This window comes from Takifugu flavidus, chromosome 20 (assembly GCF_003711565.1).
Source record: "Takifugu flavidus isolate HTHZ2018 chromosome 20, ASM371156v2, whole genome shotgun sequence".
Lineage (NCBI taxonomy): Eukaryota > Metazoa > Chordata > Actinopteri > Tetraodontiformes > Tetraodontidae > Takifugu > Takifugu flavidus.
The window spans coordinates 8,535,978-8,680,156 of NC_079539.1; the positions used below are offsets into that span (position 1 = coordinate 8,535,978).

The 144,179-nt window shown below is 42.6% G+C and overlaps 1 protein-coding gene and 1 long non-coding RNA gene across 3 annotated transcripts; one reads left to right on the plus strand and one right to left on the minus strand.

Moving 5' to 3' along the window:
- The first annotated feature begins 12,593 nt into the window (after nt 1–12,593).
- LOC130517342 (uncharacterized) lies at nt 12,594–14,858 on the plus strand. Its single transcript, XR_008947702.1, has 4 exons — nt 12,594–13,045; nt 13,406–13,469; nt 13,815–13,935; nt 14,352–14,858. It is a non-coding gene; the product is annotated as an uncharacterized LOC130517342 (long non-coding RNA).
- Nucleotides 14,859–30,027: 15,169 nt separating this feature from the next.
- LOC130517141 (leucine-rich repeat transmembrane neuronal protein 4) lies at nt 30,028–108,696 on the minus strand. Of its 2 annotated transcripts, none has more exons than XM_057018797.1 (3): nt 107,655–108,694; nt 100,189–101,750; nt 30,028–31,909 (listed from the first exon to the last, which is right to left on the minus strand). In XM_057018797.1, the coding sequence occupies exons 1-3, from the start codon at nt 107,656–107,658 to the stop codon at nt 31,586–31,588; spliced, it is 1,890 nt and encodes a 629-aa protein (XP_056874777.1). In that variant the 5' UTR covers nt 107,659–108,694; the 3' UTR covers nt 30,028–31,585. The 2 variants fall into 2 exon arrangements, 1 of the variants encoding a protein (XP_056874777.1); XR_008947645.1 differs by having other exon boundaries at nt 31,770–31,909; nt 100,126–101,750; nt 107,655–108,696.
- Between the last annotated feature and the right edge of the window lie 35,483 nt (nt 108,697–144,179).

A 144,179-nucleotide genomic window follows, 5' to 3' on the forward strand; every position in this document is an offset into this window, starting at 1 on the left:
TAATTGTTTAAAAGTGTGTTGTTGTTTTTTTACAGTGTATGGATGTGAATATATACCACACTATTAAAACCATCCCTGTCCTGCCTTTTGTACTTAGCATTAAGATTATTATAATATTATTGCAATAATATCTGGATAATTTCTGAATGCTTTATCAACACTAGTCAAAAGAATCTTTGTTGATGTTGTCGATCATTGTAGCGAGCAAAATGGTGCTTCGCGGCCTGTTATGACACCTGGCCCATATTTTAGATGAGCATTTGTTGTGCTCTGTCCAATGCGTGCGTGTGAAATGCAGACGCTGCTGCGGTCCGTCAGCCTAAAGCCTTCCCCGCTCCCTGTCATCCGCTGGCACCAGAGCAGGAAGACGAGTGCCCCCCCCCCTCCCGTCTCATCGCAGATGCCAGCCATCTCTGGTGCCATCCTGCAAGGGCGACCGTGGCGGCCGTGGAGCCGCCGATAGGACACAGAACTGAGGCGTAACACAAGTGTGTAACACATTTTGCTTATCAGCGGGTTTTGAGAGTCAGAGATGAGAAAACATCTGATGCTGGGGGAAATGGTAAAGTGAGGCCATGGGGAGTTGGTGGCAGTAGCCTCGGAGGAGATAAAGAACTCAGCAGGGCTCCTTTTTTAAAACCAGTCCTTTCTTCCTCAGAGAGTTGGAATGACTAATGGACTTGGGCACCAACCTCAGCCTGATCTATTTAGTCTGATGATGCTGAAAAAAAGGAATCACAGCCCTGATATGCACTTTGATAAGGAATCCAAAAGGAATGCCAGAGTGACAGAAATCCAGCTAATGCATGGAGAGGATGGGTCGTCTTCATTTAACATGGCAAAACCCACCGAAAAGACATCATTTTATTTTTGCCTACTGGAGGAAAAGAGGCCGAATCTCTTTCTCCCCCCCTCGTAGGGTACTATTTAAGATGGAGGGCCCCTCTCTGAGCTGAGTCAGGGTTTGGTGTGACCCTGAATTGACATCAAAAAAGCCCATCTGGCTGTCTGAACAATTGATGGATCTGGTAAACAGCATTCTAATACGCCTCATACAGCACGGCTGAAGTGATTCATGCTCACCCAGGGTTGAGGCGAGGGGGGAGCGTGAGGGCGGGCGGTGGGCTTTTAAGCGAGGATGAGGAAGACTCAGACATAATGATGCGTCCTTCACTTTAACTTCTGCCCCCCTCCAGCTTCTTTTCCTCCTTTTCTCACTATCTGCCACAGAACATAATACCACTTCCCAGTCTGCTCAAGGCCAATCGGATGCTTAAATTATTTTGGAAAACGCATGCATGTGCGCCGCTCTTCCTAAGCAATCTGAGAAACCTGCAAACCCAGATGAAGATATTAACAAGCAGGGAGCACGTTTATTTCCCCGTTGCAAGAGAGGAGATATTTCCCAGCAGCCCGGCTACGCATCCCACACGCTTGGCTCTTGGAGGGATTGCTGCAACGCGCCAAGGCAATGTTTCTGCAGCGTCTTTGTTTTTCTCACTTTTTGAGCACGAGGTTTCTTCCAAGAACTGTGTGTACCTGACGCAGGCCTTTAATCGCTCACAAACAGATTGAGCTGAGTTCATCGTGCCCAACGAGGCAAAGGTTTCTGGTCATGACACACAAAAATAAGGCAACGCTTGTGCAAAAACAGATCCGATCGCACATACTCTCATTTTTATAATTTGTGCAGATGGGAGGAAGCCTTTTATAATTAAATGTAGCTGATTAAAGTCACAGATGAAAACAGGATGAAAATGAAACCAGGTAAAAAAATAAACAGAGCTCATAATTAAATCTTTCACATTTACTTTTCTAAAGCCTCATTATAATCATTCGACCGATGAGATCTGACGCCTCGCCATAGTTGCAGGAATAGCAGGACCACGCTTCGCAGCTTGTCAGTAACTATGGCAACGACATCATTTCTCAATCATCCCACGGATCGCAGTGTGACAGCAGCGGACTGAAAGATGCTTTTGTGTGTCTGCTTCTTCCGCTGCCAATTATTATCATTTTGCTCCATGGGTGGTTCTGGGCGGTTCTTAGTTGCCAGCTTGTCACCTCTGACCACGAAAGGTCAACCTGTGAGCAACCGATGCTGTCATTTCACCTTCTGTGCTTCCAACAACAGCTCCGTTGAATCTCTGTAAGCGCCTGAGCGAGACCCAGCGGCATTTATGTGATTACTTTATAATCTAACATTGACAAAAAAAACTACATGATTCAGCCTTCTCATTTAATCTTTGCGTCTCACTCTTGTCTTTGTCCCGCAGTTTTCTGTTGCTGACATGGAGCAACATAAACATGTTGACCTTTCAGAGGCGAATAAAACGTTGGCAATTTATGGTAATGCCTTTAAAGCTGACATCCTATTTACACCTTTATCATCTCGTTTTATTTAGTCATTTAGTTTTGTTGTTTTCTTCCTGTTTGGCCTCGTCACTGTGAGCCTACTCTTGGTGGAAACAAGAGGCCACAAACTTAATCTTGACAGCTTAATCATAACACATTTGATTCAGTATTTACTGTCATTTTATTTTTGATGTATTATATAAAAGTGCCAGCTTTGTCCAGAATCTACCTGTATGAATATGTGTGTGTGTGTGTGTGTGTGTGTGTGTGTGTGTGTGTGTGTCCTCACATTTACTATATATTGGCTACCAAAGTCCTCATTCTACTTGCAAAGTAGTGCCACGTTAGGAAAGTGGGGCCCCACAGGTCCAAAAGGCTGTTTGAGGGTTGAGACGTGGTTTCAAGGTCAAAGTTAGAGATGGGTTCAGGTTAGGATTAGGAGAATAGTGACGTTAGGGTAGGGAGCTGGGTGATAGATTATGTCTGTAAAGGTCCTAGAAAGTATGAATGTACATTTATCATATCACACAAATAACCCAACATGGCTGCTTTTGTGATGCTGGGCCAACTTGGGCCTGTTGGCTAAAATTAAATGGAATGCAGGGAATTTCTTCTCATACAGTATTAAGAATATGTTTTTCTATAGAAATGGAAACCTCAAGTAAAAAAAAAAAAACATGTCAGACCTACCTCTCAAACACACTTGAATCATTGGTTGTGGAGGGTTTGGTAACATCAGAGGTCCTTGTAGCCTGTGCTGGTTGGTTAGATGACCCTCAGTGAACATACATTGGCCAGAGCACAACTATGTGTGTTTACCTTTGTGTATTTGCCCTTCTATGAATCTAAATTTATGTGTTTCCTGTTTGATTTCTTCTGAGCTTTGCCCACAGAATTGCTCCCCTGGTGATTAATATTAATATTGACATTGTTGATAAAAAGGATTGTTTTCCCAAGTAATGCCCTTCAGCAGGGGGGAAAGTAAGCAGACAACATGCTGGCTAATCCCCCTCCCCCACCGTTGCACTGCTTGTTCAGGTGATGCCATTGTTTGGGCCAGCTGACAGGGCTTAAACATTTTGCTTCCAAACAGTCCATAATAAGCAGGGTCAGCCCAAGGTGAGTGTCCCTGGCTGGCTCTGAGGGAGGAACACCACCGACCCCTTTAGCCTCATGTTGTCCTTTTCTGCTTATATCAGAACATGCGTTTATTTCCATGTTCACACGGGCCTCTTTATCCTGAACGGTCCAACAGATCTATAGGCTGGATTTATTGTTATTTTTTTAGAAAAAAAAATAATAATGGAGGTTTAGAAATCTCACAAAAATGTATATTGTAACAACTACACTACAATGAACATAACAATGAATGCACATCCTGATAATTGAAGTAAAAATTCTAAATGATCGTTAAGTTGAAGAGCACTGTAACTGGCACGGTGCCACCCTGCTGTGCACGGACCACAGCAGGTCTTTTTGAATGGTTTTAAGTCTAGTAAACTGGTTTTAAATACAGGGCTACCACAAGGTCGAGCTATTGATGACAAGGACAGTGTGGAATCTCTCGTCCAGAACCAAGTGCCAGAGACAGAATATCAGCTTTTGTACTCAGAGGAGAGCAAGTGGAACAGGTGGAGAGCATCAAGTACCTGGGGACACAAGTGGACCCATGGCTGTCCTTCCAAGTACACTCAAACTTTCCCAGAATCTCAATATATTTAAATTCAGTAAAAATAGTCGAATGATTGTCACTCATTGAATCTACACTCACCTTCAATATCACATTTTAATAAAACTTTTTTCCACTACCAAACAGAAGAGAAAAATATCTTGCATCCCAGATCGAGCCAGCAAAATCATTGGCTCACCGCAAACACCCCTGTCCCATCTTTATGAGCTCTCTGGGGTCAGGAAGGCCACCCCTCCATCAATCATCAGACAGGAGGGACAAAGTTCCACTGTCTATGTTAGCTATAGAAAAGAATCATTAGCTCCAACTACAATAACATCTCTCAAAAAACCTTTAAAACTTTTCAAAGCATTTCTGTTGCATTTGGGGTTCAGACGATTTAGTATCTATTCTGCGCTATACTAGCCACTAGGGGGCCTAACACCATAGTTATCTGTTGATCTTTACTAAAGGACAAAGGCGGCAGTGCTAATCTCCGTGGAGTCCCTGTGGTGAGATCGTAGGAGGGAAATTTGTGTGCACCGTCTTCTCACCCAAAGCAGGTACCTGCACAGTCATGACGAGAAATCCATTTTCAGCCATTTCATGTCAATTTCCTGGCGCCATTTAGCTAATTAAAGCTGTGAGCAGAAAACGATGTGATAAGAACGCGCTGAAACTCCCTTTGAAACACATTTTAGCAAAAGCATATTCTCGATGAATGAAAGGGATGAATCCTTTTTTGAAGGCAACCGTACATCAGAGGCAATCAAAAAGCTTTGTTTTCACTTTTCGTGACCTTTCCCAACATTAATGCCAGTTAAACTTGGATATCAGTGCAGCATCTACAAGTGTCTCCTACCCATGCAACAACTCGGCCTGCAGTTTTTCATATTGTTTCATATTACTCTGGCATGTGATGTTTGACAAAAGTTACTTCAACCACGCTTCTGTTTGATGATGGAAAGGCCTTTCCATGGTTGCAAAAGTTCAGATAGCACAGAGATCATCTGCTTAGATTTACTGGAAAAAAAGAAACATTTTGCTGAAAAATGTAATCAAAATTGGTCAGGTTTCAGAGACAGATTCTAAATGGGCAAAATATTGGATGATTGGTTTTCATTCCTGCATTTACCGGCCACTGAGCGAACCTTGTGCTCTCTGAGATGCTGCATGCAGGCAACTAAGAGAGCCATAAAATACTATTAAATATATATATATAAAGCATATAAAAGACACAATTGCTTTATTACTTAGCAAACATAAATCTTCTCTCTAGAGATCAGGTTGAGTAGGTGCTCAGGTAAAAACAGCATAACAAACAATAGTGCGGGGAAAGAAAATGAAAACGGTAAAAGAAAGAACCCAAACAACCCAATGCAGCAGTGAACTTGGACTTCAGCGCCAATGTGGCACCTGCAACCCTAAGCCAGGTCTAATCATGGCACTGAAGCAGCATCTGAGCGCGAGGAATAACAAGAGTGTGTGTGCACAGACGCAGGCGGAGATGTAAAGGAGCAGCAGGGACGTGATTCTAGTCACTTCTGGAAAAACAGTTATTTATATTGTTCTTTTTCTGCCTCTGCTGCGAATATATCAGCATGGGTGTCAAAGAACTTGTTGTATCATGTCTTTCCACTTTACTGTGCGATGTTAATACCCACACGGATCCTGTTGGAAATCTTCCACACTCCCAGTTAGCAACACTCAGAATTTTTTCCCTCAGCCTTCATAGCCAGGACTATGAAATAAAGCCCGGCTGGTGTCTGTGCATAAACTCCATAGAGAGCGCTTTGAGATCTTCTGTTTATTCATATTTAAGCCAAAAGACAAGTCAGAAGCTCAGGTCTGCTCCTTATTTCCTTTTTCATCATTTTTACTTAGTTGGAAATTTCTTGTTTTGGGTTTGTTGGTGTGTTTTACTAATAGTCACCTCTTTATAGGCTGCTTTTCTGAAGTTTTTTTCCCCAAATACCCTCTTGCCTTCAGCCCAAAGCAGGCTTGCTCTCAGTATTTCTATGGCTCATTTTGAGCACTTTTTATAATGTCAAGTGTTTAGGCTAACAAACTGTGTGAATGTGTTGCTCCTGGTCTTCCAGTAGAGGAAGAATTTCAGAGAATGAAAATTCCCAGGGACACTTTTACAGACTCACCTGCACTATTGTATTCATGAGATGGCTTCATGCCTGGTCACGCTAACAACACAATAAATAGGATGCTGGAAGGCCAGAGAAGCCATGTGTACTCAGAAACTCTGCTTTAGATGTGGAGTCATCTTCTACTAAGCCATAGTGTACTCAGAAATGGGGCAAGAAGCTGGATAATTGATGTGGCAGAAAGGCGGAACAGAATGTTGAGACTGTCTGGGGATGGCCTGTGGTTAATGTTAATTCATTTCCCCACAGGTGATGTTGCTGAAGGTGTTTTTGCCGGAAACTTTTTTGGGGCTTTATTTTCTTCTTTTCTCTCTGCTATCTCATTAACGATCCTCCTTGGGACTTGATTCTGGGTAGCTTCTCTCTCATCTGCAACCACAGCACTGGTCTTTGTGCCTTTCATTGAAAGTCAAATGCCTTTCTGTAAAAGGCCATGAAGTCATTTCAACAGGTATCTGATAAATGAATTATAAACGAGTAGCTAGCTTCAACCGCTAACCTGTCCATTAGAGTAATTAAGAAAAACATACCCTCTTTGGGACCAGTGCGGTGTGATCTTTGAATACATTCTCCTCTAAATGCAGTCAGTGGGAGACGTTGTCACCCTTATCGCAGTAAGTTAGAGACATATTTACAGGACTGTCTTGTAACATTAGCTGCCCTATGTGAATCCACAGAAATTCTTCTGTGAAGCCTTTAGGTTTTGCAGATTAGTTTCCAGCCTTGCTTTTGCCAGGAAGTGACAGCAGCTGCGCATGAGAAGATAAGCTGTACTCCAATGGTTTGAAAAAGACCAGAATTTATGGCGATTAGGGATATCAAGTGACCATCTTTACTTTAATCACAGGGAATTCTATACTGCTGCTACAGAGCGAACGATATATAATGGTTCTGTAAAGAGTTCTCATTATTCCTATGGAGATTAAACATAAATGCTAAATTTACTTGACAGAAAATGTATCATACAAGCTAAATTATTTGATCAAGAAAAGCCCCAGAATTATTAAATTCTTTAATATTGACTACAAACAGAAAATGTATGCAGCCTCAAACCACTTCAAAATAAAGGTTGCACTACAAAACAAAAATGAGGGAGGGGATGAGGATTTTATTCAGTTACGCAGACATTCCATTGAATTCAATCAACAGTCTGTCAGGCCTGAGCTGTGATTTCTGTCTGCGCAACGTTACAGGATTTAATACAAGTGCTTGCTGCTCTCTCATGAAAGATTATCTGTAGGAAGTTGTCAAGTTCTGACAGAGATTAACCGGATAGCAGGCGTCCCTCATTGAACGGTAAAGAGATTTAGAGAATAGCAACTATCGACGCCACAGTGAAGCAACAGATAAGCGTAACTGCTCCAGTAAAGAGATTTTTTCCTGTTTAATACACCTGCATAAAGTTATGAGTTTAAGAGCTAAGCGTCAGGGTAAGGCAAGGGTCGAAGGTGAATTGTTGCTACCCAACATTCATCTACCAGTCTCTAAATCAATACACCTATACAGGAACCTTCTACTGCTTAATTGGCTAACAGGGTGCTGGGGTCTAACTCTGGGGCAGAATACACCCTGGAGAGGTCACCATCACAGAGCACACAGCATTTACACAAACTCCTTCACTTGCATTTTAGATTCCGCAATCAGGCTAAAGCACATGTTTGCCATAGGTGGAGACTGATACACCCATGGAGAAAACCCACGTTTGGGAGCCTGCACACCAAAAACCCCAGAGCCTGGGCTCAAACCTGGGATAGTCAGGATGTCAGGAAGAAGGGAGGAGGCTATAGGAGAAGGAAAGGAAAAACAGCACTGGATTGACTGGGATAGTGGCTCCAGCATATTCAATGTATGACATCTTTGCGCAAAAGAGTCAGAACAAAGACACTTAGCAGAACCCTCAGGCCCAAAGGGTCTGGTGGAAAAAGAACAGATGACTTGCTTCCTTAATGCAGCTCTAATCGCATTCAATTGTATATAATAGAGTGTTTTTTTTCCCCATACAGCCTTTTGCCTTATGCTTCATAACTATAACCGAATCCTGCACTCTCAACCATTCCATTATAGTTTCAAAAAGAGGTATAGATGTCAACAAATGTGAATGTACATATTGGTTTAGGTACCCTTATGAATTCAACAATTACCACAAATGGACCTTTTAGGGCAAATCCCATCTGCTCCTGTCCAACAGTAAAGGCTTTATCAGTACAAGGCGACTCCCAAATGAGCAGAGCAGCATGAATGTTGAGCGAGGCGGCACCAAAAGCGAGCCTGCAGGCTCAGCAATCCGGCCCTGAATAAATAAAGCTTAAAATAGAGAGAGGAAGATGTGTGACGAAGGTCATGTGACAGATTCCATGATCTTGCAGGTTTGTATTATGCACCCGCTCCTGCTGAGGCACCAAGACAGCCCATTAAGTAGAATTTAATATAAAGAAAGAAACAGTATTTCAGGGGCATAAGCCAAGGCTTTGGCAGGGAGGAGCCGCATTTCACGGAGTGCTGTGCAACTTTGTCAGGTAAACGTGACTCTTAGGGACAAGCGAAGATTGATGGTATCTCTTTTCCCCCTGGCTCAGCAGTCTTTGATTTCCACAGCACATGAGAGGAAGAAGGAGAGCGAGCGAATGGAGGTGGAATGATAGATAGCAATTTATGTCATTTATAACCCCGGGTCAGTCTATCGCACAACTAACAGAAAGAAAGATGGGTGGGGGGAGGTGGCGGTGGTTGGGTCCATGGCAAGTGACGCTCGCGTGCAGAATTTTGGGGGATGGGTTCTGACGATTCAAACTGAGGGATGTTGTCTCAGTCGTTATTATTACTGTATGGTTATTACTTCTAATGGAATGACTCACTTTGTGTCCTTGAAACACACTGTTGCAGTGCTGTCCCACCCGTTGCTACCGTGCCAGCCAGCAGTTACTGTTGAAGGGAAGGATGGCGCGGCTTTACAGCAGACATGCATCAACATATAACTGCTTCAGTAGAGACTCTGGATTAAAAAAAAAGCCTGCAGGATCTCCACCCAGTATTGAGCGACGGCTAATATACACACTACACACACACATATGGGACACAATGGCTGCTGGAGAACATCAACGCTGATTGAGTTAGTATTTTTTTGTTTACAGTTTTCCTTGCCTCGTGGAACTGTTCTGTGTTGCCGCAGCCTATTTGCTGGACATTTGTCCATGTATCTTCTGGATACATGGATCTTGACCTCTTAACCTTTGTCACCATGCCAGTAAGTCTTATACCAGACAGATATGCTATTAACTTTTGAGGGTTCTGAAATGACAACATGCACAGAGGTTGATTATTTGTCAGTTTAAAACGAAATTCGGACATTCCTGATTACACATTTGATCTGCAGTATCATTCGATGGTTTATGTCAACTGTACCTTTCGGTCGCTCTCTTCATTCTCGCTGAACCTCCATGTATTGCTCCACGGTGTTCAAACCTGTTATGAGATCTCTGCTGGATTTTTCCCCTCCATCCTCATCCCTCACACAAACAACCGTTGTCCAATAACCTGCAATAGCCTCACAGCAGAGCTTCAAATTCCCCACACTCGTCCTTCCCATTCATCATTCCAGATATGTGAGCCCGACCCACCCAATTAATTGTCCATCTCCTCTCCGGTTTGTGCCCACAGATTTGTGGTTCACAATGAGAACACTCAGGTCCATATTTAGACGAACAATTACCACATTAGGCTACAACAGCGTTGCGACTGTGTGTCAAATGACCTGTCGGTTGTGTCTCTTCAGCCAAATCCTATAGTTCCAGAGCTAGGCTAATTCTGTGTAAGCTATTCAATTGGATCCTGCTGGGAGAAAAAGGCTCAGGAGCTTTTTCTGCACGTGGTCGTCCACAAGACTCATGAATCATCTGTTCATCCACAGACTGTCAGCAGCGAGCATTTTCCTTAAGCAAACCTTTTTTCATATGCAAATAAGCCCCAGCTAATCCTCTTTTTTTTTTTTACATACACATGCCTATACACATACAACCTGTCTTACAATAAACAGAACTAAAGTGTTTATGTGATGCAAAGATGCAAATTAGATGCCTGAAAAATTCCGCCGCCACTAATCCATTTTACATGCATCTTCCCACTTTGCCTTTGAGATCAGAGTTCACAGGAAAATGTTGTTGACGTGCAAAAGCCTTCTTGATTAGCTTCTGTGGGACAAATGTCTGCAAAAATGACAATCAAAATGGCATTAATGCTGACTTGTTTTCCATTTTTTCCCCTGAAATCCACCTTAGTTCTATCTGCTTATCTGCAATAAAGGTTCTGGGATCTTTCTGAATGTGTGTGTGTCTGTGGGTGTGTGTGCGTGTGTGTGTTAAGACTCTGGAGCTACGATTTAATGAAGACATTTATGGCTATGTTCTCATTTACCGGAACATTAATTCAATTTGGTCTTTTTTTTGGTGAGATCAGATTTGGACTTCATGACATCTCACAGAGTGACATTTTTATATCCAAAGTCATGGACGGTAAAATTATTTTTGCCTTCAGACAATGCCAACAAAACAGAGCTATCTCACAACAGGGTTCAAATATGATATCAGGATGGTAATGTGACTTTCCAATATTTTTAAATTGTCATTTTAAAGAGACTCTGGTGAGGAACTAAGTTATCCATGTAATGGAGGTTCTGTCTTTCATCTTATCCAGGTTAGACCACTGCAACTCCCAAAACTCTCCCTGTCACCTCTCGGTAATTTAAAACACAACAATGGCCGGCTCCTTGTTATCTAAGTCACTCTCGACCGCTTATGAGGCAGCCTACAGCCTAAAATCCTCGGCTGGGACCTTTGTGGTCATCCATAAGTCGAGGATGATGACTAAAGGTGACCGAGATTTTGGGGTGAGGAAGCCCCTGAATTTAAATGACCTGCTTGAGGAGGCGAGGCTGGCTGGGTCGGCAAATTCTTTAAAATGTTCTCTTAAAGTCCACTTTATTTGCTACCTTGCTGAAAAATGTCACTTTGTCACCTGTCGTCCATTATTCAAGGAGCTAGAACTCCTTTATTTTTAAAACATGCCAAGAATAAAGTTTATTTTCACAATAATCTATAGACGATGGAGTTCCTGTATTGTATCTAAGATGTTTCCATTCCTAACACAAATCTTTAGGCCGGAGAAGTGTGGTTGCTCTCCTACTGGGTGTTATTTCCTAAGCTCCTAGGGCATTCTAGACATCCATCCATCTGCCCTCAACTACTACTTGTTCTTGATTGAAGCTGCAGGGTAGAGTAGACCCTATTGCAGAGAACATCAAAAGAGAGGCAGAAATACATGCTGGACCGGTCACCAGTCGGCGTCGGCCCACATACATCTGACTAGAGGCGATTCAGAGTCTTTTATCAGCCTGTTGTGCAACTGTGGACGGCACAAAGTGCTGTGGCCATAGGAAACACGCACAGGATGATTGCGTGTTTCATTTTGTTTTTTTCACAGTTTAACAATGGTTGAATTACACTGACTGCTCTGAAGCTGGAAATTTATGAAATTGTTCTTTTGAAAGTTTTTTTTTTTGTCAGGAAACATTAACAGTTCAAGGCTTGAACTATTTATACAACTGTGTAAATTCACATTGGTTTGAGAGCCCGAGCTGTATTGAGCTACGGCCAATTTTTCCATTAATGTCAGCCTCTGACTGTGATCTGCAAAGTGCTCAGATCCAAAATGCATTTTAGCAAAATTACTGCGTTTAAAAACTTTTATCAGGTTTTTATGAATTTCATTAGATAAATGAAACCGTAAAAAGTGCTTGATGTGTCAAAGCGACATTTTTTTAGCCTATTTTTAATGACTGATCCAGCTGGTGGATGGAGTAAAATTATAATGTTTCTTTTTCAAAGGAAAGTGCAAGAATAAAGCATGTCACCTGCCCAGCCAGTCCCCCACACATTTGGCAGTACACTTTGTGTGTCTTTGATGCAATGTGTGCATATGTAAGCTAGTCTCTGCAGGCCCTGCCAACCACCATATTAGCATAATTCAGTGATTGATTGTAATGAATTGTCCCCCAGTTCTGTCCCTGACACATTTTGATTTGAGGATGCATTGAAAAGCACTGAGCAACATGTGCATTTATCCTGTAAGTGGAATACTCAGCCTGATTGGGGCAACCTGCAACTGAGCTGGCATTTCCTAATCACATGGTAATAAAATTCCGTTTGCTTTCATCCAAACCAGGAAAAACACGGGAGAAAAACACCGGCTGTGTTTGTTCTCTCCCAGCATCCTCGTCATCTCAGCTTTCGCAGCTACAGCTTCCTGTCAGACAGCTGAAAGGGGAACGCTTGACAGGAAGAACACATCCACTGCGCCGGTTTGTCATCCTTCTTGTTTAACTCTGACTGGGACGATGGAGGGCGTGCGGGGAGGGGGGTGGGTATCTGTGTTGTTACAAAGGCTGATACCTTTGAAAAATCTGTTTAACAGCCTAATTGAAAATGTCAAGAGCTGTGGCACGTTCTACCCCGTGGGGGAGATCAAAGAGTTGGAGTTCCATAAAACACAGCGGTATGGATCGGAACCAAGGTGATCCTGGATCATCTTGGCTAATTAACACCTGGCTGCTTCTAATTACCTCAGTCCACAGGCATTCCAGAAGCAAGAGAAAGCAGACCAAAAAAAAGGGGAAAACTAACAGTGTCTGGGATTTACAAACTGGTGTTGGACTTCAGTTTCTGGAGTCTCTGGAGTCTCAGTCTGTCTGTCGAAGCAAATGCAGGAAAAGAACAGGTGTTGTCCTCATCTGCAGAACCACACAGAGCGGCAAATGGAATTGAAGTTAGGTGGAAAGCATTTTCCTGCCAAATGCTGGACACTGCTAATCCTGGTGAGTCGTTCGTCCCATTCAGCACACGATGTCCTTTCAGTTTTGGGTACAAATAATTCCTAACCGTCCCCTCAAACACGCTAATAAAAACAAAACATCAGAACAGTTTAGCACTAATTTCAATAAATGTGAAATTAGAACCATAAATAAAAGCTGTTCATGTTTCGACAGGGGCAAAAGTGCAATTCATGCTGTCATGTTTGTGGTTTTGAAGTTAATTTAAATGATGCTCTAATTTTAAAAGTTGACTTGCTTACATCTATAGAGGACAGGACAGGACCAGCAACATGATAGATCTGCTGTTACCATTGTAGCTGTTCTACACCCACACTCTTTTGACACCCTAATTTCTGGTAGTAGATTATAGTTGCTGAGTCGCTATGGCTGATGATGGAGTCACAGTATTGAAGGGCACGAGTTGCAGGTACGTGTTTACTTGCTACCATTTACATATACGCCACGTTGGTCAATGAATGTTCCTACCTCAAAGCTGACCATGATTAACCCTAGCCTTTTAAAAAATCAGTTTACGTAGCAGATGACTGTTGGGGCTCATTTCAAACCACTAAAGGATAATTTTTGATGCTTCAGTGTCAATACTGATATCTTAATCAGCTCCAACCTTTAGCTTAAGCACTTAAAAACTGTTAATAATACATCAGGCTAGCGGTAGTTACTTCTAAGAAGAACCATCCTGCCATGAAAGCACTATTAACCCTATACCTCGGAGCTATTTTTCAGCCAAATTTGTGTCTCTCTTTTGTCGCAGGTTAAAAGCCTCTGAAAGTTAGAGTCCAAATTTCCCCAAGTGATGGAAATTGACTCGCATTAAATTTGCTGCGGTCAGGTGAAGATGCCGTCCGAGGTCTTCTGTAAAGCTGGCGCCTCAGGTAATGAGGAAAAGGACAATCATCCTGTTGGCTGATTACAGACAGTAATTAACACACTGATTGTGTAATTAAGTGGCAGCAGGTATCTTGTGCACAGAATACATCACACGTTTTCTGCACAGCAATTAGTTTCCCCTCTTCTTTTTCCCCTCCCCCGTCCCTGCACATCACATGGGGGACACTTGTATCAACATTGGGATGAGACACTTACTACAGGTTATTAAGTTTGAAAACAACCACCCTTCCCACCCCCAGCTCCGTGGCAAGATTATGAATTTTGGCTGAGTCACTCCTTTTGTGTATAGCCCTCTTCTGTCCCTTCATCCCAAGTCAATCTCACCAGCTGTTTGTTTTGTCCGCCTCGGTCTTATCTTCCACAATCTCTGACTAATCCCTCTTTCTTTCCCTCTCTTCAGTTCAACCCAGTATCCAAAAAAGGAAGAAAAAAAAGAAAAAGAATCACAGGGTGACTTTCTGAGACTGTCTTCTTGCTGTTTTTTTTTTTCATGCCGGCGTGGCGCCAATTTTTATCCTGTCAAATAATTTGCCCCCACCACCAGTGCAGAGGAAGAAGTGTCCTTCATCTCTGGTTAGTCAGCGTTTGTAATCTAATGTGGTTAGACAAATTGTCAGTCTGAATACAAGCTGTACGAGGACCAACATGCAAAACCAACACACAACTTCAATATTTAGAACAATAAAATGATTGAGTGTTAACTATATTATTATTATTATATGTAACTATATTAGTCCATCCTCCGAATACTGAAAGGCATCAATGTCAAACTTGTGGCTCTCGGGCCACATGCGGCCCATAATAAACTTTTGTGCGGCCCATCACAGTTTTACATTTTATCTTTTAAATGTCTCTGATTTGGCTTTTCCGAATGTGTGAAAAGACAATAAACAATAGCAAGATTTGACTCCAGTGTTTCTTCTCCCCCTTTACACTTTCTTGTTTTTCTTCTTCTGCATTTCCATACATGTGAAAAGATGGTCGTCCATGGCAACAGTTCCAAACAAATGAAACGAAAACTCGAGGAAAAAGTAGAGTAAAAAAAATGAAAACGCCTAAACTTTTGTACAACAATAAGTTACACAATGCTATATGTTATGGTAAGTTAAACAATTTGCTCTGCAGTTATAACATTACTCCATCTGAAAGACTAACATTATTATTGAGTTGTTTTAAGGATAAGGATAAGGATAAAAAACTTTATTGATCCCACATCGGGGAATTTACACGTTACAGCGGTAGCCCGTGGTGTACAATACAGAATAGTACTAAAAGAAAAAGATAAAAAGACTCTTATATTATGTACATTACTATGTATATTATACAGTATATACAGAAATTAAAAATTATGTACAGGAGGAATGTCGGGCAGTGTGAAGAAAAATGAAGGTGCAAATAAGACATTCCGGAGGTAGGCTGATTAGTTAGTGCAGAGGAATATGCCAACCTTGGGTTATAGGTGCTACATTAAGAGTCGTGAATATTGTACATTCTGACTGCAGTTGGGATAAATGACCTGCGGTAACGTTCCCTTTTACACCATGGGTGTAACAGTCTGCTGCTGAAGGAGCTGCTTAAGGCCCCCACAGTCTCGTGTAGGGGGTGAGAGGGGGTGTCCATAATTGATGTCAGCTTGGCTAACATTCTCCTCTCACCACCCCGTCAATGGAGTCCAGAGAGCAGTCCAGGACTGAGCCAGCCCGTCTGACCAGTTTGTTGAGTCTCTTCCTGTCCCTCTCTGAGCTTCCACAGCTCCAGCAGACCACAGCGTAGAAGATCACCAATGCCACCACAGAGTCATAAAAAGTCCTAAGCAGTGACCTGCACACTCCAAAGGACCTCAGTCTCCTCAACAGATGAAGACGACTTTGGCCCTTCTTGTACAGGGCGTCTGTGTTATGAGTCCAATCCAGTTTATTGTTGAGATGAACACCCAGGTATTTGTACTCCTCCACGATCTCAATGTCCAAACCCTGGATGTTAATGGGTGCAGTGTGAGAAGCCTTCCTACTGAAGTCGATCACCACCTCTGTCTTGCTGGCGTTGATGCGCAGATGGTTCAGTTCACATCAGGTGACAAAGTTGGTGATGACTTCCCTGTACTCCAGTTCGTTCCCCTCCGACACACGTCCAACGATGGCTGTATCGTCGGAGAACTTCTGGAGGTGGCAGCTGTCCGCCCCCGTGCTGCAGACTACCACGTCGGACTCACAGTCACGGAGCCTCACGTACTGTAGTCTGTTGGTGAGGTAGTCGGTGGTCCAGGTAGCCAGGTGACAGTCGACTCCCTCCATCTTCCCTCTCAGCAATGATGGCTGGATTGTGTTGAAGGCACTGGAGAAGTCAAAGAACATGACTCTCACAGGGCTCCTGGTGCCCTCTAGGTGTGAGAGTGACCGGTGCAGCAGGTAGATGACAGTATCATTGTGTGTGAAACGGTCTTTTCTTGTGTTTTAGAACCTTTTCAGATTCTTCCATAAACCTTACACCTCATCCTGGCAATCTCTGGTCCTCTGGCCCCTGCATCCCTCAAACCACTCTCAGAACATTTGGAGTCTCTAGCCTCTGCCACATTTTGGTCTCTAGCCTCTGCCATCCACCCTGCTGCTTATGGTATGTTTAATAGACATCTGTTGCCTCTAACCTCTGCTTGTGTTCCCTGAAAGAAGCAACATAAATCAAAATTATCAACAATATGAAATGAGCTGAATTGGATTTGATTGCTTGGCTTGAAATTATTCCAATGTTCAACCCTTGAAGCGGTAATATTGCCTTTAATATCTGTGCCTCTGTATGCTTATCAACACAGAAAATAATTAAAATGGGAAGGAATTCTGTAAAATATCTGCTCAATACATGTGTGACACATTTTTTAAACACAGGATTAGTCAAAGGGTAATAAAGCAAAGGTGCATCACATGAAAATGCTTATTTATCGGCTGCTGGAGAAAGGAAAATGAAAGTGAAACCCATCATATTCAGTTATTTAGATCTTTGTTTACTCCAAACAGGAATTTAATTCAACTTTGTACATACAGCATGTCACACGAACAAAAGTAACACCTTCTTGCCATTAAAATATGAGATGAAGCACCTTATTTCTGTCTTCTTTTATCAAGTAAAGTGACTTCTGTCATTTCTGCTGCTTCTCTGCTAAACCTGTTTCAAAGCCTCATCAGCTGGAGGGTTTCACGTCCTTGACTCCATTACTGGATCCGTAGACAAGGCTTTGCTATGATTGTTGAACATTTTTGTGCATCAGCATCCGCCTGATTTACACAAACTACTCATATTGTTGCCCTCCATGTGCTGCAAACAGAGGCAACTTTGGCATCAGCACACAAATTTAGAAGAAAGCTGCTGTGCAGCTTCAAGTTTAGCCAAATGTGTGTTTAGCTACAGCTTTTATAGCACCATTAGCACAACTTTTGTGAACTAGCCAAAAGTCAAAGCCCCGAGGGTGGAGTAGACATTGCAAGTTCATCCTTACGACACCAACTGGCTCTCTTTCCACAGATATTTTAGCAACAGCACAAAAATTCTATCAACAGAGTTACTAGTTTAGTTTTTCTTTTTCTTCCCAAATATTTTTGAATCAATCTGCTCATCGTCTCATGATTGTCCCAATTTTCTCATTACCGTAAGCTGATTTTTTTTCTTCTGTTTTGGCTTTATTACCAATTTGTGTCCAGCATTGACAACTGATTCAATTATCATATTACCAAGTGGGTAATGGCGGTCTGGAAAATCCGAAGCAGCGGGGGCATTCGTGTTCATGAAAATCGTAAGATGTACAGAGCGTATTACGGCTCTAGCAGAGCATTTGCTATATTGGATCTCTTCTATTACTGCTGCGGCATCTCAGGGAGCATGAATTTGTTGCACTGCTTAGTTTCATCAAAGGCCATTATTGCTTTGGTAATCGTAGCCAAACACATATATATATATATATATATATATATATATATATATATATATATATTTTTAAAAGGCAAAATTCCACAGAGAATATGGTACTTCCTGGCTGAAATCTGCAGTCACAACCAGCCATAATGCTATCTTTTTTTTTTTGAAGCACTAATTTAGTCCCCTGAGAATGATCATTTGTTCTCTTGTTTCTGAAGCTTTAAATCAGCTATATACATTTTAAAATGCATCAAAGTTGCGCGTATCAGAAATCCATCTCCATTTGATATCAGTGTCTCAGTTTGAGTAAAACAACTGCTTAAATGATAAAGTGATGGTTGCTGAATTTCTCTCGTTAGTCCCTGGAGGCATGATTTAGCTTGTTAGATGTTAGAGGCCTTGATGCAAACAAGAGCTTTACCAAAAATAACGCAGGAAACTTTCAAAGACCAAGTTTTTTTTTTCTTTTCCCCCTGCCTGCTCCTCAGTTGAAGTTTAAGATCTATTTCCTGCGTCGCGCTCATACATTTTTAGAGCGCCGCAGTTTTGATGGCTAGGAAGAAGAGAGGAGGGGAGCACTCTGGAGATTTGTTGGCAACGACAGATTTAGGACGATAGGGGATTTGAATTCTTTTGTGTCCTTGACGATGACCACAAATGAAACGCAGGCTCCCTCTGAAAGCACGGCTCAGATGTTTCTTTAATTAACAAAGTTTCAACTTTTAATTTACCCCCACCCCTTTTCTTTAAAATAAAATCAATAAACTATCTGTGTAGAATAGCACGTGTACGTACACATTTTCTACGTGAGAAAGGAGCGAGCTGGAGCGGCTCTAAAAGCCTCTGCGACATCATTTCACGCATCTTTCAAAGAGAAAGTTAAAAAAAAAATACTGGGGATTAAGGGCATGTCTGAATTCACAGCTTCCTTCCTTATTTCAAATGCAATTACAGAGGATGATTAACAGCCACCGAATCAAAAGGTTGGGGCTCTGACTCATCTTGTTTAGTTTCTTTCTCACTCCAGGCTGCCCCTAAAACAGTGGCGGCACAATATGCCCTTTAATATTGGGCTGGTAACCTTTCCCACAGTGGATTTCTCTCACAGCAAATAGATATAATGGAAAATGGAACTCCATGTGGGTGCAAAAAGAAAAAGAGTCAGTATGAAAAAGAACATTGCACATGTTCATTATTCATTATCATATGTCCCTGAAGCTTGCAGTGTAGATACCACGCAGCTGTCCTGATTTGTATTTTTATTTTTTTCTCTCTCTTCCACAGGTCGATCCAGTGCTTGGCTTTAACTCGACACATCTGTTTTTATGGACCCTGGGAGGAAAATAAGTTCATATGATAGCACCAGCGATGGCACTAAAACCACCAGCCTCAAAGCATAAAGTCTGTATTTATGCTTAGAAATGCCTTTTCCTTCCACTATTCAGACCTCAACATTTATCACAATATGGTTTAAAAGGCTACAACAAAAAAAGAAGCTAAACCAACAAGCGCTCGTGGAGAAGTCCAGCTGATGCTGTTTTGCAAGAGCGTGTGGCGGACATTAATTTCCCTGCGTGTGGGAGTGCAGAAGTTGTGATTGTGGTTATGTGGGTCAGAGGTGGCGCAGAAATCTGCAAATACAGCAGCTTTCAAACAGAACCTCAACCCTCTGAAGGAGCCATGACGATTGTACCAAAACCGCTTTGTGACACTTTTGAAGGGAAGAGAAACAGAGAAAGACAATTTCTGCAGTTGTAGAAAAGGTTGATCAGGGTTACCTCATCCCTGATGTGTCAATCGGGAAGAAGGGTGCAAATACAGATTCCTTCTCAAAGCCCCGCTCTTTACCCTGGCTGTCAGCTGTTAATCTTGGGTACGAATCTACTTGGCTGGCTGGATCCTGCCGAATACATCAAGTGACTCAGAAATCAGGGCCCAGGCAGTGATTTAAAGCCAGCACAAAAGACACATTTGGTTAAAAGGTTCTCAGATATTAAACTTTTTTCAAATGAAAAAAGCTCCCTTTGGAGAAATACATTAAAATTGGACGCATAATGTAGGAGGCAAGATGGGCTGCCAGTTTTATATATTGTATTAATTGCGAGCATTGAGCATATTTTCCATTCCGGGCATTTCATTATTTTTTCTTAATGGGGTGTTGATGTTGCTAATGGGACCAAATAAGGGATCGTTTAGTATATTTGGTCATGAAAAGATCGTTTCACGTGTCCTGCTTTTAATTGTTATTTTTGAAATTTTGCATTTCCAGCTTACAGAAGACTCAATCTTTTATTGTAACTTTTAAAGAAATCTACTTATAAAATCTCATACTGTATGTGGAAAGTGACACAGCCTAAAGATGAGTGAAGTCTGATTCCAGAAATGTGAATAATGCGCCTAAAGTAACCACTCGCTGCATCACCTACACATTAAATTCCAGTTGTTATTGCGCCACCTATAGGGCTAAACTAACTAGCATGCCTGCAGGTCATTAGCTGTTGTTTTCTGATAAGAAAATATAAAAATATTCTCAATATTGGCTTCTATTTTCTCAAGATATGTTTGTATCCTCTCTGCTATATTTGTATCCTCTCTGTACACCAGCCACGGAATTCCTGTTTCCGCTGTGCTCCATGACGGCGGTTTGGATTAAGTCAAGGGCCAGCCAGGACGGACGCTTTGCTCTTTCCTCTCCTGCCAACCTCCTGCCAACGCTGGCTCAAAGACAGAAAACTGGCCTGGGCCAAGCCTAACGCCAGACGGTGTGGCAGCTTCATTCCATCATCCTCCGTGATTAATGCTGATGATCTACATTACACGATGATCATTATGGTGTAACCATTCGAGGTGAACGCACCGTTCAAGACCACAGGAGATGGAGATCCTCACTTCAGCTGATTCACTTTGATCTATCGGCGCCACACAAATGTTCATTTGCTCTTCTGTCCTAACAAAAATGTTGTTTTGTCACAACGTAACACAGACCAGATCTGTGTCTGTGTTTTTGTTGCCTCATAATGTTACAACTGTTGTTAGGGAAACACTGACAGTAAAGACAAATGCATTACAAAGACAGCAAACACAGTAGGACATGTCTCTTTCTATACATGTGGGTAATATGGATTAGACAACTTTATCATTACCTTTATTGTTCAACATCATTAAGCTCACGTTTGACGAGAATATGAGACAAATGAGTGACGTTTATGGGCCCACAAATAGTAAGGCAAACCTGTTTGTGTGTGTGTTTGTGTGTGTGTTTGTGTGTTCTCCTGAGAGACTCTGCATCTGCACCAAATTAGACCAAAAAATGCTTTGATTCACATAAGAGAAACTTGCTTCAGTAGAACGATTGCACCCCACGAGATAGACCAAAAACTCCACATGAGGGAGGTGTGAAGAAGAGGCTTCGAAGAGTAAAAATCAAGGATGAATACCTCAGGCAAAATTTCGAACATCATCCCAGCCAGCAGCAGATGTGCTGGAGTGTCCGTGCTTAGTGAGAATGTTGAGCCAAATCTGGAGCTACACAGCAAAACTGGATGAAAATGGATACTTAGCATGAAAGATTAACGTCACAAAACAGTGCATGTCACAACATTTTCTCCAGCATGTTCAAGGTCAGCCCAAAACAAGGTCAGCCCAAAACAAGGTCAGCCCAAAACAAAGAAAACAAAGAGAGAAATAAAGAACAGGTGCTCAGAGATAAAGAACAGGTGCTCAGTATAGGCCCATGAAGTCATGATTATTTGATTAAAACGTTGAAGTCCAAGCACTTTTGTTACAATTATTCCCATTTTTCATTAATCTGTTATTGATTTAGAGGAAAACTACATAAAATATTATGCAACTTTGATGGTCATAGCACAGTTTATAATGAACATAGTTTACTAATGATAATTATAATCATGTAATATCTCAGGGCTGGTCATTGGCTTCAAATTAGAACCCTTCCCACTATATATGATGCTGTTCACCACTCTGGCGTTAGAATATATGACTGAGATAAAAAGAAAAGGTGGTTAAGTACTCAAACAGCCAATGTTCCACCTGGCTGAGTTATTTAAAAGTTGGTTTCCTCTAAATTCATTATAAAACACATTTTTAGATAGTTTCTGTGATCAACCTTGAATCATGTCACTATTTTATGGCCATTCCTTCCCACTGCAGAGCTAAGTTGTCAGGGAGCATTCTGCATCACTATATTACCCTCCTTTACCTCAGTGCTTGGCTGAAAATAAACCCATGTGGTTAAAGTTTTACTGTTTTGTCCTGGGAAGTAAACAGTGACCTTGACTGTGCATCTCTCAATCTGTCAGTGTCTGAGGTGCAGCCCTGCAGTGCTGGGATGTTTTGCTGGGCAGCTTTTACTCTGGCATTTAAGACTTGACTGTTTATTATTCTCACAGTGGGAAAAGGAAACAGATTCCACCCCCCCCCCCCCCCCATTTGTTCCTTGGCTTATGCCTCATTTTGTGGATGCATTTAATTTATAATGAAATTTCTCTACTTTTTGCCAAATTTCTAATTTTATTTTAATGCTCTTGTACTTTAAAATCTCTTTTAGTCAGGGTAGAACTACAATATCAGATTCAACAAGTTGATTGAGAACATTAACATTCTCCATAATTTCAACAATGCTCATAAATGCTAATAAATTACGATCACATTTTGTGGCAAATCTCGCTTATTACATTTACAAATTAAATGATAGTTTATTTCCTTCCCTAGTGGCTACTGATGTGTATTTATCAAGACTTGAAAAATAAATCTATATTTGACAGCATGCAGAAATTCAAGGAAGAGTAAATAGGGCAAATGTAAAAAAAATAAAAAAAACAACTATTTTTGAATGCCGACTGCTCATTTCAGGTCAAGGGGAAGACACGAGACAGTGTGTAAAAGGAAAGTGCCGAAGGGAATGGGGGGGGTTAAAGGGCTCTCTTTGCTTTCTCTACGTCGCAACGATTGTGGCTGAAATTTACTCGGCCCCCATCTGTGGAAGTTGGTGCTGAAAGCCACATAGGTTGTTTGAGGACAAGACAATTTAAAACCCAGAAGAGCTCCAGTACTTTCAGTGGATATAGTGCAAGGCTATTGAAATTTTTGTCTTTCCCCAGGACAAAGAAAGAGAGGAAGAGAAAGAGCGATCCAGCTGCAAACTCCTGAGAAACAGCCTCAGAATACCTCAAAGCCATGACACCCCCCCCACCCCCCCTCCTTTCTCTGCTCTCTAAAGGTCACTGAGAATCAGACAGTGTACTTACAAAGCCACCTGACTTGGCCAATCAACCACCAGCCAAGGGCCTGTTCACGCAGACTGGGGCGAGGTGGCTTGTGCGCAATCAGCTGAATGAGGCTGGCCCCCAGAGCCCCGGTGGGCTGTCCCCCTCACCCTTTAAGATAAACTGTGGTTTTCATTGAGGAAAAAAAAAAATCACATCACAGACATCATAAAGTCGGATTTCAGCGACATCGAGAGCCGCCGAAATAGACCAACATTAAGTAATCCCTCAATAAATTCTAACAGGTAAACTCCAACAGGAGATTCTTAATATTGTTCAATTTGTATTAGGAGTTCAGCAAATAAGGAACCGATGTTTGCATTCCCAGTTACAGGACATGAATATTTGATGTTTCTGCAGTTTGACGTCTGAGTCGACGTTGGTCCAGAGGAAGTGATCACTGAAGGAGAAAAGCCAAGGAAGGCAAGACCTCATGTTCTGAAAACCACAGCGAGCCAAACTGTGAGTGGGCCTGTCATGTTCCTCCAAGCCGGTGATGGCGTGATGAGTCCATCTGAACTGACAGTGGGCTGAAACTTACACGTCTCCCGTCCCTGCGATGCCGACGGTTATCTGACGCTGTCGACGATTGTTTTATTCAGATGTGACCCGGCAGCTGATCGTCTTCAGTGTTTGTAAAGTCGCGGGTTCCTCTCTCTTTCACCTCCCCTCTCTCAAATATATTTCCATGTATCCTGCGCTGTCTCCCCATCTCCTCCTTTACCCATCCATCTGAGCCTGGTCCTATATCCTGGTCCTATGTACTCCTGGAGTACATACTTGGACATGCAGACTTTGAATTCCAAAAATTGCTCTATTGCTGCTGCCGTCGAGATGAAATGCATTGTGGGACATCTAGATGTTCCAAGTCAACACAAGTCATGTCTGATGCAAACTTGATATAATGGGAAGGCACAACTTCACCTTGGAGCACAATTGGCAGGTCGGGAACATGGAATCAGAACCCTAATCAGGAGTAGATTGATGATGATTCCCAAGTGTGCAAGAACGCAAGGACCGAGAAGTATACACAATGACAAATGGCTGAAGTCTTCTGTCTTGTTTTATAAATATCCAGCCTCAATGTCTTAATGGCCAAATAACCCAAACATTGCTCAGATTAAAGGAGAATGAGTGCTTCAAAATGATAGCAGGTATGAACATAGCTTCTCAGTCTCTTCACAGTGTGCAAGCAAATTATTAAAGTGGCTTCATGTGTCTCCAAATGGGATCGGTCTTTTCTTATTGTTCCGGTGTTCTTGGTGGATCACGTTGCTATTTTAAGGAAAGCCCAGCAGGGGTGACCACAGGCTGTCAGCACCCACTGACTCTGATTTGTCCTCTTGCTGGTTGTGAAAGCAGCCCTGCATGCGGTCACATAACTCATTATTCTGAATTTTGTTTGGCCATTTTTGGGGGAGACTTAAAACTGCCTCAACAGGTTCAATTGCGAGCAGGTTTTCACCTGCCTGCAGGAAGGAGAAAATCACATTTCTTCTGGTGGAATTAATTTCCATATTTCCTTGCAACTTCCCTCTCAGTGACACGCTGTAATTTGAAGAATCACCGTCACTCCTGCGAGGGAAATAGCTGTTCTGTCTTATCAATCATCCCCGCTTCGCAATCATTTCAACATCCTTCATTAGAGGTCAGCGAAATTTCAAATGCAGCCTGGAGACAATTAAAGCCAATTATACTGTCTTGCCCAAAGATCCTCTGGAGTGGCAATTTTCAATCACTTACAGACGTGATGGGCTCTGAGACGTTTGCCTTTCTCATAAAATAAACACAAAATAGACACAAGCCTCAACACAGAAACAGAAAACACACAAATAAAGAGGATCAAACCGCAGCGCAGATGATGCTAAATCGTGTTCTGGGTTAGAGTTGCCTGTTGATGGCAGGGGGCAACCCTGCAGCAATTTGCCGTGAATCCGCACGTCTCCGGACCTGATTTATCTATGCCGTAATAAACCGGTGTCGCCGGGGTTGACCGCGGGTAACACTGTCGTCATGATGGATGTGCTAATGTACCCAACACACCCCTCTGCTATTTATCGGAAAGCTTTCTAACAAGTGTGAGTTTGTTCTCTTTTTTTTTCTTCCCATAATGAGTTTCAGTGCCATCACACAGACTTTTATAGAAAAGTTTTTTTAAGCATCACAGAAATGTTGTTATGATTTACAGGTTTGAGATAGTTTCGATAATTTGCCCTATGGTGACTAAGCATATTTGGCTGCAGTCCCATAGCAACAGAAAGGAGAGAATGGTGGTTTAAATCAATATCTAATCAAGCTCATAGTCTATAGAAAGATGGACGACATTGCATTGTCTCGCTTCTGCGCAGTGAAAATAAAAATAATGCGGTTAAAATATACCAGATAGCAAACAAACGCTTTTGTCATGTGCTTCATAGAGGGGAGCTTCAATATCAGCTCAACCAATTTCACAAGCCCTCATTATAAACATTAAATTAATTGGGGATTTTTTAATTATTTAATTCGGCTAAATTTATGCACTGCACTGGATTTTCATTCTATGGCTCAACAAGCCAACAGGAGACTCTACTCATTGAGGCTGTGAGTTAAGCAGGCTGCTGTTGGTAGCCACATCAACCATAGCAAGGGCAATATCATATGCTCCCTTGGATCTACACGTTTAATACTAATGTGAGAGGCTTTGGTTATTGAGTAAAGAAAACGTTAACTGCAGAGAGAATGGGGAGAGCAGGAGTCCCAATCAGTTTTTATTGCTAACTGAGACACTGCTTATTCAGGACTCCATTATAATTGTCCACCTCATGTAAGCCTGGTCCTGCTCAGGGTTTCTTCCTGATAAAATGAGTTATTTTCCCCTTCTGCTATCTTTGCTTATTCAAGAGTCAGGCTCCAATGGCCAGGATATGATCCCAACTGCAGCAGACACTATATAAATAGCACAATGGAACCAAATTACAGAAAGGAGACATCACAACACCCATCTTTAGAAGTTTATTTCTGATATCATCATCAAAATTTTTACAAAACATTTTCTGACAATAATATACTCAAAGAAGAGCCATGTTTTTGCGCTTGTACCGGGTCTCCACAAAAATGCTTCAGGTCTGAATACAGTAAAAAGAACAAAAATAAGAAAAAAAAAGAAACGGAAAAAAAGAAAAGAAAAACCAACAACAAACCAGCTACCAAAGAAAACAATGCAGCGCATATTTACACCCTACAGAAACTGAAGTCGCTCTGCAGGAAAATGATGAGGCGGAGACAGCGGGTTCCCCTGGATTTGTATGAAGAGCGCTTTTTCAAACACAATAATTCGACTTGAATCTGCAAGGAAACAAAGGCTAATTCTGATCATCGTTCTACCTGTTTGCCCCTCTCGCAGCACGCTGCAGTGAGCCGTGGGACCAGAATTTAAATAAAAGCCTCCTTTGTTCCGCGCTCACTTTAAATGTAATTAGGGGGACATGGCACGGTCTTTGTCAGGTGGGCAAAAAAGTCTGTTTGCCTGACAGAGGTTAATGATCGGGAATTCTTTTTTCCGTGTCCCCTCTGACATGAGCTATGGCACAAAAACAGTCGGGACAATGTCGGTCAAAAGGTTAAAGACTTCCTGCTAATGCAGAACAGCATGGAACAATAACAATCAATGGGGACGGCGCTGGCCTGAACATCAGTAATGGCGAAGACGGTTCTGAGGAAGTGGAGGAGTAGGTGCTGCTTTAGATACACGCACGCACACACAAACACACACAAGCCGTCTGGGTGCATGCGGGGATCGCTAACTCGCTAGCAATGCCTCCAATCTGTCTTATATGCATGGCACTGAATCAAAAAAAATGACTCAGGTTTCATCTTGAGGCGGTAGATGGAAAGCAGGAGTTTTTACAAAAAAATATTTATTTATTCAGCCCAGAGCCCTGAAACCATGTGTGCACTCTATATGCTGACTCTCAGGAGTCATGACGACGCTCCATAAGCCCTGGTGCTGCCTGCAGGAGAGACACAGATGTATAGTGCGGCAGAGGGGAAGAAAATGTGTGACTCCACGTCTGGCTGGGAATTAATATTTCAAATCTATTTATCAGGTAATGGATTAGAACCTACTGAGGCGTCGCAGATGGCCCCTGGGTGGACAGGAATGGATGTGCACGTTGAAAGCTGGAGATAATTTCTGAAGCGTTTCTTCAGCAACCCATGTTGTCTTTAATTTTCTTTCTTTTTAGAGGACGCTATTCAACGCGGCGTGCTCAGCAGATTATCGGCACAAATGATTCCGTTTCAGGCAAAGTGTTGAAGCATGTGGCGCTCAGGCATGCATGCGGGTTCACTAGAGTTACAGCATGGATGTGCGTAGAAGCGTGGCACACACATGTGCAGAGCCTTTATTTCTTTCTTTCTAGTGGCATTTTTACAGTGACAGTAAATGTTCAGGAACAGCTCAAGGTTTTGGTCTTACAAAACCGTCGTCCCTCAGCATCAGCAGCATTTTTCCTCACTGTAGGATTTGTATTATGCTCTCACAAAAAAAAGAGTTAAAGTTTACACTGCAATTCTTCAGACCTCTAAACACCCCACCTCGAGCAAAAGAAAGAAAAAAATATAATTATTCCCACTGTGGTGGGAGATGGGTAGGCGGTGGGGGTGGGGGTGGTGAACAAAACCATAAACAACCAAGAAGACGAAATAAAGCCTGCTGGCCAACAGACAGCCGTGGTTCTGCTCAAACATGCATCATTTGCATGCAGCCAGCGTCTTTTGAGCTGCTAACCAAAAACAATAAATTAATTAAATTAATAAAACGGACACAAGCCTAAACATTTACTGGCAGCTCGATTGTAACTTTCCACTGAACATTTCAGATCCTATTAGGGAGGTTGGTCACAATTGATCAACTGCTTGTTAGTCGCTGATTTAATTGTGAGCACAGATTTTATTAGCATCTTTCTAATTAAACATGAAGGGCAAAGAAGCTTTGATCATTATGTTTAGACTGAATTAAATCATTATCACCGCTCTGAAAACTGAAGTAATTACTACGAAGCCAGTGTTGAGCTTTGACGGCAAACTATCAAAGTATTGTGCGGCATGAGCGCTCAATACGAGCACACTTCTTACTGATGTTGGAAGGATTTTGGGATGAAACCAGCACTGGAGCCAGATCTGTGTTCAATCAATCACTAGCTTAAACTCTTCAATGCTACATCAAAAGCTTGCCAATAAACATCCAACAAGAGAAACTAATGACTGCGAGTGAAGAGAAACCACAGTACTTGAAAAGACAAGGTTCTAATTAAAACAAAGACGTGATACCGTCGGGTTGTTTCTCAATGCTCAGTTCGCCGGCGCCGTCTTGTGAACTTCTGGAGCACATACTTGGACTTACATACTTTGAAGTGCCATCTTTCCACAACTGCTGCATTGCCACTGACTGAGGTGAAGAGCATTGTGGGATATCTATTCGTCCCAAGTCCAAAAAAGTCATGTCAATTAAAATGGGTGGAGCATGGGTGTACTTGGCAGGTTGCAAATTTAGATTTGGAATCATTACCCAGGCAGCAATTGACGACGTTTCATAAGAGGAGGCAAAGACTGAGAGATAATAAAGTCTTTCTCCACCTCCCTGAGCAATTGGAGGTAATATTTTGGGTGGAGCCTCATTTGCTCATTGTTCCTTGTATCACTTTATCTGCTTTCCAGAGTGGACGGAGTAACTAGCGATAGCGTGTGGCTCCCAGAGTAGATGCAAGTCTCCTGAACATAAGGCAGCAACTTGTGAGCGAACAGCAAAGCCAACAAATCAAACACGTGTGAGAATTCTATACTAAATTGGGAGGGACATGAATCGGGCAGGCGTTAGTCAGCTAACGAGAGACGAATTGAAGAAGTAGCTCCCGCGCAGCTCAGATTCGGGTGTGGTTCGTACGCTCCTCCCTACGTGGGCACGCTTTCTCAAAATATCAGCATGCGGACAGAAATAGAACATCATTAAGCAGGTTCACCCGAGTCACCAAGAGGCGGACATGAAATTCAGGCCAAGGAGACAGCGGGGGAGTGATACAGAGCAAGGCAAGACAATACATGGATAGAGTTGAGAAAGCTCCCATTATAAAGACATTGGCACAGCTGCTATTACAAAATAAACTCCACCAGCACTATTAAGCGACCGTACTGAGAGATTCAACTGCTTTTTATGCATTGTCCTGTACATAAGGGGGTGGACCCCTTTTAAGTCTTGAAACCACGACCACTTTTGGGTCACTTGTTGTTCCGGGGCTGGTTTTGAGTAAAACGTTTAACAAAAGAAAAAAAAGAAAATGGCACATCAAATCAAAACATCTTTCACAAGTTGGTGAAGAGAGAGAGAGAGAGAGAGAGAGAGAGAGAGAGAGAGAGAGAGATGAGAGAGAGAGAGAGAGAGAGAGAGGAGAGAGAGAGAGAGAGAGAGAGACATAATTAAACACTCCCACAAGCGGACATCGAAATGGCTGGTATTTAAACTTTTCAAACAAGAAGTGAACTGGAATGTAAATAACACACGGTATGGCCACCTCTTGTCCAAAGAAAGACCAGAAAATAGTGATCTTCATGAGGTTTGTGCATCATAGCAACAAGGACTCCTGATCTTCCCTTAATGGTGTGAGGGAGGAACCTCAGTTACGTGTGTGTGTGTGTGTGTGATGGTGGAGTCGTGACGGGAGCAGATAGAAAAATATTTATCATCGACACATCAGGAGCTTTTAAGCCGGAAATTTCTTTGCCAAGTTGCACTGGCAACCGATTCCCAGTGGACAGTGAATAAGGCTCCTCTTCCATTCACAAGTGGTTTGTGTTCCAGAAGAAGTGAAGTTCATATTTTTTTTAAAGATTCACTATTTACACGATAAATAAGTTCTATTCGTTTCTGTCCTTTATATAATTCCTTGACATCATCTTTGCACAGATCAAAAACTGTCTTTTATTCTCCAATCCGAAATACTACTAATAATAATAATTAAAAAAAAAACCCTCCTGGTTCTTCACCTTTGTGGTTATGCCCCCCTTCCGCTGGAAACTTTGGCCCCCTTTGCAGTTTTGCCAACCAGTTGCGCTGCCGGAGTCCCCAACGGGTCACCTCAAGGGGACGGTCTGTCCGCTGACACGTGGGGAAACAACCGTGCCGCTCGGATTACGCTGGAGATTATGTCTGTATCTGTCGCTCTCATCGTAACTCAGTGAGTAGCGGCGTGTGACGCCGTTGCCGAAGGGATAACCAGTCCAATAAAGTCTGGAGACACGCTTTCCCGAGGTGGGTGGGGGGGACAGATGTCGGGCAATCTTCCAAGTGTAGCCAAGAGGGTCGCGCGCAGGTCAAACACAAGTCAACGTGCCCTCACTGAGCACTCTTTTGGGGTGGGCGGGGGGGAAAGGACCACATGGCTGTCAAGTGCTGTGCCAAGCCAGCAAGACGGTGCTGTCCAATTTGTCCAGCGTAATGGAAATCAAACGTTAACTCAACGGTGTTTCGAACGATGGACTGGGGCAGTCAGAGTGGTTGGACCTTCAATAATGTGGACCTTGTGATTTTTTTTTCTTTTTTAAATAATATTTACAATACTTTTGCGTTCAAATGTAGCCATTTGATCACATAAGCCCCCGTCTTTAAAGCGTAGTTGATCACTCAGCTCGAATGCGAGGCGGCAGGCTTCAGTTTAGGGCCTTTGTATGCAAGCAGAACATCTCCTCTGCTCTTCTGTGTTCTACACTGATGAGCAATGAGGAAAACAATTAAATGTGAAAGGGGGAGGTGGCAAAATGCACCAATCGCTTGCTGATCTACAGAAGCAAGCCCACAACACGTGTTCCCACCAGGTGATTTGGCAGTGAGTGTGACTATGTTTGGAGAGGCTATTTTCTAGAGTGGCGAGTTAAAAATACCCTCAGCTAAAGATGCCCCGTGTGCATTAACAGAAATGGAAATCATTCTTTGGTTTGACATGCAAGCAGGAGACTGTGTTTCTGAGGAAATAAGCCAAGAAAGGAGATGTGAATATGCTTTCATGAATAACTACAGATGTTTTTCTTTTTTTCCTATCTTCTAATGATGCCCAGCTCAGTCTCATTTACATTTAATGTTACCAATCTCACGCTTCTCTTATCTTTTTGGTTCTTCCATTTCTCCTGACTCAGCATGTGCTGGGGATGAGCACCAGATTTGAAAGAAAGGATATAATTATTGCCACATTAGCGTGAGTCAGTCACGGGGACCTTCCCGTGAGGTGCTCCGGGCAAAAGGAATCAAATGGTCCTTAGTGATGTGTCAAATCTTTTTTTTTGTACTGTAGTTAGCATTTGCGTGTTGTGAAAACAAGGTCACATTGACTAACCAGCTCTGCTGCCCCTTCAGTCCAATGCTATTGTTATTCTGAGGCCCGCGCACCACTTTGACCACCTAGTCGGGGGCCTGCTAGCGTCCAAATTTGAGCGTACCAGTGCGCTCAGGGGGAGGGTAAGGTCCGCCACTGGGTCCTTCAATAGGTGGTCTGAGCGGAGGTGGTGGAGAACGAGGCCCCGGCATGGCAGTGCCTATGCTGGTGCCTGGAGGCACGGCGGGCAGCGCGATTGTCTGTATAGTTCCCCTGTCGCACGGTCCCAGGTCCTCCAGCCCCTCCAGGCTCTGCGGAGGTCCCTCGTAGCCCATGTTGAGCCGCAGCGGCTGATGGGCCTGGCAGTAGTCTACAATAGGCTGTTCATAGCGGTAGAAGGTCAGCGCACCCAACTGGTGAGGAACCTGTTCGTAGATGGGGGTGAAAAGGGGGGTGCATGGAGGAAGAGTCGGTGGAGAGAGATGATGAGCATGAGGGAAGGAAAGGAGAGAAGAAAAGAGGAGAAAGACGGCATCAGAAAACAGCATCTTTTTGACACAAAAGAGAACATTCATTTGTTATTGCAACACAAGGAAGCTTTAAAAATCCACGAAAATAAATGATCCAGATGTGCAAATATAATTTTGAGCTTATCCTGCTTTCATTTTCTTGTGAGGAAAATGAACAAATGAACAAAAACCTTTGCAAACATCTGCACAGCATCTGCAGTCCGCTCTGATATTTTGAATTTCTTCCCCTTAAACACCCTAAAATTTCAAAGAATTTCTCAATGCGGTACAACTCTTCTGTGTGCCTGTGTGTCTCTGAGCCTCTGAGGCTGTTCGTCTGGCAGCTGACTGCGCGTAATCAGCTTCACACGGTTACCACCTGAGCCCCCCCAGCTACCTAAAAATCCATTTAACTTCACCCAAAAAAAACCCCAAACACAAAAAAAGAACTTGTGCAAGTAGTGACCTTCACACACATGAACTGCCCAAAAAGTCAGAAGATATTTAGCAATGTGAATAGTTAAACTTTAATATTAAAAAAGAAACAGGTCGCCACTGCTTTGGTCTCATGGTGAACATTCCAACTTCACATCTGCTGATGGTTCTGCTGTTGCGCTCCCTTTCCCCGAAACATGAAGCTAAACCAAACCAGCTAAAGCTAAAACAACAGGTGAGACATTTGCGTCCCTTAACTTGATGCCACACAGCTAATCATTTTTAAAACGGGAGGCTAATCGTGGAATTTCTGAGAGCGGCTGACCTGGATTAAAACTTCACAGCGTGGAGAGGTGAGAGATCATCGGATCGGTACACACGAGTGATGAGTAACACTCGCCGCAGGAGCTGCGGTAAGATGCCAGCGCTGACAGCGCCAATAATACAGCCTCTAACTCTCATCCGGCCAGGTGCTACAACCCCACTGACCTTCTTTCACAGGCTTGACACATTTATTATTTCACCATCTCATTCAGTGATGGTAACCAGATCTTCAGATGGCCAAAATTACTTCACGTACTGCTAACTGCTCCTCCACTATTATGTCTCGAGTCATTTTGAGGGAGAAAATGCAGCGTTAGCGTGAAGCCATCTCTGGATGCAGTTAGATCAGTTGTTTTCTTTAAGAAATGGTGTTTGTAGCCTTGATTTTTGTTATTGCACAGTTACAGTCTTGCATGCATGCAAAAAGCTGCTGGATGCATGCTACTATCAGGCTCTGGGCTTTCAGAAATTCCCCTTTCGGCTCTTGGACTAGCTTGTTTATATTAATGCAGCTAGCTCCAGAGCAACCACCTTCATTTTCCTTTTCCCCCATACCTTGTTCTCCCTCAAATGGACTCCATTAAGTGAGGCTGACTCATTACATTATAGGCACTCAGTGGATTACTTCCCTCATTTTCCTTTCAGTTAAAACCCCTCACCAAGACTGCGCCACTCCACCTCCACCTCCACCTCCACCTCCACCTCCTGTGCTTTCACGCTACCATCACCGCTATGCAGCAGCACCCAGGACACCCCGCCCAGGCCCAACAAGCAACATTAAGGGAGATTCTGTCAAATCTGCAGGACTCCAATCTGCGGCGTGAGTCTTTTCTTTGCGCAAAGCTGCACAGCTGCGAAGCCACTTTATAGAAGAATAAAAAGAAAAGATTTAACATCGGCCTGACAGGTTGATGCCGCAACTTTCAAGATGAAATGTAGAAGTATTACACTGTAGATGGGTTCTGGGCTGTTGCGCCGTCACGACATTAGTTTCCATTAACAAAGGTTTCTATTGATATCCACCAGCCACCCATAATGGCAAGGCATAGGTAGCTCATTAAGAATGCATTAAGCCTCTCTTTGTGTCCCTCAGTGTTAAATATTTATTAATTCCTCACGTTGCAATTGGCCCTTCTTCCACCCTTCCTCTCCATCTTCACCGATGCTTATCGTTACGGACACTACTTAGGAAACCATTTGGGAAGGACGGGCTTTATGGACTTGACTATAACAATTCCGAAGGGGTGATCTTCCGCAGATGGTATCTCCTGTCTGACCTATGGCCACACAGAGGCAACAGTGTCGGTCCTTGAATACTGAGCGTCCACCTTGACAGAAGACAAACTGTGCGTTGATTATTTTCTTCCCCAGTCAGCCAGAAGGCGATGCGCCAAGATCCTCCCGATTTCCCAATTTAGCTCCTTATACAGCAGAAACATGATGAAAATATCAGATGATAGGGTCCATATTAGCGTAGCTTGTTGTCTACCCAGGGGCAGCGTAGGTCTTTAAACACTCTTTTGCTTCAGACTTCCAAATACAGATAAGTGGGCTTTCTAACTGGTTAAAATCTGTGGCTTTCCAGATGTTTTGCCAAAGGCACCTAATTAACACATCCTGCTCTGAATGGGCATCTAATCAATGTGACAATATGAAGTTATATGTCCAATGAAGCGTCTTTTTCATGCCTCATTTCAGCTACTCTTGTGCGTTATTGCTGTAAGTGCACAGACGCTATTGCAGTGGGGGTTTTTTTTCGTGTTTTTTTTTGACAATAGAGCTGCAGATATGAGAAGTTTCCAATTATAACGGGCAAATATTTTCACTGTGAATAAAAAAGGAGTCCTTTCAAGCGCACAGGTGCACACACAGGTCGCACCGCACACGGCTGTTAGTCCGATGCAAACAGGTTCAGAGTTTATTTGGATAAAGATTTTTTAAAAAAACCTCCCTGATCCCTGAGCTCCATCACTTCTTCATGTCACGGACTCTTGGCTATTACAAATTCCTTCGTGCACTTCAGCGGAGAGAGGCCAGCTCTTGTTGCAGTCATACATTTATCTTCAGTTAACTAAAATGCTCAGAAACTAACTAATTCCCGATGTGAAGCCAAGCGGGCACACATGAGCAAACACAACACACTCTGATTTTCAAAAGGAAACCACTGGATCCTTAAATCTATTCTAGTAGGAGTCTCAGATGCTACAGCGTCACCACCAAATTCACACGTTTCTTAAATTTCACTTAAAAAGAAAAGAAAGCAATCAGAAAGTAGAAAAGGCAACACCTTAATTAATTTCCCGACTTCTACAACAATTTCACATTGTCAAAAAAGCCACATCTCTAAACTTCAGTGCAACAGCTATCCGGGCCCTCTTAGGATTTGTGTCTTTTTGCCTTCATGCTTTCATGAGCAACTAAGGAGACAGCAACTGTGCCACAGGCTCACAATGCTAATGCCTTTCTGGGGTTTAGGGGCACTACGGTGCCCGCTGAAACCTCCGCCAAAAATTCTGATCATCTCTAGCTGCTGTATTGACAAGCACTTGGAACAATAAAAGAAGTGCTGTAACAGACTCCATGAATGTGGCCTTATATTCCTATTTTCCCGCAGCATTATGTAGAACAATATCAAAAAGGGCACTCATAATTTATGCCTCTTGACGAGAACACTGCTGCTTAAAAACATAAAAAAGACCTTTTCTTTCTCCTCTATGGTGTATTTCGCTGCCAAATCTCTATTTTAAAATGTCCCAGAGTTCAGCATTGTTACAAAACTCCACGAATAAACCTCCACCTCTTAAGCATTACACATTTATCTGTTTCCACCCACTCTGTCATTTTCTTTATCATTATGATCTTCCCCTGACTCACGTCACGTCTTGTCTTTTGAGACTGCAAAGTGAGCAGTTGCAGTGATTTGGGCAAATTTCAACTAATGAATTAAAAGCGTGATCAAAACTGCCCCAAAATGTGACAGTTAATTGGGCGTTCTTCAAGTGGAAGCAGTGAGTAATGCAGGAAAATGTTGCTGCTCATTCCCAGATGGAGTAGTGCAAATAATGGCTGGTAAGTTGGAACGTTGCTGGGTGATGTTGACTCTAAAGATTAACCCCGTTAACACATCCAGGATTTGGTTCAAACAAGACTCTCACCTGACTGATCTGACCACAGAGACCTTTTTTTAGCCTCCAAAACACAATTTCATTGTGTAATGTTTCTGGAATAGGCAGGCAGCTACTCTGAGCACAACAAATCTCTGCCGAATTGAGTTCAATTGTGTTTGAATATTTGCATATATATTTGTATATATATGCAATGCGTATATATTTCCTGGTGTCTTCACCACTAATGTTCCCTCACATCCTCTGTAAGGCAAGTCAGAGGCTCCACTTTGAAGGGACAACAGTTTATTTTCCAACTCACCCCAAATTTTCTCGATAGGGTCGAGTCCTGGGTTTTGAGGAGGCCACTCCCTCATTTTCCGTGTTCCAGCAGATTCCTCAACAAAACAGTCTCATCCTCATCATAAGCTAAGTCCCGTAGGTGTGTTACAGTGTACATGTCATTAGAATTTTAGAATTCCTAAACATCAACACATCTTAAATGTCAGCGCCTGTCTTTGGAACACATCCATGGATCGCCTGAAGAAAAGTCCAATCGATTGACATCACTTAATACAAACAACCAAACACACAGTGAGGAGCTCAGGGTTGATTTCCTTCTTCATGCTGAAAGAAGGCGACTGAGGCTGTCCAGGATTCTTCCTGGAAAATAATTTGGAGTGTTGTCCAAATTGGGAGGAGAGCCTGAGGCAGGCTCTGAACACATTGCAAGGGCTCATACCTCCCATCTTGTTATGGAGCACTTCTACATTCCTGAGGACTCTGGATTTATAATGTGTTCCATTTGTACTACCCGAGACACGCCCCAAAGTCAGATTACCTACTTACATTTTCAAGTATTCTCAAGTATCGAATTCAGAACTTGACTTATGTAGAAGCTGCTGTATTATTGGTGTAATTTATAATTTGTGGTACATCACAGGCTGTGCTAACAAGGGCTGACAAGGGCTATATAACGACAGGTGCGAGAATAGCTCCAACTCCTGATGATGGAAAGATGGAATGCAGCATGAAACGGATTGAAACTGATGAAAGCTTATTCAAAATTCCAGTCTAGTCTTTCCATTTGCTTTTGTGTGATGTGCTTGAAGCAAAAGGGAAGTCATTTAAATATGGCAAAAGAAAAAAGCTAACTGCTAATTTGGGTAATAGCTAATTTAGCAAAGTTGCTCTCCAACCTAAATTGAAAACATCTACAAAAGGGAAAAGGTTGGAATTTAACAGTTGGAATCAAAGACGACTTTGTTTGGTACCGAACAGAGCACTAGAGTAAACATTAATGCGTATAAATATGCACATATGGTGTAGAACCTATATTAACAGGGGATGCTGTGTTTGTATTCATCGGCAGAACGTGTTTTGAAGAGCTTGTATACAGAAAATCGTAAACCCACATATTAAGTTGACAGCCCTCAATTAGATGAAACTATAACAATGTGCCCCGGGCTAACCCAGCATGCATATTGATGCGTTTGCTTGTCTATGTGGCCGCCTGACTCTCCCCATGTGGCTGTCTTTCAGCCGCGTGCAGCTGCAGAGCGCCGAGGATGTTGGCGCAGATGTTGCTGGGTGAGCTTCGGTGACAGCACCCACCACTCAGGTTTTCAACAGAGCAGAGTGCATGGACGTGACTGCGGGGGCGTGAAGCTAAGCCTCACCAGTTTGTTTACAGACAGCGCATCCCGGGAGGGTGACTTCCCTGCTGCAGGCGTACGGGCTCAGAACCGGCATATACAGCCCTGCACATCTGTTGAAATGTTAACATCTGTGGATATGAACATAATCAAAAGGTGAGTGGAAGGATGTTGATGCGTAGAATTTCCTTGCAACGGTCTCTTGGGAGCTTATGTACTCAGGAATCAATTTAGCGGGTAATGGAACAACACACGTTCGAACCGTCAAATTGTGGTTTCTTTAATTGTTCCTGTTCTATATCGCTCTATAATGAGCTAAAGCTTCTACAAAACTAAAATACGGAAGAGATTTCCTGTTTTGTAGGCAGATAGCGAAGGGAGAGCTGAGCTGGGGTCAGCCATGTTTTGTGCTGCTTTAATGGCTGATACATAAGGGGAAATATAAACGCTCCCAATGACCCATCAAACAAAATTGCCCTGTTACGTGTGCTAGCATGCGTAGAGCTCCACATGGAGCGACGGTAAATCCACAAACTGTATAAATTAAATGTAAATTAGACTTCTCTATGTTTGTTATTAGGAGTATTTGCTGTTCCTGAAGAGGTCGCAGGTCAGAGCACTGTTTTTTGATATGATCATTACGTCACATGAATGGTCACAACAAATGAGAAATATATGGAATCTCCTTTACTTAAACTTGCTTTTATTTTATTTATTTATTTTTATAACAACAACAGTCCACATTAATGACTCTACTGACATTTTCTAATGTGTCCACACAACTCAGATTTCAGGCTCAGGGTTTGGGTGCAATATGGTGAATGAAGGTTTAACCATCCTGAGTTTAGGTTTAAACATGACCACTTCAAGCCTTAAAGGACATTTTGAGACACAAACGTAAATATATCTTTGTCATGGCCTAAAGCCACGCCTTAATGAATAACATGACCTCTTGTGTTGTTCTTGGGCAGATCCTGGAAGAGTTGCCAGATTATTGCAGGGTTAGCATAGCAACCATTGACACTTTGGGTTCCTGTTAAATTCCAATGATTAACTTAACTGTTGGTTATGGCACACGAGTAAACACAAACACTCCATGTCAAAAAGAAATCATGTTACCTTCATTTGACTTTTGGAAAAGGTCTCATTCACTCTTATGGAGAGCAGTTTGGGCACAAGACAAACACTAAAGAGGCTGTTAAGGCAGTTAAAACTGTTCCAGGATGCCAGTGGAGTATTTTTAGAGCCATAAAGTTAACTTCTGCGCCAGCATATACAACCTTGACAGTCCCTCGTGCTGCTCCGTGTGAAAATGAGACCACGTGTCCACATTTTAAACTAATTGATTTTCTAAACAAGCTGTTAGCCTCCCACTAATTCCTTAATGACTGGAGGTCCCTTTATGTGCAGTGACTCTTGATTACAGGTCTGTGGCAGAACACACACACACAGACACACACACACACAGACACAGAGGCACACAGCAATAGCAGTACTCTATTTACAAAGCTTGCTCCAAAGACCTGGAAACCCAAAGAGAAAACTGGGGAAGACTGCTAGGGAGGAACCCCCCCCCCACCACCACCACCCCTTCACCCCCACACACACACCCCCCCACCCATGCATCAATGATTTGCCCACTGCCAGCTCGTTGCGCTGCGTACAGTGCAGGAGCTTTTGCAGACCACAGCAAATGTGCTGTGAAACGTTACTCGGTGCTCAACATGTTGCTCAGTCTTGGTTGCTCTCAACACACACACACACACACACACACACACACACACACACTTCCAATTACACAATCAACTGGATGGATGGATGGATGGATGGATGGATGGATGGATGGATGGATGGATGGATGGATGGATGGATGGATGGATGATGTTGGGTGGATGGATGGATGATGTTGGATGGATGGATGGATGGATGATGGTGGATGGATGGATGATGGATGGATGGATGGATGGATGGATGGATGGATGATGGATGGATGGATGGATGGATGGATGATGGATGGATGGATGGATGGATGGATGGATGGATGGATGAATGGATGGATGGATGGATGGATGGATGGATGGATGATGGTGGATGGATGGATGGATGGATGGATGGATGGATGGATGGATGGATGGATGGATGAATGGATGGATGAATGGATGGATGGATGGATGGATGAATGGATGGATGGATGGATTAGAATCACACAGATTTTGTTCCATTGCAGAGTATGACCCTCGTTAGACTAATATTAACATGTTATGACACTACGATAGCACTCTAAACGGAAATTAAAAAGGACACAATGTCACTATTTTCCATTCACATTTTACCGACGTCACACATCTGTGTTAAAACCCTGCAGTGTAAATGGGCAACAGAAGACACATCTAGAACATTTTAATATTAGCTTATTGTTATTTATACATCACAGGAATGTCATGATAATAAACCAAAACAAACACATCCTAATGTTCGGCACTGCGTTGGTGTATGAGGGTCCCTTCGTGTTAAATTGTGTCAAATCCTTAAACCACCTCCTGCAAATCACCTCCTGCATCAAACAATCTGTCTTTTAATTCTTGCCGTCCTGGGCATTGCAGTGTGTGCTGCAGTGGGACTGGCAGGGTCTCTGAGTAATGAGCCTGACCCCGCATAAGTGCGGCTCGGCCAACTTGGCTTTGCACTGGGAGCGTCAGTCGCACTCTAATCAGGGATATTGGGGAGGAGTGCGCAGGGCTAAGGCTTTTAAAGACCCGACTAATAAGACATATCAAAGGGAGCTGGGCAGCAGCCAGGCCTGATCCGCAGACCTCCTCTCCGTTTGCCACACAGATGGCATTTTAAGAAAGGTAAACAGACCCCGATGCAAACAAGCGACGCTGAGCATCTCGCAGCAGCGTGTGGCCTTCCCGGGAAATCGTCCACTTCCTTCCTCCTTCAGATACTTTCCACTCTTGGCACACTGTTTAAGAAGTTAAGATAAGGTCAAAACATAAAGTTTTGTGCTTTATGGCCTCTTGGCATTTCCCCTTTGGACTAATAAAATGTGTCCATATGCATCACAGTATGGAGCACCACACTGACAGCATCTTCAGGGACAGGCCGTGTACTTCTGCTCTGGACAAAACAACCTTAAATCACCCTTAATTAAGCACATAAATGGAAATGTTACACTTTACTGTCAGGCACATTATTCTTGTAGTGTGACTGATGGCCATCTGATTAAATCAGTTACTATGGCTACTACATAGTAAATTAGAGGAACTTTAGAGGAAAAGCTCGTGTAGCCATAACAGCTAATAAATCCTGAGTGGTAGGTCCTTTATAGCAGGACGTTCCAACTAGGCGCTCACTTAAAGCAACCCTTCGGCGATGATAACCGGTGCTACTTTTCATCTTTTCTACATTTGTAGCTTCTCTTCATCTTTATGCAAGCAGTGGATATCCGTTTGATGAAGAATCCCATCTACTAACTCAAATCAAATGCGATAACAACAACTTATTTGGCAGTAATTATGATAGATTGGGGAGTGTGGCATTAATGAGGAGGCGTATGTTTTCATCCAAAAAGGTAATTAGCCATCGGGCTTAAGTAATCTTGGGAAGATCCGGGTCATTGGAGGAAATCCCCCAGGTGGACCTCTTTGGATACAGCGCTCGCTCAGAAACATTGACCAGGCAGTTCCATGGAGACGTCTCCCTGGCTGAATCTTAATGAGAAGCAGAGGAAATGGAACCCAGCTAGAGCTTAAGTAAAAAAAAAAAAAAGAAATCATTTCAAATTCGGGGAATTTACGGCAAATATCCTGTCTGATAACCCCAGCCATTCCTCTTTTTTTTGGCAGGAAGTGAGGTCTGAAGCCTGCTTCAATCCCCTTCATTTACTGTGAAAGAAAAAATGTAATTCCCCACCTAAGACTATAAATTCCCCCGAGTGTATACGTGTCTGTCTCTCTATCTATTAATCTCTGGGATTTATGAAATTGTTCTCAATTTGCTGCATTGCAGCATCACCTAAATAATTGGAACAGAAAGGGGTCGTTTTTACTGCGGCTCATCCATCAATTTCTGACACTAGTCAGTGTGTTTTGATCCCCAAACTTGGGCCACGGGAGTTGCCATGATGTAGCTGTTGCTGCTGATCTTATTCTGCATTTCCACAACTGCTCCCGCTCTCTTTGTCTCTCTCGTCCTTTCCTGGTCTCTTCCTGATCCTTTTTACAGGATATCCCTCAAGGAGAAGCATCTAAAAGATTTAATTGCCTTTAAAAAAGGCGAGAACCACCACTTGTTCCGACTCATCATCTCTATCATCATCGCCGTGGGCCCTTGAGCAAAGCCTGAAGCCCTAAACCTCCCCAGGTGCTGCAGGGTGGTGCCGAGGAGCTGGTTGAAGGCGGAATCCGGTAACGAAACGCATCTGCACATGTGAGGACGAAATGGTCAGTGTAAACAGATGGTGATGGTGATGGTGATGGTGATGGTGATGGTGATGATGATGATGATGATGATAATGATGGTGATGATGATGATGATGGGTTGTGAATGTAAAATGGAGTCTGACCTTTCAGTTTGTTCAAATTTAATTATGTTTCAGCTAAAGAACATAAACAAACCTGAAACATGCTGCCAACCTACACTTAATATGCTGTTATAACAAGAAGAGGTTTCAGGTCGGACAAAGAGGTCGGTCAGGTTTGAGGAGAAGCTAAATGGAGCACAGACTGTTCCGAGCACTCAGGATGAGGTCAAAGGTTAACCTTCCAACAAGAAAATGTCCCTAAGCCCACAGTCCAGACGACACAGGAGTTTTCTGGGACAACTCAGCGAATGTCCTGAAGTGACCCAGAAGGAGCCCTGACAAGACACCCAATCAAACGCGTCTGCAGAGACCTGAAAATGTCTTACCGCCGACGTCCCTCATCTGATCTGACAGAGCTCGAGAGGATCTGCAGGGACGAATGACAGACTATCCCCAAATCCAGGCGTCCAGAGCTTGTGGCATCACACCCAAGAAGCCTGGAGGCTGCCAGAAGTCCTTTCACTTAGAACTGAGTAAACATCTGAGTACTTGTGCCAGGGTAATGTGTTTTAGTGTTTTCTTTAAATAAATTAGCACAGAAAAAAAAAAAATCTGTTGGCCTGTTTTATGCATAACTGGGGATTTTTTTTTTTTACAAAAAAAAGACAATAAATTGCTAGCAAAATGGTGGACCTGACCCTGTCTTTCATTTAAAAATTCAGCGTGGAATTAAGAAAAAAAAACAACAAAAAAGTCCCGTTTAGATTTTGTGTATACGGATTTGGGCTTAACGCCGACTGACAACAGCAACACGTGTTGCTGCAAACAGAGACAAGTGCGCGGTGAATGGCAGGACTGATGGCACCATCGTAAACCCTGCGAGATGCCTGTTTAGCAAATGGTAATTAAAAACGCCTGAATCCTCAAATCCCTGATAAATATTTCATCAGGTGGCTCTTGGTGATTGCTATTGTAATGGAGCAACAATATTCAAATTGGCGTTAGTGAAATTATTGCAGTGCCGCTATCAACACCTCCCCACCTTCACAGTTCTCCCTCCACACGCTTTGCCTCGCGCACACCCTCAAACACACAGATGGCAGTAAACAAGAACGTCCACGCAGACAATACATCCAGGCTGCTGTGTGGGAAAAATACATTTCGTGATCACAGAAGACACAAATGCACATTCACGGTCTGTGCTAGCCCGTTATTGAAAACAAATATTGATGTTATTGTTGCCATATTTCTGAGCAAATCGGGATTTAAACATAGTAATTAGCATCAAATGGTTCCGGGTTCATCGCAATGAAACAGGCAACGGTGGCCTTCGCATATTTCATGGGCGTGTGCGAGAACAGATGAGGAGGGAGCAAGTAGGAGCAGCAGAAAATTTAATCTGCTTCAGATTCTCTCATTTCCATTCTCTCTTCCTATTAGTCTTTCCTGATTAAACTGGCATGCAGCCTATAGCTTTTACTGTCCGGTGGGCAGTGGGTTAGTGCTATGCTACAAGAAATAGAGAACGCTTGGTTCCACAAAATGCGGTCAGGGCAGCATCGACTACTAAAATTTTATGCTTTTACTGCAAGGAATTGGTTTTCCGTCTTGAGTTGATCAGAAATCCTGATAAGTCACATAAAGGGATCAGTTTGGAATTCAAACTCGCTACAGTTACGGTAAAATAATTTCATAAAGTGCCTCTCCTTAGAAGGGAGGAATGAGATGAGGCGACGCCATCAGATAGGGGGTGGATTCAAACCTGACTGATGTTTTAAATAGTAAAATATTTCAGTCTGGTGAAATGTATCACCATATAATCAGTCCGTCCGGGCCCTTAGATCACACGTTCCCCAAACAAGCTTTCTTTGACTGTCTCTAAAACCTCCTCTTATTTTCACTATTATTATTTTTACCCTACGTTAGCATTCTGCACTTCCTGCTGCTGCTATCTACTGTTTACATCAAGTTGCACAAATGACTTGTTGTAGTCTCTGAATATACAAAGTGTTAAAGGCTTCTGAAGTATTAATTACAAATATTTTGTTATAAAGGAATGCCGTATCCTTCTGGATTTGGGCCACAATTGTGATACTTATACTGGATAGATCCCAGGTGTTAGCATAATGTGGGCTGCTTCATGCAGCAATAACTATTTCCTATAACTTAACATAACCTTGTCGGTAAATCAGGGCACTTATTTCGCTCGTGCGGAGGGTTGCGACATCCCATCTTACAATTCTACACAAAATCAGGTTGCACATTTAAATTCTTAGTGAACTTCAGAATCTACTTACCGCCCTTTGACCTTAACTAAATCTATAAACAAATCAAATACATACAAGCAAGATTAGCATCCCAGCAAGCTCTTCAGACTCGACTTGACTGGTAAATTCCTTCCACAGTGCAGACACGTGGCAATAATCCTGTTAGCAGTGTTATCTGATAAGAAGTTGTAACTAAGCTGATAAATCCTGAGGGATTCTTCTTGCCCTTTGCGGAGTCACTGGCACCCAGTTTACACAAGAAGCACTTGCTGTAACTACCGTTGTTCTTTGAAGAGTAACACATATATACACGTGCTCAATAGTATTGGCCACATGTCTTTTATTATATTGGTAATTATATATTGTCCATCCAATATATAGTATATAAATGTAGCGTATATATGTATATTTTTATGGTTTGTAGTGTATATTTCTATGTTATGATTGTCGAGAATGTAGAAAATATTTGGGACTATACAAAGTGTTTACTTCTTCTAACTTCTTCTTTTTTTAATATTACATAAATACTTTTTAATATAAGTAAGTTTTTATGCATGCATGATTTTCAATTGTTTATTGTTATACCTGTTCCAGAAAATATAAGTCAACTGCAGTGTTTATTTTCAGAAAACAAGTTTTTTCACTTCACTCCTGAGCCTGACTTTTTTTTTTTTTTGTCTAAGAAGTCCCTTTTTCAGGTCCTGGTCAAGGTAGACCAGAGATTTCTCCACAGTGGAGATGCTGTCAGACATTTTGCGTCGGATGTCCTTGTTTGTTATATCATGGAAAACGAACAAAAAAAACAAAAACGTGCAGTCTTTTTTCATTTTTCCCTTTGCTGGCAGGATATGACAATGTGGGAGCAGTTCGGGTTTGGTTTCATGCCCATTCTGTCCTCTTAACTTACGGCACTAGCTCCAAACTCCAATGGAAAAGAATGCCTATTGAAGGTGATAGCAAGGATTTGGGGCAAAAAATAATTGTATTTGTTTTAATTTACCGGAAAGCTTGTCTCATTAGAGACTCCAGTCCCACCTACTGTCCATAAAAGCTCTGACAAACCTCCACTATCCTGATTCCACCCTTAGGATATTGTGTTTTTGCTGATAATCTCTGATTATTTAACTGTAAATAGCTCCTCATTAAAGGTCACATGTCGTTGTGAAAGAGCACATTGAAAATGAGATTCAAAGTAGCTCAATCTGTAGGGGATTGGGCCAAGAAGCAGAGTGTCCTCGGTTCAAGCAAATAGATGCCAGGACACCTTCAGAAAACTACCCAAGTACCCATGAGCAAGGTACCAAACTTCCTTCTACCCAGCCGGCCACCAGCAAGAGGGTGCCCCTGCATGAGCCTGGTCCTGCTCCAGGTTTCTTCCTGTTAAAGGGGAGTTTTTCCTTGCCAATGTTGCTTGTTGAGTGTCTGGCCCTGGGATTCTGGAAAGCACTTAGAGACAATTTTCATTGATTGAAACGCTGTATAAATGAAGACTGATCGATTGATTGATTTAGGGTTGTGCCCTACCCCCCCCCCCCCCCCCCCCCCCCATGCAGCTGGGATAGGATCAAGCACCCTCCTCATGACCCCGAAAGTGACATTATGGCAGAAAAAAAAGAAGGAAGGCAAAACTATAGATGTTCTGCAATCAGAAGTATGTTCATTTTGCAGGCATAACTGAAAATGCATAATTAAACACAAGAGAAGGGTTGAATCCCTCCAACAGCCTTGGTGGATTAAAGTTTAATATCAATAAAACACAGTCTTCAGGTTTGGTGTGTAAATTTAAAGCCCCACAGACAAACCTGCTGAAGAGAAACCATACCAATTAAACATGGTATGTTGGACTTGCGCTTCCAGGTAGAAGTACCTCTGAATTCCCATCTGCTTCTCATCAGACTCCAGCTACTGGCTGCATTTGATGTGCGACACATCAATGTACATGACATGTGGTGCGCCAATAATGTCATAATAGACTTATCACATCCGCACGCCTCCGAACACATTTAATACGGAAGAGGGGGACGCTTTTAAATGCCTCCCTTGATGTGTAGTGTGGGGCCGTTCCATCACTTCCTGTGGTTTAGCCATTGAAAGTGGCTTGACTATGCTAGCCTTATTACTGCACATCTCCCTGGGAAATTTCAGATTTTGTCTCACTTTTGAAGCCCTGACAGTCAGCCAGTGGTAAACGACAGCCTACTGGTAACTTTAGACACGGGCAATTCCGTCTAGCTTCCTTACCACGCGTTCTAATCACGTGCTCACTTCACGTCTGCTAAGTTGACCAATTCCATGGCAATTTTTCTACGCTAGAAAGCAGTGTAAACTCAACCACATTTGCATTGAGTGACAACCCTTGCAGGAACACCCATGTTTACCAGCCCGGCGTCACGCACTTTTAGCGCACATTAAGTATTAAATCCTTGAATAATGGAAACAGAACTCTCACATTTAAATGAGAATAAAAAACTGTATGTAGAGTGTCACTGAGAAAATAAAACCAAGTTAAACACTGCCATCTTACTGTGATGATTTGTGCTAGCAACATGCTGTTTGAACTCAGAATACGGCATCCTGGAGTAGCTGTCACTGCTACACTGTTTAGGCAAAGAGAGCGGCATAAATGTTCAAATCTGTCTGCAGCGCGCATTCACTGCCAGCATTTGCTGACTTCTAATGAGAAACAGACGTTCACATCAGCACAGTGGTTCTAGTTTGTATTGTTTTTCCACCTGGTGAAGCCTTTCACCGGATTGTCGTGAAGCTAACACGCCTATCTGGTCGTACGGTTAAGGACAACACAGACTTGTTTATGACTTTCTGAACAAATGTTCATATCTGGTCTTCTGTTTTACCTAATGGGTTCCCTTTGATACATTGTTTGACAGCGCCGTTGCTACAATTCCTGGAGGACAGCTCCTGGTTTATTGCAGTGTTTGCAGAGTCCAGCTCAGTGCTCGACTGTTTTATGGAATGTTATTAATCCTGTATGACCAATTCTCAGAAGGGTAATGGCCTCCTGCAAAATTTCCATTCACCCATGTCCCTCCCTGGCAGGTTTTGAAACGCTTTCGAATGAAACTTTACAAAAAAGAGAAAAGAATGAAACCGTGAACCTGGAAATGAAACTGTGACACAAAGTAAACAAAAACTTGATTTATATTCATTCGCACTTCCTGGTTTGACAGATTTCAGGTTACTGAGCAGAAAGGGTTCGAAAACGAGCGAGAGGACTCCAACGTGCCAACGCAAAACAGCAAACACACCAGAAGAAGAAGTGGAATCTCTATTGGTTACATGTGCTTATGACCGTAGATTGATTTTCCCAGTAGGCAGCCAGAATATGGTCTGAACTCATCCATTTCGGGAATAGTTTGTTTTTCTTTCCAATTTCAAATGAGATATCTGATGAGATATCTTATCCCAGTTGTGGCAACAGCAGATTCAAAGCATAAAGCCTTCAACCACAAATGAAGAAGCCTGTTTACATGGAGAGGGAAAGAATCACCGCAGCCAGGGAGGGCTGGGTGTGACTGCTGGCAGCTTTACTGGTGGTTAACCCAGCAGGTGTTGGACTCAAGATAAGTGGCAGCATTTTCAAAGTCCTCCGTCATTCATTACACTACAACCAAACCAAATTAGTCATAATGAACTTTTTTAGCTGTAGTTATGTTGCCTAATTAGGTAAAGGGCTTTTAAGTCAAAGTTTTTTATGGGGTGATATTGAGGATACCAAATTAAAAGACTATAAGCGGATGCAAAAGAGCAAAGGTTTGCGTTGCCTTAATAACTTGGATTAACCAGATTTATGCGACTGAAGCAACAAAACAGCTAAATAAAGAATAAACTGCAAGAAAATGTCTGTCAAAGCCACTATTGTTATTATCTATTGATGTACCGTGTGGAGTCGGGTCTGCCCAATATAAGCTGCTCTACACAGTGTCAGCACTTTTTAAAGTTGCACTGAATATAAAAATATGGAGGGTGTATCTGGAAAATCACGATAAAGGTCATCTAATTACAGAGCTGTAGATTGGAGAGCAGCATTCGTCATTTTACTAAAACATTAAAATTCAGGCCCGAGCTGGGGGGGAAGCACCTCAGCGACTGATGAAAAATGATAAATCAGACTCTCCTCAAATGTGGCAAAGTTCCCCTCTAATCTTGAGAGTTTAGACTGAGAGGTCACACAAAGGTCAGCGCTGGGTCGCACCGCCAGCGAGGTTGAAGGCTTTCCGATTTAATCGCAGTTTGAAAGAATAATAGAGAATGTAATCAGAACGCCGTGCGAGTCGGTCTTGTGCTGCTAACAGGATTATAGTTGAGGGAAAATAAAAGAATAATGATAAAAAAATAATAAAACAACGGCATATTACTGAGCTTTGATGCATCTGCACCAGCTACATTTAACTGTCAGCCTGTCATCGCTCCCGTTGGCGCTTAATACGATAACATGTCAGCGGCTTCCCGCTAGAATTTAGTCTCCCTTTGGCCAAAGCTTTGAGAGATCATCAGAGGAGAAGAAGAAGAAATAAGGGAATACAATTATATGCTGCACATTTCTTCTTCTTTTTTTAATATAAAGGAATGTGGGTCTGTGCATTTGCATAGGTGAGTCATAGTTGTGCAAAACAACGGGAACACGGTGGAATGCGTTGGAAAATATCCCCCCAGACTCCTGAAAATACGGTCCAGAATCAGACCCAGGTCCGTGTTCCTGCTGATACGCTTCATTTAGCGTGTTAAGGCATCTGAGAATGCGACCAAAAATGGGGGCAAATGCATTTATCTGGGAGGAGAAGATTAATATGCAGAGTAACACATATAAATGAGAGCAGAGACAGTGGTAAAGGGGAGAGGGGAGCCGGAATCAAGATAAATTGGGGTGGGTTAAAAGAACGGGGGAGGAGAAAGAATGAAAGTGCATGAGAATACCCTCGTGCGTCTGCTGAGCCGCCGTGCTCATGGCTCCACCGTGGCACTTATTACTGATGTCACACAAAATTCGGGCCGACAGGAAACAAAGCTGCCAGCTGTCCCGCCCCATTACAATGTTGCCGCAGAAGGATGACCGGCAGCAGGCGCGGGTCTGGTCACCCGGGCCGGACCCTGGCCCGTCCCACAGAAGGTTCCAGGGTGGAGCCACACATAAACACTTTGCTGCAAATTTAAAATCTTCTAAACAGTAATAATGGTCTGGATGCCATCATAGCAAACTGATGGATTCTTTCTTTTTTTTTTTAAGGACTCCACACCTAATAAAAGGGTAGAAACAAGTTTCATTTACATTGATATAAAAAACAGATTTTCCGTTAGCAAAAACCGTGTTGACATTTATCTACCAAGGGTGGATTTATCTTCCCTTAAGCTTTAATGAGTATGGTCATTCTAAAATTCTAAGCCGGTGAAAGTATATTTCCCCGCAACAGAGGTCCAAAATACTTTGAGTTTATCCTTCATAATTATTTAAAATTCAGCTGAGAAATAGATATTTTTAATTTTTATGCTTACACAAGTGACAATCACAAATGACTTTGGAGAGAACACAGAGCCCAGAACACAGAGCCCAGAACACAGAGCCCAGAACACAGAGCCCAGATAAAATGTTAGAAATGCTAAAAAGTATGGAGAGGGTAAGAAAATGGATCGTAAACTCTGGCTTTTTGGATGAGCAAAAGCCAAACATTCCCAGTCAGTAGTGCTTCTTCAGTGCCTGATGGATAATTGCGGAATCCGTGCCTGCACACGGCAACGGCGTGGAACGTGGTGAGGCAACGAAGGTCACGGCGAAATGAAATAAGCCTGTTTTCTGGGCATAAATATTAAAAGCTGTATGAAAGCATCGTAGCAACCTCCGCCTCAATAATACATAAAACAAAAGACAATTTTTCATGCACGGTGTCACAAGGTTAGAGGGACTTCACGCGAGTTAGGTTTACATACACCTGAACGCTGTAAATTGAACAAACCTACTGGAAAGCAATGACATGCACATAATAAGGCAAACTCAAATTGGAGGGACTGCATATTAGTATTATATATCTCCCTGCCGCATGTTTTATGCGCATAATAATCAGCTTCCTCGTGTCAAGACAACACAGGTGGAGTCTGTTTATGGGCTCATTAAAGCAGAAGGGCGAGTGGACCTTCTCTGATGGTGCTTTGGCAGTTTCTGTTACACTTTTACAAACCCTTATAGGTATATTTGACATCCTGCCGCGAAGGAGCTGACCCGGAAATGAGCTGCGACAGACAGGAATAGATCTGCTCCGTGACCAACAACCTGCTACCGCTGCACGGTCCTGGCACTGAGAGGGTGCCAAGCTAGCGGAAAGATCTCCCCTTCAGGGCCACAAGACATGGGAGAAGAGGGATGGTGGAAGATCTCCCGCATGCGCTTGAGCTCTGAGAGCCTCGGAACAGGAAAAATATCTTTTTTGGCTGACATTTACTTTTATGGTAAAAAGAAAATAGTTTTTTGTTGTTGTTGCTGTTGTCACTGCCAAGGCAGCACCAAGGGAGCCGTGGAATTTTTTTTTTTCTAATTAACGTACCTTCCTAAAAACTACTCAAGTCTAGTCGTTTTTTCTGTCTGGTGAGACTGAGAGATTGCTCCAAAGTGCAAAGTGCTGTCATCACTAACCAAGTGAAAGTAGCATGGCCTGAACAATTTTCTTCAAGTGCTGTGAAGTTGGAGGCTGCTGACATAAGTTTTTGACTGGAAAAGTGAAATTCCAACATCTCCTGGTTGATTATCAGCCTATGCCAAAATAATGAAGAGGCCTGGGACACAAATGGGACTCATTCATAATATTTGTTCAAGATAGTAGAGGATGATTTAAATTTTATGACTGTCTTGCCTGTTTGCTTCAAGATAAATCTAACTTTGACAAGATTTGTTGGGCTTTAATGAGGTATTCCTGTCGTGTGCTGGAACGGAAGCTATCAGTGACATTGTTGAATGTGCATTCATCAGTTTTTTTGCTGAATATAGTCAGCAACATTTTTCTTCAATAGAAAAAGTCAGCATTAGTAACAGAAGCTCTGAAAGTTGTGCCAGTAGCCTTCTGTGGCGATTAATGGGTAATTGCAGTTCTATTGCGATTATTCTGCTTTAAAATCTAAATATTTTTAGATTCTGTAGTGTTCTTATTCATTTTTTTAAGTAATAAAGTATTTTACTGCCATTGCAGCACCCATAATTCAGACTTTTTCAGTATTTCAGCGAATTGTACCTTTTACTAGGCTTTTACTAACTTCTGCTCTGACTTTGAGGTAGAAAGACAGTCACGTGGCAATTTACCCTGGACCAGTCACCATTGCAAATCAAACCATCTAACAGAATCCAAATAAGTTCCACATTCCCTGAGTTGGATTTTACGAGATGTGCACTGACCACTGCACCTTGACACCAACCCATGACCAGAGGTCTGGATAAATGGAGCAAAGGTTTAGCTTAAATGATAATAAATGCTAAAACCAAGGGTAGCCATGGCCTGTTATGTCATGAGATGGCAACATGAAAGGTGATTTCATGTGATTGGTTTGAGAACAGATCTCAAACCTACCACTGTACAGGTTGGGTCTGTGTTTAGTATTGGTAGCAAAGAAGTGGGCAATTCCCTACCAAGAACTTGCTAGTTTTTCATGCGATTTTCTTTAAAGCTATCCTTTAAAGCTAATCAGCAGGGCTGCAGGCGCTGCATGTTTAAAAAAGCACCTTTTCTACCAAGGTGCTGTCTGGGGAGTTTCACTTGGACTGTTTTTGACTCACTTTCTCCCCCACGTTGCACAAGACTGCATTTCGGAGGTCCGCTGAATAAAAATGCCATGTCAACTAAGTGAATAGAAAGAAAATCTCCACTTGGAGCTGTCAGTGATATTCCCCCCAGCTTGCCTAGCCATGGATTGAGAGTAAAAAGTTCATCTTCCTCACATAAATTGGCTGGGAGATTTATTTCTAGTCTGACATTCTCTCTGGAGATGCCACCGGGAACCTGGGCATCTGCTCTTTGGAGGGAGATGACAGGGCTATTGTTAGGGGCAGCAATGGTGAGAAGCTATTCTCACACCCCCAGCAGCTTCTTTTTTTGCTCTCTCCTTTCCTTCTCCTTATGAAGCCTTTCAGCATGCGATGACAGCCACTTTAAAGGCCAAGGCTCACATCTGTCTCGTTCACCTTATTAATTTTAACATCACTCCACTTCATCATATTCAAAATCCTCTGAGACAATCCAGCCAAATCACCGGTGGCAGGTAAGAATGTGCATTATGACAGCTGGAAAGAGTGACAATCTCCAGGGCCTGGAAGGAAGTATGAATATTAATCATGCCCCGATCTCTATTATCAGTCTTCCATTTGTATGACCTCGAAAGAAGAAAAGCAATGCACGGATCAAATATGACAGGAAAATTCAGAATTTTTACCAATTGTCCTTTCATAACTGCAGTTTAGGAATGCAGAGAGATAACTGCCAGGCATTCATGGAATATAAGCCGCTCATGTGACCTTATTCTGTGCAGGAATCTGGCTGACTGGGTCGGATTCTGTCTCCTGCTTCTGGAGGGGCAGGCATCTGGAAAGGTGGGTGCAGAGGAAAGAGAAAGTCTCTGTCACCAGGGCCAGATTAGGGGATTGTGACAGGATAGACCCCCTAATCCATCATCTGGGAGATTACGGGAACATGACACAGTGCGCAGCTAAATCCCTTTAATCATCCAAATGTTCCGCGCTCAGCCAATGGTGCTGCGGGAAGAACAATAAAGGCTCAAAGGAGAGGAGCTGTCGTGGAATATTTCCTCCATGGGCCTCGCCAGCAGGCCTCATGACACTCACAAGCAGCTTAGGTTACAGTAATACAGTAGAGCCACTCCGGATGGGGCCAAGTCAATTAGACTCGACCAGTGTTTTTATAAGAAGGGATGTTAAAGAGTCAGGGGATGAGGCGATGAGCAGGCGACGCTCAGCTTTGATGTCCTGTGGGCGCTGACAAATCCCCCCAGCACAGCCACAAGAAAGGACAATTAGCATGATGAGGCAAACATGTCATCTGAGTCAATCTTATTACACCAAGAGAAAACAGGCTCATCTCCCTTATTTTCAGTTCAAATGTATAAATAAATGAGACAGGAAATGCACAATCTGGTTCTTTCAAGCAGAGGGGAAACGTTGCACACGGTGCGACGAAAATGAAGGCAAAGCCAAGACAAAGGCAAGAAAGGCTGTTTTGAACCGGGTGTATCTTCCAACTGACTTTATCCAATGCAATCGCCAGTTGATTTTATATTTTTTTGTTTGCTTGTCTTCCTTTGTAAAACAAAGGTTGACTTGGGCTGATGTAAAATTGAAATCTGTCTGTTCCCTCCCTTCAAAGCAAAAACCACTCTGTATCCCCAACCCAAATCATTTCTGCTCTTGTTAACTTTGGGTTTTTTCCCCCCTACGAGGCAAAAAAATAGATGGATGAAGTCATTGTACAATAGGTTTCAGAAGTGTTCCTGCAATCCACCCATGAGTTTCTCAAAAACAAGAAAAAAAGCCTTCAATTTATTTGTGAACGTTCCCAGGGAACCACTCCCAGGAACCAGCAGACATAAATTCGGAGTTATGGCCTCGCATCGGCTGTACGCAGAGCTCTTTTGGAGATTTACGCAGTGAACATCTGCCACCGCGAGCATTCAAACTTACACGCTGCCACTCTGTGATGTAGAGCTCACGCTCGTGGAAGCGTTTGCAACGCTTTAATGACCCGCCGTATCAACATATTTGTATTTGCGGAGTTATTTGATCAAACTGATGCGCGCGCAGCAGGAAATGAAACTGAAATATGTCGGAGGAAATGCACGGCCCATGAAAGGAGCAGTCTGTGGATGATGGGGTCCTCGTGGATCCTTACCAATTCAGTAAGTGTGCAGTAGCATCTCAGGTTTGATGGAGGATGGTAATTTGGCATTGAAGCATAATTACAAACCCTTGCTCTTGCACATCTGCTTCAAACATGTCTGAGTAGAATTCATCAGACTACTTTCCATTACAGATTGTAAGTGAGAACGGGGACAGACAGACAGACAGACGGACGGACGAGGCGACAGTGTAGGAGAAATCAGATGGGGCCATTTTCATCAGTTTTAGAATTGCAGAAATCTGTTGTGGATGCTTAATATAATTAGATGGAGCCAAATTTCAACACCGTTTGTCCTTTCTGTCATTACCTTTATTTTAGAGCTCATCAAGTTAATCAGTTTAATTTTTGAAATTAGTTGTTTTGTTTGTAGAATGTAAACCATTTTGCCAGCTTTTTTTTATAGTGCAAGGAGGATAAGTAAAAGTATATCAACTGGGTGAATTGCTAGGTGAGAAGCTTCAGGCTCTTTCACTGCACATCTTTATCTCTCCCCTAACAGTGAAATGACTTTTATGGTGCTCTGCGTGACGTGGAAACAAAAATAACAGAAGACGTGCGCAGTGTTTATCCTTTGTTTTACAGCCATCTTTTATGTGCTGGTTCTCAATCAACCTGTGGCTTCTAAATGTGTCGCAGGGTTACAGCATCAAGACGCACCTTTGAAATGGTGACGGCAGGCAATCGAAATTAATCATTTAATATTAAAGTATAAGCCAACGTGATGGAGTTAATTTATAACACAGAGTGGTGTCCATCCCGAGGCACGCGTGCCAGTAATGGGACGCCGAGGCAGCATCGCTGGCACGCTGACAACTAGTAGTGTTCTCTGAGCAGCATGTAAACTCAGGTCTCACAGCAGCTTTATGCCTTTTCTGCTCACATTTTCATCCATGTCCAATACATTCATGTGCACCTTCCTGTGAGCTTCAAAAGCCAGAAGCAATGTAACGTATAAAAGGTAGTTCCAAGCATTATAAAACAGGACACACTGTCCATGGTGCCTTTCTATTATGTATGTAGACATAAGAAACAAACATGTAATAAACAGATCAATGTCGCACGCACACACACACACACACACACACACACACACACACACACAAAAGCACCACATGATAATATTGTCACTTGACTCCTGATGTTCACTCTGTTTCAGATAAGCTTAAACAGCAGGTCGGTCCATGATTGGCATCGCTTTGAAACTGCGTTGGAGGAAAACATCATAATAACCCAAGGTTTTTTTTTTGGCTTAGTGGTTGAAGAGAAAATATCCTCTCTGAAGTCTTCTGCTGTATACAGAAGAAAAATAAGACACAATTAGTACGCGTTTTATGTTGCCAGTGAGGCCCTTCAGGATTTTTTTAATGGATAAAAATCATTTTCATGGATGAGCGCAACACAAAGGCAACAGAAGATCTTGGAAACAGAAGTTGCACATTGAAAACAAATTTCATTGATTTTAACATGCTTTGCCTGTTGCCATGGCGATGATTTACAACAGTTGCCTGGAGTTAGTCTCATCCCAACATCACAAATGATGTTTCTGTTCTCAATTTTGAGGCCCTTAAGAAGCTCATCAGCCTCAAAAGGAGTGTTTGAGGGAACTCCACACGCGGTGCCTTGAACACATTTGGCACCTTGGCTACAATGTTGCATTTTTAAACCTGCTTCTTAGAAAACCATCTTGACTTTTGGTACATCCTGACGGATTGAAACTATTTACATATTTAACCAGCCGTTATGAAGAAATAAGACCATTGCTGTTTTTTTTTCATTATTTAAAAACACATTATGTTGCTCTTGACCATTTATTCATCATTAGGACATTTCTAATGTCATAATAACAAAACTTTACGCAGTTTTTTATATTACTTAAATGTTCATTATTTTGTTGTTCTCTGAAAAACCATTAATATTTATTTTATAAATACTAGTAATGATATGCGTCCACAGAGCTTGCACTCACTTTAGAGAATAACCAACGTTTTTAAATGTCACTGCAACATCTGAGTATGGAATTATAACACGAGCTTGCTTCGATTCTGCAAAAAGTTCCTTATCACTTGGGAACTTAGAGTATTTCTTTCACACAGCATGCTTCTGCACCCAACAGCGAGCCAAACTGCCTTGATGTCTTTTTGTCAGCTGAGACAACATCCTATAACCGCTTCAAGGACCTGCAGAGGAAATAAATACTGCAACTGTTGCATTATTTCTTACAGCCCGTAAAATCACATAATGGTGCCGTTTTCCCTTTCTAAGGCCAAGGAAACTGGAGTAAATTGGCTTAGACCAGTTAGCCAGATCAAGTTGTTGAGGATTGTTTTTCCTCTTTGTTTATCACTTCAGTGGAATGGAATTCAGAGTGTCATAACACTCAAACCTCAGGTCTTTGTTTTAAAATAAAGTCCATTCACAGATATGTGTATATTTGTGAAACGCTGCGACGCTAACTCGGCGCTAAGGAACTGAACAAATTGTTCTTAGAGTCAAACGTCTGAAATGAGGAATCTGATTTTAATCAAGTTGCTCTGACCTTAAAATCTAGCACTCTGCTTGCTGTTCGTGTCTAAATGCGAATTGTGTTGACTCGTGTTCCAGGCCAAGCACATTCGAATGGAGCAGAGCTGACGTAAAATTTGTCTTGGTTAAGTGCACACGGGAAAGCTGGTGCAGTTAGATGAGGATTAACAAAGTGCTGTGACGCAGCCTGGCCGACTGGATCGCGCGGTCATGATAGCAGCTGGGGCTGTCTGCTTTATTTGGGGCAGCTGGTGCAACTGTGGGATGAAATTCAAGCAGAAGCGCTATTCCCTCAGCCACCGTTGCAACCACATTTGCATAACAGTGTGAGTCCTGTCTGTCTGTCTGTCTGTCTGTCTACCGACCGACCGACCGACCGACCGACCTACCTACCTACCTACCTATCTATCTATCTATCTATCTATCTATCTATCTATCTATCTATCTATCTATCTATCTATCTATCTGCTGTGTGTTAATGGTGTGTGTGGGCCCTGCGGTGCCATGTGACAGGGGACGATCTGTACACCTGTGCTCTCATCTGCTCCTCTGTGGGAGGATTGATATTAAGTCATTACCGGAGGCACTGCCAGCCCCGGGTGAGGCTGCTGCCATTGGATCACGCAGGCTGCATTTTTCATTAGCGGCGGCCTGAGCGAGCGATAAAGAAAGCGCCACTGAGTGCATCAGCAAAATGCGCCGGTCTTTTGGTTTAGGTAGTCACGTGGGGGGGGGTATATTATTCTGATATTTTATAGCCCTTTTTTTCCTCCCATGGATGAAAAACAGGGGTGATCCAGGAAATAGGAGGGTTAATCGATTTAAGGCGGATGGTTATCTGAAATGCACCCGCGCATGCCTGCCTGATTCAAGCAAACATCAGGTTATTATAGCCACAGCTTGACTTGTTCCTGAAACAAGTAGTGGCAACACAAAGCATTGTTTTGTGAAACTATTCCATCCATACATCCATCCATCCATACATACATCCATCCATCCATCCATCCATCCATCCATCCATCCATCCATCCATCCATTCATCCATCCATCCATCCATCCATCCATCCATCCATCCATCCAGTCAAGACACCCTGGACACACAAATGCAGACTGACTTATACCTACAGTGTAATGTTTAAAATCCTGTTTTTTTAAGATGTATTTTGTTTTTGTGGTAAATTGACAACATTTCTGGTTTTTAACTGTTTTTCACCAGTAGGGGTGCAGGTCCTGCTGGAGCTCCTTCAGCATGTGAGGAAGTTGGAGCCTTCAGACAATCAACATCTCTTTAGCATTACACCTTGCTGTAGCATTATTGGCAAATTCAGCTAAGATTAGAATAGAATTAAAATTAAATAAGTGGAGCACAAATCCAGATAATGAAATAGCAAAAAAAAGACCACTATAGTACTCCTAGTGTGTAACTAGATAACCTTTATGGAGTAACGTCGGCCATTACAAAACATAATAAAACAAAAACACACACACCCACTTGCTGCTCCAAAGTACTGTGTCTTATGAATGGTGGAAGGCCAAGCAAGACCTTGCACCTCTCCTCCACCCCCCTGCTGAAAGCACTGTAACCGCTATTTGCATGACATCACTGTTGAAGAAGAAACTTTTTTTTTTCTCTAAAGCGCCACCCTGACAAACGCAGGTTATTAAACCAGTACTCCTTATCAATGTCCAAAAAAAGTTTTGGAGAAGACTGAGGAAACATGTTAAAATATATGCTTTATCCTGTTGCTCTCATCTCCTCCTTTAGAGGGGTAGACGCCGAGTTTACAATAATTGTGTTTCCTGTTTCCAAGAATGAACCTCGGGCTATTCTGCTGGTTTATTCATGAGACGGATGGTGGGTTGGGGGAGGGATCAAAGAGAACATAAGACTTGAGACGTAGGAAGAATTCCTAACGAGATTGGACGAGAAAATAAACACAATCTTCTGCAATTTGACTATCAATCAGGCCAGCTTGTCTCGGAGAAAGGCGGCCTAATTACTGCCTAAATAACCCTTGACTGTTTTCTAATGGAATTATTCAGACAGCCTGAGTTCGTATTTGCCAGTCTCTCATTTGCTATTCTCAGTCATTAGGGATGCACATTACACGTTGCTGGTATTTGGCAAATTATATACAGTACTTTTTTCACTTCAGACAGATCACCCTCAAAGAGAATATTTGTCCTGCGTTGTTGTCCTGCAACGCAAACTAGTCATTACGTTCATTTCCTGTGCATGCTCTGGGTGGCCCGTGGCTACCGCTAAAATCACCCAGCTGAGTTAGGGGGACGATTCTGATAACCGTTCTTTAAATAAAGGGATACATTTGTACACGAGGGCTCACGCTGTGGTTGGGGTGGGTAGAGGGGGTGGTGGCATGCTAGTCATACAGAGATGGTGTCGGTGTGGGAAACGGGGCTGAAAAGAGGCTCTGTGCAAGATGAACATGAACTGTGTGGTGGGATTATTAATGAGCTCAGGGATGCTAGTAGAGGTTGTAACGTGTAGACCTGCCACTATCACAGCCAACTGTTCTAAGAAGGAAGCCTAAAAGAATGCAGATGAAATGCAGATGGATATCAGTTTGTGCATGCGTGCATGCTAGCTTGTGAAGAGAAAGAGGCACACAGTAAAAAATTATATCCCAGGCCTCATTAATGCCCTGAGTCCTTGGGCCATCAGTGCCAACTGAGTACATCTATTGTGCTTACAGTAACTTCGCTCTCTAGAATGACCTCCATTTTGAGTTATTTGAGGAGCAGTGGTATAGTTCGAGGTGGCTGGAGGCTATCCTCCAACAAGTCTTTTGAAAAAGATCGGATTCTTGTGGCAGCTCATGCTCTAAAGAAGGTGAAATGGCTGAAGAGACATTGCACAGTGAGAGATGTGGCCTTCTGGTTTGGGCCAGACGGGGCTCTTTTTGAGTTTTGATAAAATTTGTCATTAAAGTTGCATAATGCCTTGTGACTGCCAACGACAATAACTTATGACATCTGTCTCGGTCTTCCGTGTTGGCTGTCAGAAGCAGTTAGCTGCCAGTTGTTGGAGTAATCACTAAGAAGATGGATTACTGAGGATTTGGGAAGCCACTCCTACATTGTTTGCCATCATATGGTTGGACGATTAAGATGTTGTGCAAGAGGTAACATTGCCAGCTCGGCTTATTTACAGATGATGACAAGATTTTCATTCAGCACACGTAGACATCTTCAAGCTCTTTTGTGGTTTCTAATGACAGAAGGAGAGTAAGACATGTACTCGAAAAGACAAGTACGTATTGCAGGCCTCAGTGCTTAATGAACTGGAAATATAAATGCAACTAAAGTTAATGGCGACATTGAGATGCTAGAGGGGAACTCTTTCTAATGGGAGACGTTAAATCAATCTGTCCTTTCAGTTTAGTCTCAGGTTGAGAGGAAAGAGTCAAATGGTCAGGGATGAACGGCTCGATTGGGGAAAGATATGCAGAAAGGACTTTGCCATAGGGGAAAGTAAACCCATTTACAGCAGGAGTGTCTAGGAAAATGGAAGGAGAGGGGAAAAGGCTTCGGGAAAGATTTCACCAAAGTACAAAGCAAATAAACAAACACAAAACATATAGTGAGAGAGGTGTGCATCTTCAAAGATAGCAGGTTCATTTTCCAAAGTAAAAAAACAACATTTGCATATTGTAGACTTGAAGATATTTCTTAAAAAAGAAACGGGCAGTACATCCAGGAGCCTGCACACTAAAGCCAATTATCACAAAAGCAGCAGTTGTGCAAAAATTACATTATACTAATGATAATGATGATTAAAAAGGAGTCGCTGAATCATGGAGCTATCAGGTAGAATGTGCTGGGCTCTAAAAACAAGGCTAACTGAATTCATATGCAGATGACAGCACATGAGAGGCACTTAGTTAAATCATTAACAGCAGACGAAGAAAAGGACCATAGTTCATCAGCTGAAATACCAATCATTCAGCCTCCCCTGGAAATAATTAAGGCCGCCACATCCATGAAGACAAATGGCCACGATGCCGAAATGGCCTGAGAACACTGCCTCTCAGTTTTTATTCCCTTCAGAATCAGCAGCTTCTCGGTTCCTCGGCCTCTCCATATCCGGGATTTACGGGCCCTTATGCCTCATTTTAGCACCTGTCAGACGTGTCAGTTGAAGTGTTGTGAATATAGTGGAGCTGTACTCTCCTGTTGATAGCAGATCCTCTTAACCCACATGGTGTGGAAAATTAGGGCAGAATAAGTGTGGCTGCATGCTATTTTGGTTGGGGAGCCACTGATAAATATGAACGATTGTCACCCAGAGCATTTCCAATCTCAGGAATTGACTAGCTCCCTAGAAGCACCTATGCAACAAGTGACTCTCCAAGCATTTTGGCAGATGTCTTATTCAGAATATATCAGTGAGTAATATCCCAGAGCAACTGCTGTATATCTGATAACTGCTAGAGCACAACCCCAGACTTCCTCCTCCATTTCCTGAGAGGAAACCTCCAGTGGGAGCAATGTGGTGCCGATAAAAGTCACATGGCCATTTATTTGCTGGCTCAAAGATTACCAGAGCAAAGACACATTGTACAAGATGAGAAATGTCTTTTTTTAAAGTTCAGTAAGAAAGTAAGGGTATGGGGGGAATCAGAGTCATCCAACCATCACTTGGATATTCACCCTTCATGCATTTGTGCCATCTTCAAGAAAAGAAATTAGAGCTGAGTACTGGAAAAATGCATCCTTACAAATATGGGAGCATCTGTCAGGCCAGTTGTAGTTCACAGGGCAGTGTGACCATTAACAGATGTAATATGCATCCACTTGAATTTGCATTGCTGCTGCCTGCTGCTTTTGGAGAGAGAGAAAGAGAGCGAGAAAGGCTGCAGTAGGGACGGCAGCCATCTGAGTGCACAAAAAACAATTTTAGATGAAAACTCACGAAGGGCAAGGAGGGTTTTTTTTTTATATCTGCGCGCTACATTTCCCTTTGACATCTTAAAAGCCATTAGTTCAGGAATGCACACCATTGCATTGCACAGTAGAACTTGGAATGCTTCTTTTTTGACGTTTTGTAGGGACAAGTGACAGCACTTGCATGACGGGATGGCCAGACCAGACTGAGAAGCAGAAGCACGGATTTGTGTGAAAGCGCAAGCTTGGATGCTACGAAAGTCAGGTTGGTGAGAAAGAATCAGGACAGAACCAAAACCTGAGCTTGGTGAAATTCACTCGATTTTAGTTCTGATTGTCTTGAATTTCAGAGAGACCTTGAACAGTGACCCGGCTCATTTATTATGAAAGTTAAATTATCTTTTGTTTCAGTTAAACTAGAGATAAAGTGGAGAAGAGTAAAAGAAAAAATAAAGTCTGTTCCACCACAACAAAGTGGATAATTGTTACACTTTCACTATGACAATAAAACGCTTTTGGTAATTTAATTCATGCAGATTTTTATAGTGAAAAAAAACCCTGCACCACCCAGGTTGGACCTCCAGTGCCAATTTAGGAAAGACTTAAAGGAACTGATAAAAAGCTGGAGGCTTTGACCTTGCCTCCAAAATCCCCAAATCCCAGTCCAATCGAAAATTTATAGAATGTGAAGGAACCTTGGAAGAGGCCCTGCTGTTCACACGGCAAAGCCCAAAGGATCCACTACCAATGTGCCAGGTACCAGAGGACACATGGAAGGTCACCTGTCCATGTACTATCAGGTCACAGCTGTTTTGGTCTTTGAGAAAAAAAAATATAATAAGGTCAGTCAGATATCTTAGGTTCCTCTACCTGACCTAGTTAAGAAACATGATCTGTCTCTCTGAAGTTTCTGAAACCAAGCTTGAAATTCACCTTTTCTCTCAGGTGTCCACTCTGGGACTTTCAAATAACTCTTTTCCAACTTTCCTCCATATCTTTCCTTTCCTTTATTCTGGTTTCCAAACCCATGTTCCAGACAGCAAAGCAAGTTCTGTTGCATTTCCGTGCAATTAGCAAGTAAACACCCCATAAAAACCTACAAAGTATACACAATATAAATGCAAATATCAATTTATTCCTCAACAGTAGCAAAAAAAATATGGAGTACAGTTCAAATCAGGGCACACGGGAAACATAGCTTAATGAACGCTTGCTGACATGCTTGACTCAAGACAGCTTTGCTGATTATGAGCAGAAGCCCTGCTTTACTAAATGAATCTTATGGTTCTGTATTAGCCGTTGGTATCAAGTTCTCTCACAGCTGCAAACGGGCACTTTGAAATGTGGCCGCAGCTCACAGTCACTAAAGCATGACAACCGAGCAATGGGAGAAGAGATGGTGACGGGCTCGGGAACAGCATCAATGGCAGTTGTTAAGGGAGCAGAAATTGTGGGGTGCGGCAACAAGCACCCCTTTGACTGTACACCCGTTCAGTCATTCTGTGGCTAAGCTGCATTTACCGAGATTCATCGCCGAATCTGGAGCAGAGAAGCATCTGGTGGCTTGGCTATGGAGAGGGCCTCACGCTGTGCCCAAAAACTATTGCGAAGAAAACAATCATCATTTCTTACCCTGTATGGCACTCCGCAATGGTGCAATCCTGCAGCAGCCATTATTCATACCAACAGGTGCACTCGGGAGCCATGTTTAAAAGGCTGGCGTATAGACTGCTGCCGTTGAAGGCGTGAAACACAGGAAACATTTACTGCAAGATTAGAACTTCATCGCTCAAAAAACCCCAAAAACAAATATAAGACCAAAATTCCATGGCACCATGAGGTTTGCTATAATGGGTTCATCAATTTCCGTGAGCACATTATTAAATTGTGTTATTTTTGATGCCTGGCCATTATTTGAACCACAGTGTTTTCAGATTTTCTAGTAGATGTCTGCTGAGTTCAGTCCATCAACGGCAGCACACTTCAGCTCCTCCTGAAAGCAATCCTCAATGCCGTACTCAATTCCATTGTCTGGCTGATCCTCTGTTTCAATTGTACAGGACCATGTGCATCCTTCTCCCAAACACACACATGCACACACAAACAATGGGGGGCACAGTACTGATTGCCTTTTGTACAGCCCTGAAAGGCTGGCCACCTGGCTTCTGCTCACCTTCAATAGGGTTCATTATGGCGGCCGTGCACCCATCCAGCTGCTGCATAATACCAGAGACATACTTCGGGTTTTCTTGGCTCCTCTATGAGCATTCCCCTGCTCCTTCCACCCTAAACCTTTCACCTTGTGTCCACCTGTCATACCACCAAAGGTCGCTGTCTTATTTTATGAGCACTCAACGACCTGCCTCGTGTCTTTACACCTGCCCCAGGGGCTGTGAGTTACATCACAACAGTAGACGTCCCTTGTCCTCCAAACATCTCTAGATTAGTGTATAGATGGCTGATGGTGTCCCCCCCGACAATGACATAATTTAAACCTCTGTTAGAGAATGCTCTACAGCCCTTCGGGGGCTTGGTTGAAAACGTTTAACAAGGTTAAATGAGTGGTGTAAACTTGGAACGGCCGTGGTGGAGAGTGAGGAAAAAAGCATGTGATCCTAGTTTTAATGTCGGAATTTGTAAAAGAATTGTGATGATGCATCACCAGCCTTTATGAAATCACAAACACCCCCATGTGTACCTCAAACAGTTTGAGAACATGACTGCTTCTGTGCAAAGGAAGACAACATGGGGTCCTCTGATGAAAGAAAAGAAGTTGAGAAATTGCACTGATGGACATTAAGCCACCTAGACAGAGGCCAATGCGGGTTCACTCAAGGATGAATCTTTCCATTTCACCGCAGGACCCCTCTGCTCAGGTATTTCTTCTACTCGCATGTGCAGTAACACACTGGAAGAAATCACTAGGACAGAGGAAAATAATAATAGAGTTGTCACGTTCCTTAAAAATAAATGTCCCTCTACGACGACAACGTTAAAAAAAACCAAAAAACGCTTCATTTGTATTTGTCCTGTTGCATAATCCGAGCCGTTTAATCCAAATTTCCCCTGGCAGCAAAAGTGTCTGACAAATAAATGAACGGCAGCTGCAAACCACATCAGACGGTTTGGTCAGGTTTGTTTGATCCCCCCCAACGTTCCTCTGGTATGGCTTGTAAGATTAAAACCAAAACCACGATGAATCGACTGCAGGTCCACAGGCGTGCTGCTTTTCATCCATTTTTATTGTCCAAACCACTGGGGTGGTTGTCATTTTAAGAACAAGTACAAGCAAGAACAATAAGCAATTGAAAACAATGCTGACGTGTGTCTGTGTGTGTGTGTGTGTGCGTGTGTGTGTGTGTGTGTGGTGTTTCTCCACCACCATAAGGCAGAGATTGAAACTTTGTGTGTGTATGTGTGTGTGTGTGTGTGCATGTGCTGGAGACGGTGATTGTATTTTCCTTTCTCCTGTCCCCTGAGGAGGTGACATGGTTGGTATTGTAATTCCACTCTCATTTCCTACGTTCCAGCGGCGAAGGCAGACTTGTCACTCAGGAGGAGCGGAGAATAGGCCTGTCAATCAGTCAAGGAGCCATTACCCAGGCAACGTCTGCAAAGGCTGCGTGTGCCCCTCACCTTGTTAGCATAACTAAGTTCTATCATTCTGTCCATCTGTAAAGGCTTTAGGTACGGCTTCTCCAGGATAATAATAGAGGAGAAAAGGGTAGGATAGACCGACTAATGTAGAAATAATGAAATGACAATGCAGATAGGCTGCTGTTGAACTGCTCGAAGATTTATGATCTGCCACGGACGTTGGGACCTGACACCAGCACGCTAGCAGGTTTACAGGCAGGAGACGGCGTTATTAAAGGATATTATCTGCCGATGCAAACCGCAAATGCACAAAGACTCACAAAGCAGCAGGGAGACACACGGCGGCCAAAATGAGGAAAAATACCAATGAAAGAACCGGGGTGAGGTGCCATCGGAGCGGGAAAGCTGTGGGAGAAAATCCTCGGTAATGCAGGGTGACACGAGCAGGTTGCTGCATGTGACAGGTAGAGTGTGGGAGGGGTTGGGTGGTGTGTGTGTGTGTGTATGTGTGTGTGGCAGGGTGCCTCTGTCCTGTTGCGTGCCTTAAACAGAACAGAGCTCTAACCAGAATACCATCCATCACGCAGCCAGTCACAAGCATGACGTGACAAGCGAAACTGTTCCCTGTCAAGGCAGGAAAATACAAAAAAAGAGTACAAGTCGGGGGAACTGGCAAAAAAATATAATATGGTAAAGCAATGAATTGCCCAGAAAACATAGTAGCAATTTATTTAAATTTGCAGACAAAGTTGAGGGCGATAGTTTCCTGCCGATGTGACACCTCTTCAAAAACCTCCTCTAGATATAATATGCAATATTTCCTTTATTTTATGATTGAGAATGATCAGAGAACACAGATTTACAACACTCAGTACTTTGGTGTGTCCATTATGTGTTAGTGCCAAAATGGGGATCCAACAGTGTTTCCATGACCGAGAACTCTCAGTAGACACGTGTGCTACAATTTGATTTCATTTCAAAGTAATAGTGAGTTTTGGTGATCCAGGACGTAATTATCCAAGAATGAGGAACATTTATTTTCCTCTCGAGAGATAATACGTATTATTTCCAAGGTTAATATTTTGCTAGGGGTCTTTCTTTAGCAAAACACCACTTAAACCAGCGCAGAGCAAAATATGTCAGAGAAGAGTGTTTACTGCTGCAGGAGAGACAATCGTGACGTGACTTCAACACCACAACGAAGACCAAGACGGATGTTGTTGTTAAGCGTGCCGGACTGAATGGGGCCACATGACTTATTAAGTCCCAGTTCGTGATGGAAAGAACAAACAGGTTTCTGTTGGGGAGAAAAAATGACTTAAGAGTGGATTATTGGGACACATTGTACAAACTAGCACTCTTGAGAGGAGGCCCCAGCAGCCATTAAGCCGCGGAAGTGCGAGACACTTAACCCTTTCAACGGACGTCATTCAAGGCTCCTGTTTGCTTTTGAATCCAGCTCCATCCATCACATCATCTCTCAAGTGTTAGCCCCTCATTGCTTTTCTCTTCATGTGCTCTTTTCTGATCTCCCTTTTGCTCTCCCCCACTGCGCTTGTCTTCTGTCTGTGTCTTTGCCTTTACCACAGTCTTCTGGCAAATGCAGCTCTGGCCTCCACAGGGGCTCAGTTATCGATTAATCTGAGTCAGCTTTGTCCACTTTAATTCATTAACCCACCCCCCCCACCCCACCCCATGTCTGTTGGGCAATTCCAATAATGAAAAAGGATGGAGCGGTGCCCATCCATGTTCAAAGGTGTTATGCATATAAGCGCAATAGCTACATATGTAATAATGGGGGAAATACATTAACGCTTTCCAGCCTTCTGTAAGGTTGTTGTTAATGTATATAACCTATGAAAAGACATATCTGGATGTCTGTAAAATAGTGTCAGCACAAACAAAATGCCACATGAACACCAAAATAAAGCAAGAATGTTCAGAAATGAGACAAGGAAGAGGGGCAACAACAGAACAAGAGTGCCAGAGCTCATCAGAGAGGTTTTATGTTCAATCAGTCGACACTCTGCTTCATCTCGCTGTTGCCTGAAAGGCCGAGTGGCACTACAGCCGCTCTGATCCCTCTCAAACGGCATCTTCCCAACTAAAAAAGCAGTCTCTAGTAAATAGAAACAAGCCCCGCATGTGTGCAATCACATTAAACACTCGTCATCTTCAAAGGTCAACATATTTGTGGGTTGCCCATTCAAATCATCGCTGAAACTGGGCCTTGATCTACACAGACAAATTTCCTGGGTTTGATCCGAACCATTGCTGAAATAAGTGAACCGCAGCCCATAGAGATGCGTTATAATGTTACCTTTAGCCACAGGAATAAAGAGCATCACCCATCGAACGCATCGCAGCCAACATCACATGCACGCTGGAGATCGATGGCAGGCGCAGGTGGGTGTATGCATCAGCCATGGCTCCACTTTTTATACACGCTGGTCAACATGCGGTGCTGTTTATCCATCTGCGGGACACTTTGCATATGACGCTCCCTCACCTGGATGAGCCAGCATCTGATAAGCAGGTAAATGCTAATAGCAGTGCCAGGCGGTGTTTAACCACCTCTGCATCCTTCCCTCTCTTCCCTCTCCTCATTTTTAGCAGGTCCCATGCTTGACATATGGAAATGTGAGAGCTCTTTTATCCTCGCTTATATACAACCACCCTCGCTGCTCTTGCATGGACATTAATAGCATTACGACACAGGCAATAGTTTCTCTGGTGGCTGTCACTGCAAACCACTTAATTTTCCTTTTATAGACTCATTGTTTAGGCAATTCCATGTCTGGAACACATTTGTCTGTGCTGTTATGGAGTGTGTTTTGTCGACACACCATGCATAACCAGGGTCATAACCCCTTATCTGGGTATACAATCTGCGCATGTGGCCAAAGACGTGTGAATGTGTGTGTTCAGATCCCCTGCGGATGAAACAGTGGTATTCAGCAGCCCTTATTAAAATGCCAGTCTGGCCTAACCGAGTTCGGAAAGGAGCAGGAGGCCGTCCTTCATTTATTTTCTCTTGCTTGCCCCCCCTTGCCCACCTCTCCATGTGGATGGAGAGATGATCTTTGGTTGTTTTCTTTGTCCATCCCTCTTTATCTCTAGCTTGTTTACTGTTGCATTCACACCTTCGGGACAAAAGAAAATGAAAGTGAAAGGCTGTCACAAGAGAATTAATAACACTGCTGTGGATTCCAACATATGCGGACCAGCTAAATATAAAACGTATCAATCAATCATTCCTGATTAATGTTTACTGCATCCATATGACAACATCCTTTTACATTTAGATTGTAGAGTGAACAAAATGCGGAGTCTCTTTTACACACATTGATACCATTAAAAACCAAAAATGGAGTTAATACATATTCCATTTATGTGCTATAAACTGCTTTTCATGCTACAAAGCATTTCCATTAGACAGACAGACAGACAGACAGACAGACAGACAGACAGACAGACAGGCAGACAGACATAGATAGGAGAGCTCAGTCAGCTCAGTGACAATGTACACCATGTATCGACTCAATAGATAGATAGATAGATAGATAGATAGATAGATAGATAGATAGATAGATAGATAGATAGATAGATAGATAGATAGATAGATAGATAGATAGATAGATAGATAGTGCACACAGCACTGGATTGATATTAACATAACAGCAATTTCCTTGGCAGAAGGACTTCGGTGTCTGATATTCCTCTGCGCAGTATTTGCTCGCTGGCTGTCTCTTTGCTGAGGTCATGGTTACTGACCCATTATTTGTTCTCCACATGAGTCCTCAACAGCTGCCAAGACATTTTTTTATCATCCTGTCCTCAACTTGCTTCGAAATTATCATCTCAAATAACTCACAGTGACTAGAGCCCTGTGTGCGCTGGTGTGTAGACGTGTGTGTGTTTCTCCTCTTTCTTTGCTTGGTTTTGAGCCGGCAACAGTGAGTAACATCATGGTGTGTTCTCCATAGGTCAAAATCCTTTTAGCATGGGAAGCGACTGGCAGCTCCACTGCCATGTTGAGCATGCACTCCTGACACTCCATTTGTCATTCATTTATACAGAGGAAGACAAGTACCTTTAAAGCACCACATCCTTTGACAGAGAGCTCACCTTCAGAGTCTAATGAACATGTTGAAATTCAATGAATTTTAATTTGCTGTTATATGAGGACAAGGGATAAAGGCGGCGGACATATTATGAAGGGAATTGGGGGAAAAGTCGATTTTCTGCACATTTTCAACAGACAACATAGAGAAAAAAAGGAGGAAAACAATTAGCTTTGAAACTATATCCTCAATTTTAATGGTTGGAGATGTGTGTGAAGGGGAGAGCTCACCCCTTGAACACTCTAACAAGTTGTGACGGTCACAGAGGACAGTGGAAATGTGAAAAATGCGCAAATATGTTGACATTTGATTTTTCTAGCCAGCAGGTTTGAAGGGACGCATATAAGGTCAGGAAAAAAGAAAGCAGCAGAAGGCAAGACGTGACAGAAATCAGGAAAACTTTCACTCCAGAGCTCCCTCATGTTCCTTCCATAACAGACGTGTGGCCTATAGATTGTAAATGACCCCTGCTCTTCTCTTAAAAGTGTGTGTGGCTCAGCCCAGCTGAATAGAACTACCCGGTTTTTCCTTTATAAGTGAACACTTTACAAAAGAACCACAGGCAGCTTGGCACAAGTGATTATTACACTGACAACTATACGGCCAAGAGCTTGGGCTTGAAGGTAGTTGTCAACCGGTATAAAGCCTTGTCGTTAGGGGTGTCACGTGAATTGTCAAATGTGAGCGTTGTCCATCATGTCGACCAGATGGAATGTCTTGTCTCCTCTGTTAGTTCCTGTGCTGTCTTGAGCTGTTTTCAGCTAGACCCGGGATGGACGAACCGACCGTATGAGGCTGGGGTTTCACCTGGGATCCCAGGTTTCTTGGGTAAAGCGCTTGTCTCCACCTGATAGGGGCACATCCAGAAACACCTTTTGGCCTTGTTGACAGAGGCACAAAGCTTTCTCCATAGCAACAACATTAATGGCACAATTATGAGAGTGGAATGTCCATCCACGGAAACACCTGCTGAGAATCGCTGTGTAGTTCCTCATTAATGCTAATTGTATGATAAAGAGAGAGGGGGAAGTGCACAGCTTACAGATCCAGGTTAATGCTTGCCCACACAGTCCAGTACATATGGGGTGGTAAAAGCTGCAGGCTAAAATAACTGCATAGGTAGCAAGTGTAGCATCAATTGTGGAGCTGAGGGCATATCTCCACCTGAACTAACAGAATTATACGCTTATATACCTGTTTACTAACTGTAGCACGATCAGCTCTGCATGTAGGTGGTAAATAACTCTCGAGGCAGTCGTTTTGTACCAGGTCTGGTGTATTTTCATGATGAACGGACTGTCAATGCGCTGATTCTCCACCAGTGGATTGCATAAGCAGCATTTAAATGTTTTGTAGATGTAATGGTTAAAGGAGAAGCTAACAGTAAATAGTGTCGAGGTTGAAAGTAAACAAGGATGACTCACTTAACAGTGGATTCAAGGCTGAGTAATGTGAAAATGATTATACTGATTGCAAATCACTTTACTTATAATGGACCTAGTCCCTTCATAGGAATCCATCCCTCTTTACCCGCATTCCCTCTCTCTTTTTTGCTGCACCAGGAATTCAGCCATTCTCCATGACAACTTGATTTTAAACAATGTGCACTTGATTGCCAGGAATGAGGGTTGTGTAAGTACCAGAAGTGTTCACACACTGCAGACTAGTGGGCAGAAAAGAAGAAAGTCCAGCCATGGAGAAGTGAGAAGATCCACGGGAGATGGCCTGCACACACAGGACTAACTTTCCACCCACATTTGATTCATCACGGTGGGGTGGGGGTATCTGGGGGGGTCCAAACCTCAATGTTCCCCACTCTCTCCTCCTCACATCACTCCCAAGACAGGACTGAGCCAGCCCTCCCACATGACCAGGCTGTACACACATAGGCACACACAAACACAAGTGCACACTCTTATTTTTTTTAAATCTGTTTGGGAATTTTCATAGATATAGTGCGTTACCCAGACACCCACCATCCCAACTAACCTCCTATTCCTAATCTAAAGCCATTCTAACCTCAACCTTAACCGTCAAACAACCTCTAAACCTCTTTGTAGTTGTAGAGACCCGTCCAACTTGCCCTGCTTGGAAAAAATGTCCGCACTTTGCTAGTAAAATGAATATGTTGGTTTTCAATATGTACCAAATCCCCACACATACACACACACTCACACACACACACACACACACACACACACACACACACACACACACACACACACTTTCCTGTTTGCTTTTCACCCACTGGTAAACATTTCATCATTCCTCAAGGAGAGCCATAAAACACCACCATGTGGGCTGATGAGGCGCCACGAATCCGAGTGCACGTACAGTTTGGGGTTCCAAGGGAAGTGTCTGAACCCAAATTTAGGGACAAAAAAATACATTCCGCATGACTCTTCAATTCAAAAGTAAGACAGGGCGTTCCCTGGAGCAAAACAGATAAAGTGTTAGACCATGAGAGGGAGAAGAGAGAGAAAGAGAAATGTTATGTGGTTTTCTTGTTGCCTGGATACAAGGCAAAAAAAAGGAACTGGTTTTCCAATCTTATTTAACGGTATCTAATAAATTGAAGTGTGCTTACTGACCTGCTTTTATCAAAGCAGGTTTTGCACCTTTGCTGTGTCCAACAGCAAGACCTTGCATTTTCCACCGGTGCACCCATGAAAAAATGAGAAAAACGCATAAACGCTCGCAAAAAGAATCTATATTTTTCGGTTTTTTTTAATATGGGGTTTACAATTGTGCCTGAAAATGGAGTGAGTTGCTCTTGCAGATTAACGCAAACTCCCCGAGCAAAAACAATCCAATCTTCCCCCTCCCAGCCTCTCGGTGGAGCTCGCTTGCACGCCGCTCCCACTCGTGCATGAAGTGCTGATTTTTTCTTTCTTTCTGCCGAGCCCAGGGGAGGAAGGAGCTCATTACATACTTTGAAAGATTTACGAGCTATTACAGAACAACCCCAACTGCTCATTTACTTAGTTGTGCTTTTATTTGTTTACTTCTGTATTAAAGTGCGGATTAAGTGATTAAAACCAGGCATAATGAAGGCTGTTGTTCCTGTCAGTGGGGGGAGAGAAGGCGGCCTGCTGCAGCAACTTGGTCTGCAAAGACGAAGGAAGTGACTGCAGCAGGACAGCTGAATGGTGGGAGGAAAGCTGAACCAAGAAGGGGAAATCATGTGCTAAGCTCCTAAATTAGCAGCCAAAGTGGCCAGTCTTATTTTCTCACTGTCAGATGGAAATGCCAGCGTTGACGTGGCACCGGAAGCTTGTCTGGCAGTTGGCTTTTCCGTGTTTTCTTTTACCTTATTTGCTTTGAAAGCTAACTGATTTGAATTCCTGTAAAGATGAGGACAAGATCTGGCATCTGTTTAAGCTGGAACAAAGCAATATAGTAATTGTCTCTTATAAATTTAGAGTTTTGATAAAAGCTGGCCCGCCTGTCCATTTTCATTTACCGTAATTGTGTCTCATTCAAATGCGAAGAAACCCTCTCTCAACTGGACGCCTCATGGGATACCAGATCAAGGAGAAGCTAACTGGATTTCTATGCCTTTTCAGTCACACAGGATAAACCAAGTTGTCAAGAAAACAGCAGAAGCTGAGACTTTTACAAAGCCCTGCAGTGTACTTACAGGTATATTTCATCCTTACAGCTACACCCATCCTTGAATAATGAGCATTTGCTAAAATATAGCCCCACTAGCCTCTATGATCATGAGCATATAATATTTGAGGTAGTTAAATCAACATTTGCTTTTTTCCTCAGGGTGAATCAGAGTCAGTCCATTTGGAAACAAACAGTAAAGCCCAATCAAGGGCGATCAGGGCCCAAATATTAGCTTGCAACCACTGTGTATTTGCTTAACCCTGTAATTCCAGGAAGCCCCAGACATGACAGACAAGGCTCTCCACAAATTGTCCTTTCTCAAGTTAAATTGAACTGGGGGAAAAAATCTACGATGATGAAAAAAAAAAGTGGCAAAATATTTTTAACTCATTTATGGCTCTGGCTTTGTGGGGCTGGATTCATTTTAGTTTGTGAAGAGCCTCTGAAAGGATTGGGAGGGGGGGGGGGTAAATTGGTAGACAGGTATTCTGTTAAAAGGTGATTCAAGTTGCCAGAGAGAAAGAGAGGAGGAAGGGGAGGAAGGATGGTGTGAGTGAACAGATCTGATTTCTGAGCTGAGGTCTCTAAAATACAGTGAGCTCTATCTATCTGTCTGTCTGCCTGCCTGCCTGCCTGCCTGCCTGCCTATCTATCTATCTATCTATCTATCTATCTATCTATCTATCTATCTATCTATCTATCTATCTATCTATCTATATCTATCTATCTATCTATCTATCTATCTATCTATCTATCTATCTATCTATCTATGGAGTCGATACATGGTGTACATTGTCACTGAGCTGACTGAGCTCTCCATGTTTTACCGTCATGGCCTTGCATACATGAACATATATCGTTAACGCCCACAGGCGGCTAGTGAAGCAGAAAATTGAATCGGCCAACCAAATTCACTTTCATTCATTCACAGCCACTTTCACTTTTTGCAAAGAAACATTGGTGGTGCATTAGCAAAGGTGCTCCTGTCTCTCAGCTCCGTAGTTACAATGACAAGTAGCCGGCATAAGAGTTGACGGGGACATTTTTATGGTTCATCAGGCCTTCACCTTAACAATCCGTCTTCTGCAGCCGTAGTTTAATCAAATGCATTAATTTGTCTTAAAGATTCCGTAGTCGGAGTGTATGGAAAGATTACAATATGTCTCCCTGCAAAATCAATTCCCAGCCTGTGTCTATGGCTTTAATGAATGCCATTCCTCCCATCGGAGTGGCCCACACTAAATCAATGGGAGGACCTCCTTACAGACGTTGTGCGACTGCTGCAAATTAAAATGGATATTAGTTTTGCATCAAATGTTGTTTATCAGCATTTTTCAACATTATCATTTAAAATGTACAACAATGCGCCTCCGCTGCCGCCATCCCCGAGCCGAGAAATCTGCTGTGGAGTTTGGTGTCCGTGAGTAGAACAAGGTGGTCCCGGAGCGAAGTTGGAGAATTAAATCCTTATTAGAGACATCTTAATGTTGTTGTAGCTTAAGCCTCACTCTAATTAACAAAGCAAATTGTCTTGGAGGAACTTGTGGAGAGCTGCCACGAAAGCACCCTTGCACCACTTTCTTAAAAACTGTGTGCATGTGCAACATTAATTATTTACTAATCATAGTCCCGTTCAATCCTGTGGGCTTGGCCGAGTAATGGGTGCATTTAAATTTAAAACTCAACTGATTCTTTTGCTGTGCTACTGCAAGACCACCAGGTTCTGCTGCCTTGTTTCAGGTATCATCTCTATTTGTTCAATAATTCATCTCCTGAAATGCTTTATTCAGTAGACACCCGACCACCCCCCCGCACCATCTAATTCTAATTTGGAGCAGTTGGAATGTGGAGACAGCTATTTATATCTGCAAGGGAAAACTCTCCAGACCCTGGGTGGGAGCTGCTGTGGCTCGATGTGCACGTGCTTGCGCTTAACTTCTAAGTAGGTGCTCCAGTTCATGCATCTCTGCCTGACCTTCCAGCAACATTTGGCACATTTCATTCTATTGAGTAGAACGGTGTTGGTTACATTCAAAGCCAACCAGGAAAGAGCTGGAAGATGGTCAATTAGCCTAGCGAGCGCCCCTTCTCAGCAGGCACCTAGCTCCCTTGGTGTCAATCAATGTAGATAGCTGTCAGTCACAGATGGTCAATGAGTGGGGGGACATGCTCAAGAATCCCATAATACCCCCACCGTGGCTCAAGGCAATATGTAGATAAGCTGAATCAAAGTGTCTGGTCTGAGCCCTGTTGGCTTTGTGCCTCATTCGACCGCCGCCGTTGCCCGTGCGACTCCCCACTGCCTTCACCCGCGCTCATTTACAGCCGGCTTGTGTTGTTTTTATGTGATCTCTTTTCTCAAAGCCTGCCACGGACTGTTTGCCTGGCGCCTGGCTTCAAGAGGGCGATTCTGCGCTGGATACCTGCTGAGCTGAGCAAAGCTGTTCCACGGCTAGCCCGATGCACCATAAAGGACCATGAATGGCACAGTTTTACAATATTATTACAAGTTTAATTGTGTTAGGAATGATAATCAAACAGAACTTTTAAACATTTGTAAATGCATATTCAAATTCACAATAAAAGAAAATGCACATTACCAATAAGAACATATGCAAGCCATACTAGCTCAACAGCTAGTAGCTAAATAGCTATATGAAAAGAAGTCAAACTAAAATAAAAATAAATGGCTTCTTCAGGAGTTTCATTGTTAACATGGCTGCTGAATGTGGCAGCAGTTATTATTTAACCACCGGTAATGTGCTTCAACAGCAAACAATGTGTTAAGTAAACACCCCTCCAAGTCAATGCAAACTTGCCTTCTCACCCGCGCCATTTGTGTTTTCAGTACAATTACATAAGCTGTGTAACACTCTGGCTTTTGTTTTTACCCCAGAATTAAACACCCAATCTCGCATTTAGATCTTTCAGCAATAGAAATGTGCTTCACATTCCTCCCACAACAATAATTAAAATTCCACCTTGCACAGGCCCGCTTCCATCAGGCAGTTTTCTGGACAATATGCAGAGATTTGTTCAGCTTAGTCACCATGAAATGTGGCAGGGAACACACAGAGATCAGAGAGAGCGATGCAGAATGGAGGGATGCGGTCTGAAAGAAAAGGGACAATGCTGGGAGCCCAAAAAAATTGCCCTAAACCACCACATGCGTGTGCAGATGATTTGAGGGGCGAAGGAGATGACGAGCTGGTACATTCTATTTTACACATTTGCACTTTCCTGGACCCTCATTTGAAATTGACCAATGTATTCTTGTTCTAGGCGATGAGCCACAAATAATTTGTTACATGCAACAGAAGCAGGTCTGTCTAATATTAGCTGTCACCAAAAGTTGGTGTTCTGCGCATAATTTCATACTGCTGGGGTCAAAGTTGAGTCGTTTTTGAGATTGGACAGCTGTAAAAACACTCTCAACATCCATTTTTTTTGCCTGAAATTTGATTACTTTTCCCAATTTCCTAAAATATTCAAAAAGTTTGAATAGGTGCTACAAATGTTAGCACGTCGAGGCTGCTTCAGATCAATTGATTTGCATTTTTTGAGGTTTGCGTTCACTCAGGACATCACAATTGTCTCATACATTAAAATAATAATAATAAAAAAAAGTTCATTTTCAAATTCAATAAAATGCAATCAAATCAAGATGACCTTTACGGTTAATAGATAACAGGACATGATACTGTGTAATACAATTGTTTTTTTTCAAAGGCGAGCATCCTAAAACCTAAAACCTACACTGTCCTTGCTCTGAGAAATATTTATTAAGGTTTGATTGCTTTTCTTTTTCATCTTTATTGTGCTGGACTATTTGTCCAATTCCCTTGGTGCTGATGTGGATGCTCTAATTTTGAACGGACAAATTCCTAAACTCTTAAAACTCTTTGGCAGGCATTAAAAGCTATGCAACTTAACTGTAGAATATCCAGCTCAAAACTCTGATCAAAAATCCTACTTTTAGTACTAACTTTACTAAAGAAAACATTCCCACAAGTCTGAACTGAGAAAAGAGTAACATAAATTAAACAACCAGCTAAAGTGGGATTTCTTTGTTTTTTTAATCAAATAGGACTTTTTAACATTTATCAGTACTATTTTAGGAAGCAGCTTTACTTTTTCTTCTTTTAAGAAGCCAGACTTGGCAGGAACCTCCGTTAGAAGCCAGAGGATCCCTCTCAGACCTTGACTGTACATTTTGGATCTGCAAATGATGCCACAACTTGCCTGCCTGCAGCAGCAGTGCCGGTATCATTGCTCCCAGCAAGAAGAGGCTCGATACACAAGCGCAATTTACCAAGGGGCTCGTTAGACATCAAGTTCCAGCCTGACATTACCAAGCAGTGTGCACCTCTGCGGCGCAACAGGGCCCGGAGCCAATGTTGTTCACCTCATACCTCGCTAATGGCCATCTGCGGTCATTACGGCCCACCAATGAGTCATACCCACTCTCCTGAATGGAGCCCGTGCTCCTCCGGGGCCCGCCACTGGGGATTTATCGACAGCAAGACCACTGCTGTTTTTGTTGTTCTTTACAGTGATTGTCGTTATTGATGTTTATCCTCTCGTTCTACCCCCTCAAACACATCAGACTGACCCACCAGCATGCCTACACTCATGCATGGTGCTGTTTATCTGCCAGTAAGATGAGAGATGACATACAGCCACGCAGACGCAATATGCACCCTTTAATGGAGAATCCTCTCGTGTTGTTTTTTTTTTTTTTTCACGCAGAGTATATCCTTTTTATTCTGGTTCAATCCCCCTACCCCTTACTTCGCCTCTCTTCCATTCAGCTCCTTCGCTTTTCTCTGTCTGTATCCACTGGCACATAAGCCAGCGCCCGGGCCCAGCCGTGGATTAGTTTGCTGTGGGTAAACCCACAGTGCTCCTCCATCAGGCCCGAGAATGGTGGGACATTTCATCAAAAAACCCATTCCTCACGAGAGAACGAATGCCGTGTGGGCGAGTTCTCTGCTTGTGCCAGAGCTGGGATGTGCAAATTCAGCGACTGCTGCCCCCAGATAAAACTCCAATGGCAGAATATAAAGCGCAGGACATAAAAAAGAAAAGGTGACGGGGGAAAATTTATCGGCGGACAGGCCCCGGCCAGTGTCGACTTTATCTGTTTGCGAGCAGGGGTGGACAGCTCCGTTCTTGTGATGTGTGTCTACATACCCCGCTGTGTGAGCATGCATTTATATGACTTTTTTCAACATGTGTCGTATTCATGGTTGTTTGCGTCCAATCAGGACTGGCATCAGCTCGTGTGCATGCATTTTTATTTTTTTAGGGTTTAATCGGTATTGGAGGATGAAGCTATGGACGGGCGATGCGTATTTCTCTCCCTTCCTACTGGTGTCTGGAGCTCCCAGCAGGTTTTCCACAAACTATAAACTACAGCTGCCTCCTCCTGGCCTTGGTAATTACACCACCCATCGGAACAAAGAGTGAAGAGGAATAACAATAGCGGAAGAAAATTCCGACGAGCCACCGTGATGACATTGACTGTCATATGTAGCGTTTGCACTGACAATGAGTCAGTGGAAAAGATGAAACCTCCCCTTTACTAATAAGCACTGTTCCATACAAATGCAGTTAAGGACTTCTCTGCTGTGGGAAAGAGGGCAAAGCACGGGACCCGTGTGAGGAGAAACCCCTGTGTCAAATTAAATTTGACAGACAGAACATTTATTTTTACCCCTTTAGCTCCGCACAGATTTCTCATTTTAGCTCCTAATTTTACATTTGGGCCACGTGGCAGATTCTGGGCAGCTGAGGATGTGGAGATGCGCCGCGTGCAGGGTAACTGCGGGGATATTTTATGTCAATCATTCCAGTTTAGAGAGGGATTTTATTGCATTCACTAGGGTAGGGGGAGTAGGATCCAGGGGAGGATGACGAGGCAGCAATCATACACAACCTCTATCTAAATTTGCCCACTTCAGGCGCCAAAGCCTTTTAGGAGAATGAAAGACTTATCTGGCTATTACCCGGACTGGATTTCCTAACCTTCAGGGCAGAGAAGCGATAGCCCCATCCCAAAGGGAGATAAGAAGATAGACAGAGACACTATACTAAGACAGAAGTGAGAAATCTGCATCCTTTATTGGCAGACAGCATGGGTCCTGTGTTTCCATTGATAAATGGCTGAGGAGCGGGCATTGTGCCCCGCACTATCATCCAAAACAACACCATCTCTCTCGGGGAGTCCTTCCACTTCCTAACCAACCCCAACTGGCTTTGACTTTGGACAAATCTGCCAAGCCTTCTCGCCTGTAACTGCCAAACACTGAATTATCCGTCACTTGCTTGCTTGCTCTCTCGCTCATTTCCTCCCACTAACCACCCCCCCTTCCTATCGCCGTGCTTCGGTGGAACGAAGCCACTGACAGGCAGATGGGAAGATGGCGATCGACAGCATTCCCCGGGCCGAATGCTAATTGGGAGAGACTGGGAAAGGATTTGGTGCTGCTGAATAGCCCTGACATGATGGGAAAATCAATACTTGACAAACATTTGCATGAAGACGGGGACCATCTAATGCTTTCTCTGCTGGGAGACATTAGGAGTTTTGTTTCAACTCTGACCCCCTTCACCAGATTTATGACTGATTGAGTCCAGCGTGCCTTTTTCAAGAGGAGCTCGCTTAATCGAAATTGAGTTTTGGGTTTTCTTACCATACGTAATTAATAGACATGATTGGCGCTGCCATTCATCATCTCTGACAACTTTGCACTTCAGGCATATGTTAAAGGCACATGCTGTCTGAAGTTCTGCTGCTTTCTCCCTGGCCATCAAGCCACTTTTAGAATAAATTAAGTTTTGAAAAGTTTACACAGCTAAGCCATCACGTGAAGCTCGTCTATGCCAATGCTGAAGCTGAATTAGCCCACTTTGAGTGGCATCATAGCGTGGCGTAATGACAGCCTTCAAGATTGGTGCCTTTGGAGAAATTTGTGATGTTATTTTGTTTCACTTAATATCTACAATACACTGAGTGATCATTTGTAATACTGCTATGTCTATATTAATTAACTAATTATTTTATAATTAATAATTAATGCCATGTGTGACTGCAAAGAATGATGGGGTATATTGCTTTGCTAAGGACGGGTGACTGTACACTTTTCACATTGCATTATGGGATCCACTCCACTAAGAAGGATATAATGACATGTAGTTATTGTTCAGACAGCCCTACTAATTAAGTAGTGCACTATTTAGGGAGCAAAATGACTTTGAACATGGCCCATGAATCTCATATTTATTATGACCCAGAGGTCAGGTCATAATACTATATTTTACTTAATAGACCAAAACGTCATATTATATGACTACAAGATTACCATGGCTCATACTAATACACAGTAAGAACAAAGAATAAATAAATTAATCTTTAATTTTGAACTAGTCTATAAAAGCAACTGTATGGAAGCTTATGAAAAGCAATTACACTTAATGAATAGTGAAAGGGCAATCACATAAACTAATAAACAAAACTTCCACAAGCTTTATTTGGCTAATCTGCTTTGGCTTGTTTACACAATGTTAAATGCATCACAATGTCAATATTTCACTTCTAAACAAAGCGGCTGATGTTCAGCAGCACCAACACCCCTAATTTTTGGAGTTTAAATATTTACTTTGATGGCTTTATCACATTTTCTAATCAAACTGAGGACAGCTAATATGGAGTTAATTAAAGAGTAGGGAAAAATAAAGAAGCTTAACATGTAATTATTGAACTTCCATCTTTAAGAATAATGTTGTTATGACGTTAACGCGGTAGAATGAAACTGCAGCAATCAGGCTTGACAGCTACACGTGAATGATAATTGATGCAGTTTTACTTAACACCACTTTTGAAAGTCTTCAGACTTCCTACTTTCATAAATGCATTGATCAAAAAAGCAGCGAGTAACGAAGGGATGGCTTTTGCATAATTCCTGGACTTAATTGCCGCAGAAATCGCGCTGGAGCCAAAGGTTCCTTGTCAAGAGACTCGGTGATTTGACTTGTTGAAAGCAGTCGATAGAAGACCTCTGTTTCCTCAAGTCACCAATGCAGGTAAAGCAATTCTTTGACTTTTCAGAAACAGAGGAAATGAGGCGGACATTTGCGAAAGGCTGCGTACCTGAAAGCAAAACATCCCTGCCACTCTAGTGGCAGCGCATTACTAGATGCACATATGTAGCACTCACAATAATCAGCCACGGTGAAAATGCAGCATCTGCATCAAGCGCCCTTTCTTCTCAGCGAAGATCAGGATGCACCTATGAGTGAGAAAATGTGGAGTTTCTGTCCTATGGAAGCACAAGGCCACCTGCTGCTCCCATAATGAGAGTTGGTGGAACATAACATGAACATAGAGCCTTAAAATCAGTAAGCCAACAGGGGACCGTTTGTCCCTGCATGGAGCAGATTGGCCTCATCATCTTCCGACTGTGTGACAATGGAAAGGTGGATCTTTGATTCCTCTGCAATTCCTTTTTTTTCCCCATTCGCCAGATTCGTCAGATTTAGCTTAAATCAATGACATCCAAACAGTAACGTATAAAAATGTACATGCGAACTGTAATTCTGATTCCTTTAAGAGATGCAAATAATCTTGACCTTACCTATTGAAACATGAATTTAAAAAGCAATACTGCAGCTGCACTCATCTGGCGTGCATGATTCCGGCACATCTCTATAAACACCAATGACAGCATGTTTGATGGAATATCAATACATCCTGGAATGGATTTTCTGTTTGGTGATTCGTGTCACATTCATTATATTCCGGACCACAATCCTTTGCGAGTGATGCTGAGAGAAATTCAGGTGCCAGTTGCTCTCTATTATTTGTTTAAATAAACCTTTAAACACCCCGTGACGCTGTGCTGACAGCTGTGAACAGTTGAGGAAGCCTCCTTTTTCCCCGCAGCAGCACTTACTAAACTATTGGGATGAACCGAATTACCCCCATGTGTCAGTATGCAGCCCGGCCTTATCCAGGATCACAGGCTTGATAAGTTTCATCCAGGGGAATTCATGGACAGCACCGGAAACATCCTTTACGCAGTGGGTTGTTCTTATCTTTACAGACAGCCATGGGATTCTAACCGGTGCTCCTTGATCTGCTGGGCGAAGTAAAGAGACTCACTGGCTCTTCCTGCAGCTCTCAGACCCAAAACCACCTCTGGCAAAAACTGCAGAGACTGAGAGCTGTTTCACTTTGGAGAAGGGGTGAAGCACAAGGCTCGGCTCCTCGGTACCGGGTCTGATGCCGAAAGCACGATCAAAAGGCAGAGCAATGTGACAATGGATAGGAGAGAACAACAGAACACCGCGTTAGGGACAGAACGTGTGTTCCCCACACGGATGTTCTCTGCGGGACCAGCGCGTTGACACTTAAAGTCCTTATCCCATACAACAGCTCGACACAAGTCAGAAAGACCGGGAAAATTTCCGTTGTTATGGAAACAGTGTCCATCTTGCCGTCAATGCCCTCGATGAGACAGGTGCCTCACTCATGTTGACAGGTGAATTGGAGACACAGCCAATTCCCTTCCTGTATCACCTATTCCACGCAGACCCAGCTAGCAGTTCCTCAGGGTATTATCTATTCTCCATTTTTATTGGCTGCACCCATCGGCTCTCTCCAGAAACGCACGTATGCTAACTCACAGAAGTTGTTTATGGTGCACAGACGGCTTCCTCCTGGGGCTCCCGTGTCCCAGAAAGCTTTGTAAATGCAGTCAGGGATTAGCTTTATAATATGTATATTTATTTTCTCCCTCCAAACAGTGCATGCAAATGTGCCCATGTCATTCGCTAATCATTTGCTATGAAGTTATGCATCTGTCAGTTCCACATGCTTCTAACTGTCTCTACATATAAGGACTCTTCTTTTTTTCTTTTAAAGAAGCACAACAGTTCCCTGAAGGCATTTGAAGGAATGATATATATATTCGGTATACACGCACCATGTTTGCGTATATACATATTGTACATTGACTCGTGTGCATGGGGAAACTGACAATAGTCTCAAAACAAACAGGAGGGATGAGAAATCTGCGAGGCAAATTGACTCAACAAACACGGACACTAAATTTGAAATTCTTGCAAAAGCAGTGAGGAAGAGAGATCACAGTTGCGCGTGCAAACACGGATTCCTGTCAAGGAAAACGCAAAAGAAGGCACAGCTGTTTGGTCCCGACTCGCTGTTGCACATTTGAAACTCAATTTGAAAGGGAATTTGGCAGGTGGGAACGGAGGCCACGCTACGCGAAGGTGATGTCTGGACAAGCTGGACAAGCTCTATTTCCTCCGCTGAATATTTCAGAGATATAAGATCACTGACCCTAATTAACAGCAGAGGCCCTTTTTTGTTTATTTCCCTCTGCCCATAGGCTACTCTACTGATAAAAGTGTGTGCTTGGAAGAGTGCCTGCATGGTTTCCTCCTATCTCTCAAAACTTCTTCCAGGCCGCGGCAGCCATGTTTCCATTACTCTTTAATCTTGGGACCAGCAGCAGCAGCACATGCTGACCCAGCGGCCGTTCAAATCAGTAACGTTTTTGCTTATGAACCGTTGTTACAGCTGCCAAGAAATTTACGACTTTGTTTGCGTTTTGTAGCAATTTGGCAAAGCAATCTATCTCCAAATACAAATAAATCTTCAAATCCATGTCTGAATCTGGTCTGAAGCCACATTCAACTTGACCTGTTGAGAGGGCTGACCTTATATAAAATGCGTTATTCATATGCAGCATTAGGACACATGGAGGCCCTCGTTAGCAATTTTGTTGTTTTGTTGGATTTATTTCTTCAGAAGTAAACAAGTGGTCCCCATGATGACATGTTTTCCTTTACATCTCATATACATTTAATTCAAATCCAAATTTCTAAATGTACTCTAATTTCTAATTCTCTTCTACTCCAATTGTATGTCATCGTAAATGCCATTGTAAATGTCAATCCACTGTGTATCATTTCAATGCACCTGTTTTCATTGTCTGATGAATTGTTACAAAAAGACAAATGGTTGCTACCACAATATTTACAATAAAATCCTCCTTATGTGTGAATCTGTGATCACAGGGCTACACTCAAACTTCGTAACTGACAAATCAGACGCCACCACCGTACAAGTGCCTCTAATGACAGTCTCCACACACAAAAGACCATTTCACGCCTCTGCGTGAGGAACCATGCTGTCGTCACAGTAACCAGTCTCATTGGCATTTGCTGGTAATCACATTGACAGGGAAACAACTTTAAAGGGGAAAGATGGTCCAGAGACACCAACAATGTTCAAATAACGATTAAAGATAAACTGTAATACAGCTGGTGCTGGGCGGTGACTAAAATGGCACCCTCCTCTTCATTTTAGCTTTCTAACCAGCAGTTTATGCCATTAATTCCATGGTGGACAAAGATAACTGCTCCTGCATGTTACATAAATAATTATAAAGCCACTTTTCATCATGAATTTATTTTTAATATTATTATTTAGGCAAACAAATTCCACGGTCTTCAATACAAATAATCTTCCATATATAGATGCCCAACTGTCCTTGAGTATGTAATCACAAGAGAAAACATTAGGATATTACTAGAATTCAGCATTTCAGAGGAGCCTTTTAGCTGATTAATTATTAACTCGATCAAATTGGTCAAACTGTGTGAAATGTGCATTTTATAAGAGAATCCATTTGAGTTTGCCAGTGTGGGCATGCCTTTTTGAATTTGCCATGAGTACTACAGAGGATATTATTAAGGTCTAGTCTTAAGTGGATCAATGCATTTAGAAAAGCCAACAGGAACTCGCTGTGGAGGCAGTGTTTACAGCCCAAGTGTCTACTTGAGAGTGCTCACCGAACCCCCGTGAAGAAACTAGGCCATGCAAATGATACCGAGGAACGGGAGCACAGACAGCCAAAAAAAAACAATACAGAAGAAATGGGCCGCACTGAGAAAGAAAAGCCTTTTTTTGTGGAGTTTGTTTTCAGTGCACGAGGAAGAAAGCTGATTCACGACGTCAAAGAACTAAAAGATGTGGGAGAACGGAACATTCAACTGGAGCAGACTAAACAGATTTAAGCTCAGTGCTGAGGGACTCTGATGGTTAAATCTGCAGTCTGCAGTGTAGCTGTGAATCATTTTATACACCAGATAGAGCTCAGAACCTTGAAAGCGCCAAGTTCTCAGACCCACATGCTGCTTTGGAATAACCTGGGATTACAGACTAGAGTCAAATATTCCCAGATGTTTCACGGAAAACACAGAGAGGTTCCAATCTGGACTTGTTTTCAGGCCGCCTCTTATCGAGGCGCGTGAAATCAAAGCCTGGCCGCAACGCTCACGTCACCAGCCTGTGAATCTTTATGTTTGCCGGAACCTAAAGTAATCATTGCGGGGTTTTTTGGTCGATGAAATGAGAGAAGGAAACTCTGAAATGCCACCAAAGCCTCGTGCTGAAAGCAGTCACAACAACGGGTTGACATTTGAAGCATTGCTTCAGTACAGCTGAGAGGAAGCGTGAATTATAGCTGCTGGATTCCAAAGAACACCGACTTAAACAGTAACACACACACACAGACACACACACACACACACACACACGATGTGCACTGCTTTTAAGGGTTATCACAAAATAAATAAATGTAACTAATTATAGTTCTTAAGCCTGTTTTTGATTGATATTTAATTGGATTTTTGCCAAAGGAGACTAGATATATGCAGAAAGAAATATATGCAGTCTAACCTAATGGCTCACAATATGCTACAGACTACTAGCACAGGCAAAATGTAATAAGTAATATAAGAAGTTGCTTATAAATAGAGTTGCAATTAGTAAGAAGTTTGACAAGAATAAATATCTAACTCCCATCAAGTCGAGCGTAAATGTGCATTTTGTACAAAATACCAGAAAAAAACATGTGAAAGGCTTCAGCATGCCGACGTGTGTCACAGAAATTCTCAAACATATTAGTCATAGATGAATGTCGAATGGGTTGGAAACATTTTTTGCCATTTCAGACTATGACATAAATGAAGATGAACGATACCTTCCCACTCCCTCCCACTGTAAAGCGAAGCCAAAATACCCTGGATATTTGCGCTGCCATCTCGGCATGTTGCTTAAAGGCAGAGCCTCCTCGGTTCTGATGAGAATCATGTTTCCGCCCAAACACCCACGTAGCTCAGTTCTGAGCAATAATCAGCTGTCAATAATGCCATCTAATGTCTTTTAATAGCAGTGAATTACCCTTTAAGACCACACAGGCAGGAAAATGGACACTACCGAATACTTTAAAGTAATGAGGACTACTTAAATTCCGATCACACATCACTGGTAAACATTTTAAATATCATTCAGGGGTTAGTTTATTGCAGTATTGAAGACCAAGCTGTATATGCATCTTGTTGAAGGTCAAAGAAAGCTGCAGTTAGTTAGCTTAGCATACATAATGAAAACAAGGAGGACAGCTGTTGGTGTGTTCATTGACTATGAGTTGCCTCATATAGTCTCATCTAGTCCGTTCACCTGAATGGAAACTGAATACTCACACCATCTGTTTTGGTCTACACAGATAAATGAAAATGATAATATTGTGTAGCTAAAGTTTCCTCAGCAGCTAGACAGGAGATTTCACTGGTTTCCAATAAGTGATGAGTGTAGTGCTGATGTGTTTTCCTGAACTCTGCCAGTAACAGTTTTTTAAGGCGCTTGCACACCAACCCAATGATCGGCCATCTGGACTGGTTTTAGACAGTGGAGGGTGGCAGTCTGCTTGTGTCCTTCCACTGATTTGGACTAATAAATGTCCAATGTGAGATGGGCTTCACCAATTCAATTTGCCGAAGTGCTACAATCAGCTTTCAGCTAAAGGGTGCATCTGAGCATGCATCCCACCATATACAGAATATAAAAGGTTTTAAGCTACATCTATAAGTCAATTTTTATTTATATAGTGTGTGTTACGGTAAAAACTGTCTCAAGGTGGTTCACAGAATCCCAGGGCCTGACCCCCAACAAGCAACAGTGGCATGGAAAAACTCCCCTTTAACAGGAAGAAACCTTGAGCAGGACCAGGCTCGTGTAGAGAGACCCTCCTGCTGATGGCCGGCTGGGTAGAGAGAGAGGAGAAGGAGGAGGACAGGTAGAGGATAGAATAGGCAGAGATCATGCATATACATTAATGAGTGTCAGTAATGTGAGGAGGGCTATGTGGAGAAATACAGTATGTTTGATGTTTGTGGCAGTCGATTTTTCCACTCAATAGATGTGTGCAACAACTTCAAACAGGGAAAATGAGGCACATCCTTGATGTTACCCCACATTCATGACTTCAAGGTATTAAAAGGTGCTGCTTAACCCATCTATAAAGGTATGAACCAACTGTTAAATGCTTATTTTGCAAGTTATCTACTTTTTACATGTTCTTATAGTTTCTCTGTGGGAACGATTATAATAACGTTTTCAGAAAAGACAATTAGGCACTGATGAGTTCATCATGTGCCTTATTATAGTGCCAGCATGGTCTGCGGGAGTGTTAACAGTTAGTCTTAATCAGTATTCGCCATGTCGTCATTTCAAATGGCCGCCGGTGGATTATCCGCATCATTATTTCACCCACGGTGTGGATGGGAAAGGCCATGGCACCGCCGGCAAACTTTGCATCTTTCAGCAGAGCTGACTTGGCCCTGGCTGCAGATGTAACCACGGCCTTTTGTCCCTACATGTAGGAGAGACAGATCCAGCTGGTGTTTGCAGGCTGCCGCCGTGACCTGATCGCTAGAGGTGCGGCTTTCAGGGCATCCAGCCATTCAGCAGCGCCGTGACCACCTACATTGTGGGGAAGACGGCATATCTCTAAAGACACTGCGGTACAGGCAATCTCTGCTGCCTGCAGCTGGGCTTTTGTCTCGTCCTCTAGTGGCAGCGCAGGCCAGGGCGCAGACAAGCACGGCTTTTGCCTAAGCTGCCCTCTGAAGCGGCATGTGGTTCTTTATCACCTCACAGCATATTGTCACCGCGCGGTCAAGCCTGGGAAGATGGCAAAGCAGACATAGGAACTGTGAAAGGAGAAAAGACAGATGTGTGTGTGTGTGGGGGGGGGGTTGCAGGAAAGGAGGAAGAAAAGTGAGCAATGGAGGATCGGTGGGTACGTTATGGACGGTAGAGACACTAATTAAGGAGGGCTGGATTTACGCTGGATTCCAGCGTGTCTGTCTGTCACACTCCCACTGAGCTATATGCCAACACAGGCCCCAAACAAACTCCCAAAGCCAGCCCGTCTATTGTGCTGGGCATTCCCTCATTCATTAGCTGGTATGTGTGCTTCCAGCACAAATGCAGGCTGCCACAGAATTAAATGCTTCACACAGAAAACTGTGATGTTACATTTGTGTCCAAAATCTACAAGTGACATTTTGGAAGCGATTTGTTGCTCTAAGTCCATTAACTCCACAGCTTTTCAAGGGTGATGAAAGGCTTAAAGCTCAGGTCTTCCATAGAGATCAGCCTATAGGGTTACGTGCACAGCCACACGTACCGATCCCACACCCACCTAAGTCCTTAAATCGGACCATTTTCCTGGAGCACATGCAAGACTTGAATCGATTTATTGTCAATACCGTCTCACCTTTGCCACGAACTTATGCCATGTCAACATAAGTCACAACAATTGCCAATAGCGAGCTTGCATGGTAGCAACCTTGAGGTAATCTGGCATGACAATTGACAACCTTTCCAATTTGCACACGGTGCACCTGTCTGCTCTATTTTTTGTTAAGATGAGATGTGCTGTCACCATGTTCTGCTGCCTTTTTCTGGTAACGCTCCTCTGTGCTGCTTTTTACAGGTTTGAATTTGGCACAGAAGTTGAGTGCGCGCTGAGGATCTCCTCCGGCTCTAGTCCGACTGGTACGCATGCAGGAGTAGATCCACTTTCAGTCGCACCATCTGGGTGTGCTAGTTTGGCATTTAAAGTCAAGATTTAGTTGGACTAATGCAGTCACTTTGGGATTACTTTAGGGGCCGGTTTCCATTTTGGAGTCAGAGTACTCGCTCCATCTCCTGTTTCCAAAATTCACTAGCAGAATTATACTGCAAATAAAAAAGAGTTAGCGGCATCAAGATTTTAATATTACTGCATATTGGGCCTTCAAATGAGTTGCAATTTATTTTGATAATGCTGTGTGAATCTTACAGTGCGAACAGAACATCAAGGCCCATGAAGATACACAGTTGTTGCCATCTAAAATTGTTTTGTACTCTAATAACTTAAAATTTCTCTCGCATCTCTTGCTTGAGCATTTTTATTACATTTTAATATTGGATCCAACTAATGAATCCAAAGCAAATAATGCTCTTCGCCTCTGAAGAGAAAAAACAACCCACCCACCACGACACCACCGCCACAAGTCCAGAATGTAATTTAAACCTGCCTTTAGCTCTCCTTCACCTCATATCCTTGGCCCCATCTAGGGCGTAATATGACAGGATGAATATTTATTGCAAGGCCCGTCTGCGATGCGCCGCGTGGAAAGGTTGGGGGTGGGGGGGGGCAAAAAACAACAAGTGTGGATGGGGGTTGCTGTCACCATTCCTACACTGACTGACACTTGCAGCAAGTAATTCATCCTGAGAGGGAGCACGGTTGCCCTGCCGCCTTCTCCCCGGCACAAGTTTACGATAATGCTAATAAATTATGATGCACTGCTCAGACATTAAAAACTCTGATTGGCACTAAATCAAACGGGGCTATGCCTCTCAGGTCAGAGGGAGCTGAGCAGAGCTCTTTCTCTGCACGCCACTATCAATTTCTCTCCATCCCCAACTTCCTCGCTTCAGGACCACCAACCTATCCCCTCCCCCCACACCTGGCAAATCCTGATTGGGCCTCACATTCTGTGAGTTACCTGGAGCAGATTTGCTTCTGTTGCACGCTAGCTAAATCCAGTCCCTGAGACAACTGTAGCAGCGTGTGGGTAGAATCTCTGCTTCTTGATTCAGGTGAATTCTTTCACCCTTGAGCGATAACCAGACTCCCGCCGCTTTAATCTCAGCTGAGCGCAAATGTGTGCGGCACAGATTATTCTAAAACCATCAGCTACAGCGGCCATAGGTCCAAAACACCAATTTGTTAACTCAAATCTAGTTAACCCAATGCTGATTGCTCCTCTGCACCTCATTATTCTTCAAAAGTTAAAGAAAAGGTGAAGGTTGGGGGGGGACTCCTTCATTTTTGTGCTGTTCAGCTGTGTAGGGAAATGCAGAACTGTATTCATCCTTTGCCAACAACGGAGTAGTTTGGCTCTAAAAATAGCATTTAAGGTCAGAACCTATACTTTAGGTTGAGGCTTTTCCTTTGGATCAGAGTGGAGCTGAAGGACAATGGCTCCACAGTGACTGTCTCCTCACTTTGGACGATGTCCCACTGTATATGTTCACATTATGAGGACACTTCTCACTTGCTGAGAGCAGCCGGTAAATCACATCTCCAGATGAATGTCGTAAATGCAGTACAGGAGCGACCCCATTCATTGTCACGCAGGCTGCACGGTCACGGCTCCAATCAGCGACAAACTAACACTGAAAAGAGAGAATAACCGACAGGAGGATTTGAGACCCTGAATTTAGCCAAAACAAGCTAGGTTTTTTTGCACGGGAAAGCTACCTTGAGTGCACTTTATGACTATTCCAAAACACTATAACAAACAGTCCAAAAGTGTTATGTTCAATATTGTTCAAATTTTGAGAGTCTGAGGCCACTTGGAACAGCATGTGGGAGAAGCTGGCCCTGCATTGTTTTTGTTTTTCTTCTCACAAATTCTCATTCAAGCTTTAAAAAAATAAAAAATAAAACAAAAATATCTCGACGTGGCCATTTCTGGATGTTGCAATACCAGGCTTACGACAAGGGACTTATTATCCTATCAGATCCAGTTTTAGTTAGAAAGTCCTTTTAAAAACAACATTTGACCCAAGAGCTGGAAAAAAGCATTGAAATACATAAAAGTTGAAATCATAAAACAGTTGAGTAGTAAAAATAAAAATCATAATTTGAGAATATGTAAAAAAATAAAAGGTTATTGTTAGGTAATGCAGGTAAGCTAAATTAATATACTGCAGATGTCACACCTGCACATTGATGCTAACGTGACGTCCTACCATCCCAAAACAAACAACCAAATGCAGAAACGCTTATTTGGAATTCTGTAAATGGGCCCGCTCCAAATTAACATCATCATCATTGATTTTCAACTGTGGGTGGGCGTCGGATGATTCACGACTCAGGTGGGCCCCCGTGCTCGTTCTCGTTTTATCTTTTTTATGATCGTCATTATCTGTGATCATTCTGACATTTCCGGGGACAGCAGGTGAATGCAGAGAGGGGTCGCGGTCCCTACGATTCCCCACCAGGCTTATGACACAATCAATCCCCAACCTATCCATTGTCACTTTTGTCAATACTCCGTTTTTATTACCCTGTGAATTCAATCGATGAGAGGGACCGCCGTGAGAGACGGTCTCCGAGTAATTTGTTGGCCAAAGCATGTTGCATTATGGGACTGATTTAACACCAGAAAAGCTAGAATAAAAACTCCTCTCCTTTGTTTCCTTTTGCTGTAAGTGTCACTCGCCGTTGTCGTGTTTGCGGTGGAGCCGCACAGACCAAAGGTTGGGACATCTGCCTGCTGAATGTGATGTTCTATTGGGCTCGGACACACGGAGCCAGGGCGCGACAGGTATCATCCATCATGTTTGGCCTCACGTCTCTCCTGCGGCGGGAGACAACCTGCATCCACAGGCCGCAGAGTGAGATGCGGGAGGACGAGAGCGGCAGGTAATTAACTAAAAATAATGTATGTTCTTGACAGGGCGGAGAGAGCGGCTCTGAGAGGTTACCGGGGGATACAGACGAGTGAAGGTTAGTCCGATCGCAGGCACATGTAGATGCGGCATGTGCAGTTAGTACACCTGTGCACCACTGGAGGACCTCCCTTGAAGGATGTTGATACATTTAAACAGTTACTTGTTCATAAAAAGGCAGGACGAGTCAATCAGGAATTTTTTTAATATCTGATCAAACTACTGGAACAGATGAGGGAGTTTTGTGCAGTCAGCGATTTAAAAATGAATAAAAATCAATGAACTGTTATTCAAAAATCATGTGGCAAACATTAGCAAAAGGTTTATCAAGATTAATAGTGGAGTTCCATTTTGTGTTGATAATTATGTTAATAAATGCAGCGCTGCTTGTTAAAGGCCAAATTATGATTCTGCTTAGAACCCACACTGCTGCAGGATTCTGCTCAGGCTGCCTCAAAATGCCGGCGCCTCAGAATAGCTTCTCCTCATTTCGGTGATGGTGACCCAGCGGCTGTCCAGGTGTCCCTTCCACCTACCCGGTAATACGGTGACACTTGACCTTTGGACAGAGGAGCAGGGGGCTGTGACCAGCTCCAGATCTCTTATTTAAGGGCACTGACCAGAATTTAACCTGTTATTTTCATGATGTGGGAGTGGAGGGAATAGGATGAGCCAGAGGAAAGAGGCTCTGCAAAGAAAGGCCTCAAAATGGAACCTAATGCACTGTGAGAGTTTTTCTAAGTTGTCCTGTTTTTTTTCACCCATGATGCACTGCAGTTCCTATCTGACAGATGACCACCTGTCAATCCGTTGCACCTCGCCTTTGATTGAATATCTAACTTCAAAACAGCTTAGAGCCATCACCAATCAGAGGATGGACAGCTGTCCGTGGACAAAGGCAGCTGCGTCTGTGAGAACGAGTGCCTGCCACTCTAACTGTCGAGTCTGGACCACTGCCTGATGTCTCTGGTTTTCTAACTGCTTCTCTTGTCCGCCTGTTGTCTCCTCCATCCTTTCAAACATGCCACTGGGCCAGGCTCACCTGTCTTCCTGTCTTATTTGACTTGGAACCCATAGGACCACCACATCACAGACCGAAGAATTGAAAAAATAAGTAGCATAGTTGCTGCTGATGTGGCCTGAATCAGAACCTGCCCATTCCACCATCACCATTCTTCTTATCCTCTATACCGTCACTAATACGTATATCGCTGCTATCATTTTTGGGCATATGATAAAAATGATAAATCAGAAGACAAGAAATATTTTCTAAGATACTTTAGTTGGGTATATTTAACTGGTTGTTACATTTCCTATGATAAATGTTGTAAGTGTAAAGTGGCTTCGTAATTGCAAACCGCCGACTAGTTTCATATGAAAGTCGTAATGCAGGAAATAGACAGCAGCTGACAATAGCATAAAATATTTATATAACAATAAAAATGCACATTTATTTGTTGTTGGGAGGGGGATGGAGTCAGGGGGCTTCTAGTTCAAGTCCAGACTCCATACAAAAAATTAAAAAGCGCAGCAGGAGGGGTGCTGAGACGTTTTCAGATCATTGCTGAGGCACCATTCAGCAAATCCTGCCTATTTGGGGTAGATTACTCACTCTGCCACCTCTCGCTGTGTGATTGCATGTGATAATTGTACTGTATGTTTATGAGTAACTGCATGTGTTCTGTGTGAACGGACAGTGTAAAAACAGTCGTTTGTGTCTGTGGGGTTAAGAAACTTGCTTTTGCAGATTCAAAGTAGAAAACCCGTGAATAAACTGTCCACCCACAGAGATGTATAATGACAAGTCTTAATAACACAACACTTGTCTAACTACGCTACCCATTGTTATTCCTTACAATGAGATTTAACTTACGCAATGTTCTTATGAAACCAATTTTACTCAAAAGGAAAATGTACACCAGTAAGCTAAGCTTCACAGGCAAGACTGGCTAATTATGCTTTGGCTATGTCAATTCAGTGGATAATGCTTCACTAAGAGTGAGCAGGTCTGCTCAACTCCAGCAGGCCAGTGGTGAGATAAAGACATGATAAATAAATAAATACAAATTATTTCCCCTGTGGAGAAAGAATGCACCTAATTTATAAAGTTACAGCAATTTATTCCAGTAAAAGCATCCGTAATGAAGAGAAATTAGGCGACAGTCTCGTCTGAATTCACCTGCGGTGGCGCACATTTTATTTGAGATATTTTTATTCAAAAGAAGCAACCTTTCCCTCTTCCGCAGTGTGGAGCAGCCTCGCAAATGGGCGCCTCACGCGAGGTAGGAGGAAGAAGGTTGGCAGGATGGTTCCCTTCGAAAATAATCTATCCTGCTCAGATGGAGATGTTTCGATATTCTTGGCGCGCCGCGGCTGCACGCTCGCTCTGATGTGGAAAGTTTTATAGGGGGCGTGTGACGGAAGGGTAGAGCTTTGATTCGTGCTGTCAATATCTGGAAGAGATCCAGGATTATTTAACTGTGCCCTTAAGACAAAAAAAGGCAGTCATTACGCACAGCAGATAGATACTTTAAAGTTGCAAAGTTTGAACCAATTACAAAGAAGGAATGCTCTGAAACTCAAATAATAAATGAGCTGAACTCACTATCTCAGCGCTCGTAGTTTACTTGAAAGGCATATATTTATTTAGTATTTCTGATTACACAAAATCTAATTTCAGCAATAACACATGGTGCATCTTCCTTGAACACTTACATTTATTGATTATTCTGTATGTCTTCATGATAGAACATGGAATTAATCCAACTGCCCTTTGCTAGGTTGACCTTTGCTTCTGTTTTGTCCACCTTAGATAATGTAGTACGACTGGATTTATGTTTGCAAAAGGTCTTTTTGACAGTGTAAAAATATGTTTTTGTCCTTTAGAAGAATTACAATGAGTATTGAAATGGGAAGACTGGAAGGCTGTTGGCATGGGGGACGCTTTGCTACTCTGCTCGTAAGCACAGTCATTAAATTTTGTGGAGTGCTTCAATATGAACATCAAAAGAGTTCATTTGACAGTGAAGAGTTTGATCGGTTGGAGCTTCAGGCCCACTGTTGTTAAAGGTTCTGGCATGTTTAACGCTGTTCCCAACAATCTCGGCGGAGAGTTGTCGTTGTGTTCCACGCGTGACTCCGTCAAGGAGGATAACTGCATATTCAAAATACACTTTCACTTATTCCGTTTCTTGACTTTGTGCCCTTCAGTAAATTGCGATGCCACATTCACAGATTTGCCTGATTTCTCGGAACAAACGGGCCACGAGAACGCTGAGCTGAAACAAAAACCGGAGTCATCAAACGCGTTGCCAAAAGGCACTCAGAGAACAAGTGAGATGGCAAAAAAGCAACAGCCTGGACAAATCAGCATGACGGATTTGTCACGATACAGCGCAAGGACACCAAGGACACGTTCTCATTCCCAAATAAAAACTGTCATTTCAGAGTTCTCAACCCCGCCTTTTTTATGTTTACTGAAATTATAGATAAAAAAGAAGCAATCAGCAACTGTTTCTGAACATTCTGTGTATAAAATGAATGAATAAAACTGAAAAGAGATCCTGTTTAGAGTACTGTGAGAGGGCTGAGGACAGGGCGGACGCTGGCCCGCTAAACTGCAGTGTTTGCTGATGTTTTAGAGCCTTCGCGGCCCAAATCCAAACCGATCCGCTGGCTGTCAGCTCCGATCAGAGACCCACGCATCTGTCTGCTGCGTCGTCACATTGGTGGAGGTGTCCCCCCTCCCCCCGTCCCACCAGTTAGCGACGAAGTCATAATCATTAGCTCCTCATCTCCACGTGTGCTCACATCACCGCAATTATGCATGCGCAGTTACGTCTGCATAGGCTACCCTGGGCGGTTTTGAGGAGGTTGTTTTAAGTAGCATTTAATTCCCTCTCATATGCATCATTCATAATTTGCTGCAGATTGAATATTATGTCGAGGTTGAGGAAGGAGCGTTTCAAGTGAGGCGACTCAAAAAGGCAATAAGCTGAAAAAAAAAAATGCCTCGAAAAGTGTTTTTGAATGTGAGGGAACCTGCCGGGAATAAATGATAGTAACTGCAGCATGAGATGGTTTCATCCACATGTAAACCATTAAGGTTCATCATGTGCGTCAGTAAATGTATACCAGCTAGAGAAAAACAACAACCCTGCTACTAATGATGCATTCACGCTTTGCTGGTGTGAGAACTGCGAGGCTTTTTCTGCCTCCTTACAGGTAACGTAATTGCTGCATTGGTGATCTAATGCGCTCGTTAAATGTGGATCACACGGAGGCGCAGTGTGGCACCGGGAGGAGCAGGCAGGATTAGATGAGGAGAACAAGGCGTTCTTTCATGAAAGGTGCACGTCTCCCATAATGCTAAATGTTGACAAAAGATACAAGGATTGAATGAGAGATAGCATACCTGCTTTATGCAATTAGCAACTGAATCATAATCTCTGACCCGAACGTTAAAAGTAGTACCACCAAGGCCTCACTATCACCAAGAAATAATGATCCTGAAATGTGTTTGTAGGATTCATGGGATTCAGAAACTCTTTTAACGAGACAACTTTTGAATCGCTGATAAAAGTCTTCTTCTAGCCCTTTTCCACATAATTCACATAATACTTAAGTTGGAGAATAGAGAAAAGAGATGGCAAAGGTCAGGAACATGCATTATATCTGATGGAGATGTACAATTTCCTTTAAATAAAAGGTGAGAAGAAGAAAGGAATGGAGGGGAAATGATGATTGCCGCTGCATTGTGAACCCACTAAATCACATTCAAATTGATGACAAGTGATGCTCTGATAAAAAAAGGGCCAGCAGCGCAAGAGAAGTACAGCTTGAAAGGAATGAGATCAAAGCGAGTGGCAAAAGAAATGATCCCTTTGGTGCGGAAGTTAAGGTGACATAGGGAAATGAGGATCATCTTTCAGGCAATTCATCAAAGGCTACCAAAGCCGTGTTCGAGTGGCTATGGCTGCTGATAAAGGACAATCATGTGAAGAGGTCAGGGGTCAGCTCCAGCGACAGCGCAGAATAAGAGACGAGACGCGAGAGGAATGAGCCGTTCCCGCTCGGCGAGGATGAGATCTGAGGCGGAGGAGATGCAGCGAGGGCCGCCAGGTGGAGAGAACACGGCACGCGCCGCCGCTGGCGCCCTCTTGCCCGGTGATTTATGTCCTCGGAAGTGCAGCAAAATGTGGAAACAAGATGGGAAGGGAGTCTGGGATGAACTTAGCGGACCGCTGACTGATCGCTCTTGTCTGCGTTCTACAGCGTTATACAATGAGATGGGGGCCGAAATGCCTGCGTTCAGTGATGTCTCAATACACAAAATGGAAGGAGGAAGGCCACAGAACTGTCAGCTACACCTAAACAAATCAGTAATTAAAATAAAATAGTTCATCGCAAATGAACCTGGATTATAAATAGTTAACCTCCTTTCTGTATGTGTATGTGTACGTACCCTCTTGTTTAATTGCCAACTGCATTATTTTCATTAATGAATCATCTTTTAATGAACTTTCTTCTCATAGATTTAATTATGAGGAATGTACACAATGCTGAGAGAACTATACTGTACCGCACTGGGAGATGAAAAACATGTTCGGCTAATGGCCTGATTTAAATTACCTGCATTTGCCAACTTTCCCCCTTCAGGAGCAGCTTATATAAGGAGGTGGAGTATATGAGATGGATCAAATACTTGCTCGCCGGAACTCAATTTGTCCTATTTTTAAAAGATCGCTCAGCTCCGCTCATCGTTCTTCTTTATCGCCTTACTTGACTAAAATAGGAAGAAACTGAACAGTATCTTATTGGGACTGATGCGTGCAGATAACAGGACTGACACGTACACATTTCCTATTTCCTGACTTTTTTGTCCTTGCCCTTTTTGTGTCCCTAAACGGGCTATATTTTGCTGACCGATTGACGAGGCAGAGCTAAATTGACAAATTCAATTGGGCCTGGATAAAATGTTGAGGAGAAATCCAATATTTTCTGCAGTAAATGACCCCTTTTGACTCAAACTGTTGGAGACACAGTGATGTATTTACTTTGCAGTCCTTCCGAGTGAATACGGTACCCTTTTTTTTATAGATACAATCTCCTCCCTACCCCCCAACCCCAGCCCCACAATCAGTGCAGCAGGTGTTTGATAGTGGTCAAAGCCAACTAACACCAGGGCGGGAATGATTGCTGGGAATAACATATAACCATATATTTTATCCACTGGAACATGACATACCGGAATGCAAACAATTCCTTTTTGTTTGAGTGCTCCAGTGTTTCAGTATCTCCTCTCTGGAGAGGTTAATTCCTCTCATAATAGCTTTTCATTGTTTGAGAATTGAGAAAATCAGCAGTCAACATGAGATTAGAGACTGCATATACAAATGAAACCTATTAAACATGAACTAAAATCCTCTACGTATATATCTGATTCAGAGTATATTAAGATATTCTGTGCATACTGCTCCTATTTTGTTGTGTTGTTCTGACAGTTTGCATGTATAAATAGAGATGATTTCCAGGTGCACTGTAGTGAAAATTACCAGTAAACACCTGCAACCAATGTGATGGAAATGCTGATGGATTTACGGTGATAATTACAGGAACGCCTTCAAAATTACTCAAAATGTTTCACCACAAAGAAAGACAAAACATGTATTAGTAAAAATACCATATTGGGTTCAAAGAGCTGGATTTCCCACGCTCCTCTAGTCCTGCATCTGTATTCTGTGTGTATTCCCTTTGGTTCCAAAAACTCAAAGTCAAGAGAAAAGGCATGTTTGTCGCTAATGACAGTGATTAAGTAGATTGAGGAATAATTTTGGGGTAGATTACCTGACTCTAATTTGAGCATTCATTAAAATGTTTGTAAATGTCAGTGTGCAGGTATTACCGTTGTATATGCTGATTAAGAATTCTGTGGGCTGCTGTCACGCGCTAATTAAAATTACTAATCTGCCAATAAATATTTGTCTGTCATGTACAGCTTGCTGTGTCTGGATTACTGAAACTCATTGTAGAAATATTTCTTTAAATATTGTTCCACAATTCTCACTTTCTCATTTAAACAGTTAGCGCAGAAAGAAGGTGGTGGCGATACAATCAAAGTGGTGACTTTTTTGGGGAATGTTGGGGACGAGACACACACAGGAATGACAAAAAAAGGAAAAGGTGAAGGGAGGATTCCTCCTCCTCACTGTCTTTACTCCAAGGGAGCGCGCCAGAAAAATCCCTGCCATGAAAAGCCTGGATTTCAAAGCTAAGTCCTAGCGTGAGTGGGTTGGTCACGTGAAAACAGGAAGAGGGGGGTGATAATCACGTGCATTTATGGCTGTTTGATGACAGGAGTGTTTCTTATGCGGTTCTCCCAGACTCATCTTTGCCCGAGGGTCATCCTTGGGTTACCAGTCACTGTCGACCTCGTCCACTCCCTTAATGTAAGTTTCAGAGTCTTCTTTGTGCTGTGCGTTGTTATAGGCTCTGCCTACCATCAAGTTGAAGTCATCATTGTTGTAACTCCTGTCTTGCAACTACGTGCAATACCAAGTCTTAGCAGAACATACTGTATATGCCATGCTACAGCAGTTAAATGTCTGTTTTTTTCGCCTCTGAGGATCTTGCCGTCTTTCTGGCAAAAGTTGCAACACTGCAGCCACCCGGCATGCCTTGCTCCGAAAGGGAATGGGAAGCAAGACTCTGGCTTTTGTGTGAAATATAGAAAATTCAAAGGGAAATGCTGCTGGGACGCTCAGAGCTTTCAAACAACTTAGCCTAGGTTCTAACAATCCCAATGAAAAGCATTTGGTTTATCTTTGTGAGTGTTTGCAAAAATATTCAGCATTCAAATTCTTCCCAGCCTTCCGTTGTTTACCTCACCCGCTACGGCTCATCAGACTCACATGAAAGACAAACTTTGCAATGAAAGTAAATAATGCTCAGATGACTGAAAAATGTCCAAACTCCATCGAAACATCTACGCTGCTGTCACTCGGGAAATGTAATCAGTCCCTTTATCTGAATTTCCTGACAATTCTGCAACAAAGCAAACATTTGCATTTCAACAGAGATTAGGCTTATAATCAATAACATCTCTGTGAACAAAAGGCTGCTTGTTATGCATAACGGGACCAGAAAACCTTTATTTAATGATAATCCATAGTCACACATTCTTCTTTTTTTTTTTACAGAATATGCTGTGCAGTGTTGAGTAATCAAGTATCAGACCTATTATCGATTCAAGAGGTGATAATAATTACCTCTGGTCGTCTTGCTGTGGACAGAGTTTTGTATAGGAGGAGTGGCGGTGATGTGGGTCATACCTCGCATTCTCGGGAGCCTGAGATCGTGTAGGTGCAGGGTCCAGTTCCGTTGACAAGCACGTCCATGGCCTCGGAATTGGTGGGCTTGTAGTCCACATAGTACTCCTGCAGTGGAGAGCTGAGGGTTTGTTCCGTCTCTCTAGCTTTCTTGCGGCGTTTGCGGGCTGCTGCTGAGTGCTCTTGCAGTTGTTTGACGCTGCTGGGATAGCGCTTCCAGGACACGTAAATCACTAGCAGGATCATAGCGACTGATAGAAAAAGGGCAACGCTTCCAGCCACGATCTTGTGGAAGGACACGGGTTCCAAGTCTTGCTCCGATGGGGGCACTACAGGGCGAGTGATAGCTGGCGATGTGGGTCCTTGCACAGATCCCTCTCCTCCCTTTCTGGTACGAGTCGGTGAAGTCAGAATGATCGGGTGTTGTTCAGTTTGCGCCGGAAGTCTGGACTGTGTCGGGGTGATGCTAACGGTGAGAGTTGCTGCTGAATCAGTTTGGCAAACACCAAAAGCATCGACAGCATCCATCACTTTCTCTCCTTGGGCCTTCTTGGGGGAGGCGCAGATCATGGTTGTTTCTTTGGGACCTCGGAAGTTTCGCAGCCAGGCCACCAGAGGACAAATAGCAGGGCCACAATCCCAAACATTCCCAGCGAGACTGATCGTGGTCAAGGAGATCCAGGCATCAACAACCTCTTGAGAGACATTAGTCAACTTGTTGGAATCCAGATTTAAGGTCTGCAGATTGGGTAAGCATTGGTAAACTGCTGCGTCGATTTCTGTCAGATCATTCCCGGACAGATCCAGTTTCTGGATGGAGGCCCAGGTCCAGGTCAGACCTTGGCTCATTGATCTAATGCGATTCCACTGCAGGTAAAGTGCCCGCAAATTATAGAGACGGGGAAAGTGAGAGAAATTTATCTTTGAGAACTGGTTGTGCTCCAGATGCAGCTCAGTAAGCTTGACTAGCCCAGAAAAGGCATTCCGAGTAATACTGCGGAGGCGGTTGTAACCGAGATCGAGGAATTCCAAATTTCTGCAGTCTTGGAAAAGACGCATTGGAACGATTTTTAGAGAGTTGGAGCGAATATGAAGGCTGAGAAGCTTCCGAAGACCCTGAAACTGGCCAGGCTGCAAGGCTTGCAGCTTGTTGTATGACAAGTCCAGATTACGCAAATTGGGGACAGGGTGGAATGTCGTGTTGTGAAGTGACGTGATTTTGTTGGAACTCAGGATCAGTTCTTTGAGCCGCCTGACCCCTTGGAAAGCCATCCCATCCACAGACGTGATGTAGTTGTGGTCCAGGTAGAGCCAGATGAGATGGTTGAGGCCCACAAACTGTCCTGCGCGAAGACTGACGAGGCTGTTGTACCTCAAAGACAAACCCTCGCAGCCTCCCGAGAGGTTCTTCGGAACGTCTCGAAAGGCGCTTGATTCACAGTAAACAATTTTCCCATCACAGCGACAGCTCTTTGGGCACGGACGTTCACTTAAAGATGGATTCGCCGCCAGCCACACCTGCATCAGGATTTGGATCACTAGCCAGTGACGCCGCAGAGTAGAGCCTGTATTTGGAGGAAAAAGAAAGAGAAATTAGACTTTTGCATATTAAGTGCTAACTTTTTACAGCTTATGAGTAAAGTCGGAAAAGATGCTGTGTGCTTCATCTTACTAAACAGAAATTAAAATCTTTGCCTGAGGCTTTGCTTACTTGAGGCCTTGTTTGAGGCTGCAATAATAGTTTTGCAAACTAAATAGATACAATTAAAAGGTTTCACAGTAACTGACAGTCTAAAATGTTATATTTAAATTCAATGTTTTTTTTATGTTGTGAGTAAAGTGTTTCATAAATCAAGGTAGAGGTACAATGCTTACTCCAAAGATATTTAAATTAAGTGTTCAAATGAGCTCATTTTATGGTTGCTAGTTATTACCTTTAATTAACTGACCGATACTGCTTTAATCAATTAATTTATGTGGTAAAAATGCCAGGAAAATTCTATATTCCTCAGTCACTTATTTGTCTGTATCTGTATTTCTATTGAGTTATTCACAACCATCAATGCAGCAATTGTGGGAGAAAAATGTGAAAAGCAGACAGCACGCAGCAAATTATCATTCAAAAGCGTGCCGGTTGCATATGCGATCCCAGGGGCATTCCAGTGAAGACTCCAGCCATTTTATGCTTAACTGAACCAAAGACGGACGAGGCGCGCGTGAATCATCGCCTGTGTTTTCCGCAGGTTCAAATCAAACCGCGAGCCTGCAGAGCTGCACCGTGGGTAGGGGCTCGGTTTCAAATTGAAAAGTGAGTAAAAGGGTTTGGCAGCCTCCCGCCTTATCAATCACTGGTTTAAGGTGAGGAAGACAAAGTTGTTTCCATTAAAATCGGTCCCCTTTACCGAGCTGCTAATGATATGTCATTAAGATACATTGATTTCCCCAAGAGGCAATGGTATGTGAGTGTGTGTGTGTGTGTGTGTGTGTGTGTGTGGGGGGGGGGGGGTTATGGGTTGGCCTGGGTTGTGGTAGGGGAGACACAATAAAATGTGTCTGGATCGCCATAGTCTAATCAGTATTAATTAAGTACTTTTTGACTGGCAGCAACCTAATAAAATGGATATTCCACACAAAGAGTGATTAGCTTTAGCTAAAGTAAGCAATCTCTGGGCCATGCACTATAAGACCGCTGTAAAATTTCACTTTTCTATTATATTCAATAATCCCTGGGGGATTTGGCAGAAATAATTTTGAGATTTCAGCAGCTGAGAGGCCTCGCTCAGCATACGGGATCTAACATAACTGCTTCCCTCCTTACCAAGCATCTGCATATCCCATACGGGTTAAAATGTGTGTCTGTATGTGTGTAACAATGTGTGTGTGTGTGTGTGTGTGTGAGAGAGAGAGAGAGAACAAGGGCAAAAGAGACACACTCAGTGTTTGTTTTCCAGAGAATCTTTCATCATTCCTTACAGATGGTGGGAATCAGGAAACAGTACTAATATTTTGTGCTGGCTATTGATTATACCAGCACACACATCAATCACTTTTCTCCATCCTGGATCCCACATTTGTGATACATTCGGAGAATGTTTCTGGTGATCACAAGATGCAGTATATCTCCATGCATCTCCCTTGTTTTCAAGTTAAACATAAAGCAAAACAGCCACAAAGGCAAAAACAACCCCACGTGTGGTGCAAATATACAAATTTAATTGACAAACCCCACGACTGGCTAACGGATTCCATTGGCTGTTTTACATGTTGCGCCTGTCTTGAGTCCCAGGAGGATGTTGAAATAACCTCCTATTGGTTTTATTTCCCTTGTGTATAATAGGCTTGCTTTATTAGAAGTGACTGTCATCGCTTTCAGATTGTGTGTGCCTCACGAGACACCTCTCTCCCCTCAGTGACACTCTACGTGGTTTAATGAGCGCTCCGTGTGCTAATACCTCTGTAAGCCAACTTCTTCTCTGCCACTCCTCTAATCTTATTCGCAAAGGAACACAAGTCGCCCTCTGAGATGTCACTCATCGGTTTGCGTCTCTATTATCTCATACCCGATGTGCCTCTCACCATTACTGTTCTTTTGCTGCGGTGATTTACAGGAACAGCTTCTTGCTCCTTTCTCGAGCTGCTGTTGGGAGCATTTGTAAGATGGAGCCATCAAGATGGCGCTATAATGCAAAGCCTTACATTTTTTCTGTAACGGTCCACCAATCTCTCATTAACCAATCAACTATTAGTATGATCATTTTTCTTGATTTTATCGTTCGCGCTGGTCTTGATGGATGACTGTGGTCCCTCTGTGGTCATCTGTTTGACCATGTCTGCTCCAAAGGTAACTGTGTCATGTTTAGCTATACAGTAGACAATCCTGTAATCCTCGGGCCAAGAAAGATAACCATTTCTGCCTCTCAACCCTAGCGAGAGAGTGAGTGCACTTTACTGCTGACCTAAAATAAAACCAAATGTAGCTTAATAACTTGGCAAATGGACTCGCTAACTGGTGCACTTTGAGTGCACACAAGTGGCTCATTGCTATTTGCTGCCTGTCATTGACAAAAAAAATGCTACCAGCCTCAGCCTTGTCGACGCATGGAGACCGGACAGCCACATGAGGGTCGATGTCCCCATAGCTGCCTTAGCCATCCTATTAGTCCCCAATTATCTTTGAGATGATGGCAAGGCCTGCCAAGTCTGGCTCATTCTGGCTGGAGTTGGAAAACATTGTGTCCCGGTGTGGCTGTCGTGTATATGTAGCGCTGATTAGGGTGAAACATAGAAAAGCGCCCAGGGGACTATTGTCACAGACACTGTCAATTTTGCCTTGTTGGTAACAGTTCCACACAGAGGGGGATGGTGGAACTTGAGATGAACCAATCAGACAGCAGGGCTGCAGGCAGGAGAACTTCTTATTCTTAAGTGCTGATAAAACTTTTCTGGCGTGATTAGGACAAAAGCTTCCTAATAAAGTTGTCAAACTAGGAAAACCATGATCACTGTGGCTACAATCCTTCATGGCCAAACTTCAGTTACACAAACAGTACCGAAGAGGGAGCTTCGGTACTGTTAAATTTTGCTTCAGCTGATCTCACTATAGCTTCAGTCGCTACATTTTTTTAGATGCAACGCCGGAAAAATCAGGAATGAGCCAATCAGGACACTTTAATGGGTCGTGCACTGCAACCTATGAAATGCCCAAACACATTGTTGACCCTTACAGCAATGTAGATAAATATGCCAGGAAACATTAAAATGCAACAAAGATGCACACTGCAAATACAGGAAATAAGTAATATCTCTGGAGAGCGACTCTGAGTTGTTGCTATGGTTTCTGAATAGTGATGTTAATGTTCCTGACGTGCTATAGGACAAAATAGTCACTCCATGCAACATTTTCTGTTTAGATAAAGAGATTACAACCAAATGCACTCATGGAAGGAAAAACTGATGTGTGACAAATACTCTCCATCATCTGCAGCCTTTCTTCCGAGGCGTGGTGTCTTTGCTCGTCTGCAGCAGGTTTACTAGCTTGTGTTGACAGCGTTTGTTCTCAGAGGGATGCACTTTTGCTTTTTGGTGTTTTAATAAATGGCTCATTTCTCAAGTTGCAGTTTGTTGAGCTCTTTAAGCTGCAATTGATTTTGGTGTTGCAGTTGGGTTCCGGGTATACAAATAAATCCAAAAACCATCCATCTGATTTCAGCGGGACTCAGCTATTCTGCTGTATCATCTACTGGTCTGCATTAGTCTACTTCCAATGTTGACAATAGTGTTTAAGTCCTGGTGGACCTTGAATAATTGTGATCTGGATCGCCTCCAGATTTCCCCTGATAATTGCAAATAGTATGCAGAGCGCACCGGCTAGTGTGCATGCTAGCTGGTTGTGTTCTACCATGATCCGATAAACACTGTGGGCCATTTCAGTGTGGGTGTTATGTTTAAATTAACCTCGAAACGGTGAAAAAGATGTATTTCCTGCCAATTTTAGAGCTCTGCTTTTACCAGTTTTAACATAAAGTCTATTTAGACAATCTTACATAACTGTCCTTATAACCAAATGTATTTTAGTCATCATTTTCCTTAGATTGGCGTTTGTTTTTATTGTCATATATATTGTGATTGGCAAACCTTACACGGCTTCCTCTGCCCAGATCTCAACAAACGCAGCTCCAACAACCCTGAACTCTAAGAGCAGTAGACAGAATAGAAAATGGATGTTTTCCCCTTCAGAAAACAAACACTTATTCAAGGATATCCCCTTTGAGGTGCACCTGATGACCCCCTCCACATCCTTTGCTGGAATTAACAATGATGCACATCAGCTGCTAAAGAGGCAGCAGAGGATGGGGACACGAGGGCTACTTTAGTCAACTGAGGTTTTTAAAATAAAATAATTCCAAAGCTACCGCCTTCGTTAATAAGGCAGAGCAGAGTGATTGGTCAAAATAAACATCATAAAACACTCCTGTTTTATAAGAAGGTGAGGGGTGTATAAACACATGAATCCTTCTCCTTCACCACTTTTCAATAACCCCTGTCTGACTGTCCTCTCTCTGCAAGGCAGATCTCCAATGATACGGTCCATGAAACATAAGTGCACTGCATGCTGTTAATGAAAAGCACCCTCGTCAGCTGCACCAGTGGATTACGCATGGACTACAGCACCATATAATCTGCAAATAATTGCATGAGGCTTCACGGATGACAGCAGTTGCAGGCTGGTGCATGCACCTGGACGAACAGCAGCAAAATCGCTGCACCTCTGGTGCCCTCAGACAGGTTGGATCGGCAGTTCCAGGTCCTTTAATTTAGCACATCCTGTTGCTTTGCGGCACATAAATTCCGTGTGAAGTCCAGCAGGCTGTACTGTATAGCGCCGTGTGCCTGTGCAGTTTATATTGATGTGGTGCAGCATCCCACATGGTCCGTATATCACTCTCCATGACACAGTACCGCAAGTGAACTTGGCCGTCCGCATGTCGGTCCAAAGACAAATGAAAGATATGACCAGGGCTGGGATAAACCTTTTGTTTGCATCTTTTGCCTGAAATGGGGCTAAAAGTAAGCACATTTCAACGGAGTGGGAGAGTGAAGGGAGAGCAGGGAGAGCGGGTGCGTGGGTGGGTTATGAGAGTGTAACTGATGGATGTGTCTAACCTGTGTTAGAGGAAACACGCCAGGGGAATGAAGGGGATATTCTGATCATATCTCACTGACATTTACCCTGAAAAACGCAACAACGCGCATCAAAACAAACACGTATTCAACCCGGTATTTGTGGAGAACTGCGCTGGTGCACATGAAGCGCACAGTTTGGATCCTCTCTTCAAAGCAGGTGCGGGGCACGACTACTTTCCTGAATGAGAATCACCAAGCATAATCCGAGCGCGGGCGGTCAGTCCACAGGAGTTGCGTGGTGGCGTTAGTGCCGGTCTCCAACTGGACCATGGGCGTCTTGCGTGCAGATCAAGGAGCGATCGATGATTATGCGCGACCACGCTTTTATAAAGTTGACTGCCTTCCAAGATTTGCTGTGATTAGCATTTCGGTCCATGTCAGCGAGGCAGCCCACTCTAACCAGTCGCTCAGGGTGGGGGAGATGGCCAGATCGCTTAATGGCAGATTAAAAACTCTCTCTCTCTCTCTTGGATCGTGATTTCTGAGGGAAATGCTTTGGGGAAAAAAATAAATAAAAACTGCCGTTTGAGGGGAGTGCAGGTCTGCGAGTAACAGGCTACAGTGCGGGATTCACAATCCCCAAGCTCACCAAATCACCTGTAAAACGCACGCACACAACGGTGCTATTTGGGGGAAAAAAAAAATCATTGCTTTTTTCAAGTCCAGAACCAAAGGTTTTCAGAAAGGAGCCAAGCTGACGCATGAGAAACAACCCACGCGCAAATCAACAAACAAAAATAGATAAATAAATAAGAAGATCTGGAGATAAGATTCCCGTAACTTACCCATATCCGCGTCTCTGTCAGCTCCAGCCTACAGGTTTTAATGGCGATTTGTGCGCGACGTCCGTGTCCGCATGACGCGCTCGGCACAGTCAGGTACCGTCCTAATCCACCGGCTCGGTTTCTCCGCGCAGCCGCTGACTCCAACGCGCACCTGCTCCTTTTCTCTCCCGGACCTGGTTGCGCTATCCGATTCAGTTCTGCATCACGAAAGTGCACCAGAAAGGGTGCGAAATGTCCTTATGGTGCAACTCCAGATTCGAAAAAAAAGAACCAACAAGGTTTTCAAAAAAATAAATAAATCACAATATCCAGTTTTAGAGCGCGCTGTCCGTATCTTCGCGCGAAGGGAATCGTTCTTTCTTTTCAAGTTACAGCTAAAAAGAGGACTGCAGTGGGTGCAGGCAGTAACCGAGCCACATCCAAGTAATTCATGTCAGTCTAACATGCGCACCGAGAATCGGGGGACTGAAAAAAAATCACGAAAATCCCACCGCAACTTCACAAATACGATTACACAAAGGAGGAGGAGGGGGGAAGCAGGACTTGGTTTCCACGAACGTCTGAAACAACCCTCCGATTCCTTCTCCTAACTCAGCCGCTGCGATTCTGTTGCTGAAGGATGCTCAGTCTCATCCGCGCATGGCGCACAGGCGAGAAGTGCCCGCTCCGTTATCCACCGATGTTCGTGAAAAGACGAAAGCTCAGATATCCAAATTATCGCCGCTTTCCTCCAAATGTCCCTTTCATTCTCCGGCTTGTTGGGGTTGAAATCCGGCACGACGGCATTGTTAATCACGTCTGCCCGCCATGGCAACTTTGTCACGCAGAATCGGAATGCCCTCTTCTGGTGAGACGGCGACCCGTGAGTTTGTCCAGCATATCACATCCACATTTGATCCATTTGGCCCCAATTTAAGGCATGAATTAACAGCTTTGAGTGTTTGAATTATGCGCCTCACACTCTCTGAAAAGTAGCCAGTTTTCAGGAGTCAGTTAATGCATCTCTGGCATTTTAAACACTGGAACATGGTACGGCAGAATAATGTGATAAAGGTCCTCACAAGTTGCCCAAAACAGACTGACGTCTGTTGCTGTGAAGGCTCCCAAAGACTGTGAGGGAGGCGACAGTGCGCTGACCGTGGTGCTGGAGTCAGACTTCACCTACCAAATACAAAAGAAGTGATTCCCAGGACTCCTGCTCATTGTGGTTTGAGAAACAGCTCAAGCAGGAGTAACAAACAGAATCATAATTAACACTAAAGCCCCTACTGGAAAGGCCAGGGCACTTATTTGGCAGCGCTCTCCTTCTTCAGGACCCCAGCCGCCTTTTAAAGATGCATTTAAGAGGGGAAATGGGCCTTTGAATTTTTAATGCAGGTTGCATCAGAACTGGATGACAATTTCTGTCTTTTTTATTCTAAAATCATTGATATAATAGACTGCCTAATGTTTTACAGGATTGTTTTACAAGATTTTTTTCCCACAATGCTTTATTAGTAAAGCAAAGTTGAAACATAAAGTCATTAAATAAACAATTAAACTATGCACAAGTGGGAATACCAGTGGAGGTAAACACACAGTAGTTCCCTGTTTCAAAGACAGGTATTTTTGATGTCTTTGATGTATGTTTAATAGCAGCAATCTGCTCCCAACACATGTTATACTAAGAATTCATACAAACTGTTTCCTCTCATCATTGCTGAAGAATACTGATATTATTTTAAAGAAACTAAAGTCGTTTTCAGATACTACTCATTACTTTTTAAAGTCAAGGTTTTAATATAGATTTTAATGTTTTGCAGTTTACCCAACTAAGCTTCTGAAAGCCACTTTATTAAAATGGCCCTGAAAGTAGATTAATGCTGAACAGAACATTACTCAAAATGGGTCTCCACTGAATAGTAAAACAGCAATATTTGGGGCGAGTAAAGCCTGCTTCCTGCATTTAACAGCAAAATAATGAAAAACAAAAACTCAAAGTTTTTAAGATGTTTTAATGTGGTGCCAATAAAATTGTTCAGCTAATGGATACCCTTCTTTTGCAATAGTCTTACAAATTGAAATACACAAAATACACTGTAGAATGCAAATACTTGACAGTGTTTTTTTTTTTTTTTTTCTCAACACATTCCTGCACCACTGGAGCATGATCTGCACTAAACTATTCATTTTTATTGCTTGGTTGATTGCTGGGATAAATGGATTGACCATAAAGGAAAGGTCAAATTTTGGTTCCCCTCCCTTTTTTTTCATCTTTTTCTCACTATTGTGACAACTGAAAGTTTACATTAGCATCAACTAACAACATTAGCATCAACTGTTGGCATAACAGCCTTTTTTGAAAAAAAAAAAAAAATAAATAAATAAAAATAACAACTTTTTCACCTTGTGTTCCATCTCCTAACATGGAAAGGTTTTGGCCAATGAATTCATTAAAAAAACAAACAAAAAAAAAACAACACTGAGAGCCATCTGCTGCCAGTACTGACAAAATTAGTCCCTTTGTAGATTTGACCCTCTCTCCCTGAAAGGTACAACAGTAATGTGCCTCCTCAAAGCTTTCAGCAGAATAAAAATACCATAATTGTGCTTAGTTTATTTTGTTTTTGATGAGTTGTTAACCCAAAATGGAGTATTTCACAGTGGCAAATGTGATATTTCGTCAAATATGCTCCTGCTTGCAGCTGTTTGTTGCTCAGCAACCTGATAAAGAGTCTCTTAGGTTGCAAATGTCGAGCATTTTTACAATTTTATTAGCAACTCAGATTTTAGCTCTTGTTAGACTGGAAAGAGCCACACCTAGCCTGTGAATGTACGCAAAAGTCTTTATCCCCTGATGACTGGAATAATGACTGAATGAGCTGAAATATTTAATTGCTTATGAATACATGAAAGGTCTTTCTTGTAGAAGAGGGTGACCTTGTGTATGAAATTGGACACCTTTGCCAGTGAACACTTCCTGTTCTGCTTCATAGATATAATTTTTTCATCCTTACTGGGTTCCTTAGCTGACTGCAGCTTGTAGCTGGCAAAGACACACTTTCAATGTGATGTTCTCTTCATGGATGAATCCCTCAGCAGATGACTGACAGGGAGTGTGTGGGCGAGTGAGAATTCCGTACGCTGGGAATGGGACAATTGCATAAGCGATATAAACAGAGCTGTATTTTCCTGATGGAAATTAGGCTGTGACATCACGGGCACTTATTGAGGCTATTACAGCCTCCACAAGAGCCGGGAAATGCATTGTTCTGGATTTGGTTGCAGCTCTTGCACTTCCTGAGTGTTTGTGTCTTCTGGTGAGAACTATTGTGTGATTGATTAGCAGTTTGGGGTGGGCGTGCTAAATGCAGGAACAACAGATTGAGACAAAAATAAATTTACAAAACACAGACTGCTGACCTCTGACCCCACCAACTTGCTAGGCTTTAGCTTCCAACGTGATCCAGTGTGATTAATACACTTGCATGTATGATGTGTGTCGATTCTCTCCTTGATCTCTCCTCCCCCTTCTCCTCTCTCTATACCCAACCGGCCACCAGCAGGACAGTCCCCCATGTGAGGCCTGCTTAAGGTTTCTATCCTGTTAAAGGGGAGTTTTTCCTTGCCACAGCTACATGGCCCTGAGTTTCTGTGAAGCATCTAGGGCCTGTTTTTGATTGTAACAGACGCTGCATAAATAATGATGAATTGCACTGAAATAAATTGAAGGAAATTGATTTGATTTGAGTCTAATTGAATCAATTTGAACCTCTCCCCTCCTCCTACATCTCTCCTCAGGCCAAGAGTCTCATCCTGGAGAGCCCCCTCTCCTTCACCTGAACATCAACATCACCCTGATCGCATTCTTCTATCTCCTCAAAATCAACCATCTCCAACGATCAACTATCAACCATCTAATCACCGTTAACAGTTCTTCCATGCTAGTTATTTCACTTGCTGCATCCCAACTTAATTCCTATACTGCTCCTCTACACGGTTCACCAAAGTACTCCCAAAACAAACTTGTGCAAAACAGCTGCCTGCACCCTCTCAGGATCTCCCTCCTCTCAACACATCACCCCAGTTCACAAATAGCTTTACAGGATTATCCTGCTCCTCCCCTTCACAAGCGCTCATAGCGCTGCTCCCCTCTACCACACGGATCTCCGAGACCCCTTCACACCCTCCTGTACTCTCAGGGCATCCTCTGCCTCCGTCCTCTCTACATTTCCTGCCCGTATGTCCATCATGGGACTCAGAGCACCTCTGAACCCGCTCCCCCTGGGTATCTTGACTCTGACAACTGTGTTCACCTTCAAATTACTCTTAAAAGAACGTCAGTTCAGGCTGGCCTTCCCTTCAAACACTGCTACTATTGAATGACCCCAAACAGTAACGAAAAACTCCCCTTTCACCAGGCTCAAACCTGGTAAAAAGAAATTCCCTGTTTTTGTAGAATTCGTAACAGCAGTCAGTGTCGTACTGTTTAGCTACCTCAGGTTAAACGGGTCTTGCAAACGGTGCACTTTGGACAGTTACTGGACCCGGGCCAGGTTGAAGTCGCAGACCTGCGATGGGACTGTTTAGGATGCTTTCCAACAGCAGCATCGTTCCGGTTTACAGCCAGCAAAGAATGCCCCACATTCTGTGGAACACAACCTAGTTTAGCCTGTGAAGGAAACATGTCATATGACGTGACACCAGGCAACAAAAATTGCCCCAACTTTGGCAGTTGTTGCTGCGCACCACTTCCATTCATCACTGAATTTTCCAAATAATAACTAAGGAAATAGCTGGCCTTATAAATCTTTGAAAAAAATGTCTGAATGCATGACTCAGTGACTGAAAATAGAGGTAATCTGTATTGCATGAAAGCAGTTAATAAGCTTATAAATAATGCTCCTGGGATCCAAACAGAAAATATATATTCACCATACAATCATTTATACCACTTATGCAGGAAAAACTCTGGATTCTGTTTGAGAATATACAAAAAGGGAGAGATGTAAGGCGGTTTAAAAGATTTATGAGCGGTGTACAAGGCAATGATGAAACTGCATGTCCTTCACCGGTGCATATGTTTCTTTTAAGTGATTCTGACAACAGAAGGCATTTTCAGACTCAAAATCTCCAGGGTTCCCGACAGCTCTGCTCTGTCCTTTCCGTGTTCCCATTATACCCGGACTTGTGTTTCTGGTGTTCTTTTCTTTTCCCATTTCTTCTGATCTTAAGCCTGGCAGAATCACCTCAACCTGCCTTTAGGCAATTTCCACCCTGACACTGAGTTTCTGGAGTTGGCCTACGAATGTGAATCGACGAACAAATACCAATGGACAGCTTATACAGCAAGTACTAAATTATGAGAGAATGATACATTGTGTTGTTGCCTTCCTTTCCTTTATCTTTTTTTGGGGGGAGGGGGTCAAATTAATGATATAATTATTTATTTGTATACATCTTGTAAGAATGCCAAAGAAACCGGAACAGATGCAGAAGCGCTAACTCTCTATTTTGCAGGTTATTTTCATTAACCTTTACCTCAAGCTGAGATCCAATCTGGAGGGCTGTGTTCCACACACTGCTGTTAGGGTTGGAGTTGAGGTGTTTCAGTGTGGGTGTACATTAGACTGAACATATGTAGAGGGATTGAGACATGCACAGTGTACAGTATATTAATTGTTAGGTTGGGGCAAAATTTCAAACTGTGTTTATTCATTTCAAGTGGGGTTAAAATGGTCAGTTTTGTCATTTTCAGTGGTCATTATACAGGGATGATTTATAAGATAAGTTGCTGTAGTGAGGAGTAAATTTCAGCTCAACAATTATTCAGTCAAGAGATGCCAACATTCCCTCAGGGGCCAAAGTGATAGGCGGAACCTTTTAAAAGAACTCTCAAGCAGAGTCTGAGTCATGTTGGGTGGTCAGTTGTCTTGATCACAGAGAGACACACGATCATTCACTCAATATGCATCCAATAATTATGCTGAAAATTTTGCAAAAATATATTTTACCTGAGCTTGCACTGAATTTTGAAAAACTGAAAGCACAGTAAGCTGTGTTGAGAATCTACCCACCATCCCAGAGTAGTTTGTCTGTTGTAGCGCTGTACCGACAATGAGCCTCCTCTCACTCTACAAGATTCTCTTCATATGGAAATGAAAAGCCAACAAGCTGGAGAGACAGAGAGAGGAGGAGAGACTTTTGCAAGCCAACAACTTGGCCCAAGGCAGCCAGACTGGAGCCAGATCATTCAGCCAACAGTCGTCCATTTCCCTGTGTGAACTCAGCAAAGGCTTGCTCACTGCAATCACTTGGAAATAGATGGTGATATCCTTCCTAGCAGAGGCTGCTCTGGTGACTAGCAAACTGTTCTTTACCTTTAGTCCAGTTTGCAGTACCTGTTTAAACAGTTATGGCCAAAAAGCTCGTCACATTTTGAAGTCATAGGATGCAAAATTTGTGCCAGACGAATATGCTCTCATAACATTCATCTTATCATAACATCGTAACTACACACAACAAGGTTAAAAAAAGTTACAAGCTGCACTAGCAAAAGTAGATAACCAGAGTCTGTGGCCTTTCTCTTTACAACTTCTCGTTTTGTTATTTACGGTCTATGGGTATGCAGGGATTGTTTACCGCTATCTCTGCTGGAGACGCTGCACTGCAACAGCTAATGCCACCATTTATCTTGATTTCACCATTAGGAAAGAAATGTAATTAATCTTTCAATGAGTTCTAAGTGGAAAAACACAATATTGATAATTAAAGCAAACCACCAAACAATGACCTTTCCAGCCAATCACAACTCAGCCAAGATGGCCACACAATGAAAATGTCACAAGAGTCAATGAATTGTTATTTTAAATACCACACACAGAGTTATGGGAACTCTTCAAACACCCTTCAAAGTTTCATTTAGATTCAAATGGTTCACTGTATACTTGTAAAGTCTGACTGACAATAGAGCTTACCTTTACTAGATAATGTAATGATACTGTGAGGTGCCCTTTAAATCCTTATTCCTGGCAGTCTTTTGCATTTTTTGTGGGCTAATGTAAGCTAAATTAGTTAGGGTTAGTTAAATCGTATTTACCATTGTGTCTGAGCGGACAACTCTTGCGATGATGTGACTTTCTACTGAGTAAACCTTTAAAAAAAAAAAAAAAAAAATCTTTGTCATGTAAGACCCTGCCTTGTGTATTCCACAGAGCCCCTTGATTCCACGCCTGCTCCGTGTGTTTTGTCTTGGCTAAGACATGCAAGATAAGAGGTGGGCATCTGTGGATGGCCCTGCCTTGCCATCTGTCAGCTGCCCATGGGGTCTCTGTGGACATAAGCTCATATTGGGTGAAACATGGCAGCTAGATTCCGCTTTGTTTGGGGACAATCTTTGCAAAATTATGTTATAAAAGACACAGTTGCCATAAAAGAGGTTATAATGCCTTTATAACTTGGAGAAAGAAACAAACATGAGAGGAGTTTTTAAATACATGTTAAGTGACGTTAGTAATCCTTTACAGAATAATTTGCAACCTACTGGGGTCAAAAGTAACACAAAAGATGGCGGTGAACGTTCGCACGAGATGGAAGAATTTGCATACCATGAGGCGATAAGGATCTATAAACGCAGCAGATCGATGAGGTCCAATTACAGGGCTTCTGGAGTTTCTTATCTGTTTCTCTTTAACTTTGAGCTGCCTCTGGTCTTCCACTTTCATTAATTCCTCAATGTGATTAGGCCAGTTGATTGGCATGGGGTTGAGATTATCATCCAATACAATCGCTATTTACCTACTTACTTTTGTGTCCAAAGGCAGGAGAAAAGATATTCTCAAGGACACATTTCACGGAAATAGCCACACATAGAATGGATATAATGTATTATGTATAATATTATATTTATTTACTCTGTAATTCCAGTCATGTTATTGATTCCTTTGTGTTTGACCTCAGCTAAATGACTGCATGCGTTATCCTTGAAAAACACAGTGGTACAGTAAATAACGTTTTCGGTTTGTCTCCCGATTTGCAGCTCTTGGTAGCTCTGGGAGAGCTGTGAGCGGTGCGGCTGCACTTTTGTTAAAGTGTGCTCACCTGTGAAAAGGCTCGTGTCATCCAAGGTTATTGCCGGTAGGTCTTATAAGAAGGAAAAAAATGATTTTTTTTTGCAGACATATGCACACGCTCACAGATTTGTGCTTGGAGGGCTCTCAAAATATATACCGAAAATGTCTTTCACATGATACTATTTTGAAGTTGGCCTGATGCCTCTTTTGTTCCAATTTTATTTGACGGATGAAGGACGAAGAGGGGGTTCCTGTTCTTTCCATCTCTAGTATTTTGTGCGCCAGGGATTTTTGTCTGTGCGGGAGAGGAAGAGGATTCCGCAGTATTTACCACATCATGGGGACACACAAGAGACATGTAGATCAATCTCAAGTGCACTTCCATGTGACTCAGCACATTTGGCCAATTACTAAGCGCGCAATCCTTGCACACGCCCACCGTGTATCACATCGCGACTGCATTGGTAGCTTGTCTGACTCCGTTCCCCCTCATCCCCTCTTTCCCCTATTTTTGGCATCAGACATTCCGGGCACGTAGGCCTCAGCACAATGTAAATTATTCAGCCTAGCTTGCCAGAGGCTGGGAGCAAATCATAAATTGCAGATGGTCTCAGGCTATTTCATACGGGTGACCGTGGTTAAACACCAATGCACAGAATCATTTTCAAGCCCACACAAATAAAAGGTTTCATTATTTGTGTCTGAGCCAGACAGCATTTGATTTTTAGCTCCATGTGATCATGTGATGTGGACTCCCCCCCCCGTATTTGAATGGACACCGTGTTATGGCAGGTGGCCTGTACAGCCCCTCTAATTCTGGCCTTCCCTCAAAGACAATTTCAGGCAAAGGTCAATTAGGCATGAGATGGTGTAGGTTTTTTCCATGTTAACTCCGTACAGAAAGAACAACACGCCTGTGTCTCACTTATGAAATTTGTGTGTGCCCCTGTGTTCCTGTGATGGACTGTGTTGAGTGTAACCCCGCCTCTGACTGCTTAGATCTGCTGATAGGGAATATGCAAAAAGAAAATAGATAGAAGTCAATCTGTTAATCTGTCCAGTCATACACTGAGTTCGTAACCTTTCACGAACAAAATGTACACAGCAGTTATACAAAATAACAACAATTAGTCGGCATTCTGTTGCGATAAAGGACTTCACAGTATTTCTGTGTCATTTATTGTTTCAGATTTTGTGATTATCATTTGGATGTCTTTAAAGTAAGAATATGAGGTTATTGTTTTTTAAAGGCAGAGAAATGATGACATTTAGGTTTAATGCTGCACTCTGAGGGGGGACTGAAAGAAGAGCCTTGTGTCTTTCTGAGCTGTTGTCTTTGACATTTTGTGGCATTTTTTAAAGGGTACACAAACCTCATCTTCAAAGTTTTCTCTGTTTCTAAAAGGCACCTCAGTGGGATATAAGTCTTATAATGTGATGGGTTAAAATGCTACCATTCATACGGGGTGAAGATCGCCCGCCTTTAGGTGAGCCCGTTGTTTTGCTCACCGACTTCCTTGAAAAAGGAGTGAAGGAAGCCCGTCTGCTGCGGGCACAGATGCCAACGCTCAGTAGGGCAGCGTCCATCTTTAGTGAGGCAGTTTGCTGTTTAATTACACGCTGTGGGAGTCACCTTCCTCAGTCGTAGGGCTTCAAACGCTTAGGCCAAGGGCAGAATATCTTGGCTTGTCTGACCCAGATACACTGGGATGATACAACAGAAAACACCAGTACTCAGATACTTGGAAGCTATTGACCCTTTAAACTCAGAATCAAAATTAATAAATAAAAAATCAGATTTAAAGGATTTCAAATTAGCTGGATATTCTATTTAATTTCATTAGACTCAGTAGCCCTTTCATAGGGCTACAACCGTGACTGAACTTACAATAAAGTCATTTATTTACTGTTTTATTATCATTTAGTAGTGAATGATTATTTTTTCAACGTGTTAGTGCAATTGATTAAGAATGAACAAAATTGTGTCATCGACATATACCAACTCAACCAACCCTGTTGCATAGCAGCCGTCTGAACTGCCTTCTCTAAATTGCTTGCAACGATGTTTCCGTTTTAAAAGCTATAATACAACATATTTGCATGATACAAACGGAAAATTGATGCAATTTCTTCTATTGTGATTCAAACATGCATGAAGCCCAGGTGACCCAAGCCCCACCCCATCTGTCCCTGCTCATGTGAAATTTCACTAACGATTACCCCAGGATAAAGAAATATTGGAGCTTCTCCACACTTTGCAAACAAGCCAAAGTCTCCAGCAGCACAAAGATTAAGCACAGGCTGTATTGTGCACCCTGGAGCAAAGACCAATAAATCCTCATTGATGCTCTGAGAGGGTAATTATCACTGGGCTCGGAGGCAGAGATCAAATCACTATGGTCTATTGACAGCATAGTTTGATACAAACAGGTAGTTTGGACCAGGTCACCAGAGGAACCACTGTGGGGTTTATCTGTCTGACTTAACAGACCTTGATAGCTTTAAAAGTGCATAGCCATTTTTTTATCAATAGGATTTGGTACATCCAGTGCAGCCAGTTGAATTTAAGATATCTAACAATGAAAGACCACATTCAATGTTTACAGAGGAAAAAGGATTTAGCTGCGAGTGGTGGCATCAATCCCTTCTTTGATTCTTTAGATTATTAAAAAAAAAAGCTGGAAAGGTTTCTATGGCTGCTTTACACACAAATCCCAGCTTGATGGGGTCTCAGTGCGGAAGAAATGTAGGAGAATGAGAAAATCTCCTAACCGTGTTAAGTATGGAGTCATTGGAGTGGTAAAAGAAAATGAACGGAACGTGGAAAACAGAGGCCCAGAGAGGTAAGCGAGATAAAGAAGGAAAATTCTTCCCTCTCATTGTTGAGAGCTCGTGCTCTAAATGCATTTCCATTCCCCCACAAGGACCCGTGCTTGTGTGCACGCTGATGGGTTTGACAGCCGGCCTGCATCAGCAGAAATGAGGCCTATAAATTTCCATGGTTTCATGTGGCTCATGCAGGTATTGACTGCTAATATCTTGGCCAGGGTTCCAGTTCAGTTCACTTGAGGTCTTTATTGCCCCCCAAGGGGGAGATTTGGTCCGAAGGTGCAGTAGAACATACTATGGACATTCATGACAAGACAAATACATCAATCAAGACCGCAACAATCCCATCCACCATACAAACATAAATAAAAGAATATTAAAAAAATAAGAACAACTTGTTCATAAGAGAATAAAAGACTGATTATTGGTTACTGGACCTAATGGAGTACTTTTAGTCAGCACAGGCAAATAACTTACTCCATCATGGCTCAGCACAAATTATGAGCATTTATTGCGCTAGAAATAAAGGACAATTTATATCTTGTCCTACTGATCCCTGGGGTGCTGATATAACCACCCACAATGGGGAGGAACAAATCCTTCACAAAATGGCTGGCGAAGGGTGGCCAAGATTGTCTATGCATTCCACAACATGCCTCAATGGAAATGTCTGTCAGCAAAAGCTGCTGTATGATAGTTGTCTTGAGGGTAACGTTTGTGAGGGTTCTGTACCAACCAATGATGCAGAATGCATCAACCACAATATATGTTACTAAGTGATGCATTTATCTTTAATTGATGAATGTGATTATTGGGGGGACTCAATAGTCCCTATAATAGCATGTTATTAAATGCCACAGACAATTGTACAACAGCTGTTCATTTGAAAGCAGAAAAATATGGCTCAGAAATGATGTACCGTATTTTCACGACTATAAGGCGCACCTAAAACACTAAACTTTTCTCAAAAATCACCGGTGCGCCTTATAATATGGTGCGCCTTGTGTGTGGACTGAGTTCCAAAATCTGCTGTGTGCCTTTGGTGAGGTAAACGCTCCGCCCATCGATTAGCGGCACACCTACGCGTAAGGACCCCCTAAAATGGCGCCGGTCAAGCGAGACGCGTATGAATGAAGCTTACTATAAACTGCAGGCCATCGAATATGCGGCTGAAAATGGCAATCGAGCAATCTTAGTGTTTTCACTTTATGAGGAGGCGGCATCTCTCCATACGCGCGAGGACAACTGTTGCACAGGAGAGGGCGGCCATCTTCCGCACCTACTGCCGCGACATAAGATAACCGCGCCCAGCCACATCACCAACATGGATGACTTTTAACATCCCTTTGACCCACAAAGTGGAGAGTCCTCGTCGTTCACCGTGGTTCTCGGCTGCCACGGAAACGGACAGATCACTGGATGACGGAAGGCGAACACTCCTTCACAAAGACTATGAGGCAGCGGCGGGTGAGTTATGCCACCATATGCGGGTGGATTGCAGACACATGGGCTATGATACCGTCTTCATGTATTGTAAAAGCTTTCACAAAATCAACACTGAACCGGAACCGGTCGATGAGTCCGATTCAGATGATTAAGAAGAGGAATTCGGGATGTTGGACATTGAAATGGCGCAGCTGTTTAATTCAGATACAGAAGATGAAAACTTTGATGGTTTTGTGTCGAAACTCACTGTTTTACTTCCGTTGTCATTTTTTACTGTATGTTTCAGCATGCGCCTAATAATACGGTGCGTCTTATGTATGTTTTAAATACAGAAATAGCACCCCTAACTGAGACTGCACCTTTTAATACAGTGCGCCTTATGGTCCTCAAAATACGGTAATCTCCAAGGCATGCTTGCCCACGTACATCAAATTGATCTATCAATAGTGCAAATGCTTCCTTAGCTCGCATTTCAGAGGGAAGTTAAAGTTTTTAAGAGAAGTCCAAAATGTCACTCCACATTTCCATCTACAGAAGAGAAGATCAGACAAAAGCACTTTGAATAGTTCAATTTCGGGGGGAAAAAAAGACATTATGGAATTGGATAGAATTTTGTTTCTTACTTGGCCCAGCTCTGTCACTCATCTGTAGAAACTTTCAAAAATAATCAATTGGATGGCTAAATAGGTAATTACCTGGCTGGAGTTTCCGGGGTTAACTGATAAGTAGAAAAACTGAAACGTGATCCATGTGTTTGGAAAGACAGACTATAGTGAGGATCAATCATTGGCTAACATCTCATCACATCTTAATGCCATCAGTCCACCCACACGACCAGTCGATCACACTTGACATATTAGGTACCCCTAAACTATCGGAATCAAGCCGTCATAAAATTGCTTCACCACTTTTTTCTTAGGCCTGCACATGCTGTCATCTGAGCTATACTAATGCTCGACTGAATAAAGATAAATCATTTGCCTCCAACCTGTATATAAGTAAAAAAGCAAAGTTGTGTAAAGGCAAAATGCAACCGTGATTTGTGGGTCATACATGATGGATTAACCTCCAGTGATTATTTACTTAATTATAGGCTATACATCTTCAGTGATTGGAATGCTCATGACTTCCATAGGTGTTGTTCAATCATTTTTGTCGACAAAAATGGCTGTCATTGTGAAACATGTGTCAAACGACAATAGGCCATAGTGCCCATGTCAAGGCAGAGCTATTTAAATGCACATCACTTGTGGGAAGATAACACCCAAAGTCAAGGTGTTAACTGTCATCAACTTATCAGAGGAGGCACAAAATGTGTAAATAAAGAATGTAAATGGCTTGAGCGGTTGCTGATAAAAACCCAATCGTTTAATGGGTGTTAACGTCAATACAATAAATTTGGTAATATGGTAACGCTCTTTATATCACTTTGCAAGCCTATATATATATATCTGTTCAATGACTCCGCTGTTATGCATTATATTAGCATGTATCACATAACAGCAGAGGGGGATTGCTTTCGAATTATTGGAGCCAGACACTGAGGCGGTCAGGAAAATACTACAGTGGTTATTGATCTTGCAGCAAGGCTGAGCAGTTTGCAAAATCAGTTACTGCTGCTCAGTCTGATGCTTTATTAGCAATTGAGCAGGCACCTCTGCGTAACTATGGGCTCCTCCAAGCTCCCACTTTTTCTTGTGGATTATGCTAAAGCTAAATTTCTTTTGTGGTTCATTTCTTTCTTAAAAAGTAATATCTATGCTGGCTGTGACTCAACATTCCAATCCCACTGTCCAGGAAATGACCATCAGCTGGACACTCCCGTGTTGCCACAACAGTGAAAGAAAGAACTAGGTGTAAGATACAGTATATCCCATAAATCCAGGAATTCACAATCTTTGAGCCAGGTTAAAGGGCTGCAAATTAGAAGCATGCTGTGTGGATCACAGCATTAGAAGACACCCATTAATACTCATTAATGAGATTCCCAAAGGCTTAAGGCTAACGCTGATCTCTTCTAGCCGGCGTGACTTTCTTTCCCCAGGCAGCTGGGTCTCCCTCTGATTGGATGAAGAAACAAGCTTACATACTAACGTACGCCTGTTTAGCCACTAAAGTTTGATATTGCTTTGCTGATACTGGTGCAGGTTAATATGGATTAACTTTGAATCTATAAATTGCACAAGTGAAAATTTCACACATTCGACGCCCATAATTTACCCATCAGTGAAAAACTGCTGCTTTTGTATAGAGTGGGATTTACTGCAATATACCATTGCTGCCCTAGTTGTGTGAACAGCATCCGAGAGCTAGTCATTAATTTTCATTAAGTGCCGTCAGTAAGGACCATTAACCAGACTGGAGAATAATCTCCCCCCAAGAGTGTTGACCCGTTTATTGTACAGGTAAGGGTTAACAGATGCAGTCCACCTTAGAGATGTACCCGACAATACTGGCAGAACACATGGATATGATTGTGTGTCCATACATGTGCGCATATATAATCCCTACATGTTATGTTAAGATTGTTATGTGACTAGAAGGATAATTAATTCTGGCTACATGTGTCACTCTCGAAAATACCTACTTTAGTAAGTTAGGCACATCTTGGCGCCCATAGTCTGACCTTAATCTAGTAGATAAGAGCATTATAGCTGGTGTTTCACACCACCTTTGTAATCACTGGGATTACTGGAAGCATCATGTGAGCATTACCCCCCTTTTGTCACGTACAGTACATCATTGAAGATTAAACCTTGTGTTGGTTTAAGGAGGTCGATGGCATGGCAGCTTTATGGGAATGGTTTTGTCAAGGCAACCAAATCCTCAGAAATCCCAGAACAACATTATTGTTATGTGCCAAAAATTGAAGGTTATACCATTTTTTCAACTACACGGGTCGGTGTAGTTGTCTGAAATGCTTCAATAGGTTTGAAGGTTTGTCACTTTTAATGAAAAATTGTTATTCCCAGTGGAGTGCCGTTCATGCCCAAGTGGAGCAAGCGCACCTGCACAGGTGGTTTGGTGAGTCTGACGGTTCCTCCACATTCCAAATGTTGACTACAATCACAAACTCTGCACATAAAAGATGCTTTGCAAATGCAAGGCATCATGTTGGGCCAACATCTCTGCATTGATAGAGACCAGCTGGCGGCTTAGCCAACTGGCTGGGACACCAGCACCATGGTGAGAGGTGTGGGGCATGGAGAGTCAATACAATACCACTGGGACAATGAACAGATAATGATGAAATAAATCACCAATGGAAACTTTTTGAGTTCTTATCAATAGCTCCCTAAAGCAAAACTATGGAGCGACATTCCTGGTTGTGCAACGATGTAATAAGATTGAAAGAGAGCAGAAAAAGGGTTAGAGATTGGGGTTATGGTTAGGGAACACAAGTCACACTCTAAAACCAGCATGTTGTAACTTCTCTTTGGGAACTCTTGGGGACATTAAATCTATAGTCTGCCTCAGCAGGACCTCCCAGAGTTGCTGGTGCCCTGCCGAGGTGGTCAAAGAAGGGATAACTGTGGTTAAGTATATATTCAACAGGCATAGACAGCACAAACTGAGACCCATTGTGACACAAATTTGTTGTGGTCGATAAATTTTCAGTGTCAGGCGGGACCAATTCTGAACACTGGGAATGATGAATTTGTAGAGTGACATATGTAATGGAAGAGACTGACACACCAGACCCCTGTCACTCTACGACGCCCCAACGAAAAGTCTAGCACGTTGTTTTCTTTTGTTTGTTTTTTAACAGCCACTATGATGTGAACTTTGATGGGATTTTCCTGAAAATACAACTTACGTTAGTTTGCTTCTTGTAGGCAATGAAACTTAATGGGTTTAAGGTGTATAGATTCACATTTTTTCCTTTTCTGCATAAATTACCGTATTTTCACAACCATAAGGCGCGCCGTATTATAGGGCGCACCTTCAATTAACAGCCTATTTTAGAAATATTTTCATACACAGGGCGCACCGTGTTATAAGGCGCATAGCAAAGAAACTGCGTAGTGCCTGTGGTTTCATGACGCGTTCACTAGATCGAGCTGCGCTAAAAGGAATGTCAATAAAACAGCCAGATAAGTCAGTCAAACTTTATTAATAGAATGCAAACCGTCGTTCTCACAACTCTATTCACTCCCAAAACGAATAAACAGCTGTTTTATTATTTTTCCCGAGTGACGTAGTGTTTTCGCGTAACACAGTTCGTTTAATAACAGCGAGTTATAACAGGCAGTGCAACATTTTTATCACAAGTGGATAGTGGAGTTTAATAAATCTTCGATTTAGTGCAACATTTTTATCACGTAGTACCGTTGCGGTAAATCAAACGTTAGTGCAAACACAATATACGGTAACTCGAACTCTCGAAGTAGTGCAAAGCGATAGCAATAGCAATATAACAATAGCAATATAACAACGTTGTTCAAACGGTAATTTCCATATTCACAGTATGACCAGCCTTGTTAAGTTGTAAACACACAAAAGAAACACGTAAAGCTCACTTTATCAGTTCATTCCTCATCCAGGAATCCCTCGAATTCTTCTTCTTCTGGACAGTTGTGCGAATACGGCGTCCAACATGGCCGGCTCCGTCTCGTCAAAGTCGTCATCAGGGTCGGTGTCGCTGGTGTTGTCTGGCATTTCAGTGACAATCCCTGCCTTCCCGAAAGCTCGGACCATGGTCGAGACTGATATATCAGCCCAGGCGTTTACAATCCACTGGCAGATAGTGACGTATGACGCTCGGCGCCGTCTCCCCGTCTTGGTGAACGTGTGTTCGCCGTTCGTCATCCACCGCTCCCACGCAGTTCGCAGTCTAGTTTTGAATGCCCCGTTGACACCAATATCTAGCGGCTGGAGTTCCTTTGTTAATCCACTTCTTGCTTTGTTTCCTCGGAAGCTCCGTTGAGTCTTCTTTACCTGGCGCAGGTCGTCTTGTTGCTTCCTCCACTCCGCACCATTGATTCGTTCACGTTAAATTCTCTTGCCGCTGCTCTATTTCCGTGTTCAACTGCGTGACTGATTGCCTTCAGTTTGAACTCTGCGTCAAAAGCGCGTCTCTTGCAAGGAGCCATTTTGGGGTCTTTACAGACAGAAACGGTTTCGGACTGAACTTACTGCTGTTACCTCGGCCACGCCTACTGACTACGGTAGCCGCGATTAACCAATATTACCGTAATCCATACAAAAGGCGCTCCGGGTTAAAAGGCGCACCGTAGATTTTTTAGAAAATTCTAGGCTTTTAGGTGCGCCTTATAGTCGTGAAAATACGGTAATGCTAGCACCAGGCCCAGTGCCCAGGTTGGTTGCCACACCTCCATGATAACCTCTGACATTGTACAGGGTCATTATCATCGCGATCAAGCGAACTTCTAGCACTGAGTTTCCACCGACCACAACACAGCATGACTTTACGCGTTTACATTGCGACGGCTGCGAAAGACTAAATAATCACGTAGTCTGATCCAGGCATTAGCTACGAAGCTATGGCTTCCACACAGACTGAAGACATCATTTTATAACTGGAATTATTTGAGGCTATACGGTCAAAGCTCGCGTCTCAACAACTCCTTTAATTAGCTGAAGGAGCCTGGCTGAAACTAATGAATGATGTCGGAGCTGATGAAGTGGAGCTGATGACAATTTCCACATCAGTTGCACAAAGGAGTGACAAAGGAGTGGAAAACAGTCACACCGGAGCAACACCGATGAAGTAGTCGGCAATGTTCGGCTATATGATTGAAAGCATACTCGCTTATACGAGGAGGCCTGTCAAACCAACAGGCATTCTGACAGCATTGAGGCGTCACGAATGCATCAAACAACTCTAAACTTTGATCTCATGGAGAACCCGGCTGCTGCACAAAGTCAGTCATCAGGCCCCTCTGGGGCGCAGAGGCGAAATTTGTGGGATTATTTAAGGGCTTCAATCTCTCGCTGGGGTAATAGGAAACCGGCAAGGTAGGAGGAAAGGTCGCTAAGGAGCATTCCTCACTCACAACTGACAATTCCTACCTTTCAACATCAGAGAGGAAAAGCTGCAGTGGAAAACAACAGAACCGAGTGTGGGTATGGCAGCTCTGATGCAGTAATGAGACAAAAAAGGTGTATATAGATAAAGAACCATATTATAGATCATATCAAAGGCAAACAAAAAAAAATATGTTTACAGGCTTTTTTCTTCAGACATTCCCTTTTTCTTCGTGGGCACTGCTTTTGTTGTCTTTTTATGTGGGTGTCTTTCATAGAGGGAACCATCCACTGATGCATAAATCTCCTTCAAAGATAGCATCCTGGAGGACAGCTGCTATTCAGATGTAACGAGCAGTGGAATCCCACATCTCAGTGAATCTGGACTATTTTAAAATCCAACCCCGACAGTCCGGTGGCTTTAACAAGCAGGAAAAAGAACCATACGAGGGAGGTGAAGTAAAACCCGCTCAAAATATTCGCTGAATGCTCAAAAAGAAAGTCTTCAACATAAAGACTTCTTGGTGCTGGACTTTTTTTGTGTATCAAATGGCCCTTTGGTGTCGAAAGATAAGTTTCCAGAATCTTGGAGGTTGGAGAGAACAATCAGAGGTACACCAAGGTACAGCTGAATAAAAGACACAGATCGCTGCACTTCTGCTAGTGCTGTTTAAATTAACAATAGGCTGCTGCCATGAGCCCCGTCAGTGAATGCAGGGAATGAAGAAGCAGCATCAGCCCATTCTTCTGGGCACATTACAAACAGTTGAGCATTCTCACAATGTGCCTGGCAGCAGTTGAGCTTTTCTACAGTGTCTTCTTTAAAATAAAATTAAAGGAAAAATCAAAGAAAAAAAAAAAAACAGCCTGAGAGAGTGAATGTGCAAATAAAGCTCAAGAAGCCAGTGGGAGCTAAGAGCAGATGTTTCACACCCAAGAGGGTAAACAGCATTTGTAGGGCATGAAATTGATTCAAAGCGTTTTGATGAGGAAAAAAAAGATGGAAGGAAGAGGAAGAAGAAGGGGAAAAAGGAATAAAAAAACTCCCTAAGTTGATTTAATTGAATGCAGAAAAAAAGAGAGATATAGAAATGCACTTGTGCCTCTGCAGTATTTATGAGAGATTCTCCTCCTCTGTGAGGCAAAGTGGTCCCAGCGGGCATCTCACCTCTCATGCTCGACCAAAGTAAGCTGCGAGACACATACATGCTACAGTTTCTCTTGTAACACCTTAGCCTTACAGGAGGCGACATTGCCCTGAAGCCCGATGAGCCGCTGTGCCCGAGGACACGCCACACTTTTTTTCAGAGCCCTTAAACAATGCTGATGTAGATAAATGCTGCGTTTTGTGTTCCTAAACTGTGCTGCGAATAAAAAAGAAAAAAAGTCAAACCAATTGAGGTGGTCATTAAATTCAAATGATCTTAAAAGAGAGAAAAAAATGAATAGCGTAAAGTTCTGACAGCAACATTTAAATCGGGAATATAAATGTTAATATTTATAGTAATATTAATTGCAAATGGGAATTCATAACTATTCCTGCCATTATTTACTATTTACTGTATATATGCATATATGAGTGAACAAAAATCAAAATATGTGTTTTGTTTATGCTATGACAAACATGATTTTATTAAGAGCAGGTCAAAACAAAACTATTTTAGCTTTCTGGGAAGCTGATTTTGCCAGCCGCTAGCTGAAAGCATCAATATTTGATGACCGGGGAAAGAGAGTCTGTAGTCATATATATTGAGCTTTTAATTATTCCCTTTGTAGGCATTAAGATATTTCACACTGTCTAAATCATATGCCTTATTATTGAGTCAGCTGAAGCCGGCTGTGCTTAATTTTGGCCGTCCTCTGTAGCTCAGACCTCGTCCACGCTCACTGCCCAAACTCTTCTCTGCAATGCAAATCCAGAACCGCAGGGCTGATAAAATTAGAACAGATCCGACTGGATAACAGCATCGTGAGTAATATTAAGTTTTGGTTTTTCTGCACCTCGCAAAGGTGGAATCTTGCCAACGAGCAATGTCCCTGTCCAACAGAGCAGTTTCAACTTTTTTTTTTTTTTTTTGCTAGAGACAAGACATAGGCTTAAAAAATAAATGTTTTCCAGAATTATTGAGCCAACAGGACCCAAGATGAATTGAACCAGGTTGGTGAAATTATATAAAAGGAGATCTATGAAATTGGTTGAGATCTGTAGGTAGAAAACAAACAAAATGACTGATTTTATTAATTTTTTTCAATGTTCTTTTAATGCCATTCTGCAATTTTCTCATCTGGAAATATGATGGAGTCTTCTGTCCAGGTTTTTACCTTATAAAGAAGTTATTGTAGTTGAATCATAGCAACAGGACTGTTTGGGTTTCCTGAAGACATTTCACCTCTCATCCAAGAGGCTTCATCAGTTCTAGCTGACTGGGAGCTCCAGGTACTCTTCAGGATTTATTAACACATTTGGAGCTCCAGTCACCTGGTAGTTGGTTGCTCCACCAACCAGTCGTTGAGACTTCCGCTGACACAATGGAGTTCATTAGTAGCCATGTGCGAATGGCCTCTTCTCCTCCTGGGGAGGTTTTTCAATACTGTATTGTAAACAGGTGAGAGGTTATGTCTCAGACCCCCATCTCTGGTTAATGATGGTCTTTCCAGTTTGACATAGATGGCTTCTTTCACTCCTCACTCGAACCATCTATCTTCTCTGGCCAAAACCTGTACCTGTACGTCTTGGCCTGAGGAGTTGGCTCCCCTATGTTGGGCCATACGCTTGTGGAGTGGTAGTTTGCTTCAAAGAAATCCCTGCAACATATGGAATGACAATTATAAAGAATTGCTTTATTAATGCTGAGACTTTTGGTTCAGGTGCTTTTTGTCTTTTCTTTATGGCTTCATAGCTTTATGTCAAAAATCTTTTTCTTTGTATACTGAAAGCATAGTATACCTATAGGGGGCAGCAGTGAGCCTAATTTAAATAGCATGGTTATTAATGCCGAGCAGAGGGATGAACGTAGCTCTTTTGCAAATTTGACAGATAGTTTTATTTAGAACCCTCCTGAAGACATGAGCAGAATTTTGTAAATCCTCACATCCGAGCCCTCAGTGTAACTGTAAATGTATTTCCTTTGCATTTGAGCGAGGGCGGGTGGCTGTCGAATGGCGGGAGAGCAGCTTCATTTGGTTTCTGTTGCTGCTCTGAGCAACATTTTTAACCAGAGAAAAGTAATGGGAAGTGCCACAGGAAAAAAGTCCTGAGCCTGCCGAACACACTCACACACACACACACACACACACACACACACATACACATCACCAGGGTACCACCATAGCTTGTTGTGTTGTAAATCACTGCCCTCTTGCTGGTCTATTAAGATATGGAAAGCTTCACATGGGATTTATATAGTCAATCTATTTTACTAGTCTTTGGTGTCAGTGGTGCCATCAGGTTTGTTCCTTAAGTGTCTTATCAGTTAAATGCAGCTGTGATGGACCCAGTAGTTGACTGCAAATGTGCAAGGCTACAGAATAATATTGTGCGGGTGCTTAAATGTATATTTCCATGTTATATATTGTACTATTTTAAAATGCGTGCAAAGCAATGCCACATATTCTCACCTTGTTATTAACTCCACTTCCTGATTCCATTTTTATTAGACTGAAATCATACCATATAAATTACATAGGAACATCATCCATTCATAGAGGAGCTTGTTGCCCATCCCAAGCATGGATCTTGATGAGAGCTACCACAAGGGAAAAAAAAAAACGATGCACGCTAACATCACTGCCAAGTGAAACTTGCAAGGGATTACCGTGCAATTGTGTCAGAGGCCATGGACTTTACATGGCTTGTGTTTGAAAGCTGATCTTTTTGGACTGGAGCTGCAGTAGTAAACATTTTGATGCTATTACCCACAGCTGTGCATTAGTGATTGATAAACAAACAAACAAACGGATAAATGAACAAACAAATGTATCTTGAAAAGGGTCGGCGCCATCTGAAAGTTTTAACAAAAAACAAAAACCTTGCAGGCGTCACCCTGCTTCCCTCCTTGTTTTCTCTCTGCTCACTCCTCCAACCGCAGCATCTTTACTGAAGCGTAACATCCCAGTCTGTCGTCTCCCCCACCCCACTCCTCCCTCGCTCTTCCATCGTTCACTGCTTCTCTTTTAATTGACATAAACACGGCCCTTTAAGGAAAGTCAACCCTCGTGTCAGGTAATGGACTGCACCGGTATTAACAACATGCTGTTATAAACTCATGCTGGTTGTAAATGGAAGAAAAATGAGTGAGACCTTGACCAGCTAATCTACATAACTGCACAGATACTGGAAAGAGCATCTGGCCACCCACTGTGCAGCCTCTTGCTTGGTGCAGTGGGAACATTACAGTGCATACAGCTCAAATTAAATTAATTTAGCAAAGTGAGGAAGATTCTAAATATATGCAGGTAGAGTTCAGCTAAATGTGAGAATGGCCCTTTTTGAATTCATGACCCTGCTGGCTTCCGGGAGACTTTTTCTTCTTTAACTTCCAACTGTTTGATGATTGGGTGATGGGGACATCTACAGTATGTTGGTCACAATGTTAGGGGCTTGGGGCTATTAGGGGTTAGGGGATGGATGAAAATAAATGAAACGATCTGTTTCAGATATAAAATAAAGTGCAAAGAACAAAGGGGGAGGAGGTCATGCAAATATCTTAGGCGGAGGGATGAGGTCAGACAAAGTGAGCCGGGCTCAGAACCAACCTAACCTCCAATAAAGTATGCCCATTATGCATCGAGTTCATATTCATGTCCTGTTTCAGACTCTAATGCCAAAGACATTTGTACATATGTAATCTTTTAGAAAGCCTATTTCAACCTGCACTTTTTGAACATACAGTCCCTTTAATGAGACAATCGCCATAAAGTCTAATCAGTGTGACTCTTTAGACTAAGTTCAACATGTTTCAGCTACAAGGGAAAATAAAGAACATTAAATAATGTCTTGGGGGCTCAACACAGTCTGTAGGGCTGAAAAGCGGAGGGTTTACGGTTCAAGCCACAGTGAGGACAAAACATGGAAGGCGTTTTGGTCATAGTAGGAGGTGCCACAACACCTTCAGGGCACTGCTGAGGTATCCTGGAGCAAGTTACCGAACCCCACAAATGCTCACCAAGGGTCCTGCAATGAGCTCGGGACTCATTTGGGGGGTGTATCCTGCCTTCACCTACATGCATATGGGATTGGCTCTCGCACCCAGTCAGCCCAAAGGGGATGTAGCAGTCAAGAAAAGAAATAAGTAATTCATCAGTTCTAGCTTAATTTACAGCTTTCAACCCATGGACTTTTGGCATTAGTGGAACAATGGCAATATATTTACATAATTCTCAGGCGAACCAAAGCCACAGCTCTAGACATCGTCGGGGGAAGTTCAGAATCTAAAACTACTAAACTGAACTTTAAATGAGATTTACAAGACATAGTTCTTTTTTCAGCATAAATAGCACAAAAACCATAATCACGGTTTTTGTTCTCACCTACAACCTGCCTATTTTAGATCATGTTTCTATCTATGGTACTGTTGGAAATCACACCAGTCATACAATAATATGGACAACTGACTCTTGTTTTTTCACCTGGCTAATACAGATAATGTGCAACATACATGCGCACTCATATTTGTGTGTGTATTGATTTTGAATAAATAAATACACTTATTTTACAGCCTGACTGCTAGCTTTCCTCCATTAGCTATTGGTTTATCATATCAGTTAGATATTTTAGTTTGTTACAAAGCTGTTTTAACACTGGCCAATTAATTGTCTGAGACGTAGGATTCCCGTCGACGTTCATTATTCTGAAATTTCCCATGTGAACCATCTAGAACTGGCGTGCAGTGTGCTAACAAAAACATATAACAAGGTGGTCTGGAGTACTCCAGAAACATGGAGATGGGACACAGAAGTGCAGTCAGTTCAGGCATTGTTTCCTCTAAAATAGTTTTGGGATTTTAATGAGTTCTATGAATAAGATAGGAGAGAAGACTTGACACACAGGGTTGGTTTCTCCAAAGTGCTTGTGGGACGTATCTGAAATGAATGTGTGGAGCTACTTTGACAGTAGCAGATTTTACGGTATGCTCTTTTCAAATAGAATAAAGCTTCTTTAACAACTATTTTTCGACTAGTATGACTTCTTCATTTTTAATCATTTCACCTGACATTATAAAATGCAATGTTAACTTTTATCAAGATTTTTAAACATCTTTGACCATATACACCCCCAATCATATTATAAGTTCAGTTTTGTCGCATCCAAAGATGGAATCTATCAGCAGCTTGGACAGTTTCGGGTGTGTATACTTCAAGTGAAATGCTGTGATGTCGTATATGATGGATTAGAGTTGAGGAGAGGCAGTAATGAAAACAGAAAACAGTTTATGTGATTTTTAAACTTGCATTCAAGGTTGAAATTGAACTTTAAATGAATGTCAACATGAAGAAAAACCCCTAGCTTCTGTAGGGGCTCGAGGGATTCACAGTTGCAAAAATTGCTGGGTTTGAATTTGATGGTAAATTTCTGAGGCCTTCTTATACCATTTCAGAGGAAGCTAAAGATGCAGATGCTAAACTGCTGAACCAGAAAAAAGGAGCCCAAGGCAAAGACAAAGAGCTGGGAAGAAAAGAGGAGGAGCATAGGCAAGTGAAAGACAGAGAGGGCAGAGGAGGAGAAATGAAAAGAACCAAAGTTAAGGAGCTCACAAGAAAAAATAATCCAGAAAGGTGTGGAAAATGTTTGTTGATATATTGATTACCATCTTTAATGGGAGCTTTTTTTTTTTTTTTTGAGAACCCATGAAACCAAGAAAACCATGGATGTATAACATTCAAAATGATATAATAAAGAGTTCCAAACAAATACTTTGTGGAGAACATAAAGGAATTCAAATCAAACCACAAACATCCCCAGGAGAACAGCAGACCGTGTTGGGGCCATTGATCAGATCCCCCCATTAAGTCAAACCAGGGTGGCTCTCATTCCTGTTTTCGCCTCAGATGATGAACTGAGTGGAGGACAAACAGAGCGGAGCACGAATCGATACCTCCATTTACAACATGAAAATTACCTGTGAAGTGAGGGAGAGGGAAGAACAAACTGATAATCTTCCTACTGTCAGTCCCCTTGCACGGGAGAAAATCAATCACTGGTTGTATTTAAACGAACGTGAAGCTTTGGAATCACAATCATTCATCACAAAAGCAACATCTTGGGAGCAAAATACAAACACACACACAACAGCCACTGCTTCTTTCTTTTTCTAAGCTGCTCAAGTTCTCTGAATGAAATGAAAACATTGCATCTGCTGTTTCAGGCTTACATTAACAATTATAGTGCAATATTATCTCAACAAAAGCTCAATCACAGAGGCACTCTGCGCTCCTCTCTTTGTACTCTTCATTAGTTTTGGTTCATATTTCAATATAATTAATTATTCTGACTTTATATAGAGGGTTCAAGTTGTGGTGAAAGGGCTAATGTAGATTTGCCCACTTTATGACAGCAAAATATTTGTTGGATTAATTTTGAAGTGGCTTTTTGGCATATGTGAGTGTGCATGTATTACCTGGAGACTAAATGTCACAGCTACAGCAAAAGGAGACAATGTTGTAAAGTAATTAAAGGCATTAGTCTGTTCATTTGTTTAATTTACGAGAACAACCGAGACAAGCTGCTGTTAATCTGCTGCGTTGTGTTAACTCACCACCTCTTCATCACTCTTCCTGAACAATCTAAAGTTGCAAATTTGTATGAGCAGCACCTTAAATAACAATGGTCTTTAAAATGCTATTTTAACAATAGAAAAAATATCTTTCTCAAGAATCTGCACTACAAACATTAGACATGAAAATTCTCGTTTCATTACCTAACCACAATGTTAGTATTAACATGAGAGTGTGTGGTGGTGTGTGTGTGTTTGTATTTACTACATGCTGAGGACCAAAGAGCTTGCAAAGTGAGGACATGTTTGCGAAGTGGGGCCATTTTTCCACAATTTCAAGGAACTGTTTGGGGTTAAAACATGGTCTTAAAGTTGAGGTTAGACTTGAGTTTAAGGTCAGGGTAGAGAGCTGGGTAATGTACAACATCATTCCCCACAAAGATAGAGCTATGAGGATGTGTGTGGGTGTGTGTCAGTAAAAAAAACGAGTGCTATCTGAGTGTAACCTCGCCACATGAGTCAGAGATGAGCAGTGCCAAGATATTGCCAGTGGGACTGATGTCATCTCCAGAACTGGAGGAGTGACTGTGGCACGCCAGCTTCATACACCTCCTGTCCAACCAAGACTATGTTGTGCACGTGCAGAAGAAGTCTGTTTGTCTATATACTTCAATTTTCTTTTTCTTTTTTTAACATCAACTTTGTGTTTAACAAGCGAGCTGCACTGAGGAAATGTTTCACAGACTCCAACAATGACAACATGACATGTGTAGGTTGGTGAAAATGAGAGGTGACAGTGAAGAGAGTGCACATTTGGATGCCGAATAATTGTGTCCAACGAGACACACTGACCAAACTGGATTTGCCCACATCTGTCAAGCCCACGACAAGAGTTTATTATGAATGACAGTCGCTACATAAAAGAGATATCATACATTCTTCTTCTTTTATGATCTCTTTAAAAAAACAGTCCCAATAGAGTCTAAACATCAACTTGTCTTGACAGAAATTTGATCATTAAGTTCATCCGGTGGAGTTATTTTTGATTTACAAATCAGCAGGAATAGAAATAACAGCACAAAAGCAACAGACCTTTAGTGTTGTAGGATACATTATTAGAATAGCCATTACATAGCCTACATGTTATTGTTGCCATGGCGATGCTGGTCCTGTTGCTATTCAGCAGCATTTCCTCTGCTGTTTTGTTCCACTGCAGCTCAACCATTAAACTTCCCAGTAAGTGTCTATAAAACAACATATACTGTATGTGCTTGAAACAAGGAAATATGAAATATGTTAAATGCAAGCTCATTAAATACACGGTCTTCGTTGGGTGATGTTGTGATCTGTTATAACGTGCTCTGGTGGATAACACTGGGAAAAAAATCTGAAATAACAAGACAAAAATATATGTGATATGTGATATAGGTGAGGCTCAGCATTGTTGGGTGGATCCCACATCACTCAAAGTTTCTAATAGCAGCTGCATGAAAACTAGAGTCAAAAGAACATTTCTTTCCCCAGCGCAAACATTTAAATCACTAACTTTGAAAGAGGGGTTGGATACTTTATTTCTATTAAATGTGTTTTTATTAAAGTGACTTACCTTTGAAGATGCCTGAATGAATATTAGTTGTTAATCTTTGGGTGTATACACGCACACACACACGTTTTTAAAATATATTTACACATTCTATCCTTTCAGGAAGGCTTTAGCCATTTTTAATCAGCCCCTTCTCAGACAGTTGGGTGTTTCATTTCACCCACCTCCAACCATATTATCTAGTCCCTTTACTGTTGTCTTCTATTGTCAAAGTGGGTAAGCCAGCAGGTGAACTTCACTGATGCTGACAGTAGGTAAATCTTTCTGTAACTTGGGGGAGTGAAATGCCAAGTTTAATATGAATATACTCCCTGACTGCTTTCATAAATCCATGAATATCCCGATGCTTTCACTTGCATCAAGCAGGTCCTGTCAAAACTACGCTCACTGCAGCGCCAAACGCAGCATACCAATGCCAAATAATGCTCTATAGATATTTTAAATAACGAAAAGCATAGTCCCTCAGGGTAAGTCTTTTTGGTATGGATTTGTTTTTCATTTTTCTCACATGCTGATATGGTTATAACCATTTGCATTTAGGGTAATGGTTTGTTTTCCCATTTTTAAGAATGTTTAGTCTTCTTTCCTGATTTCATTGCACGTTTGTCTTTGCTCATAACGCACCACAGCGGATATAAAAAGAGTGGTGAAAGTCTGGATGCCAGGTAGCAGATTAAGAGATGTTTGACAGAAAACACTTAAATAGAAATTACAAATACGCTTGCATGCACTTATGCCTCATTTTATCATGTCATGTTCAGCCGAACTGCCGCCTCCACTGTGGTACTTAGACAATAAGAAGCCTTTTAAAAGCCTAAATGGAGAGGGAAGAGTGAGTTGATCATGGCTATTAAGTCTGCTTGGCTTCACCTGCAGGATCATGCATGTGGCATCATGCGCCGCCACAGCCTACAGGAGCGGCGTGGCGTGAGGATGAGTAGATGCGAAATGTGGGCACAGGCTGTGGGCGAGATCCGCTTCCTGGGTCTCCATAGAGATGACAGGCAGGCAGGAAGGCCTTCTGCACGCTCGGCGTCGCTAATTCAAGATGGCAGCCACAGTCGGACAAGCTGGCATCTAATGGTGCAGGTTTGAGGAGGTCATTACTGGTGACAACGTGGCGAAACATCTGTTTGTAGCAATTATGTGAAATACCTTAAATCATTTTCTGCGTGATCGAACTTTGTCCGCCGCCATCTGCCCACAATGAAACATTTATCAGTGACACAGATCCACAAAAAATGGACCATCTGTTTATCAGAGAAGGTCATTTGCGTTTATTTGTTCTTTATGACAATGGCATCTCATTTCATTTGGACGTTTTCGGTGGGCTGTTTTTTTGAAAAAAGAAGTTTATTTTTGTTCTACCCATAGATATATGCTGTATATTTACATTTCAATAAGGACAAAATCCTGTGGGCTGGTGTGTCACAGTGGAAAAGAAGGAAATTGAATGTGATGTTTAGATAAAGAGTACAGCCGCCCACTACAATATATGAAAACGAAAAAAAAAAAACCCTGATGAAAAACAGACAGTTAGAACAATTCAGCGGCGCACCAGTAACAAGGGAAGAATCACGGTAAAGCAGTTTACACTGGAGGCTGCAAGCTATAGATGCTACGGCCGGTACTGTAGATGTAGCTGTGATGTTGAAGGGCAAGAGGCATAAAAACAATTCACATGCCCCCCAGTGATAAAACAGTTTTAAATTCATTAATGTGTTCATGCAGGTTTTTTCAAAAGCAGGCAAATTGGTGGCCAAGGATGATGTATTGTTACTCCCACATGAGCAAGAAAGTTGAACCATTAGAGATCCTGATAGAATGGAGCCAGTTCTGCAGTTGGAGGGGATTAGGAAATGGAAGTGAAATATCCATTCCTCCGTCTGTGGGAGGAATAGGCCGTATCTAGAGAGAACCCAGACCTCAACCCCCCCTCATCCCAACAGAGAACCTTTTTGTGCGAGGGCTAACCACTGCGAAGCAAAAACTTTTTTGGATGAACCGATCTTCTGTCGTTCTTGGAATCTGTGCCCACCTCCAGTATGTCTAATTTGATGACTTCAATGTTGGTTCCTGATGCAGGGAATAATAATGAAAAATGAAAATGAATATAAAACCTTCCCATTGACCAATCACTGTCTAAATAACAAATTTACCAGGCGCATACCAGTAACTGCTTCATGCTAGTATCAGTTGTTTGGAGGCAGTTACCACCATGCTACTACTATTCTGAGGTTGGGAAGTTTGTTGAAAAATATTTTTCTATGTTTTTTGTTCAAGTTAAATGTTTGTCACATTGGGTTACATCACGGTAAAGTAGTAAACTGTTTACAATCTTTTCAGGTCTGTCTTTATAGCTCAGTTTCGCGCCACATTTGGGACTATTTCTTGGAGAAGATTCAATAAAGTCCCAGCCAGCTGATGTCAGTGCTCAGAGAAACCCCACTGTGAACCTGGCTTATCCGAGACCTGTGTTCTGGCAGAGGCTTCTGCTGCTGTAAATTGGCTGTTACGCACTCACTTTTAAACTGTCAATTGTTCTCCCCTGGCTCACGTCATTTCTCCCCTTAAATCAAAAGCCCACATTTGTCTCAATAAGGCAAAATCAATTCGGCGAATACTGGGCTTTGAATTCCGTGTGGGTTCTGCAGGGAGAGGAGCTCGGCAAGCGCACCCTCTTCACCCTGTCAGAGCCATGTGTATTTATGTACTTGACCTTAAATAGATGTAATTAGCTAACTTCCATTTTGTCCTCTTCCGGTGCTCTGTCATTATATCAAGAGTGAGAAGATAACAGCTTGACTGTTCTTGTCCAAATGGGCCCACCGCTGGGAATAAATGGCAAATCTACATCGATTAACGAGCCTTTTTCAAACCCCTTTAATCAAACGAGATCTTTAAGATGAGTCATCAAAGCACCTGACAGGCTGGGTAACTCTCACCGTCACCTTTTGTGTTGCTATTGGAAGAAACCCAACAGGACCACTGATGCTAGAAAGCAGGAAGTTTTGCTTTTTGTAGTTGTTGCTTATGTCGTAGATCCTACACGCGACCTTGGAATAGCTTGGATATATTTCTGGACTCCCACCTGGTTTCTACTCAACACTCTTCAACAGTTACACACGACTGCGCAAGAAACTGGTGTGACCCAACTGAAGCCAAAAATGAGTGACCGATTATATCTCACATCTGTGGCTGTTTACTCATTCTGTTTATTCCTAACCAGGGCACACGGGGTGACTGGAGCCGTTCCCAATACCGGGAATATGCAAGCTCTACACAGAACTCTCCCTGAGATCAAATGCTTTTGTTGTGGGGCGACACCACAGAACCAAACCATCCAACACCTGTTTTTTTTTTTCTCAACATAACAATCTTGTATTACCAACATGCCTAAAAATGTAACAGTAGCAAAGGAGAGGTTGGTACACCTGAGTCACTAGTTGAAAGGAACTGTGTGACTATTTCAGAAGAAAAACCTAATCACTATGCTACTTTAGTCTTCAGTCCCTCAGAGACCCTTCAGACTAAGCTCTTGGTGTTTTGGTTCCGTGTGGTTTTTCTGGTTACTTATTGTTTCCTCCCATGGTCAAGCAAGTGCCAATTAGGCTGATTTAATCCTTTAAAGTGACTTTCAGCCTATGGGAGCCACAAGGTGTGTCACTAAATACACATTACCAGTAGATGTGTTTGCTAGTAACATCATACTTCCTGTCCTTTTTGTCTTTATTTTTTTCAGCTGCAGTTGTATGTTTGAATACATTCTTGCTTTAAAAAGACAATAGACTGCAAGCTGAGGGCTGCCTGGGGGTAATGACACACACACTTTTTGTTGTTGTGTTCCTCTGAGTCTTTGTGTTTGTTTTCATGCCAAGGTTGAACCGCTGGTTTTCAAAGGAATTTGGATTCTGCCCTGTGAGTCAGTCTGAAATTCCTGCTTTTACGTAACCTTTTGATAAAAGACACAAAATCTTTTAAAAACCTTCTTCAAAAACCTCATTTCATTCAATTTTTTCATTGAAACTACATTGAGGAAGAATGAAAGACTACATTTTGGTTTTGTACTAAATAAATTATAGCTCAGTCTGCATTAAAGCTAAAAAGACGGAGGAATGTGCACATAATGTAGCAAATTAAAATGTTGCTCCTGAGAGACAATGCCGGTATTTGTATGAGAATGAACTGCTGGTAATGTTTTCCTATTTTCTTTTTCAAAATCGAATATGTCCTGAAAGAAACTTCATGAAAATGTGCACAAAACAATGAAAACAGTAGTTTCCATGCCAGGCCACTAGGGGGTGTGTATTGGCGTGAGGCAGCAACACACTCAGGCACAAACACTTTCTATATATCGTCGAGAGTGAAAAAAGTAAGGGGTAAACACATTCAAGAGAAGTCTGTTGGTCCAAGTAAAGTGTTTTAAAATATTTTATTGAAGAAATACTGTTAAATTTAAGTCTGCTGCACAAAAAGTACTGCGGGATCCACCAAGATCAAAGCCAAGGGCTCTGATCATGAAGCAATATATTGTAACTTGTATTGCTATTACCTATATACTGTATATACAGTATACAGGTTTAAGACACAATAAGTAGGGAAATTAGCTGCCTGGTGGAGTTCTGCATCTCCGAGAGCTTATTTCTAGTTGATGATGTAACTATGCTTGTGCAAATTATTGATGGCAACCATAGTGCGGATGTGCAAGCACAACTTTCTGGAATGATAACTTCCCCCGCTGATACACTGTGGTGGCCTGGCACTGTTTTGGTGGGTCGATGTCTATAATGGGGGTATCTTTTTGCCCCCCTCTCACATAACTGGCCAGCTAACTGAGCTGTTGTCCAGTTGCCCAGCCCATTGGCACACGCCATTGGCTGTCGGTCAGAACCTGTCAGTCACCCAGTTGCTGGATGGGCTGGGCTAACAGGATCAGAAAGAGAGCAGCAAGTGGTTAGGTGAGGAGTCTGGATCACGAGTCAAGCTCAGCAGTCTTGTCTAAGTTTGGAGATAACTTGGAAGTTTTGGTCTGAAAATCCAGCACTTTGTCAGTTTTGTTTTGTCTGGGCTCCCTGATGGGAATCACAAATGTTTCACTGCTAACATGCTCGTGTAAAGGACTCATAAATCATAACTCCTCATCTACTGCTCCTTCAGTATAGTAGACTGAATATTTTATTTTTAGGTCCCTTTATAAAATGTGGTTATAAAGGGACTTGATATTAGCTTGTACAAGAAAAGTAGCCACCATTTTGACATTTTATGTGCCAGAAACTCAATCACAAAAGAACTGGGGGGTTCTATTACCTTTTTGTTTCCTTTCACTGGTATTCCATCAGGACCTCATCACTGTCAAATTGAATGTGTGGCACAGCCCTGAGTGAGCTGGATAACAGCACAAGCCACTTGTAGAGACTTGGAAATTGAATTTCAGACTCCCCTTGAAAAAAGATGCTTTCTTATTATTTCGAACCCATTACTGCTGCATGTGGTGATGAGAGCCAGTTCACAATATTGCTCACAAAATGCGTTTGTCTACGCTGTTAAGCAACGGAGGCTAAAATAGAAGGACGCGGGGATGGAGTGAGTCTGAGTGCAAAACTGAGCGTAAAGCTAAGGGAGGAGGCGGCAAGATGACATTTTTATCTCTGTTGTGCTGACTCAGCCTGACTCTCCCTCCGAGAAGCTGATGAGGAGGAATGGCCTTGTGGAAGAACCAACCGGGTGCATCTATACCTGTCATCATCATCCGAATCCCGGACTGCTGAATCTGCAGGTCCGCCCCGTGCCCCCCCTCCCCCACGTCGATGGGAAATTACCTGTCTGCGTTTGCCTGACACCCTCTCCGTCTGCAGCCGGAGCACTCATCCTCTGTCCGCGGCGCGCCACTACCCCGCTCAACCCTGTCAGCACGGGTCGATGAGTGCTTCTTTAAGCCCCACGTTAAATACGGGACTACATTCCTCATCCCTGCCGGGGCTTGTGACAACAGCCATTTTCCAAACGGGAGGAAAAACTCAGAGGGGAAAAGAAGCTAATAAATAATAATAATAAAGAGTTTTAGGTGGGTTTTTTCCTGGTTTCAATGGTGGAAGGTAGGAATTACAGAAAAGAAAACTTTTTTATGGTCCACGACCAAAGCCACAGCACTGCCAGTGTAGTCTCTTACACCCCACATTTTGATAGAGCCAGGCATTTTCCTTGTCAGGCACAGTTTCTCATGGTTTTCCTCAAAAGCAAATTCTTTAATGAGCTTTTATGTTAAGTCTCTTACCCGGCTGTTAGCTAAAAGCTCCTTAGTTCGTGTTTTGATCAAAGCATTTTAATGTGACAGTATACAGTCACACTACATCGTGAAATCATTTAAAACCAACCTGTATTACACGTCACTGGTGTTTGTTTTGCAAATCAAGTCATTTCTTTATGTTTTTACAGGTAGCTACAAATTCAACAGGACTTGAGTCAAATCAAACAGAATTTTAGGACGACCACAACTTCTTTTTCATGATTTATGTGCAGCAGCACACACATACGACTGACTTCCATTATGGTCAAATATCAATATTGCCAATAGCATGGTGCTATTTTTAGCTACTTCAAACTCAGTTCCACAGGAAAAAAAAAGTAAAATTGGTTGTAAACTGTAGAACTGCATGCAGAACTGTTACTATGGTAAACAGCTGCTGTCAATTTCAAAATCAAAATGGCCACTAGGGCACATGAACAAGCAACGCTGATTCCAAGTAATGGTTTCATCTTAAAAGCATAATGAAACATCTAAATGTCAAAGAAAATCCAATCCAATCCAGATACGCCTTCGGAGCTGCATGATGATCTCCGGCCCCGCTGACCCGCTGTATAAGTACTGTATTTTTGTATGTGTTTCTGTGCCCGTCCTCTCTCCTCTCTCTCCTCTCCTTTCCTCTCCTCTCCTCTCCTCTCCTCTCCTCTCCTCTCCTCTCCTCTCTCTCTACCCCCCCCCCCCCCATCAGCAGGAGGGTCCCTACATGAGCCTGGTCCTGCTCAAGGTTTCTTCCTGTTAAAGGGGAGTCTTTCCTTGCCACTGTTGCTTGTCTGGGGTCAGGCCCTGGGATTCTGGAAAGCACCTTGAAAAAATGTTGATTGTAAAAGACGCTATATAAATAAAGATTGATTTGATTTGATTTGAAAAAGGAATGTATGGAAGGCCCAGAGAGATTAAATCACTTTTTGTGATGGCAATGAATGTTGCCGTGCAGCAGCACATTTTTCTGTGTCGCTGGTCAATGCCACAGGACCTTCTAACTAAAGTTGATCCCAGCAGCACCTTTCTTTTCTTTATATTGAGCTGCTCTTGTAAAACCTCTCAATATAGAATGGGGAGGTTTTACAGTCTCATGTGCTTAATAAGGTCTGCGGTGTTAGAAAAGTGCCTCCCTGTCCGCCCACACACACATCAGAGACTGTGCAGGGACTGGAACACCTTTTGCATTTGTTCACCTGCAGTTGACATGAGAGATGGTATCAGGCTGAAGAAGCCTCTGCCTCTGTGTCCCATTGCTGCTTTGGAGGCCTTTTTATTTGATAGGGCATTATGATTTATTAATATAGACCCCTATGAAACAGAAACATAAAGAATATGCAATCACACCACGCAAATCCCTCTCCAAGCATCTACAATGCCTCCAACCAATTTGCACTACACACAGACTGTATATACAGCAGGGCAGGAGCATGTTTATTTTTTATTTTCCTTTAAGCTAATCATTGCTTGCACATAATCAGCATCATCACCATGCTTCATACAGCAGAATTGTTCTCGGGATGAAATAAATAATTTAAAAAGCGGCAGGCAAACAAGCCACAGTATTAATCATTGTTTTGTGCTTGGATGCATCTTAAAAATTGCTCCCTTTTAAAACTAACAGACTTGATAAAACCAATTAAATAATAGCACTAAAGGTATTAATAAGCAGGACAAAAGCCAAACATTTCCAAATGAAACAATTCTTGATGGAGGAATCATCCCTGGCACTCTGTCTTTTAAGCTGTTTTCCTTTTCTCCCTTGTGATTAACATGCATGAGAGTACTCTGTTAGCGTAGCATTGTAGCTAATCAACGGCTGATGGTCCTTGCATTGGAGGCACAGAGGAACAACAGGGGGTAAACTTAGACAGATTAAGGGATTCTTGGAAGACTCTTTCAGAGGCATGAAAATCCTACAATTATCTTTTAATGAGGCCTTGCAGTTTGTGCTTCATCTGCTTGTACTGATTCTCAAGCAGTGCCTTATTTTATTCTTGTTAAAACAGATTTAAAACAGATGGGTTTGCTTATTCTAGCATTCAAGATTTGCTCAAGATGCCACCATCATTTGACACCCCTTTTTTGTGCCACCAGATCGGGGCACACCTATTTACCATTCACTACAAAGCAGAACAAGGCTGAAGTATGGAGTGAATGAGAACAAAAAAGGGATAAACTACTCTCAGCTTCACAGCAGCTGCAACTGGAGCCTCCTATCTACTCGGGTGTGATGTCACGCGCTTTGCACAATGGTTTGAGGATATTGTGATGTTCCACAAGCTCTGTCAGGTGCCTTTTTAAAAGCTCGCCAGGGAATTTTTAATGGGGTTCAGGTCAGGGCTGTGACGCCGCCACCACCCCGATTCACTGCAGGGGTGGTTCTGAGGAGGTGATGAGCTAATTTCTAATAATTCTAATAAAATCAAGGCCAAAAAGTTCAATCTTGGCATTATCAGGGAAAATAATCTTGTTTTTCACAGTCTGGGGCTTCTCCAGATCTTATCTCTGAGCTATGTCAGTCATTTTTTTTTAATTGATGGGTTTTACTCTGATATGAGTCACCAGCTAAAGAAGGTTGGGTGTCTTTCTGAGTCAGGAGGACTCTCAATG

What these genes read in the sequence shown, in the direction of transcription:
- LOC130517141 (XM_057018797.1), bottom strand. An exon ending in CAGGCTCCCGAGAATGCGAG is followed by an intron (nt 31,910 to 100,188) that starts GTATGACCCACA and finishes ATCTACGAACAG; the next exon opens with GTTCCTCACCAGTTGGGTGC.